Genomic DNA, 115,572 nt, shown 5'->3' with positions numbered 1-115,572 from the left:
CAGAAGACGGTCTATAGTCCCATTGAGTCAAGCGTTAATGCAATGCTCGTGTTTGCGGTTCACCATAAAGTAAAGAGCATTGAGAGGTATGATGTTACAGTCATCAGACCCATAACTTCCCAACCTCACGAGAACGAGCTGAAATAGCTGCGTTAGGTGATATCGATCTGTTTGTGCTTTACAGGAGGAGGAGGAGGAGGCGGAGGATAAGTAAACCTTTTTGGAGAGTAGGTGGAATTGTATGTATATGATGCATGGAGTCGTCCTCAATCTGTGCCACGTCTGGATCTCCTTCCCTTTCTTTTTCTGATTCCTTTCATTTTGTCACTATCCTGTTTGATTTGCTCTTTGGCCCTCCCTCAAGTCCTTGGCTCTTTTCTGATTGTCAGCATCTTCCTCCTCCAACAGACTTTCTCCATCCATGTCCATCTCCACCCAACTCCCTTCACTGCCATGCTTCAGGATGGCTGTGTGAGAGTGGAGAGAGAGAGAGAGGGCGGGAGGGGGAGGTGGTAGAGCACTGCAGTGCAGATAAATTAATGCAGCAGTGGAGGCTGAGTCAGCAGCATACTCCCAGTTTAGCCCACTGCTTCCATCAGTTTGTGCCCATTCAATGGCTACGGGTGGAAGGGAAGTTCCCACGCTAAAAAAAAAAAGACATGTCCCTTTAGTAGGCTTGTTAACATCACCTGAGAGGTGAAGGTGTGACGATGGACTGGATCCTTGGGCGGGGTTGGATGGAGAGAGACGGCGCTGACTGGAGGAGCGCTGAAGCCAGCCAGAGAATGTGTTGCGGAGGAACTCGACCTAATTCTTGCACAGCCACACCTACCCCCCCTCCTCACCCTCATTGCACATCCCTTTTTCTGATGTTGCAACACACCATGTGTTTTCTCACGGGGCGGTTGCAACGTTGCTAATTTTAACGATGACACGTTTAAGCTTTTTATGGGCTGACCTTCTATGCATTTGATCGTCACGCTGGATTGCCCCTGATCACAAATGAGAGCATCATACACATTTCATTTTATTGTACAGTCCTACTCTCAACCCCCTCATCTTTCCCATTTTACTGCAGTCCTGCTGATAAATGGGCAGCAGTAAAAAAAAAAGGGGGTTCCTATTATCTGATCCCATTTCAACGCTTGACTGAGATTATATGATTGTGTTTGTGATCTGCTGGTGTTTCCTCCCTTTCTCTTTCTCCCCTTTCTCCCCAGGGAGTCACACTGAGGAGGGGAGTCCAAAGAGGGAGCTCTCTCTCCTTTATGGTGGTGCCCCCCCCGCCCAGACACAGCTGCTCCTTTATGCAACTCTTATTTCTCAATGAAACATTAGGCAGAGATGTAATGATGCCCACCCCAGAGGAATAATCCACACCCTATTAATTTACACCTAGAATTGCACCTACACATAATAATCTAGATCAAAACCTCCACTCTAAAAATCTCTCCTCTTTCATAAAATCCACTAGTCCCTCCTCTCTGTTAGTAATCCAACTCCTCACTTCTGTTATTGTGTAACTTTATCAATGTAAATGTGATACAGTCTGCACTGGCAAAGGACTAAAAAACAAACAAATTATCTTTACACCTTGGGTTACATCCTAAATAGTAGATTTGTAAAAATGTATGCAGGATGAGCTCGTTTGCTTTTTCATTTGCTGAACAACACCACCCTCATCTGGTCGGCACCATGCATGATTAAAATGTCTCTCTTTAAAATCCACATCACTAAAAATTGCCTAATTGTTTCCTATGTTCTTTTAGAATCACCATCCCGTATGTAACACAGTGTTTCTGGTGGAGATGCTTTTGAGCTACTCCTCACTCTTGTTTAGGGCTGGCCAGCCACTCCACAAATTTCTTTGCCTTAATCCTGTCAAGGTAATGTGTGAAATCGCTGGTGAAAGTCCCCTCTGAATGTCTTTTCAGATTTTGGATGATGTTGTGTCCTTTTTCCACTTGGAATGGCAGCGACGACAGATGAAGGTTATTTAACTTGGTTAGTTTCAGCACTAAACATAATGCTTTCTGTATTTTAAACAGACACTTTACAACAAATATCAAACATTCTTTGTTAATTCTCCAAAAAAATTGCCAGACAAAATGTATAAAGAGACAAACATTGAATCATTTATTTATGTCACTAACTGATTGCACATAGCGTTTCTGCTTTCTGGCAGTATTACTAATACGTACCTCGCTGCTCAAGCTGCAATGCTATATCATAAAACAGGTTTCTAAAATAGGTTCAGGTGAATTAACTCACCTGGAACTTCAACACAGTTCAATGAAGTGTGTCTCTTCCTGGTCTGGAGCACACGCACCGCGATATTGATCCAGCCATAGAAAACACAATCTGAACTTGAAGGAGATACCGCAGATGATTTTTTGTTTTTTTTTAAAGACAACAGGTGTTCCAGTGTGACGTAGCTCGCCTCCCACAGGTTATGTTCCCTCTTGCCTTATTATGGTGGCCTGGATCATAACTGACCGGTGCTAGACTGGCGTTTGCTCGGCAGACAGGACGAAGGTCAGAACTCCTTCTAACTAACACGGACAGTAGCAGGTGTGAAAGAATGTTGTTCTCTGACATCAAGAAATAGACTCCTAAATTGTTCACTGTTCCTCCACACTGCAAAGGATGCCGATATCTGAAAAGTAATTGTACCAAAAATATACAGTAGTATGATTTTGAATTGGGTTGTATGAAGGACTTGGAATAAAAACATAAATATTCTCCCAAGGAGAACCTCAGCATCTTCATCTCCACCACGTCAAGCTCCGCCTGAGGCTGCATTAATTCTTTTTGTTTCACTGCTTCTAATTTTATTACCATCATATCATTAGCATTCCTCTTACTTGCAATGCTAATTATCACCTCAATTGGTGTCAGTTGCTGGGTTTTGATCATATGCTTCTTGGAGATTTCTCTTTCTCCTGAAGAATAGAATAGAATAGAATTAATTTCCAATTGCACAGGTACATGAAAATTCTTGAGTCTCTCAGAGTCAGCTTTAAAAAGGCAAACATATGCAAGTAAGGCAAAGTAAAAAGAGTAGCTACTCAACTAGTGCAAAAAGAAGAGAAGCTACATGCAAATACAAATACAAAGATAAATACCCTGCAAATATAAAAATGAATGCTAAAATGTACAATTTCTAAAATAGAGTAATAAATGTAATATATGTAGAAATCCTGATGAAATACTTATTGCACATTATGGGAAAGCATTTGTATTATCATGCATATGTCGGATCAAGTTGTGGTTAGTGAGGAGGGAGCTGTGTTTGTCCATCCTTCATGTCCTTCATTGTGGCTTTAAATGTCTATCCTTCATGCCATGAGTCTCACAGCAGCTTGAACGAAGCCTTGTGAGTGCTGATCCTCGTGGGGCTGCGATGTCTCAGTTTCCACCCACAGAGCAAGAGATATGGGTGATATTTGAAATCTCCCTGAGGTCCAGAATAGTTTTTTTTTTGTGTGTGTCTATTTTGTCTTTTGAACAAATCCCTGATGACTCGTCTCCTTTGACCAGGTCGAGGATTCCCTCTGGGTACCACTGCCATGTGGTACATGTGGACCTATCTGCAACAGGTGGGAATCTGAGTGTCTTTTCTATGTTAGCCATGTTTTTGCATGTGAGTTTTATAGTTTGACCCAGGAACACCTGAACCTCCATTTCAAAGCAGGTCCCAGAACGGTGCCCGGCAGTGGATTTTGATGAATAGTACACTAACATTCTGGAACAGACTACGGCTTTTGACTTAGATGGGTGCATCTTTATTTATCTAACAGCCACTGAGACTTTAAGTCTCTTTTTTTAATGATTGTCACTTCCTGTATGTTGTGTAGCTCTAGGTTTTTCCCACTAGGTGTCAGACTTGACCACAACACTGAACGATGGTATCTGCGTTAGAAGACCCATGGTCACCTCTAATGTAGAGTTTCTCAATATTTTTTAATAGCTTGTCACGCAAGGCTTTATCAATTATTTCCTATTTTCAACAGCATTTTTCTAATATCAGATGGATCCTATAAAAATGATGAGACAATTTTATTTGATTCTCATAAAAACCAAACAACTTATTTCAAGCTCCTTAATATGGAGACCAAACCGATATGCGACAAAGAATGCTCTTGTGCATGAAGAAAGGATGGGTAGGAGTGTTTATAGTTTATGCATATTGTCATCAGAGAAAATGAAGAGTTCTGTGCAAGCACATTTGGATAGTCTTCTGTTCTCTTTGTAGTTGGTTGATCACTTGGTTGATTGATACATACCTTTCCCAATGCATGCATTGTTATATTTTGCATGATTACTGGCTTTCTGTGATGGACATTAAAGAATTATAATAAATTAAAATCTTTGATATTATCTACATCTGGATGAAAATGATGATAATGTTTGACATCAACATCAGAGTTGATGTTACATGAGATAAAAATAAGTCCACATTTAAAATAAACTCGAGAACAGGGCTTCACTTGGTATGATGCAACGTCATTTAATTACAATGAAAGTGAAACATTTATAATTGATCTGCAGCAACAAACATCTCCTCTGCTGAGGAATGAGATATTTCAGAAACACTCCAGGAAATGGAACAATAGGATGTAAACATAAACATGATTGAGAGCAGTTATCTTGATCAATTTATATTGCTGATAATGATAGACTATCAGATTCCTGTCTCCCCTTTCTGCTTTCTACTCGCTGCTGTCGCCTGAAGGACTGTTTGGCTGAGCATCTGGAAGTAGGCTGTTGAATAGGCTCCATTCTTACTGGGCCCTGTGTTCCGGCGAGCGCTCCCAGGGCATGGACGCGCGGCCACGGTCCAGAGAGGTGGCTGGGCTGGCAGTGGGGGGCAGGGAGGAAGGGAGGAAGCTAAAGGAGACCGCAAGAACGCAGCACTATATGTGCTTATGCTAGTCTCTTAATGCATTATTTGTTTCAATACAATGCATCCCTACTTCAAACTCTCCTTTTGCTCTCTGCTTTCTCTGGTCCTCTGCATATAATTTCCCTGCAACTGGGCAGAGATCCTGGAGAAGAGCTCCTGCAACAATAGAAGTTTCATTTTTGTCTTTCTCTCAGAATAATATATTTAATGTCGAACAATAATGCAACATAGATGGTTCCCTTCCTTGACAGAGCGGATTAGATGGATGGGGTGGTCTAACAGTCAGCTTGGCTGAATGTGGTCGAGGAGCAGCTGAGGATGTCTATTTAAGGCAGTTTTGAAGGATACTTGTGGACAACTGTCATGTCAAACCTCAGCTAGCAAGTAATTGCCTGGTTTCATTTTTTGCAGCAAAGTGAGAGAAAGGCAGCGTATTTGATTCCCGTCTGAACATTCAGCTTCTTAACTTTGGCACTGAAAACGATTCATTTATTGATTCAGAAGATTTGAAGAAAAAAAACAAATCTCTCTGTCATGTCTCTGTGCAGAAAGATTTATTTGGAAATAGTTTATCATGTGTCATTTATCATCATCATCATCATCATCATCAACACCCCAAAAATATCACGGTGAACTTTTCTCTGTATTAGGTGGTCAATTGGAACTAAAAATCATCCTCTTAACCATTGTGGCTGTAAATGTGATGCATCTTGTGTCCTCCCTCGCTGTTTACTGGTTCAAATGATGAATCAATGTTTTTGTGTCTGTCTGGAGAGACTCTGGCTTAAGTCAGAGCAAATCTGTAGAGGATAATGAGATTGTAAGTGTTTTGCAGAAAGGAGCAGTAATGAAATGACCAGTTTAGAATATTTCTTTTTAACTGTATTGACCGACACACACCTCCTAGCCTGCTGTTTTTATATGTAGTACATGCTTGGAATGGGAATAGCGCTTTCACAAAATGACTGCTCCTGCTCCAAGCTGTCATTCTGTGTTTGCTCCACCGCAATAATAGGCCTGAACCTCACAATGATGATAACTGCAGCGTGTTCCAACAGGCAAGGCGTGGCCAGCTCCTGCATTTCCCTCTCTGCTGATAGTTCTTATCTCACAAAGCAGAGAAATGGTGAGATGTTGTCCGTGCAGCTGTAACTGCTAGCTTATTGCATGTTCCTGGGAGACAGAGTTTAGATAAACTGCGAGAAGGGGGGTACAGATCATCATAGTAGAAGTTGTAGTAAACTCTTGCAGGATGCAGTCCACCAACTGGGTTCTCTACCCTCAACCAAAATAAAGCATTTGATCATGTTGTGATATCATATTCCTGTTAAATCCTAGTAAATACCGCCATGGCTACGAATCATGCTCCTTCTATCCATTATATGAAACAACAGTAGCAGTGTATAATCCCTATATGCATCCCGTTGTGATTTGATTTGGAGAGCAAAAATTGCAGATTCGATTGAAATCTGCCCAAATAGATTATCTACTCATCTCTAAAGCTCATGCATTGAGGGTTCCTCATAATCGCTGCTTGCATTTGTGTGCTCGGGTACTCATGGTCAGGAGACCAGGACCAATCTGCCTCACCAATACCATCGGCTTCTGCTTATTAAATGTGTGGTGGACCCTGGTTTCCCCCCCCAATGCTCCTCTTCCTATTGTGTTCTATCTGATTGATGTTGATTGGGGTCACCTAAGCCCATGCAAGGGAACATAGCACAGTGCGCAGGGGGCTAAATGTCCACATGCATTCATTTTCAGTGTTACTCAGGGGCCTGCCGGCCCAATCCAGCGTTGGCTTGCATGTGGGCAGACCCGACCATATGTCATGCTTTTTTCCACCGGTGGGCTGAAGGGCAGATTCATCAGGTTACGGAGGCTAGTTTGGAAGAATAAGCACGCTGTGTGGGAGGGGTCCACAGATTGTGTGTTTTTCCTGTGTGATTTCAGACATAGCTAATAACATGAGTGAGCTGAAGAACAGTGGCGTCACTAATGTCTCCTCTGTCAGTGCTAAACGTATATTAGTGATGGTGTTTTGTGCACTTTTGTGTCGTCAAATGTGACAGTGAAAGGAAAAGATGAGCAACTGTTAAATTGTTGCACTTGAAAAAGATCAAACAAAGAGCTACATGGACAAAAAAAAAAATTGGTGAGTGAATTAAATGCATATTTTACAAGATATTATATATATATTTTTAAAGCCTCCATTATAAGCAAATGGGGAAAATTTGGATTGCGACAGTATCCGCAATCCGGATCCGATGCAGTTGAAATTCAGCGGTATGATAGAGATCCCCACCCTACATGACTGCGTCACATTCCATCAACTTTGGTTAATAATCAACCGAGATATTAAGGCACATATTTTGAATCTCCATTGACGGCATGGTTATAGCAGTAGGTGTGTTTCGGTGCTGCGTGAATCACCATCATTCATTAATCAGGCTGGTACCATCCATTGTTCTCAAACAACATTTCAACTCTTTTGAAAGCTCTCTCTTTCTCTGTGGCCCGCTGTTGCTTATCCATTGGAATGCAAGTGTCTGTGAGTCTGTGTGTGTGTGTGTGTGTGTGTGTGTGTGGTACGTGTTTCTTAAATGAACGTTAACATGAGGGTGGGGGTGGGGTAACCGATTGGTGTCTGAGTTAGCAAATGTTAGCAGAATGTTTTGAGACTAAAGGGACTGAGTGTGGCGGTGAGGCTAGAAATGAAGGGCCGTGGACTGTGTGAGTTCTCTCACCCATTAACCAGATCATTGTTGCCACCGCGTCCCACTGGCACACTGTTGCTGTGATTGACAGCCTGACAACCTGCCCCTGTCGGCCTGCCACATGGTGGGCTGATGAATGGGGGGGGTTCAAAACGCCGCTGCTTTGTAAAAACAGCTTACCTCAGCTCTTTATGTTCCCAAAGCTTTCACCTGTGCTTCACTTGGTAGTTTCATGACGCCGTTCCCTCACAGCCCTGAGGCTCAAATAGATTTTATTTTAAAGTTGGTGAAGGTCGGATCATCATTTATCATTTATCATTTATCATTTGTGCATATATGGCTGCTGTGTTGCTGGTAAACATTTCATTGGCAACACATAAATGACAATATCTAAAGGAGAAAACTCCTTCAACCCGCCTTAGGAAATATAGTCCACACTTGGGTAGTCTCCATGTGTCCGGCCATCATGGTGGCAGGCAGCATGGGGGCGAGGGGCGAGATGTGTTGGACGACTCACGCAGGCGGAAGCTATCTCATGGAATTCCAGAGTCGGAGCAGAAGGCTGAGAGGAGGCTGCTGGGAAACAATGGCATGAGACATCTGTCATGCGTGGCTGCACTCCCCTTCGTCTACAATTGGTCCGGGGGACCAGTCAGTGGTGGCTTTCTTTTCTCTCCCCTCCTTTCCGGGGACACTTCTGTCCCTTACAATGGGCCTTTTGTCCCCTCCTCGCTTTTTTTTGCTTAGAGTCTGCTTCTTTTTCTGCTTCTTCTTTCTGCCTCCAACTAGAACACAAAACATGGTTGAAGCCACGGCTATTCACTCGCCTCCCTCTGCTGCTGTTTCTCATTATGACTTTTGGCTCTGCAAGGCTCTCTTTGCATTAATCTTGACACACCATTCGATGCTTGTGTGTTTAATAAAGACAGACCGAGGCTGGAAATGATTCCGGCACTCCTCATCCTCATCTACATCCAGGAATAAGTTGAAAGCCTCAAAGTTCAGCACTCTCTCTTGGTGCGTTCCCAGATCTGATCTGAGTCCATTGGCTTCAATTCAACGTGGCAGTAGCCTCGGGCACCTGACACGTCATCGCGGCTCAGTGTGCTCACAGTGCTGTCCTCTTCCTACCAGCACCATTGTGCTGCAGCCACGTAGCCGTGCTTCCACTGCCTGTTGATGCAGCACAAATCTCGTCCGCTGTTTGATACCTGTCAATGTGCTGAGCCGTGCACAAGACGGCGGGGGGTGGCTTCCATTCCACGTGCATTTTATTTTTTTATTTTTTTACCTATGATCGGTATGCACTTAAATAGAAGTTGCCCTCTCTGTATTGGATGACTGACTTCTTTCTCCGTGGTTGATCCTGTGATGTTTGTGTCATCGGTTCAACCAGCTGGCTTTGGATCAAATGTCTTTTACCGTTGCCATCTTGAACAAGTGGCTGTGAATTAGGCATGAGAGATGAAAGTATGCGAGGTGGGAGTGGCACTATTTTCATTATTTTTCAGCATGTTGACACGTGAAAATCCCCTCTTGTGTGCAGCACTGATTGAAGGCAGTGTTCGGGGAACAGAATGACTTCGGGAATGTTGGAGTAACTGTCTGGGAGGACTGTCTTCCCTGCATTGTCCCAGTTACACATAAAGAAGTCTTCCAAACATTTCTCTATTTAAATTGTAAATGCGCCCGTTCTCTTAGGGCAGTGCTTCTCAATTATTTTCTGTTACGACGAGGATGTGAGTGCTTCTAAATCTTGAATCCTTGAAGACGTGTTTTCAACACACATCCAACTGATGCAAATTACAAATGGATTTTTTTCCTCAGCTTCTCATTCTTAAGGACTTAAGGGGTTCAAGCTGGTCAGAAATTGATTGGGCCTGAATGCAATTTATTATTGCTGTCAGCAACAAGATTTTTCAAGGGGACACTTTGTAGTCTACTGGGCATTCTGAACTCATGCTCTCTGCCATGCCAATTTAACGAAGCAACACCAGCCAAGTATGACGACCTATATCTCACTCTCACCTTGTATCGCATTAATGGCCAAACTTGTGTTCGGATGTTTTGGGCATTAGAAGCTTGAAAACGTTCCCAAGTGATGGGGACATGACTTGGGTGAGGAGATTCCACAGCATCTCATTTCCAACCCCAAGCAATTGCGGTTCCTCTCCCATAGCTCACAGGGCCCACACCATAATTGACCGACTGGCTTGTTGTTGCACGGCTGTGTCCTGTCCCGGCAACTAATTGCAGCCAGCTGCTGGGGGGGGGGGGTTCAGGGAACAAAGAGCTGTTTGAAAAAAGTGCTCTGTTGATTGGTGAAGCTGTCCGCCCGACCGCCCCCCTTTAATGGGATGTGCGATGTGGTATCTGTGTACAGTGCTGCCTCCTTCTCTTGGACATGTCCCGATGGGGCCCAGTGCACCGTAACACCAGCCCATCTGTGTTCTGTAAGTCGAGATCTCAAAGGATGACCATCAGGACTGAGCTGTAAAGGTGCTGTTCACATAGTCGTACACTTGTAGGTGGATACTATTACATCCATATATCTTACCTGTGCTTCGGCCTTGTCACACAGGTTCTAACTACCCCTATGATAAGTTGCTGGTTGGGTGGGGTGGGGGGAACGAATGATTCATATGAATGGCAGACTCGGAGCAGACCTTGCTCTGAGACCAGATCAAGCACATCTTGTTGGAGATAACATTCTTGGCGTTTCTTTGTCAGCGTAAATATTTAAGTGAACTTGTCAGTGCTGTTCCCTCCTTCCTTCATAGAGGATAGAGACACAGAGAGAAAAAGAAGCAGAGACAGATACAAGCCTTTGACTGATGTCTGTCTTTCAGCAGGGCTGCACTTAAACCACGGATCACTTAAATGCGGACAGGTCTTGTGTGTGTTTGTGTGTGTGTGTGTGTAGGTGTGTGTGTGTGCGTGTGTGTGTGTGTGTCTAACACTTCTCAGAGCTGTCTGTGTGATCGAGCGGCCCTGTAGGCGTCCTTTTGTGACAGCTCTCTCCACGCCTTGAGGGACCTCATCTGGGGCGTGTTCTGACAGGGCGTCCGCTCAGAATAGCTCTGTTGAGAGGCAAACCCAGACCTCTATCATCCTCCTGCCGCTCCCTGTCACTCTCTCTTTCTGTCTCTCTTTCCTTCTGTGTGTTTTCCTGCTATTGTCTTTGTGTGATTGTGGTCAATAAAACCACCGAAAAATAAAAACGATTATACCGTAATGTGTGCGCACATGTGCATGTTTACATACTACTGAACGAGGGCAGCACAGTGGAGGCGTAGTGGGTAGCGCTGTAGCCTCACAGCAAGAATGTACTGGGTTCGAGTCCCATCTGTGCCCTCCCTGTGTCTGCGTGGGTTTTCTCCAGGTTCTCCGGTTTCCTCCAAAACATGCAAATTACCTGAATTAATTTCTCCAATACTACAATTGCCCATATTGTGTGTGTGAGGGTGTGTGTGAGTGTATGTGTGAGTGTGCGCGTGAGTGGTTGTCTGTCTCTGTGTGATGTAAACATGGTCTGTATGTTTATACCTTCTGTATTGCCTTAATTACTTTCAGCCTTCAGGCTCTTAAATCGTAGCTTTAAAAAGTATGAAACTAAAATGACAGTCCTGATTAGAAATATGTGTGTCAACCATCAGATTAGTTTGAGCACGGATCCATTTTATTGAATTCTTATTGAATTTCTCCTATTAGATTTCTAAATGCACGTGACACCACAATGACACTACTCCTACCACAAGCAATTACAAGTCGGCGAAGAAACTAAACTAGAAAATACTGAATGGCGTATACTCATGCATCTGCAGGACGAGTTCTGATTGACAATTTGAAGATGAGATAAAGCGATGAGGGCAGTAAAAATGTCCTTGACAGAGGCTGAGCGCTGCCCTGGCCGTAGTTAACAGATAAACCAGCACCATCTGTGACAACCCCAGAAGCAATTATCCCCTATCGCATCCTGACTGACCATCTATATTAAAACCTGCTCACGACACCTGATGTTAGCCCTTACTCACACTTCTGCCATCATCTTGGCCGTCCACCAGTCCTCGTTCTTTTTCGTGTGCGGCTGAGCCAAGAGTGCGGGGTCTGGTTCAGGGTCAGCTTGCACCCTTGTTGTACGCATCCATCCAGGCTTCTGCTGCCACAGGCCTGGTCTGCAATCATGGCTGCGGCTGTCATAAAATGTTCTATAACTGAAAAGGACTATAAGCCGTGCTATTACAGGAAGAGGTATTGAGAGAAAGGGGGGGTTTGGCTGTAAAGGAGCATCATGGACTTGTCCCTCAAATGGCATCTGAAGGTCAACCGTTGGACATAATGATCCAAACCCGCACAGCCACTTTGTGTTTTTTCTTTGCTTATCAAGGTTGCATTAGTTATATTATTCACGTGCACCAGGCCATAACAACCCTGTTACATGTGCAATGCCAAACAATTAAATACAACTCAGATACAACGAATTCTCTACTTTGTTAGTCCAGCTTAAATTTTACTTTTGTTACAGCAGATGGAATTAAATTTCCATTCATTTTAAAGAAAATGAGCAGCAGTGCTATTTTTATTTTTATAGACCAAAGGTCTGTAAAATAACTGGATGAGAATCTGTGTTGCTCTATTGAATCTTGTGGCAGCACAAAATGACATTAACATCACATCAAACTTCTTCCGTTTGTCTCACGACTTGCCAAATACACATTTTCACGCTTTAGAAGTAAAGACATTATCATTCCTTTGAAAGCCCTTTCAGCATCGAGAATTAGCAGAGCTTCAAAGTACAGAGGGCCACAAAGGCACCACCCACACATATGATGTCAAAGCAAAAGGTAGTGAAACGGCACTGACGAAGGGCAGAGCCGCTGCAGCTCATTGAAAATGAAAGATGAACGGACAGAGGGAACTGAGTCCAGGCTCTTTATGCTGGGATATTTTTTGTTCACCATTGGACATTGTTGTCTTCTTGTGCTCTGTCCTCGCGCTCCTATAGTTGCAACCTGTCAAGGGTACATCCACACGATCTGAAGAGGATAGCTATCTGTGGAATAGGATTGTGCACATGGCTTACACAAACAGAACGTACTATTCCACAACGTATAATTGTGAATTACTTGAATATGCGGGACACTCCCAATCTCTCTGTGCATGTTGTTTGCTGGGGTCGTTAAACTATCAAAGATGTGGCCTGTGAAGAAATGAAACTCTCCAGAGCTGGAGAATTCCTCTGAGCTGGGGGAGGATAGGGAGAAAGAGCGGTGTGTGTGTGTGTGTGTGTGTATGGGGGGGGGGATTAGACGAGGTTTGGAGGTGGAGGAGAGGGGAGATGATGATGATGATGGACAGACATGTGGGAGCCCCCCCAGTATCAAAGCAGCAGGAATGCCGAGCGGGCTGGTGGAACCTGGAACGCTCCTCTAACCCTCTGATCTGATGTGATGTGTGAACTGGAGGGGTGAGTCAGAGCTTAGTACCCGACACACCACCCTAGATACAGACCAGGACCACAGACCTGCAGCTGGTCAGCAGACCCAAATATGCATTACACAAGAGGAAAGAGAAGAAGGGACAAATCAGGGTCCAGAAAATGTGGCTAAATGATCTACCGTTTATCTACTGTTTTCTTTGCTTTAATAATCATTAATTTCCTTAATCCAATGAAATATAACATGGGGGGAAGACGTCGGCCTCCGAAGCGCTGATGAGACTCCTTGATTTGATCATGCTGGATTAATTCCATCAAAATTATTTCTTTAAATTATACCTTGAAGCGGTGGTCTTTTTTTTTAATAAAATGTTTTTGTGTTTATTCTTTTTTTTTTCCCTTAGTTCGTTGTCGGTGCCTGCACTGCGCTCATGGATGGAAACGGGGGGGGGGGGGGGGGAAGATATAGTCAAAGGTGTGTCCATGTATCTCTTCTTCTATCCATCTATCTATCTCTTTCACCATCTTGCAATTATACATTTCAGGCCTCATCAAACTTTACAAGAGCAGAGCAGGCGTAGTAGCGCTGCTGAATTTACTGGCCCCTGCAGGCTGTCAAGCCGTCCTCATTGTCCCTGGAAACAGCAGTGACTTTTATGGACAGCAGATATTTTTTTTTTCTCTCTCTGTGTTTTGTTATATGAACATTTGCTATGCTTTGTTGAATACATGCCTTACAACACAAATACATCTTTAAGCTCGTGATACCTGCTGCAACATCTAAATCCCATGCCTCTTTAGTCGGTAGAAAACCCTGTTGGTCCGTGATGTTTTTTGTTTAACCTGGTGTGATGGTCGATGATCACTTTCTCTGAATGTACGGTGGAATCACACCTCTTCTGCTTAGCTGACATGGGCGGCTCGCCATTGCTGCACAGGGTCATGAGCTGGCCGAACCTGACCCTGCAGGCTCTAAACGATCTTATAATATCTCTCCTGCCTGACTCATTAGTCCCGTGCTCTCTGTGGGTAGCCATTACAGAGATGCTCAGAGCTTTTACATCACCACTTCAACTATAGCTATAAACCCACCTCAGCTTAAGTCCATTTGCTTTTACTTAATGCCCCAACTATTCCCCCCGATGCTTTGTTCTTCACTCTAAATACAAATCTTCCTACCAATCTCCTTTTCGCCTCTCCCCTCTCGTCTCCAGGCTGAGTGGCTTTTGGCCTCTCTCCCTCCTCCACACTCACGTTAGTTACTTCCCACTAGTGGCTGTAGGGTCAAACGCCCACTGGACATTTTGGCTTTGTTGCTTATTTTGTTTGCCTTGACTGGAAAAGGGAGAAACAAAGGGAGAAACATTCAATAGTTATTGATTTGGAGACATGCAACTTTTACTGGAGATCCCATTTCATCACAAAAGCTGATTTATTGTAGACCTTCTGACAATCCCATTAAACTGCTGTCTAGCTAATCAAGTCCATTCTTTCTCCTGGAGGACTTATCTTTTATGGGACCAGCGGAACAAAACACTGGCCACAACAGGATCCGGTGGGGAAAAGGAAGGACCGACTCGCTCTACTGCTAATGAAAAAAATCACACAAAATTATAATGTTACTGTATTTACTGGGAAAAAAGACAAAATATATGTTTTGGATTAACAAACTCTTAAACTAATTTAGTAGGAGAGGACTTTGGGTGGGTACTAAAAAGATTATTATCTGCAAGATATAGGAGAAGCATGTATATTCTCATCTCTATTTATTTGGCTGAATGTTTTTTTATTTATTGTGAATTATTATTTTAGCATATGTGTAATATAACACATGTTTATTATCTGTGTCTTTCGCATGTGCAGCTTCTCTTTAGGTTTGAATGAAGTCAGCCCAGATACAACACATACTCTCAGAATTAAGTTGTTCCAGTAAACCTCTGTGCGTTCCCCTCTCCATGCTGGGTGCATATATAGATCCCATCTTTATGGATCACTCAGTTATTGGGCTCCAGCTCATCCACTTAATGAATCGGAAACTCAAAATAAGTGATCACTGAAGCCAGGAGAGGAATGACGATAGATTGGATAGATAATGACATGATTATTTTTTACTGGCTCATTGGATCACCCCAACAAAGAAAAGGTTAGAAATGAAATTTGCAATATCTATATCCTTCTCTGTGTTTCTCATCAGTTTTTGAATATTTATTCAACATGGCTCTAAGTGCGGTGCTCCTCTCTCTTCTATTTCAAATCATTGCACTGTTGTTGTTGTTGTTGTTGTTGTTGTCAGAAATAACATTTTCATTGCAGAAAATCGATGTTTAAAATTGTCTGTGATAGAGAGCTGTAATTGCTTGCTGTCGCATTACCTTTAAGAATTCAATACTGTCAATAGAGTACAATTTTATGTCACTTACTATTCGTCCACCGAGCATGTTCTTTTGATTGCCAGCTGAAATGAAACACTAATCGGACTGCAGGGCATCCAGCTTTGCGTGTTCCGTTATGGTGCTTCAATGAGTCCTTCCTTTTCAATAAGAATAAGTCCATTCTGTTTATCGCAGCCACTCATCGATCCCGAGGCGAGAAGGATAATATGACACAATTACATTGTGGTTTGAATATAATTTCTGTGACGATGGTTTTCATAGAAGGGAGCAGATAGTTGCAGAATATCTTTGGCCCTAATAACAAGAGTCTTCATCCTGACTAGATCTGACCCCGACACATCCAAGACACACAGGACAGGATGCTGCCTCTGCTCTGCAGGCCACTTCAAAAGTCCAGCTCAGCACCTCTGGTCCTCAGTGGAGCGCGCATTGATTGGATCTCTTCACTTATTTCTCCATTGACATGGATACACTGTGTCAGAGCTCCTTGACAGAATGAATCTCAGTCAGTCTCTGCAAGCTTATTGTCAGCAGACATTTTAAAGTTTTTCCCTTTGGTGTTTATGGAGATTTTCAGCTCCCAGTTCAATAGGATCGCTGCCTAGCTTTAGATTGCGATGGCATTTCTCCACGTTCATTTGCATATTAAGGGTGGGTTCCAACGGGAAAGATCAAGGCAATCTATGAGTGGCCAATGCTGGGACGCTGCCAGGAAGACTCTGTCGATTCCATTAAAGGTGGGGCCAGATGTTTGTCATTACCTTTATTGATAACCACAGGGTCAATACTGTGATTTATTCTGCTGGGATAGGACTAAGCTTTAGTCACAAGTTTCACCAAGGCTTAATCAATAGTACACAATGGACAAGTACAACATGACCACACATTAACTGAGAGCATCAGGAAGGTTGTAAATCTATTACAAGGTTTTGTGGCCAGGTGTTTACTACCATGAACTATTACAATTTTTGGGTTTTTCTTTTCACTTATGCTGCAATTACAATGATTTTTTATTTGATTTTTAGCTGTCTGCCTGTGGGACATATTTCATATCCCTACTGGGTACTTCTTCAGTGCAGACCCCATCCCAAAAAAGTGTTGTGCTCTCAGATTGGATTCTGCTTTCTAACCACTTAATTTATTTATGAATTTATTTATTTGAGCAACAAAACATCAGGCATAAACCCAAAATGAACAAAAAATAAAATAAAAATCATCTTCTATCCCTGGACAGACTTACTGCTGCAGAGAACATGCCATAACGGCATGTTTATCTGTTCCTGCCTGCTAGTCAGAATCTGAAAATGCACCAAAACAACTTTCATCGGCAAAGTACCAACACAGTCGTTGAGGATTTTCAATTTGAGCAGCCATGGATTTAAGTCTCAATAAGTGTAAAGGCGTGTTAGATAAATCTGAGTGCTTTTTTTTATTTTCCACCTGCTAATTATCTCAGGGCCCTGCGATGAACTGGCGGCTTGTCCAGGGTGTACCCCGCCTCTCGCCCGTTGACTGCTGGCATAGGCTCCAGCACGACCCGCGACCCGGTAACAGACAAAGCGGTTCGGAAGATGAATGAATGAATGAAATGTATTTGTGCGGTGGAGTCGTTGTGCCCACAGCAGTGTGTCCACTTTCTTCTGGTGGCTGTGGCCACTGACAGCGGCTTTTGAGTAGACGCTGAGTCGCCACACTGGGGCAAAATGTAATTACCTCGCCCTCACAATGTCAGACTGCAGACCTGAGCCTGACAGCGGACTCAAAATGGAATGTGCAAGAATGGATTAACCTCCACCTGAGAGCGGTGTTGTGTGTGTGTGTGTGTGTGTGTGTGGTGTGAACCACACACATAACTTTTGCATGTCTGAAATTCACAGTACCATACTCCTATGCGGCGCAGTATCCCTTTTCTAAAATTACTTGAGCAAGCGCTGCCGGTTTGTGGCATTTTGTGACTTTTGGCTGAACCAGCCAACAACAGTAATCAGCTCAGATCACCGAGTTGTGTGACGCATGTCAGCCTGACTGGCAGCAGTAACACCAAGGATATTCTACCTCTCTAAGCATCACACACTCAGTACAATGAGAAACCAATACGTCCATAAATACTAGAGATAGTGACGGTAATTTTCTGCTCAGAGTACAAACCTTTTCATAGTCTTTAGCATCAGATTTGGTGCAGTCATTTATTGAGATTGATATTTCCATGATGTGATTTATTTGCCTGGTAGTGTACTGGCTGAATGGACTAATGTAATATAATGTAATGGGAACTTAAATGAGCCATTAAACCGGCAGACCCAGTACCACTGGGATCCTGGGAGCATGACGTAACTAAGACGTGGGGAAATTCTGACAAGCATGAAAGAATTATGTTTTCATTTATTTATTTTTACAAAAAGTGCTTTGTTTTGTAAAATAGTTCTCATAAATTATATTTATTCATTCATTCATCTTCCGAACCGCTTTGTCCGTTACCGGGTCGCGGGTAGTGCTGGAGCCTATCCCGGCGGGGTACACCCTGGACAAGCCACCAGTTCATTGCAGGGCCACACACAGACAAGAATTCACACACACACTCACACCTATGGGCAATGTAGTGTAATCGAGTCAGCTGAACTGCGTGTTTTTGGAGATGGGAGGAAACCGCATGGACATGGGGAGAACATACAAACGCTGCACAGATAGGAGTCAAACCCAGTACCTTCTTGCTGTGAGGCAACAGCGCTGACCATTGCACCACCATGCCACCCTGCATTACATTTGTGTTAACTAATTTTCTTATAAAATGTATTAGACTATAGTTACAATCAAAGCATTAACAAGTCTATAACACATATGATCTTCTCAAAACATTTCATTTAAAGCTTCATTCATAACTCAGGCAGAAGCAAACCAACACCTCAGAATTGAAGACATCAGAAATTGGAAATGGAGATAACACTGTGGCGGCACGACACACATTTATCAATGGGATCTGCTCCGTATTATAAATGACCCTGTCAGACCAGAGAGGCAGGTGGGAGACAGCGAGTTGTCGAGGGCTTCCTGCCTGTAGAATTGAAAATCATTTAGGCAGCTGTACAGTTTAACCCTGGAGAGCTATGTTCTTCGTCACTAATTGATAGGTTGGAATGCACGACAATCGAAAAGTGACAAGTAAGCAGCTAGACTTAGGACCTGTGTCAGTCTATATTGCTTATGCATTGGAAAGCAAGTGTGTGTGTGTGCGCACGTGTGTGTGTTGCAAGAAAGCTTTCCATTTATTTTGACTACATTTATGAGGGGCTTCATTACAGTTCTTCATTATCATATTAATTAATGTGTCTTTTCTTGGCTTCATTTTCTATTATCCACTTTATGAAACCTTGCATTTGAATGCTTGTTGACTCATGGGATGATTTTTATCTTACATTTTTGTGCAAATCTGCCCTCATCATGATGTCATTTGATAAAATGCCCCCCCCCCCCCCCCCCCCAATGTTGAGGTATCTTGTGCCTGCAACTGATACAAGCCAGAGAGTTGAGTAAATGCTATCCAGGCAGTAATAGATCTCTCTGTTCACCTGTAGCAGAATCCTGTCTCCTTACTCCATGCACAGGGCTGGAGCGCTGGGGTTGTCTCTTTCCTCATGGTACCAGTTATTGTATTATTGATAGATCGCTGATTGGGAACTCGGTTACAAAGATTACGTGGCTGGTATAGACACTGGGACACCACAACCATGTCAGAGCGATTGAATTATAACATAGGGGAGAGGAAAAGTGCTCCACAGAGACGCCTCTTCTCTTACTGTAGACCTCCTGGGGATACCAAACGGCACAGCCTAGTTTGTTCACTGACGGATGACCTTCGTAAACTCAGTAGCAGCAGCTGGGCAGCAGCTGGCTGAATAGAATTGCGCGGTGCAGTGGAGAGAAGCTTATTACGGTGCAGTGTTGCTGGTGGCTGTGGTGTGTGGTTGATTTTAGTGTCTGTGCAGGCATATGTTTTTGTGTATGCCTCGATATAATTAATTTTATGTATGAAATGACAGCTGTGCTTTCTTAATACTGAAGTGGATGCAATGATGAGACCGGCTCACCATTCCAATGTATGTGCATAAATATTGGTATTTCACAAAATCTCATTCATATAAACATGGCCTTCCTGTATGAGAGTCGTGCCTTGCAGGGTCGTAGGCTATTACAAGTTTAATGTGAAACCTGGACCGAAGGAGATGAGAGACGGGGGGGCGGGGGGGGGCCTCGGCATCTGAAATGGAAGCATTCATCTTCCTTTCCTGTTGGTCAGCAAATGTGAAGAAGAGGAAACGGTAAGGCGAGAAAAGCTGATCTCGAAGAAGATGAATCATTTTCTGCCAGATCACATGGTGAAGCCTATTTCACCCTTTGGTCTGGTACAAGTGGATATCCTAAGCCTCTGTTTATTACATTCATCAGTGAAGATGGCGAAAAGCAATCTTCTGTGTGCACGATGCTTCGCATTTCGGCTCCCAGAGCTCTTTCTTAGGAGGGAAAGCTATTACATTTTGACATGACTTTTTTTTTATCATTGACAGAAATACTTTTCTTCCTGCATCATTTGTGAGAAAGCACGTGTGTGATCACGGGCAGTTTTCTGCTCCCTAAGTGTCTTTCTCCATTGTTAGTACATCAGTGTTTTACTGAAGAGAACGACTCTTGAAAGACACTATTGTTTGGATTTGGGTTGTCAGTGGAGACGGGAGCCATAGCTAGGATTAGGTGGACAACAGGCAGCTTTCACCAGGGTCCTTGCTTTGTCCAGGTCTCCTCCAACAGCCTGGACACTTTAGAAAAGACACCCTGGTGAGCAGTGCCCTGCTCCGTTGCCCCTGTTTTTCTGAACACTGGGCATAAGCTAGACCTGGGAGAAAAGGTTCAATAAGGAGTGGAGAATAGCCATTAGCTCCCTACCAACCTCTGGTGATGGAGGAGAAAATAGAGCAACCAATAGACCAACAAGAGCTATTGGAGTCTGTGACATTCGAGTATAAGGGGGGGACTAATTCCTTTTCCTGAGTCATACTGTTGCACCAATTCTAAGCATTTTTAAATATTATAAAATTCAAGAATTCACAATAACTCCTGGTGAATTTATATTTCCTCTTATGTGACCAGATGCACTCTCTCACACTCTTGCATTTTGAATGTAGACACACACACATTGATTTCCCTCATGCCTACCTGCATTTATGAATCATTCATTGAATTCTTTTCCGCCTAAAACACACTGCAGCTGCTGGTTTGAGAGGATGGTGACTGCACTTTAATGAAGTGAGATTTTATTGGTATACACCTGTGCCACGCTAGTCAGAGAGCCAGGACAAGGCGTATTGATTAATATCTTATATTTGTAATAGAAAACAAGTCTCAGTTAACTGTGTGCATACATGTGATAATTGACACATAACTGAACCAGCCTGTTGCAGCTTTATTAGCAGCACTAGCGTGACTGTTATAGATGCAAATCCCTTCACCAAGAGCAGGAAAACAAGATGAAAAAAGGTTAAAAAGAGGACATTTCTGTCCAAAGAGCATAAGAAATCTAGATCAAGCTACCAATTCAGCTTTGCAGCATTAATAATCAGGTGTCGGCAATGATGATGTTTTATGTATGCTTTAAGTATTGTTTAAAGTGTTAACAATATTATAATGTTTTATGAATTCTTTGAATGATAACAGTCATAAATGTGTCAAGACGGAAAAGCTACCCAGATATGCCTCAGGGAGGGGGCAGAAGAAAGGGCACGTTCTGAGGAAAGAGACGGCGTACTTGTTCTGCAGAAACAGGACGTTACGTCCTCTGAGGCTGCAGCAGGTGTCTCTGTCCAAGATGCAACCTCTTGGAGGAGAGCTGGCCCGGCTTTCTCTTTCCTATCATTTCAACAGGAATGGGAGACAAATCAGTTTCCCACTGACTGGAAGTCACATTGTGGCAGGGCGGTGTTGGTAAGCTATAGGATAGAGGAGGGGGGAGAGAGTGTGTTCTGGTTAAGGAAATGGTATTCGGAAGATTGAGTGTATTATTACTTCTTGGGGGGGGGGGGGGTTACCATCAGAAAAATGCAGAGTATATATTATTTTTTTTATTCTGCTGGGGTGACTCATCATTTTTGCAAAGATTGCAAAGACTGAAAAAAGGTTGAGAAATGCTGTAGACACATACTAAACAATATCAAATACAAATCTTTCACATTATGAAATGATCTTATTTAAAAAGGAAACTCATGAACATTTTGACAAAAGAAACTCTGAAAAAAGCTTTTAAGAGCAAGCTAACACTGCCTTGCATTCATGCGTCCATCCGAAGCGTGAAGCTCGTCATCGGCCTGTGAATTCTGTGAGTGTCTTATCACTTCATGGCGGTAAATCTGATGTGTCTGTTCAGTTTTGAGAATGACCTCTGCGGTGCGTGTGTGTGTGTGTGCGTGTGTGTGTGTGTGTGTGTGCTGCGTCAGTATCTGTGAGCACTTTCAGTGTGTGGAGCCATGCCACAGGGTTTAACCCCTCTGCATTGATCCCCAGGTTGCTCGGGGCGGCTGCCTAATTCTCCAATTTTCAGCTGTTAGAGACAGAATTGGAATAATAAACAGCTGAACCTCCCACTAATAATCCTGCTGACCCCCTCCCCAGTCAGCTCTTTCCTACGCACACATGCACGCACACACTCTCTCTCTCCCTCTCTCGCTCCCTCCCTCCCCAGGGCAACTGCGCCTTGGTTAGAGTTTCTTGTACTCCCCTAATCTTAGCCAAAGCCCCAGCACTTGCACTTCTGCTCTAATGAATTGATATCACCCAAAACGAGCATGGAAATGATAATCACACACACACACACACACACACACACACACACACACACACTTTGTGCCTTATTTATGGACATATCAATGCTGCATTGTGCTTCTTAGAAATTTGAGATGCTGCCACAGGAGCAGCAAAACAGAAAATGACTTGTGTGTTTTGTAAACAAGTGGTTTCCTGAGGTCGAACCTGGAGACTCCTACGTGTCATTGCCTCTATATGTCAAAGCCTCCGGACTGAGAGATTACGGTATCTAAGTAACCGTTCAGTAATGGAGTATAATGGCCATTCAAAATGTGCCTGTTCTGGCAAATGTTCTGTTTTTTGTTTTGTTTATTAGCTTCACAGTTGTAATAATAAACAAAATTATAATGACAAAATAAGTTGAGATGAAGCATGGTGTGATGTTGTAATTAAAATCACAGCAGCAGTGCAGCAATCACTCCTGTAAATAAACGTAAATATACGCTTCTATTTGCAACACATGTTCACAGGGGTTCAGAGAGGAGGAGAAAAGTTTTATTACATCAAATATTATGAAGACGAGAGCTGTTAATAATGGAAATTAATTTCTTTTTAAATTGAAATATGTGTGGCGAGCATTTTGTTCTCAGAGAAAATGACCTTTCCTGTTGTCAGGTGTGATTAAGTTTTGGAGGTCTGCTCTACTTCTTTCATGGATGAACTTCAACATAGTTATGAGGTTTATTTTGCTTAGCCAATCACCCTGTGGAGCTGTACTGCATTGCAGGCTTTCATTTGCCCTCATTAACTACCCGCCTGCTTATTCAGTTTGGCTCAATCAAACAAGCTGGCCTGCTGACACAGTTCATCGCTGAGCGAACGACCTGCCGAACAGAGGCGTTGAGTCAAACACCAGCGTGATGACCTGCCTGCCATGGCTCTTTTGTTCGCCTCTCATATCTCTCCATTACCCTCAAACAACCAGGCACCTTCAAGCCCTGGCTGTGTAACCCATGTCTTCCGGTGTCCACATGACTGAATGTCTTGTAAGCCTTAGCGGTGACAAGTGTGCAGAATTATCTCTATACAAGTCAGAGAAGAAGGAGGTATCTTTTTTTTTAACACCTGTCAAACCCACTCATGCAGCACAGGGACTAGTCTGTGCAGACATACCTGCTCTGCCTCTGTCCTCTGTCTCATTCAGATCCTTTTTCAGTCTTATTTTCTCATTTTTCATGCTCCTCTTGTGTCCTGAAGCCCTGAAGCAGGCTTCCTGTGTCCGCACACTGCTGCCTCAGCACAAATAAAGGCAATGGAGTGGTAGAGAGAGTGCCAGAGTTGTCTGCTTTCAACATTCCAACTCAACCATACCCTCACCTAACCCCCCCCCCCCCCCCCCCCCCCCCCCCCACAGAGATCCCATTAGCAAATCTATTGAGGATCCAATATTAGAGAAAACATTAAAGCTCTAATTGTGTTTCTGAACTGGGACTCAGTGGGTATGTTCGGCCTTGTAAACACTCTAATGAGTTGCAACTTCCTGCGATTGGTTTACTATTCTCCATTCCAATTTGAGTTATGTCACTGACCACTCGTCTGTTTGGGTCATCACATAACAGCAATCAGTGAAATCGATCAGACTGGCATCAAGTCTGACAGCACAGCAAACACATTTGGCTGATCACATATGTTGAAATATATAAATGAATTAACATTTTAAAAGAACTACATGTCGCGATAGATCAAAGTAAAACCAGGATGCTGATCAGTAAATTAATGGATTTTTAAAAAAGGGCATTTTCAGTCTAATTTCCTTTAAAAAACATTTCCACATTCAAACTAAAATCAAAATGATCCTTTAGTTATACCAGTGAGGATGTTTTATCACAAGCAAACACCCGTAACTTGCGTAGCCACAGCACAGGATGGTTAATATTTTTAATCAGAAGCATTCCATAACACTCCAAACATGTGATCAAAATGTCCCTCGCTATTTCTGGCTGGCTTGCTCATTCTGTGTGCTCGCTTGCATTTGAATGTTGGCGGTGGGTGGGCGGGCGGTGCCCTGCAACTTGTGCATCGCTAAGTATCGGCTCCATGTAAGAGGAGACGATGACTGGGCCCTCAGTGTGGCGCTGAAAACAGCCTAACAGCTGTGGGCGAAGAGCAAGTAAATGAAGCTGGAGCATCACCTGACCATGGGATGTCTGGAGCTGAGGAGCATTTCTGAGTGACATAAATATTGTATATATTTATCTCTCCTGTGTGTGTGTGTGTGTGTGTGTGGGCGTGCGCATGTGTATGTGTAGTGCTGAAATCAATCCCTTCTTGTCAGAATGTTTAGAGTTCTAGCCATTAGCTACAGTAATGGTGTTACTTGTTTAAAACTACTTATCGTCTCTCACCCCACCTCAGTTTTGTTACACTCCATTGAAAATACCCCCAAAGATTTTTTTGTGAAATGAGGCCTCCTGACAGCCGTTCTTAATGCACTTCACAAAAACAGTTACAACCCACTTAATCTGTCTAAGAATTCACTGCTTAACTCGCCAACAGCTCAAAAAATCCACTGCCGCCCCGGATATATTTATTTTGTGAAATCTCTACTTTGTTCCTTAAATTTCAAACATACAATTAATCAACACCATTAAGACAGCAGTTCGGTACCATGTCAATCATTTGTATTTATATGCAGCGTCTCCTTTGTTTCAGAGTTATAGATTTTGGATAATTGTAATATGTATGGTAAAAGTCCACAATGACAGCCTGTTGTGGTAGGAGGCCTAGGACTTGCGTGTGTCTTTTCTGTTTCTAATGCGTTGCAGATTATGTGACTCGAGGGCGTTTTGGAAAAGGATTTTAGGAATCTTTGACATAGCTGAGCTGATTTCTTTTCAGCTGTTGACTAATTGATTTGGTTAAGTAATTTATTTAAAAGACTTATAAGTAATGAGTAAATATTAAATATTCATGGTAATTTGATTATAACTTGCTCTAATTGGTCAGCTCATCAGAAGTTATGCGTCAGTGTAGTCTTCACTATAACCTGATCACCGCTTCTTCAGCTCTAATAATCCTCCAAATAAATATCAAACTATAATATGACATTTTCCACCAACCCAAAAACAAATAAACAAACAAAACACAACTCTCCTCTGTCCTCAGAAGGAACGCCCTCGCTGTCCTTCAGAACAGGATTGGTCAGTCCCCCAGTCTCTCTACTGCCCTCCCCTTATTAGTCTCTCTCTCTTCCTACTTAAATACTTTAAGCATAAAGACAGGAGTGGAGGGAGAGGGGGATGGGAGACTCATGGGGGAGGGGAGCCCGGCTTACTCTGTTGTCACTGGAGAGAGAGAGAGAGAGAGACAGAGGGAGAGAGGGAGAGAGGGAGAGATAGAGAGCAGAGCAGAGCTGTGTCCCATATGTGGGGAAAAAGCATAGCAGTGCACACACACACACACACACACACACACTCACGAGTCTGGTCTGCTCCAGGGATTATCCCAGTGCTCTCAGACCTGATGGAGGACATGCAGGTATGAGCAGGTAAGGCCGCCGCTCTCCTCTGCATCCCTGCTGCTCTGCTGCTCTGCTGTCAGAGCCCTCTGCTCTGCCGGCTGGAGTCCGTCTTAAGTTGGAGGAGGACCAGAGATGAGTGTTGGGACAGCTCTCGTCTCCAGCCAGTGACCAGGAGACATTTCCTTTACCTGACTGCCTTGTCCTCTCAGCTTCTCTGGGAGGACAGAGCCGAGTGAGTCTGAGGTGGACGCTGCTGTAGAATAGAGCCTTTCAGGACTGAGTGCTGGAAAGTTGATTGTCAGAGGGGCCGGAGTCTGACACCGTTCTGCATGAGAAGCCTGTTGGTGTCCAGAGATAGTCGTGTGGTCCTTATGTTGCAGCATTCTTATTCAGTTGTGCTTTTTATTATATGTTTTGTTTTGTTTTTTATTTAGTTTACATTTATGTTTTCATTACAAATAGCAGGTTTACATTTTCCCATAGATTACTATATATTTAAAGAAAAGAATCATTTGTTTACGAAAATTATTTTATCGCAATTTTAGCGATATTTTTTTGAAGCAACTCTAATTTAGATAGAAACTGCACAGTTGTTTTAATGTGACGGGTTTTCTCAGAGAGCTGCAACGCTACAGAATAAATAGAAACTGGAGGATTAAAAGAAAAACTCTTCAATCTGTTCATGAAAAATATGACCTATTTACAGTGAGACTATGCAGACTATATTTTCACCTTTCTTTCTACCCTTCTTTTGAAAGAGACACATGCAGATAATGTAACACAATTGTGTTTTTTTGAATGTGTGATTCAGATTTTGAGTAGCCTATGTGTAATTATTGTAGAACTTGAAAAGTGAGCCTGTGCAGGAAACAGTTCTCCTTCTGCCTTTTGCTTATGCAGCTCTGAAGAATGCCGTCTTTATTGCTGCACGAAGCAATGGTATGCATCTTGAGTTTTTTTTGTGAGGCAGATTTAGAAAGCCCTCTTTAGAGGCTGAACACTGCTCCACAATCAGCTTAGTGACTCCCTCTAATGAATACCCTTGTGTGGTGTCAGTTTTGAAGACTGTGTGTGTGTGTGTGTGTGTGTGTGTCTGTGTTACACTGATAGCCTTCTCAGGTTGGTCAGTAATTCTATCATACTGTGGGCTAATTCTGGTTTAAGTGTTTGTGCGCGTGTTTTGCGTCGTGTTGCTGTGTGAGCTTGCGTGAACGGGTTGTTGACGTGTGAGTGTTCATGCAGACAGACAGCCTGTAACTGTCTCACCTCTCTGTCACTCTCTCCATTAGGGCTGTTCTCTGGGAGCTCATTCTGGTGATGGACTACGGCCGGATGGATGCTGACCGTAGCCGGCGTTCACAGAACAGCATTCCCCCGTACTGAGACCAGCTCCACAGAATGCTGAGTCCCATTGTCCCCTATAGTGAGTACAAGACTTTCCACACCTCTCTTCTTTTCTCTGTCTCACAGTGGACCACTAGACTCAGGTGGAGTTTTTCTTCAATCAAAGCGCCCTCACTCCAAAAACAAGAAGGGGTGGACGCTGTGTCCCGTAGATTGTAAACAGACAGAAAAATGCACGGACAAATGTGCAAGCCTCAATGGAGAAACCCGACCTTTTCCTTGACGTGTGCTGTGGAAATGTTAAACCCTGGTCACTGGCCCTGTCTGAATGTTTCATCACTTGGTAGGGAGACACAGTTGGGGGAAGGAAGAGGGACAGGGGGGAGGTTAGAGGATGGATGGCAGGAGAAACACCCCTTTGGTTCATTTTACCGATACAGCTCAAGGACTTTGCACCACACACACTGCCTCCCGACCCCCTCTCTCCCTCCCTTTTTACCCCCTCCTCTTTCTTTTCTCCCTTAACTGCTGACCTAATAACTGACATGTCCAGTTTTGGCTTACCCCCTTGCACCCCTCCCACCAGCTTTCATTTGGGTCCAGTGCTGCGACTCTCCCAAACAGCATTGTTTGCCGGCCAGCATGGGGGCTGCCTCCGTAGCCTCGGCCTCAAGGGCCCCTTTCTCCTGGCTCTTTCACTTTCCTCAAAGGAGCATTATCAACATGACAGTTACAAGAAAAGAGGAAGAATTAAAATAGGACTGTCAATTTAAAAGGTATCACATCATAATTAATGGTTACAAACTTTGTTTTCTTAAGATCGCAATAAAATTGCTGCATTGTCTGTATGAGGCGTGAGGGTGTCGTTGGTAAGTGTCACTCTTGAACTAGATTCATTGCATTTAAATATCATTGCCAGCTAATAAGTACCCGTGTTGTTATGAAATTTCATTGCAAAGTGATTTTGGCTGATTTAACAGCAGTTATCCCAGAAAATGTTCCATTCAGAAATGTTTACCGGTAATTGGTATAAATAGAATTAGACTGAATTGCTCAAACATCAATGTTGGGCAATTCATTTGCAAGAGCTGACACGCGTGCTTATGCTCCGCCCGATCGAGTGTTCCTCCTACAATGAACAGCACGTCCGAGAATGTCGCAAACTGCTGGTTGAATAGTTAGCATGCCTTCAGAGCCAGCACACTGCTGGTTGCTCATGGGAACCATCCAGCACGCTGCATACTAGCCTTTGTGTGTGATGTGATCAGGATGCACAATGCTGGTTTTCATCAGCTCTTCCCAGTAACTTGATGGTCTTCGTGTACAGAGCATCTCTGTTCTACGGAGCTCTTCCAGGGTCCGTATCACTTCAGAACAGCCTGCTAATGTGCCTGTATGCAGAGACAGAGGCGAGTTATGAGCGCACACCGCAGTGTTAGGCAGTCACGTTGTTTACTCTCAGATCGGTGATACCAACACACCCCTGGGCTCCAAGGCGACACCGACGCTGACCATCTTTGAGTTAAAGGCTGTAGCCATGATTTCGCTGAGTAAAAGTACAACAGCGTGGGACTGCATATGTGCAGGACATGCGAAGACTCTCACCTTCATGTTGGAATCTCCTTTGTCGTGTATTTGGGGCATTCCCACTCTCCACTGCTAGTTCTGACTCCTGCTGTAGGTATTTCTGCCCCTGCTTTTAGATATTGAACGCACTCACAGATACGACCGACACGCCTCGATCCCAACACTCTTCAAGTCTTTCGTTTTTAGGACTGTTCTCACCAACCGTAATTTAGACCCTGCTTTCATACAGTGTTTGTCCGTGTTGGGTCCAGCCTTGGTCCTCGTCTCTGACCTGTCCATAGGACCACAAGCTGAGGCTAGAAGCCACGGCTGGACCTGAGAAGAAACCTGAGAGAGATTCCAGGGGCCATGGATACTCCTGGAGGGATTTGGTGCAAAGAATCCGTAATCTGCACTTCAAACACACTCTTAAATCAGTCCCAGGCCGCCAACCCAGGAGTGCCTTAACTCTTGTTGCTGGGGCCCCCCGCTGGCGTAGCGATACCTTTTCTTTTAAAACGGCACACAAAAACATACACACAACACACACGCACACAAAACAACTACACACAGGACTCCAGATCTTGCTGTTTTTATAGCTCTCCGCTGACTGACCTCGCTGCTTTCTCTCTCCTGCTCTGTTTTAAATGTTTTGTGCAAGTGTCTTTGTGAATGGCTCAACTAAGTCGCGGAGAAGTTTGCAAAGAGAAATAAGTAGCAAGCTCTCATCCTGACCACTGAAGGAGCGGGTTCGAGGGCTGCATTGATGTCCGTCCCCATTGTAGACAGAGTGGTGTGAGTGTTGCAGTGGAGAGGCCTGCGAGTCCCTTTGGTAAACACACAGTCTAATAAAGTGTGTGTGTGAGCAAGAGCTGGGATCATTAGTGCTGGGTGTGAATGAGCTCTAATTAGCCCCTAGTGTGTGTGTGTGCATGTGCACTTGCACACAAGAAAAGAAGTTTAGGGACCCAGGGGTCCTGTGAGTCCAGTGGCCCGGTGCTCCCTCCCTGAGGATTCATCAGCTCATTACGGGGACCTGTGTTATTGTTAAGGGCCAAATTAAGAAGCAATGTGGTGAGGCTCATTTGGAGGACAACACTTCACTGGATTCCTGAGGCAGCAGAATTCAGAGCTCCACAATGAGACGCATCGTTCAAAATAGCACAGCTAATTTTTGAGGGACTACACTTGAGATATAATGTGCTATTTATCATTATGCTATTACGTGTTTGTAGTGCAGTTAGCATAAACAGCACTGCTAGAGAAGAAAGTGTGTCTGATGAACATATTGGGCTTCCTCTAATTTGCACAGATGATCACGGATCAGCACTGGGAGTTGGATCACGGATGAGATTCCAACTCCCAGTGCTGTTCATGTTTTGAATGTGAGCCTGCAAACACAGAGGGGCTATGCTCACTGGGACTAGGGGCATATGGGAGGTGGGGAAACAGGAAAAAAAAAACAGGGAAAGAAGTAGATTGCAGGGACAAGCTGGAGCTGAAGAGGGGCAGATAGAGAAAAGATTGGGCGAATGAGACAGATGGAGGGGCCGATTGGTCATCGCAGAGCCTTTGGACAGCTGCTCTTTGATATATTAGTGGACACAATGACCTAAAGCCAGCCTGCAGTCACAGAAAATAGGGACCCTGGTTTTCTTGAAGGGGAGGGGTCGGGTAGATAGGACTCTACTATTTGTGTATACGTGTTAGCATCCATGGGGGGTGGGTGGGTGGGTGGGGGTTGTTTTTAAAATTACGAGCATGGAGTGATGCATCCAGCAATTATTCCGGGGGCTTTTTAGTTTTGGACAGTGCTGAGGGAAGGGCTATAAAATGAACACGCTCTCAGAAGGGAATTAGGTTTTTTTTTAGGCTGCACTGTTATTAGCAATCCTAAACATATTTGTCAGCTAATCAATATTAAAGTGATCTCATCAAGACGTTTTGGCAGCAGCCTATTGGATAATCCACGCTGTAAAACAGCAACTTTAAATGAGACAGAATATTCCTTCGATCCTAATAACTATGGAATTCACTGCATTCTGTTTTCAACACTAGTTGTGTGTATCCTAACCAAATTCTATCAAAGATAAAGGCTTTGTGTGATATTATTACCGTACTGCTTTCTGAATATCTCCAAGACACTCACTGCTGACTTACTTTCCTTCTCTAACAATATTACTGATGAGAACCATCCTGACAGCTGTCCTGAAGCCCCCCATGCGGGACGAAACAAAAAATAGTGTGACTCAAGCTGTCACTTTGACATGTGTTTTGGGCTGTAGGTGTGAAAGATCTAGCAGATGAGCCAGAAGAAGCGAGCGGCAGAGTGGGAGTGGGAGATTGCGTTTCTTGTGATTGATGGCAGATCTATAACTAAGGCACACATAGATTTGTATTAATAATAATTAATAATTATGCACATCTGGTCAATATGATCCTTGTTGTCTGGTGTGCGTATTATGCCTGTCTTAAGGCAGCTTAGGAACAGACTCAAGGATCGACCACGACAATAATAAGGTATTCAGCTCCTGTGGGCTGAAGCAAATGTCTTTAACACAAAAGTGACTGAAACTATTAATCAATTATCAAAATATCTGACGACTAATTTTCTCTCAGCCAACTCCTGCGTCATTTCACTCATTTTTGATGCTGTAGGGGGAAATATTGCATGATGGTAATTTGATACAGAGTAGTCTAGTAGTAGACTAACATTGATTAGTACAAAATGTGCAAGAGGTGATCAGATGTGTATTTCATATCGGAGTGCAGGAACATCCAGAGACAATATTCCGCTGTCTCTACCTGCGCCTCTGAAATGTGGGTAGCCTCTGAAATTGGTGTTTTTATGGTGCAGCGGGTAGCACGCACCATGAGCGTGTCCTGTCGGATATTACTGATATAAATCACAGTGGACTTCAGAGGTTTCAGTAGTAAACAACAAATCAAGATAACGCAGTCTGATGGAGAAGTGTGCTAAGATGCCTCGCTGCTGGCACACTTTGCAATTCTGCACCATTGGACGAAGGTTATTATAATTAAAATCCAAATGCGTTTTGAAAGATTTCCACAGAGAGACTTCATTTTTTTCCGCCACACATGCTTGTGCCCAGCATGCAAGAGTTTCATTCAACAACACTGGTCGAACTGTCTCAGCCATCAGAACATTGGGTTTCAATTCATGCCGTCGAGAATGGCCGTCTGCTTTTCATTGCGACTGCTATACATTTCAAGGTTTGCCTTTTTGAAGCCTCTGAGATATTGTGTTTGTGAATTCCCGACAGACTCCCACAAAAGCTTGAAGCGACATTCTTCATATAATGTGACTCTGCCCTTTTGCAATGTGAAAAGAAACACTAGAGGAAGAAAACCAAATCTGTTTTGCTGCAGAATTCCTCCACAGCATCTCATTTGAGGGCTGGTCAACATCTTTATTCAGGGATTTCTTTTGTCTCGTTGGGGTAGCGTAGCGGACTAGCGATCATTGTAGTTGTGGTGTGGATCCGCTAAGCCGCCAGCGCTTGTCATTAATGTTTTAGTACGTTTGGAGCAGAGAAGCACAGGCTATATAGATCTATTCACAAGGACATTTGATCTATAGTAGGGGTTCTATGTGGAGATGCATGATTGAGGGAAGCTGTAGTTTTTTCTGGTCTGGGGTGGGGGTGGAAGCTCAGGCCTGAACAGAACCCTGATTGGATTGATCCATGGCGCTCTTGTTTACAAGCAGCCTCTTCACAATCGGCACAGTTTACTAGCATGCTGACCCAGAAGGGTTGTTGCATCCACGTCTGTTTTGTTCCACAGGGCAGGGAAGACAGAAGTGCTGGGAAGGGACAAGTGGAATGGCAACCTCGCGGGGGGGAGCTTTGCTTTGGTTCAGCCTGGTCAACATGAGATGCTGTGACTTTGTAGAGGCAGATTTGAGTAATTCAGAGGAGAAATTACAAATGAACCTAACACACTCCCTCTGAGCCACACATGGTCTAATTTTAATTTTAGGGCCTCCTCAAAATAAAGCTGCTGAAGAGAACTGTGCCACTGTCTTCATCACGCACTCCGACAATAGGATGCAGCTCACACAGGTCCCTCCATAAATCCCAGGCCGACACAAAAGCTGTCAGTGGACTCCTGCAGAATAGATTAATAAGATTTCCATAATTAGACAGGCCCCTGACAATAGGGTCCTTCAAGCTTTGTCTCAGGGCCAACTGGATTGTCCAAGCTGCGCACGTCTGCTGGATGGCCGACCGCCACAATGGCCACACGAATAGTAAAGCGTTCAGCAGAGAACATCTGTCTCTCCTGGGGCCTAGAGCACACACGCACAGCAGGAAGTTTCATGTGCATACACACCATGTTCTTATCATCTATAGAGCACAGCAAAGCCACCACCATTAGTCAACCAAAAAAAGCAGCCGTCGCGTATTTGTGAATAGTACTTAAATTAGCCCTCCAAGCCAATTTATGTTGAATAAACTGATGAATAATAAGAATTAAATTTACATATATTTTTACGATTTATTTTGATGTTTCATAGGATAACTGCAATCTAGGATTGCACGACAGCAAATGCTGCCGCCCACGGTAGGTCCACATTGTCCCAATTTCCTACTTCTAATCTTAGTTTTCTTCTCCCCTGCAGTAAATGAATCTGTGTGATGGTCTGATTTAAGCAGAAGTGTAGATTAAAGCTTGCTCAGTTTTATGTAGAGAACTAGTGCTCTGAAAAACCACAGTCCAACAGAAGGCAACTCTAATTACATGAAAACAGCTAAACTGCATTGCAGACCTGAGTGGCAGTCTGTAATTGATTTAACTCATTGTGAACATACAAACAGGCCAACGTGGTTTAATACACTTTTCAAAAATGGCATACAGAAAATAATTAATCTCAGATGTAACTGTGAATTGGTTCTTTAGGCACAAGTATCTGGTCACTATGTTGGTCAAGGGGATAGTGTGAGAGAAGTTAATTCTGCATTGGTGCTACTCTATCAATGGTTAGCTCACCTCACTGAGACTCCTAATGTCCACTCCAGTCCGGTTAGTGAGGACGAAGCGCCTGCTGTCCACTTTTTCACTCCCTCCATCCCTCCCTCTTCCATCCCTGCCTTCCTGCTGCAGGTTTTATGAGCTCCCCTGGGCTCTCATCCATCTCTGTCACACACAGGCCCCGTTATTGGGGCTGCTCACAAACTGGCTGGGCTGCAGATGGGAAGGGCCTGCAGGACATAAATGTGTTTTCTGCAGCCCGGAAAAAGAATTGCAAGTCGGGACCATAAAAATATGCGGTCATCTGGGTGTGGACAAGACAATGTCTTCAGGATGTTTGCAAAAAATACATCTGACTATAGAGAGAGTTTTCCTTCAAATTGTTCTGTACTGTGTGTGTGTATGTGTTGTCTGAAGTTTAAGGAAGAAGTTCAACTGGTTTTGGCCATTGGGAATTTAAGGCAGTGGATTTGAATATGAAGGACATGATAATCCAATGACATCTGGTCTGCTGGTCTCATCTGAATGAATAAATAACAGGCGTAATCTGAAAACACACATAGGGAGATTTGCAAAGAGAGTAAAGAAAGAGGCCAGAGTTTAGAAATGAGCTGCACATATTGAGATGGCAGTAAGATGATGCGTGGCTCCACACACCCACACACACACAGACCCCATGAATAATAAATGGTCAGATATCCACCGAGGAAAAGGTGGTGATGGCTGTTACCATATTCCTTTTTACCACCCTGCTTCTGGAGGAGTCCTTACTTAAGGGTTCAATAATACCAAGCTATGTGTGGAATGTAAAGCTAACGCCTCAGCAAGAGCTAACTCTTCATTAAATGATGATTATATAACTATACCGTGTGTGTGTGTGTGTGTGTGTGTGTGTGTGTGTGTGACTATCTCTCTCTCTCTCTCCCTCCAGCCAGCCACTGGGCCTTTGGAGCCCTGGTGTTCTGTGGGTGGTAGTTGGGGTGTGTGTGGGGGGGGGGGGGGGGGGTGAAGGGTGGAGAAAGGAGGCATTCAGAGCAACATGCACTAGGAGATAACAATAGATGTTAGCAACCCAAGGAGGTTTAGTGGGATCTTAGCACAACTCCAAAATATACTGTGACACTGCAAAACAGCTGATAAAACCTACCAATCTGCTTTTCCCCTTTCTTTTTGCACCTTTCTCTTTCTCCCTTCATCTCCCCTCTCCTCTCACTTTCTCATGTCTGCTCACGTGCATGATGATATAACTTGGGAGAAGAGTTAAAACTATCCTTCGCTGGGCACAGGACAGTCAGGAAATCATTAATGGAGGATTGTATAAACTTTGCACTGTCTAGTTATATTGTTATTATCTTTCTTGCAACTCGCACAGTCATTTGTACTCTTTGAAAAATACATGGGTGTTAGTGCATTAACAAGCATAAAGAACAGAACATTCTTAAATAGAGTGCTGCTTTAATGTTGTTGAACTGTAAGCAGGTCAGTGTCTTTGTACCAAGTGGCTCAGCTCTTTGATGAAGTATGAAATTTAAAATGTTATTAATAGTATTATTAAAATATTATTACATGTACAAGCACAAGTTAAAGTATTTTCTTATCAAGTGCTAAAGATGCTGAATGGAATAAATGCATTAATACTGTATGTTGACTATGAAGATACACAGTTGTATATTATTATAACTCCCATGCCACCAATATCTTAAATAGTTTTAATAACTGGGAATAGAGGAAAATAATAACATGATGTTTTTGCATTGTTGTTGTTTTTTAGGTTTGTTAAAGATGCACTGGAACCCAGAGCATGCCCAGCCTCTCAGCCAGTGGCCCGAGCAGCACCTGGACGTCTCCTCCACCACCTCCTCTCCAGCCCACAAGTCAGATCTCTATTCGGGCCGCGGTCGCGGCTCCTATAACTATGCTTGGGCCAATGATGACATTGGCGCTCTCACAGCCTCCAACCTGTTGAAGCGCTACGCTGAGAAGTATGCCGGTGTGCTGGACTCACCATATGATCGGCCACCTCCTGTGGGAGCCTTTCCAGAACCAGGAGCCTTTGGGGCACTTAATGGACCGAAGACGGAGCTGGAACCCTGGCCACTGACACATAGCACTGACACTTCCTATTCCCTTGTGCCGCCTGGAGTCCATGAGAGCCTCTCTGATTCCAAAACTGAGGCCACATCTGCTGGGCCACCGGGGATTAGCAGTGTGTCGGTCGTGAACAGCAACCTCTCGGACTCTGGCTACAGTGGCAGCAGCTCGTGCAGTGGCTCCAGTGAGTACCCCTCGAGCTACAGCGGCACCTACCTTTCTTCAGGGTACTGTCCTCAGCCCACTGCAGCACTTCCCCCTGCCGCCCTCCACACCCTTCAATCCACCCCTACATTGGTGGCCAGCTATAGCCCGAACACACCTGTCTATAACTACCCCCATAGCACATACCCTCCCCAGACCAGCCTTGCCAACACTTATAGCCACCCCTCTGCAACTTACTTGACCTCAGGTCTGCCAGCGCCTAATCCTATTCCCTCAAGGCCCACGGTGGTAGGAGGCAGCTATAGTTACCAGAGCACCAACCTCGGGACATCTGAGTCTGGAGGTTCATTAAAAAGAAAAGCATTTGAGATGAGTGTAGAGGAGGATGAGAATGGCGATGGGTCTCGTTACAGGAAATATAGTTATGACACCTTGAAGGCTGGGGGGAACTCACCCTACAGTGTGAATGACAAAGCAAAATGCAGAGGGAGTGGCTTCAGCAATTCAGGCAGCACAGAGTCTCAAACCTTCAAGTCCAGTAAGCCCACCTCGCAAGCCCTGGTGTCTCCTCAGTATGGGGCAGCAGGGGAGTACAGCCCTCCAGCTGGCTTGACTGGGGAGAACGTGGTAGTGGAGCAGAGCTTCATCCAACAGCAGCAGCACCACGTCCAGACCCATAAGCACACTCAATTGTGCGCTCCGACTGTCGAGACTATGAAGAGTCCTGATCCTCGGATGTTGGACTTTGTCAATGGAGAGTTATTGGACTGCATTCCGGCACTGGGCTGGGGCGAACTTTCTGGGCTTACCCATGTCAAGACTGCCCTGGAGGAAGACCTTCTGTGGCCCGTGTTGAGGCCTAGTCCAGTTATCCGGCCACCAAGAACCGTTCTGCTATTTGGCCCCAGGGGTGGGGGTAAGATGACGTTAACTCGGTCCTTGGCTTCACAACTCGGGGCGTCTTTCTACCGGCTAAGTGGAGCGATGCTTGCCTCTAAAGGGAAAACCGAGGCAGAACACATTCTGGGGTCTCTTTTGCAAGTGGCAAGAGCACGGCAACCTTCAGTGGTGCTGCTCAGCCAGGTGGAGACCATGGAAGAAGAGGGGTTGAGGCAGACACTGCTTACCACCCTTGAGAAAGTCCAGGTGGGGACCTCAGGCTTGGTGATTCTTGTGTGCGCCACTGGCAGACCAGATCTGCTGCAAGACGCAGTTCATCGGAGCTTTGCCAAGCGTTATCATGTTGGCCTGCCAGATGCGAGTATGCGCCGGCAGGTAATGCTGCAGGGGCTGTCACCTCAGGGGTACAACCTGAGCGAGCGAGAGCTTAGCGCTGTGCTGCAGCGCTCAGAGGGCTTCACAGTGTGTGAGCTACTTCAGCTCAGCCAGCAGGCACTATCCTCAGCATCCGCCCCCACTGGGGCCATGCATGGCCTCCCAACATCCTCTAAACCCCCAACCTTCACAGACTTTGAGAATGCCTTCTTGAAGGTGCGTCCACACACCACCACAAAAGAACTGGACACTTCTATAGAGTGGAGCAAGATGTTTAACCACTGAGGAAGCAGCCAGTCGCTGCACTCGGACTGTGTTATCACCCTGTCTTTGTCTTGGCGTGGCAAGCCTTGGGAATGTTTTGTTGTTGTTGTTTTGTAATTACAGATTATGCAGGCAAAGGAGTCAGAGGAACTCAACAACACCACAAAGTTGATTGACTGGCACCATGCTATAATGGGCTGTTTTTTGTTTTTGTTATATTAATATTTGCAATATTTTGTTTTTCCCAAAGAGAAGAAAAATGAATAGGCCTTGTTGACTGGGGTAGTGTATTAGTCTTTTGGCCAGTGGGGAAAAAAACATGCTATGTTCAATTTGGGTACTCCCAGAGATCCTGATGAGCCTTGGTCCAGGACAAAATCAATAATTTGTTGCTAGGTGACATGGCCCAAGATTATGGATAATCAGGGTTTGGAAAATCCCCCCCTTTGACGGCTACTCTCAGGATCTTATTTATTGCCAGTCCATTTCCATGTTACCTTAATGTTGATTTAATTATCGGATTATCACTAATTATTCACGATTAAGGGCTTGGTGAGAGCAACATTTCTGCAAAACCATGGATTTTAACCAAAACCACATCAAACCAAATTCACCATCAACGGTCTTGTGCTATTTCTCAGATGAAGACTCAATGCATGAATCTTTCTTGATAGCTTCTCACCAAAACAATCTTTATTATTTCCCCACCTCCTAAAAAAAAGAAAATCAACTAGGATAGGCGCTCGGGCCTAATTAAGCAGGTAGTTACACTCTATATGTTTGGTAGTAGGAACATTTACAGTACAGTATTATACCCGCAGCTAAGATGGTATTATTCTTGGACAACATGTTTTATTATCTCTTGGTTGTTGTCCTTAACTTCCACATACTTCTGTTCTTCACCTCACATTCCTGCAGTTTTCCTGAGAATTGTGCTTACATCACAAACTGTACCCGACCTGCACGCCCAGGTTCTCTGTTCTCTAATTCACTCGCTGTTTTCCTTTTCTTAGTATGTACCGTAGTCATATTTGAACTGCTCAGGAAGAATTTATTTACCTCAGAAATATGAAATGAAAGAATGTATGTAATCTTAGGGTCTTAGTAGAGAGTGGTGCGGAGCGAGATAAAGGAGGATGCTCTTGTAACACCCACTTCAGCTGGGCTTTTACCTCGAGATAGAAACTTGAATATGCTACAAAGAGTAACATTGAATGTACTTCAGGTATTTCAAAGGATATTTGATGCCATAAATCCATGTATTATTATATATGAATATATAAATATGTTTCCTTTGCTGTTCTTTTACCTTTTGTTTTTTTGTAGTTTATGGTGAAGTGACGATTGTCTTCAAAAAATGCTTTGTAGAATATAGAAAATATTCCTATTTTGTTAGACAAACTGCTTGTGAGCATCCTTATTACTAAGTGCTTGCATATTCTGCGCACACATTTCTGCAAATTGTTATATTTAAAGGCACGCCATCATGTGCGTCCTCAAAGCAAACCTGTGAGCACAACACACATCAAACATGGAATCGCACATAGCTTTCAGCAAATCCCATGGTCTAAAGATTCATATACTGTAGTTCATGCCCTGCAATCTGTGAACGAACCCAGCATGGAGACAATCCAGGACAAATATTTCCTTTTCCACCACCACCTTGTGCAGTTTGGCTTTAACAAGCTGGAAGAACCTGGTCGCTGGACTGCAAGTACAGAGGTCTTAAGTATGCAACGGTCGCCACGGTCCTGAGGAGGCATAAACAGAAGGATGTAATATTTACTTCTTTCCCTCCTGTCTCTCCATCCGTCCCTTCATCATTATTTTTCTCTCTGTCCAGTGCAATCTCATTAGATTGGATTGCCCCCTGGCCACAAGCCCAAGCGGCCATGTGGTGTGCCCCCCCCCCCCTTCTCTTGTACCGATTCCTCTGGAGTCGAAGTGTCTGATTGATGTCCAGCAACCCTATATCACAGTGCAGCCATCCCTCTCCAGCTGGTGACTTCAGTCATGCCATACAGCCAGATCAATCAGTTACCCCCCCCCCCACTGTGCATACTGATTATTGTATCCAAAACTGAAAACAGATTTATAAAAATAAAAGAATGCTAGCCTTTATTCACAGGTAAACACAGAAATGAAATAATACTCATGGCTCATCTGATGTGATGTCCCCGCTGCTCCCAACAGTTTGTCCAACAAAGATTTTATTTTTTACATTTTGATCTATTTTCATGGTAACTCTGTTCTTCGTTATTGTACATTTTCTGTAACCATTTCTACCTCATTTTTGCGGCATATTGTACATGAAAGTATTTATTTCATGTCTTCTTTTGATGTCTGTTTTAAAAATGATCAAATGTTCTTGAACTGTAATGGTCTACCTCAGAAAAGACTGACTGTATTTTAAGAGAATAATATCACACAATATTAAACAGAATTTGTCGATATTTGCTCCGTGGTTATTCCTTTGTGTGTCTCTCCAAGAACAGCAGTAACGGCAATGCAGTAAACGTTATGCCTTTATGTGCAGTCTTGCCAATAATTACTTAAACTAATGCCCCTTCATTTAATATAGAAATACAGACTATATTACAAGGATTAAGATTTGTTAATCACATCATCTTAAATCGACTTGAGTCACTTGCAAGAATAGTTAGCAGCTAAAGTCAATAGGAGAAAATAAAAATAAAGATTTCCCAGATGAGGCTTACAGAGAATACACAAAATACTACACGTGTACTGCATGTGTACTTGCACATAAGTTCATCGATCGCATTGAGTGTGTGTTTTTGGTGTGTGTTGCAACGTCCAGAGCAGCAACAGAAGGCCGTGCCGGCGGACCCCTGAGGCTTCAGGCCGAGCACCGGAGCACGGAGGTCCTTCATATCTGTCACTGTCTATCAACAGCAGCCCATCCCAGAGGCCTTCCCTCGGAAAGATGTCAGGAAAGACCCTAAATAGCAAAGACTCAAAAGCAAAGAAAATCTGTACTCTGTGCAAACAAGTTAAACTTTAGTTTAAGCCCAAATGTGGATATAATACCTTGTGTTTATGAATAGAGGTGTCAACGCTATGTTCTGAGCATCTGCGGCTGAATCCCAGTAGAACAGCGGCGCTGGTGCCGTTGATGACAGCGTCATTAATTGTCTAATAGTGATGCATAGCTTTGTTATAAGTGCAACCTTGCACAGTGTGGCTGCCCTTCATCATCTGATGAAGGATACTTGTATCCGCAGCTGTTCAAAAAGTATTTCCTATTTCCTCTTGTTACAAACTCAAGTCACATAATGCACACAACGACCTTGCAAAGCCAGAATTGACCATCTGGAAATTTGACATTGGTGTGTAAGGAGAGGTGTATTCATCTTACACAGTAATTTGTGTATTATTGTGTGTGATATTTCACATCACAGTTATGACATACTTTTAGGATTTATTCAATAAACCAGCAATGGTTGCTGTAAGATGATTTGTGTATTTTATAGTGTGAACAAAGACATTGAAACAGTAGCTGCTGACTTTAGAGAGTTCCACGGTTGGATTCTCCGTGTTTCACTTTCCGTCCAGTGACTAAACCCGAGTTTGTCCTTTCTGTCCTGAATGATTCCTGTCCTCTGGGAAGTCAATCATTTTCTTCTTGCTGTTGATTGGAGGTAATTAGGCGAACAGCTTTTGTAATTGGATAATAAAAGATTCTAATGAGCCGCTGTCCTATTTACTCATACATAAACTGAGACTGTGCTGCGGCTCTAAGTGATGACGGAGAATAGATTTCACAATAATTAGAGGTCACTCGTGTTGATTACCAACATGATTACTTTGATATAGTAGCGCTTATGGACATTTACGGTCGTGGAATAATTAGTCTGTGATTATAATAGCAATTAAAGCATTCACATGGTAGTAGTACTATTCCATTTAATCATTGTTCATCTCTTGTGTGTTTAGTTTGCACTCCACCTGTACAAATAATCTCAATTTCAGCAGTTTATTTTAATATTTTTTTCTAGCATATTCTCTTGAATATCACATTTTTATGGTGTACCTTCACACCTTATTTCAGTGTGGCCTTGATTCAGTGTTCCTCCAGAAAAACTTGAAAGTTATTTATGGTAACAACCTTCATAAAGAAGGACACTCTTTGAATCTCATTTTATATGGACTCGGTCCTCCTCTACCTCTGCTGCTGCTGCTGCTGCTGGACTTCCATTGTCCAGGCCTTGATGCTGACAAGGTTGACATCAGAGGAGAGCACTGGGTGAGTTAGGACTGCCAGCTGTTAGCAATCAAGTCTATTTTGAAGTCAGGGACACATGGACCCCCAGGGCCAAAGCAGAAACCAGCCCAAGCCCTTCACATCCCCCACCCAACCCAGCCTACAACCTCTGAGAGCCCTGGTGCCAGAGATACGGGGCACAGCTGGATTGGTTCCAGATGTTGCAAAGTTGCATTAAAGGTCCTTTACCTAAGAGGACCTAGGAAATAGTGGCAGACCTACAGAGAAAATGGTAAAACATAAAACAGCACATATATGAACGCTGAGCTAAAGGAACTTTTTGTGGACTAAAGCTGAGACCCAAGGAGAGTTAAAAAAAATAAATAAAAAGACCCATCTATTGCCAAGTTCTAAATTGTAATATTTTTTTATTAACAGAAAGGTACATACTACTGCATTCTTAAAACTGTGCCCTTGATGGAGAAGGAGCTGTGCATACCTCGTTGCTATTGGCTGTATTCTGAAGGAGTCTGCTCAGATATTGGTCTGAATGCTAAAGAGCCTTTATCATAAAGACTTTTATCTTTGTGGTAAATGAGGCTTTGAGGTTGGCAGTATTTGGCAGTTTCAAACAGAGTAACAAGATTTCAGGACTGAACACAGATTTTATTTTTTTGCAATCGTCAGATGACGTGCTCATCTTAAAGTGAGGTTGGTATGATGATCTGACATCTAGATCAACTGAGGAAAATGGGCAAAGCGAAAACTGTTCATGCTCTTTATAAGGAGGTGAAATCTTTGCAGCAGCATTGTGTTGATGTTGGACAGGTCAGTCAAAATGCCCAGGAAATTGGGTTTGACAAGTGGAATGTCCTCTCAAAATGTCTTGACCTGGCTGCTCTCACGTGACTAAAATGTAATCACTGAACAAATAAACATGAAATAGGTTTAAGAGAAAATGCAAAGATTGTTGTTTAAGGACAAGTGAATAAAGTATCACAAGAAGCAGGATTAGATATTAATGCAAATTGTTTTTACATGACATTCTCAAAAAGATGTATACAATCTACAGAAGATCATGTGTGATCTCATTATGATAGTACTGTATCTAAATGTGTAACACATCGTCGAACATACTGTTGACGGACATGTTTTTACAGGTCTATACCGCCCTCGTGTGGTCAAGACAACAAACCGCAAATGTGGACAAACAACCTGATTGCGCTAGAAATTATTTCACATTAGACAGATAAGATGAGGCTGCATATCTCAGATATAATATAAGACAATGTAATATAACAGATTTGCTCACACCAGAAAGACGAAGATAGACAGGCGGCTTCAAATCGAATAATTGATGATGATGATGATGATCTCTAATTTTTCATGCGTCTGAGCAAACACACAAACGCCCCGAGCAGTCCCTCGGACAACTTTGAGCAACATCATAATAATACATTTTATTTTAAACTCACTTTACATTTGAAAGCAAATCTCAAAGTGCACAATAGTATAAAAATAAATAACATAAAAACAAGTGATAAAAATCAACAAATAAAACAGATAAAATGAACACGCAAAGGATGTGTGTCCTGGAACTCCGATCATAATGGCGTCTATTCGATGCGTAAAAACATGTGAATCTCATCATTAGCCGGATCAGCCAGTCACCGGTCACTCACTGACTCAGTGGAAAATAGAACAGAATTAATTTTTACGTGTTTATGTTATTTTCAATTTAGGTTGGATTTTTTTTTCTGGTGCGCAACGTAGATTTTAGCTGCGCGAAGACCGTATCAGCCGTGCGTACTTACGCACGATCGCACCTTAGAGGGATACCAATCCAATTTTGATTTTATAATTGAAATACTTTAGGATATGTGTTGTGTTTATAAGCATTCATGAATTAACTGACATTCTTTCTTCCTCGTTGACTTTCATGGCAGTCTGAGTGAGAGAGAGAGAGAGAGAGAGAGAGAGAGAGAGAGAGAGAGAGAGAGAGAGAGAGAGAGAGAGAGAGAGAGAGAGAGAGAGAGAGAAGAGAGAGAGAGAGAGAGAGAGAGAGAGAGAGAGAGAGAGCCACGCTTGTTTCCCACTCAACATTAGGCTCTGTGGGAGGTTTGTTTGCCACAAATGAAAATTAAAGTTATTCTAAGACACTGAAAAAATAAATAGTAATATTTGGAAGACATCCGGCGAGCCGTCAGCAGATCGTGGTTTCATATGTCTCACTGACTGGAACTGACAGTCGCTGGTAAAATGAGTCAACGCGACCCCGCCCGGGCCCACGCACAGTTCCTGGAGAAGGGACTGTAAAACACGCGCACCTTAAACGCAGCGGGACCCTTCCCTTTGGTAATCCGCACAGCCTGGCAGATTGGAACCGTCTGCTTTGATGAAGACGCGCGTCCGGCCCGGATCACGCAGACCGTTTGAACTTGAACATTAGAAGAGCAGGAAGTAAAGGGCGCGCCTCCATGTCGCGCGCAACGAGGAAGTAAGGCGAACCCACTTTGCGCGTGGCGTGGGAAGTTTGTGTTCATCCCGTGAGATGGTCGCCGACGTTAAACGGACGTGTCGGCGCGGTTTTTAGGAAGAGGCGACGTCTGCGTGAAGAACAGTGACGGGCGCGTTGGAGGATATTCAGACCGACGGGGCAATAAATAGATACTAGAGCGCGATCGACCCCGAGGTGAGTCTCGTTTGATTGTTTCGAGATTCAAGATTCAAGATACTTTATTGTCATTATGCGAGCATAATAAAATCGTGAGAAGGCCCACGGCTTAAGGCACACATCATAACAAACTAAATTCTCTCTCTTAAGAAACAATATATATACACACATGTCGTATTTACAGTTTTAATCCCCTTTATAATAATACATGTGGTTCCTGCGTCTCTGTCATCGTTAGGCTGCGGCAGGCGCGCCAATCCTAAAGCGTAATCCGGCCGGGATTAGAAGTGTTCTGTCATTCTTTACAAAGTTAGATGTTTTATTTTTTCATGATGACGTGAGCAGCAACATCGTCATAATGTATCGATTTGTGTTGCCCCTCCCTCGCGCGATGCCCCACTTGGAAAACATGTTTCCTTGTATCTGTATTTGACTCGGGGTATTTAATGTATGGTGCCATACAGCCCGCAGGCCAGGCTTATCCGGCTGCATCTGTCCTTCGCTCTTCATTTGATGATGACATTATTCCTAGACGTTGCATCGGTCCTCAGTGAGACTGTTTATAACGCACTGACATGTTATTACCAGCGTCCTTCTGCTCGAGTGACTAAATACAGATTCCGTGCAGACCGATGTGCTGCTCTGTAGAATTCATCCTGATAGTTCACACGGACAACATTTCTTTAATCCGATCAGAGTTCGGAGTAAAATTGTGATCGGATGCACTGTGTTCATGGACCCTAAAAATATTGATCCGATTAGGACTTGCGTGTTCACGCATCACACTTTCGATCGGGAAAACATATTTTGACATGCGCAATTTATACCAAATATACCGGAAATAGTAGAAGAAGAAGCCGCAGCGACTTCCGTTGTAAACAAAACGTCGCTCCGCGCTTTCCTGCTTGACGCGTCGGCGATATTTCGCGCGTTTCCCCGTTTGCGTTGTTAATTTCCTCCTGTAATATATCCGGCAACATGTTTGTCTCAGATATTGACCAGTTCTGTCTTTCGATCGCTCTGCTTCAAATAGCTTTCGGGAATAGCAGAAGCGCGCATAGTGACGTCACAGACATGCGCAGTACTGAAACATTGGAATAAGTGTTTTCACGCGAACTGATCGGATCATCAATCGGTATAAACCACCCCTCTCGATCAGGATAGAATCTTGATCGAATTGAGCTTGATTGGGCCAGACTAATCCGATTTAGGTGTGTACATGAAGCATTTTTATTCCGATGATGATGATGATGAATATATTTATTAGACTCCAAATTGTCCATAGTGTGTGCACGAGTCTGTCGCTGTGTGGCCCTGCAATGGGATGGCGACGCGGTCGGGGTGTACGCCCACCTCTAACCTCTGGTCATGCTATTTGCTGAGACTGATGAAATAAAGATTCACACGTCTTTTCTCTCACGCAGAGATCCTGTAAACTAAAGATGCAGTAGCGGTGAATAGTAACGTATGTCCGTGCACATTCATGTTCTCTCCCTCTGTATTCTGTAGCCGTGCTCCGCCATGGCCCAGTGGATCCACATGTCCCAGTTGATTCCATGTCTGCCTGACGAGACTATCAACAACCTCTATCCTCCAGCTGCCTTCCCCATCGAAGTCAGGCACTTTCTAGCTGAATGGATTGAGGGTCAGAGATGGTACGACACACACACACACACTCACCAGGACACACATTTAGATACACATTTTGTACATGCATCTGCTCACGTGTTTTCATATCATTGTCCCTACAGGGAAGACTTTGCCATTGAAAAGGTGGAGCAGGAGAGCCAGGCTCAGGGGCTATTGAACCAGATGATTGCCATGCTGCAATCAGTTTCTCAGCAGAATACCAACGTGGTGGACAAGATGAAGCTGATGCAGATCAGCAAGAACATGGTAGGGGACTGTATCGCTCGCTAGCTCCCAGAGCAGCGTTTAAGTTCCTCCTGAGAGGCTTCAGTCTCCGGTTCTCCTCGGCTCCTCTCGTGTGTTCGAATTTCGAAAATTCGACAACCGAGGTTCACTGTAATTCATCACATATTAGTGGCTTGTTGTGGAATTACAGGCTGGTTTTGAGACTTTATGACTCGTGTTTGCTTTTCAGATAGTGTTTCAGCAGGAGCCTCTGAGGTTTGGAGTGATGGTCAGGGACATCCTCAGGAAGGAGCGGGTCCTACTCAACACGGTACAATTGTTGTTGATTACAAATTATGTCTGTGAATAAACGGATCGGTCGAGGCCCGGGTTAACAACGACCGCCAGCAGCGATGTTAACCCACAGGACGCTGCTGGAAATGGGATGAATTTGGATCGAAGACAGATACGAAGAAGAGGAGGAAGACGGGTGCATCAACAGAGAGAGAAGAAGGAATGGAAGAGTTTAGGATTGAGAGTAGGGGCTTTGAATGTTGGGACGATGGCTGGGAAAAGCGAGAGAGCTGGTGGACATATCTCCACAGTCAATTTACTTCTAACAGTGATGACAAGTAATCTATAAAAAGTCTTATATGTGGTATTTTTTCATGTCTAGTCTCAGCCTTCACAGTACCAACAGTACCCAGGGAGCGAATCGTCGTGCTCCAACATGCAGGATACAGATCACCTGGTTCTTAAGGTGCTGGATGTGCAGCACACCAGACAAAAGGTGCACCAGCTGCAAGAAGAGCTCAACTGGGAGAGGCAGAACTACGAAGGTTTCCAAGGTCAGACACTCACACACAGCTTGTCCAAGCGGACCCGGTACACTCTGTACAAGTCACCACTTTAAGGCAGGGTCACATGAAAGACAAACAGCCAATCACACTCACCTGTATATCACCTACACATCACACATACTAGAGCCTCACAGCAAAGATGCAGGCGGATTTTATTCCAGGACCTTCTTTCTGTGAGGCAACAGCGTTACCCACTGCATTCCGTGTGAATAAAGAATGATCTCTAATTAAAAAAAAAAAAAAACGTTGATCTTAGAAAATGTGTCTTTGCAACGTCTGCAGGTCAAATCCAACAGAATGGACTGGATCCCACAAAGCCAGATGTCAACAAACTGCAGAGCCACATCCAGCAGCTGGAGTACAACCTGAAAGTAATGTCGACGGTGAGCTGTTCGGCCCCCTCAAGGGGAATCAGTACTAATAATGACATTATAGAATAATGTTGGTACTAAAACGTTGTAAACAGAATATAATATTGTTCAACGTAGTTAGCTTATGCGAGCCGTTTAGTCCAATAATAGGAAATACAATAGTTCAGTGGAAAACTAAAAGTATCTGTATATTCCTCAGTACAACAATTATTCACTGACATATCTAATATCATTAGAGACCAAATATTTTCATTTTTTATTTTATGTTGTGCACACATAATAATAATGCTAATGGCAAAAATCCAGCCTGTACCGGTGACGTGTTATTATTTATTTATAGCTGTCGCTGTCATTATATTCTTTGTTATGTGGCGTTTCTTGGCTCAAACATCCATCTGGTGTGTTCTCTAAAACTCTGGAACCATTTTAATTGGAAGGTTATTTTTGTGAACCTAACAACCCCCCCCCCCCCCCCTGTCCCCAATGATCTGTGCTTTTTGTCTGGATTTTGGCTGTTACAGAAGCGCTTCCAGCTGCTGAAGGAGAGCGTGCACTGTCTGGACCGGTGTCAGACTCAGCTGATCAGCAGGCTTAAGGCTTGGAGGCGGGAACAGCACAGCGCCACCATCGGACATCCCTTTGACGACAACCTTAACCCTCTGCAGACTTGGTGAGATTCATCTCATCCCACCTGGTCCCTTTTGGTCAGATGCTATTCTGTCCTAATTTATTCTATTATTGGGTTTTACATCGTTGTATGATTATCCAAATGTCCAAATGAGTTAAGTAACTGTTTCACCACTACAGCTCACGAGGAGACTTCCACAAGCTTCTCTAAATCATTTGCAAAGATTCCATCAGCCATGATTTCCTTATTTATTTCTGCCGCCTGGGTCTTTGCAGTGAGGTTGGAGGGAGAGTTTTCCTGATTTCAGGTCGTTTTACTTTAACTTTCATGCTCACATTATCTCTGTTTATATATTTCTGTTAGGTGTGAGCAGCTGCTTGGTGTCAACGGGAGGTTGAGACAGGAATTGATGCTAATCGGTGACCCGATCCCAAAGCTCCAGGAAAGCCTGGAGCAACTTCTGCAGGTTCTAATTAAAAGGTAGAGAGACACTGTTTTCTTTTTATTGATTTTCTATTCTATTTATGTTATAGAGTTCAGAGTAAAGCAAATTCAATTCACTCAAAACGTTCCTTTTGAATTGGCTCATGTAGAGCAGCATAATTACTTAATTTCATGCATCTTTAAGAGTAGAAATCAGGTTTCCTCACTTATTAATTTGTTGTTTCCTTTAGCTCAATTGTAGTTGACAAGCAGCCCCCTCAAGTCATTAAGACCCAGTCAAAGTTCTCCACCACTGTGCGATATCTGCTGGGGGAGAAAGTAGCTCCCGGGAAGCCTGTGGTGCTGAAGGCGCAAATCATTAATGAACTCCAGGCCAGGAACCTCGGCAGTTTACCCAGGTGAGTCATACTGTAGATACAGCACAATATGGATCACATTTAATTTGGTCATTGATAGTATTTGTGCAAATCTGGAGCAACAATATTTGATTTATTTAAATTAAATATACGGGAAGGGATAGCGATATAATCAGGACGAGCTCGTTACATTTTGGAGCGGATAAAAAAAATGCCACAAACAGCATAAACATTTTGATGAATTACCATGAAATTATTTTATTTATTTATTGTAGATATACCTGTATTTACAAAAAAACTGATGCTGAACGTCTGGGCTCATTTCCCTGCAGTGATAATGTCGGGGAAGTGATCAACAACACAGCCATTCTGGAGCACAACACGTCCAGTAAGAGTACGTGCGCCACTTTCAGGAATATGGTCAGTAGCGCTTTTGATTTCTCTGCACCAGATTTGTCTATCATTTATTCTTGTGCACAAATTCTTATTGAACTCCTCTTTTGGCTTAACAGTCAATCAAGAAGATCAAGAGAGCAGACAGGAAGGGTTCAGAGTCTGTAACGGAGGAAAAATTTGCCCTGCTGTTTTCAACCGAAATCACCATCACCGGCTGTGACACTCCCTACCGTGTTCAGGTCGGACGCTACTCTATTGTTCTGTCTGCTCTTTAAACTGGTCATCACATCCTTCCATGTAATGAAGCATTCCGCCTCACCCTGAAGATTAAGATGTTTTTTCCTCTATCGCGCTGTGAGCTACAGTCTTGTTCAAATGTCTGTGACGTTTGTTAGAATGCACCTCGTGTTTTATTTTGAATTTATTTTTAAGTTATAATGAAAATAATCAGGGCTATCAATAATTTATGTCATTGATGTAGATGATCTCGCTGCCATTGGTCGTCATTGTGCACGGTAGTCAAGACAACAATGCTCTGGCAACAATTATATGGGACTGTGCCTTTTCTGAAGCAGTAAGTATCACATTATTCTCTTCTTTTACTCCTCTTTTTTTCTGCTTTTGGTTCACTTGCATTCAGTTTTCCCTGTTATCGGTGATGCAGTTTGGGAATCCGGTCTCAAGTAAGGAAATCCAACCACGATCACTGAAACAAAATAAACAAACACAATATCCTTCAGAACATTTTTTCCCATTTCTCCTCTGATCTATTACATTTTGCTGACGTCACTCTGTCTGACCAGCTTCTGTTGCGTCGTCACCAGGACAGGGTGCCATTCATTGTGCCGGAGCGTGTACCCTGGAGGCTGATGTACAACACTCTCAACAGCAAATTCACCTCTGAGGTTCATACCAAACATAATCTGGATGAATATAATCAACATTTCTTGGCCCAGAAGATCTTTGGCAAGCCCGACTTTGCTGCAAGCAGTAACATGATGGTTTCCTGGGTCCAGTTCAACAAGGTACAAACAAAATGTGTACGTCCTTGCACTGACGAAGACAGGCTGATACACTCGCTGAATCTTTCATTGCTGTTTATTCTTAAAGGAGGTTCTTCCTGGTCGGTCATTCACTTTTTGGCAGTGGTTTGAAGGAGTGATTGAGCTGACCAAGAAACACCTGAAGACCTATTGGAGTGAAGGGTAAGGAGACGCCCTTTCGGCTGTATGAGTAAATATTCTGCAGTGTATTCTTCTGATAAGGGTGTACAATCTGCTACTCCTCTAGGTTGATATTTGGTTTTATTGGGAAGCAGCATTTGCACCTGATTCTCAAAGACAGACCCAATGGGACATTCTTGCTACGCTTTAGCGACTCTGAAATTGGAGGCATCACCATTGCGTACGTGTCTGCAACTGACAGTGAGTGGTTCATAGTCTTAAGGTTGTGTCTCTGGAGCTGCTGAATGGTTATTGTGGAGCAATTCGTTTTTCTTTCCACCCACAAATAATCGATGTTGTGCTGTGCTGGAGGCCAAGAAATCACCATATTTTTAAGGTGTCTTTTTTATATGCTGTTTTTCATTGCACCTGAAATACTTTTAACAGAACAGAATATTTGTATTTTTTAATGAACAGAATAAATTAAAGGCTCTTACTAGGTAATCCTTGAATTATCTTCTGCAGGGGTTATTTCTGTGTTTCAGCAGGAAAAGAATTGAAATAATTACAGTCAGTAAGCAAAATGCAATAAAATGTATATTTTTATGTGTATAAAATAAAAGTAAGCACAGAATAGAATATAAATACTGTAATGGCAAAACAATTATAATCTAATTGAAAAAATAAAATACGGCTGGTCCTCACTTAACGTCGATCCTAAATGATTTCGTGACAAGAATTTTTTTTTTTTTATTGACAATTTGGCCGACTTCTTGTATGGTTAAACAAATGTTTGTATTTGCATACGTGTAGCCATTTCTACTGTGTACACGTACGTACTCAGTCACGACTCTGCAGCCCTTGCATTCTGCTCGGCGTAACAGCGATTCCTCGTCGCTAAAGACGTACTGTTAAATTTGTAAAAGCCCGTCGTAACTCTGAGTACGTTGTTAATTGAGAACCAGCTGTTGTGCAGCGTGTGTAGTACGAAGAATCAGTGTCATACTTTAAAAGCGTAACATTTTACCAGCAGCGGTGTGATCTTGCTTCCTGCGTCTTTCGCTCTCACACACATAAACACTCATGAGCATTTATTCTCCTAGATGGTGGACAGAAAATACAGAACATCCAGCCCTTCACCAAGAAAGATCTTGAGATCCGTAGCCTTGCTGACCGCATCATGGACATCGCTGACATCACACACCTTTATCCTGAATTCCCGAAGCATGAAGTTTTCAAAAAATTCTTCTCAGGTAATGGGTTTATTACAAAAGTCAGCTTTGTGTTCTCAAGTGGAGAACATGACAGTGAAGGTCTTGTTTTTTTTCTGCCCCTGATTGTAACAGAGCCTCAACCATCATCTGCCGAGGGCTATATTCCTGTGTCTCTGCACACAAAAGTCGGCACGTGAGGAGCTGTTTTTGAAATAATCCTCATCACATGATGCATTTCAAGTCATTTTGCGAAGAATGGAACAATGCTAGGAATATTTCATGTTTGTGTGTGTGCAGGGAAGCTGGTTCTGTCGCACACTCGGCTTCTACTGTGGCGCCTCTCACTGGAAGCCCACACAATACTGGTTTCCATATGTAAGTGTCACTTCTACACATTTCTCATTCATGTTATTTCCATAGCATCCAACTCCCTTCCTGTCCACGTGCTACCGCTAGTAATATTTACCCTCTCTGATGTCAACAACTAATCCCTAACCTGAAATCCAAGATACATTTGCCTTTAACAGAGTCTGTTAAAGTGGAAAAAAGCACACCGCTTTATCCAGTTCTTTGCTGAATTCCATTATCCAGAAATTCCATGTTCCGTTATTGTTCCACCTCGTGCACTTAACACCCACTATGCAATTAAAGATAAAGATAAATTAAAGATTTATGTTAAACATAAATCTGGAAAGTAGTTTGTGTGAAATTCTGTTAGTACACAAACACATTTGACATGTGGTGCATGGTTGTTCCAGAAGTTCAAGCATTCTCAGAAGTAAATAATGAGGCCTTGGATTTCTTATTTCTTATAATGAAATACTATTTTTTATTTGAAAGTAAATAATAAATATTAGTTCCATTGGTCAAGGTGATGGTTATATCTCACATTGTTACTGGTCTTTAATGAGTCTCAGGTTCCTGTACCTTTGTTTTCAGGCATCAGTTCCAGCAACCATTCAGCCCACAAGAGTCTATTGCTCAAGACATAATGGACACTGCATCAGCTTCCACTGTGGAGTTCAATCCAATCTCACCTGATGTGTTCAGTGAACAAAGGTAGGTATAGCATCAAGTTTCATTGTTGCGGAAACACTTTTACACCATGTTGATATAACGATGTGTGTGTGTGTCAGTCCTACAGGTACGAACATGGATCTCGACGATTTTGAGACTCTTCTCCAGACACTGAGTCCTGAAGATTAGACTTCCCATCAGTGTTTTACGGCAATGATGAAAAGAACTCATCAGTTTGAGACTGCAGCCAAACTGGCAGGCTTCCTTCTGTCACTGTTACTGTCCACCAGTAGCCTCGTCTACTTTTGACTAAAGCATTTTGGAAAACTATTTGGATTTCTGCGGGACTGAGAGTTTGCAGACCTGCATGAAAGAAGGAAATCACAGAAGACAAGATAAAACCGAGAACAAACCAGATTGTCGAGTGCTGTCATTGCTGCCTCGCCGCCGTCCTTGAATGTTTATGCCATGTTTACACGCATGCAAGAGGATAAGCAGTCGACTATGCAGTTGGCCAATGTTACAAATGTTGTGATTGTGTCCTCTGTTTCTTGCAAGTATTTTATATATATATAAGGTAAAGTAAGCCACAGTTATACTATGTTATAGAGTCAATCTCACAATAACACATTATCCATGGAAAATGCCTCATAAAATACTTCATACAAAGCCCAACCTGTTCCGTGGCACGGTGAGGAGTAGGAATGAGAAAGGAACAAAATGTTTTCCCATCAATTGTGACAGTAGTGGTGATATTCATTCATTCATCTTCTTATATCCTCTTGTGAACAGCCATTTGTATGTATTTTCTATTATATGTAAGCGTTTTCTGTGTACGTTTCTGATTGTCAACCAGTGATTCCTGGAGTTTTTAAGTTAGCATGAACTTCGCATGGTTTAGATCAGTTTTCAAAAGATACCAGGTCTAAAACTAATCATATATGGTGAATGTAAATGATATCAAATAGATTTGTTCCTTGATTCTTAGATGGGAACTCTGAAATTAAATTCCACTAAATTAACGTACGCTGTTTGGAACTTGCATAATGAGCCAGGTAAAAATGCTTTAATTTTAATTTCAGTCTGATTTTAGCTGCTTTTTCTCTCTGAATGTATATTAAAAACACAATTTCCATATAAATTATGCTTTGATTTTGTAAGAAACTTCACAGCACTGTCAACATTGTGCATGTAACAATGCAGCGATGAACATCCTTCCATTTATGTTTGTCAGATGATGATATCTTATATCTCTGTGGATGCATTTTTGGAGAAGTCTTTTTTTAAAGGGAATTTATTTACAAGAAATGAAGTGTGAGGGATATCAAAGGTGGTTGTTTCACTGCATGTAGAATATATCCAAACAGTTGCATGGCTGAATCATAACCTTCAGTAACCCCCTTCCCCTTTTTTTAAATATCAGAAATCCTTTTGTGGAACATGCAAATGCACGGAACCACATGATAAGCCCTAGATTGTCTGCAAATATTACAAAAGAAAAAAGACAAAAAACGGTTTTTCAGATTTTTTTGACATAAAAAAAGCAATAAATCAGTGGCATTGAGATTGGAAATGTATATCTGGAACTAAAAAGGCAGTCCATTGTCCTTCCATTGTCCATCAGCCAAAGAGGACACATTGCATAACTAGCATATTGCATTTCCTATCAATAAAGATGAAATGTTAAAAAAAAAGAAGAAAACTTTACACTGTACATCAAAAAGTTATTTTTTTCCGTTAGAACACATCTGCTATTTTTAACATGTCACTAAAATGTAAATTCTACTCAACCACTGTCAGGGAAATCACACCCAAAAAATAAAAATGTAGAGAAGGCAAAAGCAATCAGTTTGCAGGCCTGGTTCAATAACCTGTTGAAATGTCCCCTTCCCTCCATCCCAGCAGCATTACATGTTACAACAGATGGCTGCCATCCAAACACAGGGAGGAGGTAGGGTGAATGAAGGAGGGATGGATGAGCGAGGGGACTGCAGGTCAACGTTGAGCGCCGACATCACTGAAGTTCACTCTCTCTTTTGTAGGTGTACAATTATCACCCTGTACAACCGCACGGAAGCTTTCCGTTGCCTTCCAGTGACCTTCTCTGAGCCTACAGGAAACAGGCAGATTCTTGTCCAATGAAATGATCTCAGTCCCAAAGATCCAACAAGGTTAGCGCAGAACAGAGAAAGCATCCGGTGATTGCCAAACACCAGCAACAACCCACTACACCTCATGCACTCGTTTCGTGCACTCGTCAGTCGAGTCAAACACAGCTCAATTAGGAAACGACTGTTCCCCGTGTCAGATCGTCGGGGACATTGTTTGGTTTTTCCATGGTAGACACGCAAAAGTAGAAGCGAACCAAAGGTCACATACCTGTACTTTAATCTGCGATAAGCACTGCCGTTCAAGCAAATCTCATGTCAGAAAGTCGTTTCAAATGTAATCTATCTGAAATACTGCGTGAGGTGAATGAATGCGACATTAACCTGCAACTTGACGCAACAGGAGGGGATTTGGAGGAAGTTATTTTGCCTTTAAAAATGTATTATTGTAACTTTGAGGAAGACTGAGCTCAGAAATGACCAGATAGTTTTATGTTCTGTGTTCATTTCAAAATACATAAATGTGTGTAGGGGTGTGTACTTCACTAGATGAGAGGTAGACTCCAAATTAAACTAATTGAGCTTTGACTAAAAGGCATACATTTTTTTAAAATCTGAAATGGGGATCTCTCTGAACATGGGATCTGCTGAGTTTTACGATATCAACGATGGTGTGCAAATTACCGCATCTTTCCTTAAATACACTTCTATGATAGAAAAAGATTCATGTTACAAAGAAATGATTGTGGCAATTAAATGATCTGTTAAAACATGCACATTCATGCAAAGAGGCATGCATGTGCGTTCACTCTCACAGAGCCAAATCAAAACTGCTAATGTGCAATACATACATGTAATTTAGCCAAAAGTTCATTAAACAGAACAAAACAAAGGCAAAGATCACACTGGATCAAAGTGGAAAAGCATGCAGATGTCCACTGCTCTACTGTAGCTTCACTCTTAGCAGACTACAAAATAGTGGCAACAAAGTGACAGAAAGAGAGAGAGAGGCCCCTGTCCTGAGAGATTTTAGCCACCTGGTCAGCCAAGCAGGACTGATTCTCCATACCGCAGGGCGTTTGCTTTAAGTCGTAAGTCCTCTTCTAACCCTCCATTTTTGTCATGCAGTCTAAGGGAGAGGAAGAGGTGTAAGTTTTGGTGGAGGTGAAAGGTCGAGGCTGCGGATGCCCTTTCACTGCAATGCAGTAGGTCCAGTTCTGTATGCTGAACAGTGACGACTAAGAAGTTTGGGATGTCTGTTGGGAAGGGAGGAGGTTTGGTTGTAGCCACGGATGAGGATGGACCATGAACTGAGGGTGCAGACTTAAGGGATGAGGGATGAGGGATGGGGGAGCGGGGAGGGGGGGTCAGAAAGCCAATCTTCCTCTCCAAGCTTATAGCGCCTGCGTCTTGAGCTCGATGGGCTCTCCCCGGGCCTCCTGCTGGCCCTCAGCCTCTGGGGGCCGGATGCCCTTCAGTGTGGCAAGCCTCTCAGAGAGGCCTCGCACGCGAGGGAACAGCATGAAGTCATAGAGCAGAGCACCAATGGCACCTCCAATCATGGGACCCACCCAGTACACCTGAAAACACGAGTAGATTGTGTTTGTTAGCGATTTACATAGTTCACGTTTGTAGGGGGAACTATCAGTGCGTGGGATCATCTCACCCAGTGGTTGACGAAATTCCTGACGAAGACGGCAGGAGCGAATGACCTTGCTGGGTTCATTCCTGCTCCGGTGTAATACATCTGAGTCAAAGACAGAGCGTACTTCAGGGTTAACGCTGACAAAATGTAGATTTGTCAATGATGTAATTGCCAGATCTGAACAAAGAAAGAAACACGATCAAATGTCTAGATCTCCATACCCCGAGAAGATGCCCCATGAGCACAGAAAAGCCAATGGCCAAGGCGGCAGAGCCCAGGCGTCCATTGCGTCTCTCGTCAGTCACAGCAAAGACGCAGATAACAAGCTGCAGGGTGAGGAAGACCTCCATGGTGGTGGCCATGCCCAGACTGATGCCAGGCTGGACCTGAGAGTGCAGTAGGAGGCAACCAAGAGTGATGACGCCTCATAAATAAACAGATGCAGAGTATTTACAATATACTGTATGTGATTTTGTTTCCCATTTTCTTTAAATAATCTTCCATTTTTGGATCTGACTGCCCTTTAATAAATATTTGATTTTCAAAACAGGATTGCCAGTTCTCTTTAATGTACACACTTGCAGTTTATCTAGCAAGAATAGTCGTATCGGAGTCAGGCTTAGTCGTAATAGATGCATATCAGTGTGCGATCTTACCGTGTTGAGGGCGAGGTTTCCTCTCACGTTGGCAGGCGTGACCCCGTAGAGCACGGCAGCACCAGCCAGGGCGCCGAGACACTGGGCCACGATGTAGAAGAAAGCCCGAAACAGGGACATTTGGGAGCCGATCAGGTAGGCGAAGGTAACAGCTGGGTTGATGTGTCCTCCGCTGATGTGGCCGATGGACTGGATGAGGGTGGCAGCCGCCAGCCCAAAGCAAAAGGCCACATGAAGGACATTATGGGGCCCGGTGGTCCAACGGAGGGCTGCCCCCAACCCAAAGAATACAAAGAACATGGTGCCGTAGAACTCTGCGAACACCGCCCGCCAGAAAGACATGGACCTGAACTCCCACATGGTGGCCAAATCTCACAAAGCAACCTCGAAGCGATGGGGGGGGGGGGGGGGGGGGAATGAAATACCAACTGAAAACAGCAACTAATAAACTAAAAGGAGATCAACAACAGAGCAGATGAGAAAAGTTGCCCTCGAGCAGACACTCTAAACCTAAATCCAACAGCACACAAGCCGCTCTACACTTATCTCCAGCCACCGCGAACAGGCTGTCATAGAGGGCTCCTCAGTGGAGCAGCCTGCCAGTCTCCGTGCATCGATGTCAGCCCCTCTGGTTGTTAACAGAAGGACATGGATGGACAAACTTCAAGCATGGCCCTTCAGACATTCAGCCTCTTTACCAGGGCAGGAACTCAGAGGGGCTTTTATAACACCCCAGGGCCGCAGCAGCCGAACGGGGGCCAGGGGAGGGGGGGCGGCGTACGATGCCACCAATCAAAACAGGATTATTTAACCCTTCTCCTGCCAGCTCCCATCGCAGATTTGAAGCTTCATATGAAGTAATGGGTTGAAACTTGATTCTGCACAGAAATTCAATTTATTGTTAATCAGTTCAAAGAGTGCTGAAGAGTGACAAGGAGTGGAGTATGTGAAGATTTGCTGCCGGGGAAATAGCAATCAACAGGTTGGAATAAAATGTAGTGTAAACAAATGTAGGTATTAATTATAGCAAACTGGAAAAGTACCTGCGAGAAACTGCAGCGATGGAAAAAACAAAGTGAATTGGAAGGTTTTCAATATTTGTGTTTCTTCCACTCAGAACTCATAGTTTGTTTCGTTGTCTTCTCTAATGCATAATTAACAGTTTCCAGTCGCTTCAATGAGAGCTGTGATCACCGGTGTAGAAGCAGGTGCCTAATTCCCCCCCCCCCTTGTGCTGTGGGCTTGAAATAGAACTGATCATGCAGTTTTACATTTTGCGTGTTTGTGCGAGCGGGTTTGGCGGCTGAGGTTAGATAAAGCGATGGGAAATCCGTGGGTGGATAGCAGGAGGGGAGAGCAGGCCTGCCATTGAGCTTCTGCACCACAGCATTCTGCTGATCAGGCCAGTCGGAGGGAGATGGCTGCAAGCCCTCTGAAAGGATGCTGCCGACATCAGCGCTTTTCTTTTCTGCTTTCATGCATGGAAACAACATGCTTGCATTAACAGCGTCCGCTGGTTTCTATGATCTCTTTGTCTTGCCGTCACTGTTGAGTCGGGGCTTCCTTCCATCGGGCCAGAGTTGTTGCATACAGTATGTAGTATATATATAGACTGGCAGCAGTTTGGACTCTGCTGTTGTAATCCAGAGGGCAGAATTCTTGAATGATATCAGAAGACTGTAAACCTATTATCAGCAGACATTTTTATGTGTCACTTTGGAACCTGACCTGGTCTCGATGGGTTTTCACCGTACATTTGAAACAAGAGGAACAGGAATACATTCTGCAGATTAGAACTGCTCTTAACCATGATTCTGACAGGATCGTTTTGCCTCTATGGTAATGTATTATGTCCCTCTCATGACATCTGCATCAATGATAAGCCACCTTTTGTGGGTTTAAGCCCACCACTTAGTTTTGGTAGGGAGTGTGCTTGCATGGTGTTTTCCTGTTCCCTTGATCCAGACTGCTGACGTATTAAAAACATCTGCACATCTCACTAAACCTCTGGCCTGCACTCACCACAGTAGTGACATCATGTACCGCAGGGCATGCGATAAAGCTACGACAGGCTTGAACATTCTCAGAGGTCGGCATATAGCAACGTATGATTGATTTTAAATGAACCATGTACGTGACAGATTGTCCTGTTATGTTACTGAACAATCTATAGGCCTTACTTAATACCTCGTTGATTGTAAGAATGCAAAGCAGTAAATCACATGTCACTTACACCAGAAACAACACAACGATCTCCGCTTCCCATTGTGCACCAGGTACAAAAGTGGAAAGCCTGCGAAGTGTTCAGCGAAACATTAGCACAGCACAGCGACTTAAAAGTGTTATGTCATAATTTTATAGGTTTTGTGGATACGTAAAACAGAATATTTGTTCTGCACTCTTGTCAGCTGTGAAGAATTAAAGTTCAACCAGTGTGAAGATTAGCTTCAGCAGATGGAGTCGGGCAATGTGTGTGGGTTTTTTTTTTTTTAGGGAAAATCCCAATCAGCTCTGTAAGAAAACTGACAGGGGGGGGGAGGGTAGAAAGGAATTGTAATGCCACAAGATGTGACTATGTTGGTTGGGAGAAACCTCACATTGTCAAAAACTAAACTTCTGATAACTTTACACGACTGCATGAGTTCCGAAAGTTTTAAAAGTGAAGCTTTAACACTCGATCTTGTGTTGGCCTGAAAGACAAAAACATCAATAAACTGCACACATTTAATAAGTCGTGAAACCTTTGATAGGCTACAATTGATTTTTCTGGGGAAAAAAAGTAATGCTTGTATTTGATAAGTGCAACGTATTGTACACTGTCAAGTCAGGGAATCTGAGTTCCTCCCAAAAATGAACAACAAGCTGGACACTGCACAAGAACATCCTGTTTATTTAAAATGCTGAAATAAAAAAAAATGATTAGCACATGTGGGCGCGACTTGGAAAACCCAATTCAAGCAGCATTTACTTTCATAGTTCTGGATCTCAGAGGAATGAGTGAGCGGTCTTTAGATGGGATCATCATTGTACATATTTTCAGAGGCACATTACACCAAATCTGAGTGGCTGCTTGAACTCTGCGCCAAGATCCTACCCCTTATATACGACCAACACGGTGTCACACATTTAAAACAAATGAACCTCTTCTAATGGGTCAGTAGTGAGGGAGGTGGCCAAGTTCCTTAACCAAGTTCTAATTATTAGCGTTCACTATGGGATATAGACGCTCCTGCATTGCCATGAAAGCTGATCTTGAGGACTAACCACCCACTTCACATGTAGAAATGTGATTTAGCCCAGACCAGCCTCAGGACCACACGGGCAAAGTTCGCAGGTGCAACGTATAGAACCTAAGAGTTAAACATGCACAATTTGCAAGCTCAGATCTTTGCAAGAGACAGACCGCTACTAGTCAGCTGGCGAAATATGTTAGCTTGCCTGGACAAATGAAGTTAGCATGCCGAAATACTCAGCTACTCAGAGACAGAGCAGAATGAGGTGACCTCTGACATCAGCAACCAGTTCCCGGTAACTGAGGGATTCGATCCGAGAACAGTTCATCTAGTCAGTATAAACGTTGGGGAAAGGTAGCGTGCTTTTGAAGCAAGAAACGTTGGAATAAATGATAACGCATATGCAGCCATCTAGTGTACATATGGCGAAGAACTGTGACGCAGACATCATCATTGGCTGCCACTCGACTAGCATAATAAACGCAAGTGCCACTGATAATATGCACAAAGGACACATCCCACGCCGAGACATCAGCACGGCTCCTAGGAAACAGAATTACCGCTTTTCAAACAAAGAATAAGGGCAATACAAAATATAAAGGGAATCATGTCTTCCATGGAAAATAGGCATTTCACATTTTTTTCTACCTTCAAATTCCTTCAATCATGTTTCTTATTTAACCACATGTTGTATTGGAAAAAAAAAAACAAAAGTGAGAAAGTTTGAAACATCAGCACATCCAATTACAGGAACTGAAGTTAGTGAACAACAATATTTTCATTTGAACAGAATTGTCCATGCAGAATAGAACAGCAAAACACACCACAGCATGTCACTATGGATCTCTGTGCATTTCTGTATTCAACAGTCGCCCCCACTTCAATCTCTTCGGGGTCTCACATGGAAACTGCCTAAAGGGATCAGGTTTCTTCTCCAACATGGCTGCCAACTGGTCTCTTCAAAACCAACTTATAGGTTGACTTCTGAGGTGGCACCCATAATCATCTAAATGAGGCCCGGCATGTCTGGAAGAGAGACAAAATTAAGACCAGTGTGTGTGGGCACAGAGATTCATATACTTGCAGAAGGCTATTATATTTCTATTATTATTAAACAGTATATATGTTGGCATTTTGTGTTTGAAGCACACCTCGTCATTCAGTTTATTTTTGAATACTAAGCACATCAAAACTAAATATTATGCATTAAAAACAAAAACTGCGTTTCGTATTTTAGATTGTTCAATGGAAAAATGTTTTGATTGGATGACAGCTTTATAATACCATGAGGTATTCACTTGGAATACTTTTCAATTGACAGATGTACATCGTCAAAGGCCTTCTTAATGTGAACAAGAAACAACAGGACAGATTGGACCCTACAGAAACGCTTTACAGGGTCCAAATAGCAGCTAGATCTCATCATCTATTCAGGAAAAACTGTGAATGAAACACCCATGGTCAAGATGGAAACCATTAATTAGAGAGGAGAGAATTGATTGGGCCAAGACACAAATGGAACAGACACTAGATCAGTTAAAATCTTTGGTCTGACGGGTCCACATTTGAGGAAGGGGAATGGATGGTACCTGCATGTGTGGCTCCCTCTGTGAAGCATGGAGGTGTGATGGTGCTTTGCTGATGATACTGCTTGTGATTCATTCCACATTGAAGGCACATACCCAAAATTACTGCCATCCCATCTAGTTAGTGCGGCCATCATTAGTTCTTTTTTAAACATTATTAAAGAACGACCCCTTCACGAAAATCTCAATTGGAATTGCCTGCATTTAATTCAGTTAAATCTCCATCAAGAACACAAAACCACAACATGGTGTTCCTAAAATATCTTTACCATCTATGATTCAGTCAGATTTTCCAATAATGAAGGTTTGGTCGCACAGCTTTTCACTTTTGTTTTACGGCTAGTACTTACCACAATTGTCACTGTCTACAGACTCCTGCTCCTGCTGCAAAAATACATAAATAATAATTTCATGTGCTGCTTTGCATGATTAAATTTACTTCATTTAAAAAAAATATATATTAAAAATAAAACTTACCTCATCTCCATCGTCGGAGTCAGGCATATCGACTCCTCCCATGTTGTTCATCATCTGGGGAAATGCACAGCAGTAAACACACAAAGCTGAGAATATCTGTAGACGTACACTCAGACACTAAACGTTTGACACGCTTACCTCTGAGAACTTGTCGAAACCTCCCACATCGTCATTCACCTCCTCTTCCCAGTCTTTCCAGTTGTTGAAATTCACAGTCAGCCAGTTGAACTAAGAAGACAGATTTAGGTTGTACGCAAGCCGTTAGGGTCGCTGCAGAGCATTTCTAGTAAGTTACCCAGAGCCGATGTCTCTCTCTTCCGGTTAGAGCGGCGCAATTCAGGTGAAACACCTGTTCAAAATGAAAGGTCTGAAGGTTCGGACTTTTCACATCTGCTGAGATCCAGCATACAGTCTGGATTCTTACATTTGGCATTAGGAGCACTAGATGGTGCTATTTTAGATTCCGCTCAAGCTCCAACTGAAATTAAATCCTTTTTTTTTTTTTTTAAACCGGTGATCGGCCAAAAAATCGCAATCGGTGCACCCCTATATAAAAGTATTTACGCATTTTGCGATTAAATAAACGCGGTAGCAGGCATCGTCGGCCTTTCAAGTCTAAACGTGAAATTACACGCGATCCTCTGATGAATTCAAGTTACCTTTGTCTTGTCTTTGGAAAGTCTCGGCCACGCTTTCCCAGCCTCCGCTTTCCGTAAACAACACAACACAGACCTGTCGGTGCGCTTGTATGTGGATCCCTGTATGGAACGGTGTGTATAAAATGATGAAGCATTCAAAAGACATCAAGTGTGTCAGAACTCCCGTGGTGCGTTTATGCGAGGCACATACTTTGCAATCGATCTCTCCAAACAGGTCGACTGTATTCCTGTGTTCACTATTATCTTTCCCACTGACGCAGCTGTAAATTGAAAAGAAAAAAAACTCATGTTTTAATTTAAAACCTAGGAGTTCTTTATGGCCATAATTTATACAACATACCATACATCTTACCTTTTCAAGAAAAAATATCTTAAGGATAAACATGTCTTAAAAAATATTCTAGAAAATGGGATTTGGCCCAGTTTTTCCAAGTAAGACAATACTTATTGATATTTAGTGTGCGATTAATGCAACTTACCTGAACTCAAATTTGTTTTTGTCAAAAATGACGTCCTCGTGTTTGCTGTCCTCCACGCAGAACTCTATAACAACAGAATCCCAGTTGTCGTACCACTTCGCTGCGGCAGGCTGCCTATTGGAGTGAAGTGGGAATAAATGACAATCCAAAATCATTTTTTCCATTCATTCAAACTTATGTAGTAGTTATTGAAACTTGATTTACATTTTGAACGGTATTATTACGATTTGAAACACAGCGAGATCGTAAAAAAACTAGACTGGAACGGGCTCGAGTTCTGGTATTAGCTCACGTTAGCTATCACGTCAGAGTTGCTAATGCTAACGTTACCCTTGCCACGCTAGGTGAGCCGATAGGTACAAAACGAGCTCGGTGTTTTTCAGCTGTGGAAAAAGGAGCGTTCACTGTATTTGCGATGTTCTGCGGGTTTTAACGATAGTATCGACAGCTGTATCGGTTTAATCCTAAAATGCGTGGCTAACTCGTGTGCTTAGCTCATTGAGCTAATGTTAGCTGAATGATCAGCAATACATCAAATTACCGAGACGGCGAACGCAGCGACTACCCGGCACACCCAGCACTTACTTCGTCATTTTTTAAAAGCAATCAAACTCCCTCGTTGGAACAAGATTTAGTGTTATTTAGCTCAGGTTCCCGTAAAATGCTTACTGAAACCTAAACAGTTAATTCTAATGTTTGCTCAGCAAATGTGCCTGTCCGCTAACATCGCGAGATTTCCCCGATCTCTCGTGACGTACCACAAATCCAACTTTAAAAAAAATTAGTTTAACCTGGAATGTAATTACAGAACATTCCAGTGTTATATTGTATACAAGATTTTACCATATTTAATAAAGCAAGCAGAATTGCCCTAAGCATAAATTAGTATGTTACATGTTAGGGCAATTCCTCTTACCCAAAATTAAAGAATTGCACTTCAAAACCCTTCATGACAAAAACTCATCTAAAGAATTTTAAAAAAATTAGATACCAACTTCAAGATAATGTATAAATGTTGAATCTCAATAACATTTATTTTATGAATGCAGTAATGTGAAGACATTTTGGGATGAGTTATATAATTGTCTGACGGTAAACAATTCCTTAATGTAGATTCCTTAATGTAAAAACCAATTTTGTCCCATTTAAAAATGAATTGATATCCCTGTACAAGTATCTTAGATTATTACTGTGTGAAAATTATCTATGTATATGAGCTAATGTCCTGTTATTATATTGATTTGTTGCACTTGGCCTATTGTAATGTATTGATGCATTTGTTATTTTAATTTTTGTGCAACATGGACTTACAGAGATGTGGTCTGCCTTTCTCATTTTGTAGTATTGAGAGATTTAAATAAAGAGAAGAAGATGATTTATGTACGAAGGACTTTCAACGGAAACAAGGCCGCAGGGGCTTTTTTGAAATGCTCCTCTTAGACAGGGTGTTTGACTGTACTGTACTTGTACTGTAATACATGCTACTGTTTGACTGTACTTGTACTCTAACATTCTATCTAATGAATATATTAATCATCATCAAAAAGAGAAAAACCTTTGTCGGCGCCATGACATGCCCTACTCTGCTTCTGAGTGGTGTATTTTGATACGCTTACATTTACCATAACCAATAATCAACCGCCTGCTTAAAATTAATTATAGCAATTAATTATTGCTCTCAGCCGTAATATCAGTAGCTTCAGAAGTTCAGCTCATCATAGGAATGTAGCTGTCAGATGCGCATAATGGTGTTTGACAATCATCTTTTTTCCAAGAGTGCAAGATGTAGAAAATAACAGATTAATTATTAAGCAAATTTGGGAAACTCTTTCTGCTGTCACATTAGGCGGAGCCTCAAGAGGTAGACTGGGACAAAAGAACAGAGGGGAGAACTATAGCATGGGTTCTGCCAGCCATTAATAGAGCAAGTGGAAGAATAGCACTATAAGGAAGCGTCATCCTTATAACTTATTTATAAACCAATGAAAGCAGCAGCAGCAGCAGCAGCTTTCATTAAACTGGTATTTACCTTCAGGAGCGCTCTGCCTTCAGTGCGATTAAAATAGGGAATTAAAAATAATGTGATGTTAATCTATTTTTTATCAGGCTCTCTGTCATAACTTGGATGCATGTTTAGTGATTAAAACCAACAACAGCATGATGATTTTCAACTATACTCTATATGGAGTGACTCATGGAACAGCAATATAATGACACTTTTGCAGCAGCTGTGGGTGTCTGACTTCATTCTCTGACTCACAGCTGGATGACTTAACACTTGTTTGATGTAAATATAGTAATGTCAAAGCTTACAGGGTCCGTCTGATATTTGGCTCCAAATGGTGATGACAATTCACATCCTGTGTTCTGATCTTCATCTTAGGGGGGGGGGGGGGGGTTCTTTTTGTGTGAATATACTGATTTGAATGTCCAGCAAAGAGAATTATGTAAAATAGGTTTGTGCATATTAGATATCTCCAGAGCTTCGTTGAAAATGTTTTGCACAATGCCAGGTTTCAATTAAATTAAATGAATATAATATATATATATATATATATAAAATCACAGCATGAAATGTGTTTAGGGGAATTATTCAAATCATATTGTGCAATGTTGCTCACCAAAGCACCCTAAAACAGGGTGATCTAAAATCGATGGGCCCTAACAGCTAGTTTCCAGCTGGTACATCAGCAAATTCTAAATGTAACCAAAAAGGTTCAGAAAACAGATTCAGTGAACGATTCACTGATACTGATTATGGACGGACAGACAGACAGACAGACATACAGACTAGTATCAGTATTACTGTATTTCAACCACTGACTAATCTCTAATGACAGGTGTGCTGAATTAACAACATACCCAAAGGTTAGGCCCAGACTTTTACCGACATTAACATTCCCATCGCTGCTCTTATTAACCATTTAAAACATACAATATTGATAAATACTTAACCAGATTTTGAAACTTCCATTTCTCCTGGAAAAAGGGGCAAATAATCGGAAACAATGGACATTTTCTGACGATTTTATTTAGAAAAAAAGAGACAAAAAGGATTAGGCGAAAACTATGAATGCAGGACAGATTGTTGTTAAAGCAGAATATCGTGACAGCCTTTCCCAGGACATAATGTGTGTGTGTGTGTGTGTGTGTGTGTGTGTGTGTGCGTGTGTGTGTGTGTGTGCGTGCGCTTTGCGCGCACTGAACGCTGAGCTGTTCGTCACGACAGAAACTATGATTCACTTTCAGGATTAAAAAAGAAAAGAAAAACCCCACACACAACAAAGCACAACACGAACACACCATTTGTCCGCCAATCGCGTCAGTTCAGTGACGAACTTCCTGGTCACATTTTCGGGCAGGTCCCCCCCCCCCCCCCCGGTATTCATCTATGTTCGCTCCTGCTCAGGCAACGAAGAAGGACCGACGCGACAAAGAAGACTCGAAACGAGGGGAAAGAGCAGATAATCTGCCTGGAGGAGAAAGATAGCAGACATGTGGACGTGGTCCGATAAAGGGAGCAGCTGCTGCTTACTCCGCGTTACGCCTTAAGTGCAAGGGCGTGCGCGTGAGACGAGCACGCGGACGGGTTCCCCCGTGCCAGGGAGGCGCTGCTGAACGAGATCGGGTCGTGAACAGGCTCCGGATGTCATGTCTTGATTCCTACAGACATTATCCGCGGATCACCGGCAGCGACTCACCGGATTTAAAGGCCTCCTCCGATGGAGCGCTGGGTTCTGTAAAGCCGGCGAGCAACCTCCCAGGCGGGCGGCGACGAGCGACGGCGAAGGGCGAGGGATCCATCCGGCCGACCGGGACTCGAACCCCTGAGCTAGCATGCTAACGTCACGGTTCGAAGTCACAGGATTGTTTTTTTTTTGTCTGAATTGTGTCAGTGAAAATATCGCCGCGCAGCTGTGACAACGTTTCTTCCTCAGCTTTTGTTCTTCCTCTTCCTCTTCCTCTTCCTCTCCGTTCAACAGGGCGCTTCATTTGCAATTGAAGGAATTTATGGGATCACAAGGTAACCTTCCAAAAACAAACACACGGTTTCGCGTGTTTCTGCGTGGCTGTGGGTGTCCCGGTGTTCCGCTTCCTTTGTTTACACCGGGACGAGCTGATTCGGTGACGCGCCGCGCTTTGGTGCTACTCCGTGTAGAAACGGTAGATTTAATGTGTTAAAAACACATAGCAGTTGGTGTGTGCGTGTGCGTGCGTGCGTGCGCTTCCTTTCACGTGCATTGCCAAACCTGCTCCGTTTGAAGATAACTAAAGTAAAATCAAAGCAGAGACAAAAACGCTCTCTGAGCTGAAGACATTTCCTCACAGAGCTTTTGACAGTTGTGATATACATTGATTATGCTTCATCCTCTGGTGTCTATCTACGTGCACATTTATGAGATTAAAGGGGAATATTCTGGGCCATCTGGTTTATTTTCCAGCCGTTCTGCTCGTCGTCTACTATGGTGAGAGGAGAGGCTGTTTCAGGGCAGGCTGACTGTCAGGCTCAGCCCGAAACGGAGACCTGATGAAGATGAGTTTTTATGGATAAAAACCTGCGTGCGGTTTTTGTTTAGATGCATGGTATCTGATATGATGATGATGAATATATTTATTAGATAGAATGTTAGAGCGGTACAAGTACACTCAAACAATAGCATGTATTACAGTACAAGTACAGTCACACAGTAGCATGTATTACAGTACAAGTACACTCACACAGTAGCATGTATTACAGTACAAGTACAGTCAAACATCCTGTCTAAGAGGAGCATTTCAAAAAAGCCCTTGTGGTCTTGTTTCCGTTGAAAGTCCTTCGTACATAAATCATCGACATTTAACAATAACAATAAAATACAAATAAATTACTCCATAGATGCAAAATAACAGTAAATTAAAAAGACACATATGTACAACATAGGTGGACAAAAGGGGGTGTGTGTGTGTGGGGGGGGGGGTAGATCTCCGGAGAGAAACTATCTCCGTTTCTGCCCCCCTGAAAGGTATATTTTTAGGGCTGTTTTGAATCAAGCTCTTATGTTTATACAATGTCTGATAATTCTCATCCAGATAATGATAACAGTTACAATAAGAGTTAATGGTACAACTGCAAAAAAAATATTGACTGTTATATATTATTATCTAGAGCCGTATTCCATTGCCTTTATCCTGTAGTTTTAGGTAGATGATGAGTTTTGTTTGACCTTTTTTGGCTGCCTAAGAATATTGCACACACATTTATCTTGATTACTGTCGAGCAAGATGATCTTGATGGGTTCAGTCAAATCACGCGTCGGACTTTAATCCTTATCATGCTTAACCCCCCCCCCCCCCCCCCGGATTTATATGTTCACAGGACTGCAAATTGTGTTAGTTTTAGTATCTCTGATCGTACTCTAATGAGCTGCTGACTTTTTGTGCCTCACTGTGCAGTTTCTTCTGATGAGATGAGTGTGCGTGCTGGCCAGGGCAGCGATGAGGTACTGGTTTCACAGGCAGTGTGGGATTACCTGGCTGCAGCTGGGCGGCCCTGGCTCATTGACTTCCAGCAGAGGCAGGGGATGAGTGTCGGCATCATTAGGCGAGGAGAACGGGGGGGCTGCTGTGCCGTGCGGCTGCAGCCGGCGGGGGGCTCCAGGAGCTCTGGAGCTGGTGTGATGGATGGACCCATCTCCAGCGAGACACGGAAAGCCTTCATCGACTTATGCCGCTGTGCCCGGAAAGAAATGAGCAAACCGGAGGTTGGACCCAGAAGAAAGCGAGCCCTGCTGCCCTGCGCGGGAGTCCTGGAAGCAAGCACTGAGGGGGGCCTGCTCCAGCCCCCCCCTCTTCAGCCCCGTCGCTCCCAGAGACAGCAGCAGAGGTTCAGGAAGCCTGCTGACGAGGAGGCCTGCGTCATGCTCCACGAGGCAACCCACAGGAGGGACGTTGAGCCCAGCTTGGCTTCACACAGCGAGGACAACAAAACCTGCTCAATTTGTATGGGAGACGTTGTGGACAAGACGACCTTGGAGAGGTGTGGCCATTCTTTCTGTCGCTTCTGCCTGGATCAAGCCTTTAAAGTGAAGAGAGCGTGTCCCGTATGTCGACTCGTGTACGGCAAGCTGATGGGGAACCAGCCCGCCAACGGCACCATGATTGTAGAGCGAGATCCCGACTTGGCGCTTTCTGGTCATGAAGGCTGTGGGTGCGTCTGCATCATCTACAGCTTCCCTCCAGGCCTGCAGGCGGTGAGTTCACGCACATGCAAAGTGCTGCACCTCATAAATGCCGCTCAGCTACTGGACTCGGCTGGTCATCGTACATGGCGATGACCGGGAGTCGTTTTGGGGGGGAAATAGTGCAGGTCATTTGGTTTAATCAAATATTAGAATTGAATAGGAAATAAATACATTTAAGAATGAGTGTCTAAGTGTGGCATAAAATCAAATTGATTTAGACTTGTTTTTCTAGTCTTATGTATAAATATAGTATTGTATTAAATTGCAAGGTCTTATTAAATGATCAGGCGCCTCTTTCTTTTTGCTCTGTGGGAACAGTCGATATCACGGTACGCCTGCGCTCCTGTGCTGGCGTGATCCCATACTGGTGCATTATCACCACACATTGAAATCAATGTCACTTTGCAACTCAGGCTTTCTGTTATAAACATTGTTTATATTGCTCATCGAGCAGAAGACTTTAAAATTAGACCCACATTTACAGGCTTGAGCGGGTTCTGCTAAGAAGTACTGTGAAATTAAAAGATTTATGAGAATATAACCAGGCAAATGGAACGCTTGCATAGATATTAAAAAGCACATTTCAATATTCAAGCTTGCTTTTATTGTCTGCGGGGAAGAGAAATTGTAACACAGTTGGTTAAAGGTCATTTGACGCGCCTGCCGGCTAATCCTGCTTAAACTGCTTTGTTGCTAACAGCCGGAACATCCCAACCCAGGTGTTCGGTACCCGGGAACAGACCGCGTGGCTTACCTCCCCGACAGCCCCGAGGGGAACCGTGTGCTGGGCCTGCTGCGCCGGGCCTTCGAGCAGCGCCTTATCTTCACCATCGGTACCTCCATGACTACGGGCATGCAAAATGTCATCACCTGGAATGACATTCACCATAAGACCTCAATATGGGGGGGGCCGCGCTGGTACGTCTGGTCCTTTTTATCTGAACTTGAATGACCTTGATTTGTTATTATCCTCAACAACTCTTTTTTTTTTGGGGGGGGGGGGACCTGAGTAAAACATCTCCGTAAAGACTGACAGATGTAATTGAAGTCCATGGCAAGGAAACGCTACCCGTTGATGTCCTTGACTACGTGGGCCTTCTGCAGCCGGAGCTCGTACAGACGGTGATCGATTATTTCCCATTTCTCTTGACAGCTTCGGCTACCCAGACCCCACTTACCTGGTTCGAGTGACAGAGGAGCTCAGAGAGAAAGGCATCACAGCAGACTGACGGCAATGCAACTGGAAGACTCGTCCGAGTATTGATGGAACTTTGTGAGTCTCTTTGCAGTGAAGTTGGCCCGACTGCAGGCGGTGCTCGGAGACTGCCACTCCCTTAAGGACGGTGAGAAGACTAAGCCCTCGGCACCAGGCAATCTAATGCTGCGGAAGATCCCATGACGCTCCACCAGTTGTTCCTCTGTTGGTTAATTCTTCCTCTAGAGTTCAGATTAATCCATTGCTACGTGTGTGGAGAAAATGCTGAGTGCAGCACATTCCTGTAACACACATTATTTTTAAACTTTTGTTATTGGCAATATAATTGTTTTCTGATGCATTTGTTTCACAGCATTGTGGAGTGTTGAAAATCATGGTACTTTATATATGGTTTAGGAAATCCGAGTTTATTGTTATAAAGACATTTGTGTGATTATTATTGTTTATTTGGGGGCTCTGGGGCTTCTTTTGTTTCTCACAAGCACACATTCATTGATTTACCCCCCCCCCCCCCCCCCCCCCCCCCGAAATGTTTTTTTTTGAGTTAGTCTCGACTCTTATTGCTACCAATTGTTCGCATATTGCTTGGGCTATGTGGCAGAATCGCACTTCTTCAGTAGAATTTCTCTTTCCTAAAGTTTTTGCAATCTAAAGCACTCACGGGCACTTTGGTAGGGCAGTTTCTTTTTTTTTTTGGTCATGTTTGTTGCTTCCTCTGTGGAAGAGTGCTCAGAGCAAGCAGGTTTGTGCAGCCATCAGCTCTTAGCTCTGTGGCTACAAGTTGATGTCAATTGCTTGGAACTCTTCATTTACCTGCAGCGTTTGTTTACCCCCATTTGTTGTTTTTACTGAAATACAAGGAATAGAATGTTAAATGATGTCACATGTCAAATAATGTTAAACATTAATAAGTTCAGAAACCTGTTATAAGGCCCACTGCCTTAGTTAGTGATATTTTTCTCATCTCCTTGCTAGATTTATGATGTCAATTTAAAAGGGCATATTGACCACTTAAACCAAATGAAAGGCACAAATGGTTTTTAGATAACTATGCCTCTGTCCCAGTCAGACTGAGAGCCTAACATATTCATTTAAAATGTGGTTATTAATCTGTTCATCCAACTATATATATATAATGTAATCAACAGTACACAGTGGAAAAAGTAAAATATTGCGGGGCTGGTTGATTTGATTTAGGAGGGGCATTGATCTCATTTTGTTGTGCCTTTCTTATATTCATTTTTTACGCAAAAAAAAAATCAAGCATGTAACCAATGAATGAGCAGTTAAGGTGTATTATTTCATAAATAAATGGCATATTTGTAGCTATGCTATTTGGCTTTAAGAGCAAATGCTGCACAGCTCAAGACGACTTGTACGCTAACGTATATCAAATGAGCTTCTCCTTCACAAACCTTTTTCTCCATCTGAAATGCAGGCAAACCCCTCGGCTATCATTGGTGCTTTGCTGAGTGCAGTAACCTGCTTGGCTCTGGTATTACTATCATGACTGGTCACATCCGTGCATCAACAGACATGCCATTTACGTTATTGTTGTTTCCATCCTCTTTGTATTTTAGTTGAGGGACCAACTGAATTTTTTTGGGGGGGGACACAGGATTGTAGTTTGCTTGAACTACTGCGCAAACATTTCTATGCATTACGTGATGAAGTGGAAGCCAGGATAATGTATAGTCCGAGAGGTGACTCAAATTACAAGTTGATTGTTATGGAAAAGTTGCAGTTTTGATTTTCTAATTGTGTTAATTCGTACTTTATTGATATCCAGAACAATGTGCTTTACATTTTAATACTTGAATAAAAACTTATGTTTGGGATTGTGTTGGATATTATTCAATGTAGCTCCCAAATAAGCCATGAGCATCATAAACGACTGACTATCACACCAAAAGGAAACTAGTATAGGGGCATTTACTTTTAGATGCACTGACTTTAGGGGAAATGAGCCACCTAAATAGAGGTTTTTAATGACGGAAGGCCTTTTCTCCACCGAGGCTGGTTTGTACCCAATGCCAAGTTCAAAACCACTTCATGTATTTCTTTATTGTAAGATAAAAAAAACAAAAAAAACTGGTGCCAGAAGGGAACAAAAACATTGCTGGTCTACAAACAAGAACTGGTCGTGCTAGGGGTGGGATTATTATTACCAACCAAAGTTTTGTGACTACTATTTTAAAGAACCACAGTTTAAGTAATGTGTATTCTGCCTAATCTGAAGGGGGGGGGGACAAGCTTCATTAAAGACATGAAACTGAAGAAGACATGATCCACTTTCATCGTGGTCCTCTGCAAATATTAAAAATAAGCAGGTTTAAGCAGCAACGACGTCTGCAGTTACTGTTATTGATTGTACTCTATGCATGTCATTATTATTTCTGTCTTTTTAACAAGATTCATTTTTTTGTGACGTACAGATCTCCAGCTGTGAAGATCAACCTGTGAGAGTTTGATGTAAAACAATGTTTGTCATGCAACACAATCACCATTTCCACTTAAAGCCTCAAGGTCTTAAAATTCTTCTGATTAAATTTGAGGTCAAAATGTCGATAAAGCTTTGAAGAGCAGAGTATCAATTTTGGTCTTTGGTACTGTGACCTAATCATGCATTGTAGTATAGTAATAATAAATAACGACAATAAAAAGTTTTTAGGATTGGATATCATTGACAGAGTTTGTACCACGTGGAGCATCTCGAACCGGATGTGACTTGCTACGTTTCTCCCTTTTGACGTCACTTATCCAAACACGGAAAAAAGTAAATATGATCGACAAGCCGGAAAAATAATGGAGGATAGAACAAGTAATCCCGCAGGTGAAGCCCGAGGACGTGCGGAGGACTGCGCCATTTGCCTCGAGGAAATCCAGAGGAAGAAGACGTTGCAGTGCTCCCATTCTTTCTGCTCGAACTGTATAGACGCTCTTTTCACATTTAAGCCGGCGTGTCCGATATGCAACGTCTACCACGGAGAGTACACCGGGGACCAACCGGAAGGCGTGATGACGCACACGCGCAGCTGGCAGCGCCTGCCTGGCTACGAGCGCTGCGGATCGATTGTGATCCAGTACAGTTTCCCAGCCGGGATACAAGGGGTGAGGCGGATCGTTTCAACGGAGGCATGACGTCAGAACCTGCGTTGCGCTTACGTGTCACATTTGTCCACCAGAGGGCGCTGTTTACATTTTCTTTTATTCAAACATCTGGATGACGTAATGATAAATATTCAAACACGGAGAGGGGAGATCTCCAGTTACCCTCATTTCACATCATTTCATTCTCATCAATTCAGCATGATGATGATGAATATATTTATTAGATAGAATGTTAGAGCAGTACAAGTACAGTCACACAGTAGCATGTATTACAGTACAAGTACACTCAAGCATCCTGTCTAAGAGGAGCATTTCAAAAAAGCCCCTTGTTTCCGTTGAAAGTCCTTGGTACATAAATCAACTCTAGTTACTTGATTATTGACTGAATTGTTGTTTTATTGCAGGACTAAATATCTTCCATACATACTGCATGCATTTTGAAGTTCTTTTTGAGTTTTAGGAATATTTCACTCCCAGCGTTGACTACATTTACAAGTGTTGCCTGACTGTAGCAGCAGAAATATGGCAATTACAAACCCTCAAATGTTCCTTTGTTTGTTTGACCTCTAGTGCCTTATCAATAATTCAGATAGATTTATTACAAAAGTATCAGTCACATGAGATGACGTTCCTTTTCCTAGAGCTACAGCTCTTGATCAGCGTTTCTTAGATACAGTATGCTTGTTTATTTATCACATTGCAGCCTGATCACCCAAACCCCGGGAAGAGGTATAGCGGCACATCTCGTACTGCCTTCCTGCCAGCCTGTGAGGAAGGCGAGAAAGTCTTGAGGCTGTTGAGGAAAGCCTTCGACAGGAGGCTCGTCTTCACCATCGGACAGTCTGTTACTACAGGTCTCAACAACGTCATTACCTGGAACGACATTCACCACAAGACCAACGTAGACGGCGGCCCACAACGGTACAGAATGTGCAGGTTGACATCCTTCTTGTTCAGGAGGCTTCTTCTTCAGATTCACTTCTCAAGGATTACCAAGACCTGGATGAGAATCTACTCTGACATTATATCTCTGCAAACCTTTCAGTGGATAAATTGAAAATACGTGTCTATTAAGCTAAACTGGGAATTTCATCTCTACTTTTTTTGTTTTCTTTTCTTCCTTTTTCTAGTTTTGGTTATCCGGATCCAGATTACTTGGTCAGAGTTCAAGAGGAGCTTCGTCTTAAAGGAGTGACGAACGATAACTGATGGCTGAAGACAATGAGAGGACAAACCTCAGATAGACTTAATGCCTGCGTTGTTGCCATGTTTCTGATTTCAGGTCTGCATATTTGAGCACCGTTCTCTTTGTTTAAATTAAGTAGAAAAATATTTATGTAACTGAAGAAATAAAAAAAATTACACTCTAGTCGGTAAGTAAAATGGATTGTTTGGCCCATCATCATTTTAATTATAGTAATATAAACTACAGAACAGAATTGTTGGGGCTGCTTTGATAAGTTTTACAGAATAAATGTACATTCTCTCAACACATTTATGTTCAGGTGCATTTAGAAAACATCGGCGTAGGAAATGGATTAGAAAGTTTTCCAAAAGAAAACTAGAAATGATAATGCATGCAATATTATAAATAATGTATTACCGGTAATTCTGGTAATATTTAACCGACCCCATGTAAAGGCAAAACCAACTATTAATGGATATTACTAACCCATGTAGCCAAAGCTTGTTGTGTTGGATGTTCAACTTAACATAAAACAGAGGCAACTTGTGTTAATACAAAATGACTCTATAGATAATCAACTACAGCTAAACAGTCTATTAGTCTCTCCTAAAGAGAAAGTCTCCCCCAGCTTCTTAATACAAATTCAATCCAGACAGGCAATTCACTTATGCACTTCAGCTTCTTTCATCCTTTTCCATTACTTCTTTCCATACTCCTTCAGCTGAGCTTAAAATAAATCAAAGCCATGAATTCAGTTTGGAATTGGCTTCTCAATAAATATTCAAACATTCTACATTTCTCATACAGCAGAGTATTATTCAGTCTTAAATATCATCACCATTGCAGTTTAGTCTTGGCTCGTCCACATCCAGCATTCACACTTATTGACTAATGATCTTTTCCAGTTAATTATGTCTATTTTCAAAAAAATAACATATTTAAATAAATGTGAGGCGGCCACCATCTGTGGATATTGTTTCCTTATTGCCTTTTGACAGTCTGATGCACTAGAGGGCGATGCTCTCCTATAGCTGTGTGATGCTTGGTATGAAGACGCATCAGCACCTCCCAAACCTCATTCCACCGAGTCAGAGGGGAGCAGAGCTGCTGCTGGGGGGGTGAGTCATGCGGCTCGGTGCCGCTCCAGCAGTTGTCGAGCTATTGTTGCCTTCTTTGGGGAATCCTATTGTCCAACACGAGTTTTAACGCACAGAAAAAGGTTTAAACTAGAAATGCATTCGGAGAGCGCAAACCTCCGCCAAGCAGCTCACCCCCCATAATTACATTGTCCTTGGTATCTTTATGCATCAACCATGGAAAATAAAAGTGAAGCGGAGCTGATGTGTCTTTTCTTTGACAGATTTTTGAATCCATAAATGGAGTTTTTAGGTCCAGAAGACATTTTGTATGATAGTGCATATCGGACCCCTTTATGACTGTGATTTTTAGTGAGTGAATTAATGCATATTTTAAAAGATATTATTTTTGGGAAAAAGCGTCAATTAGAAGTAAATGGGGGAAATCCAGATTTATTTATTTATTTTTAATCCAGACGGGTATCCGGATCGCTCTCAACATTTTATGGGATCTAATTTAGACCAAGGCTCATCTTTTGATTTTGTCAATAAATTAAATCGAGATATTGAGGAACACATTTTAAAGCTCCATTGACTGCAATGGAAAAGAACATTTCAAAGTGATCCAGAATCCAGTATCTCTTCTGGATCATCACCAAAATGTAATCATCTTTGCCTGGTAACATTCCCTAAAAATGTAATCAAGATCGGTCCGTAACTTTTTGAGTTACCGGTACTTTGCTAACAGACAGACAGACAGATAAACGGCGGCAAAAACATAAACTCCTTGGCGATAATAATTAATGACTGGTAGAATTAAAATGTCATTTCCAGTTTTTCAAATGTTGCTGTGTAAGTTTCTGACTGAATTTCACTGCTGCTTTGCAAAAGTTTTTATTTTTATTTTTTATTTTTCAATAGAGCAGGGAGAACTCAGCTCTGATGAATTTAGTTTACTCCTTTGTGGCATGTATTTGAAAAAGAAGGACTGTTTATGAAAACTGTTCATCAACGGCTGTGCTCCTGGTGGAATGGAAGTAAAGTCCAGCTGCACGGGATGAGGACATAAATACCCACGACGCCTTTCTGAATCACAGAGTAACATGCAAAATAAGGAGACACCGGGGCGTGGCCTCTTTCGCGCCTAGGCGTTTTAACGGCTGGGGGCATTTCTGTGGCCTAGGATCTCAGGGCATCTGCTGCTCTCCCATCTGGATAAACATGGCACCCCCCCCCCCCCCCCTCTCCCTTTTCTCTTTTAATCCCATAATTCATCAACCCAGTCCATCTATGTTTCACCATCATACCTATCTCTACATTTTCCATTGACTGTCTGCAAATGCTGGTCTTTTCTGTGACAATTCTTTCCCTCGCTGCTTTATTGTGAAAATAGAGGTCATCTGCAGCGTGACCTGTTACATTGCTGCAATAATTTCATTTTCATGTTTGCGTATTTTGATTTGAATTATTTCTGTTCTGTATACCTTTCATTAACAGAATGACTTAAAGGAAAAGTGTTGACCATACTTCACATACCAGGAAGTGCTCTGGATGCAAAACAATTATATTTTCTACTTCAGACGTTCCTTTCAGTTCAGTGAGTCTAAACTGCATGTATGTGCAAAATCTTTCAATTGAAGTGGTGCAGTGTGTTTCCACACATCTGACTGTATATATGTGCTTCTTCAGGTATTGTTTTTAATTGCAGCTGCTGAGAAAAGACACAGCCTTTCGGTGTTTTGTTTGCACTGTTGCTCATAACGCGAGGCTTTGCTCCAGACTTTATATTAGCGTTGAATGACTCATTGTCCTTCTCTGTGGGTATTCCCCTTCCCTGTCATCTTCCATCTGGTCATCTGGGAATATAACTAAAGAATTACAGTGAGGTAACCCAATATATAAATATGTATTAGAGATTATGCAGAGCAGTATTGTGGGCGGATTAAAACATGCAGCAATGTACATAAATGGAAAGTGACAAGCCTCCTCTATAAAATGGATTGATGACAGGATGAAAATAATCTCTTGCTGTGCGTAGTGAGATTGATCCATCCACGGCTGCTGTTGCTCTACACTCAGAAGGCAGGATGCCTGACTAGATAGCAACTAAGAAGAAACACATGCATCCCCGTCAGATGAGAAATGTGCTGGCGATGATAAGAAAATCATTGTGTGACAATGCAGAGCTGTTGTTCTTGCCTTGTCTCCCCACTGTGCTCCTTAATTATGGTGTCTCTGGCAGTGAGGAGAGCCCTGGCATATCGCCTGCCTGCCTCCTCATCCTCTCCTCCTCCGGTGCTAAAGCCACCCGAGTCGCAGACATACAGGCTGTCTATCTGAGGAAGGACACGTGCAGCCTCCTCTTCTTTTCCTTTCACTGTGATGAGGATTGATTCCACCAGCTGTAGTCTGATTGTGCACACCTTTAACATAAAAAAATGAAAATATATATATTGAAATAATATTTATCATATAATAATAACGAGGGACAAACAAGGATATATTTAAAATGTGTTTAAATGTAAGGCGGAGGGTAAGCAGCCATCCGTTTTCACAGTCTTTGTATGACAGACATGCTCATTGGCTGTGCCTCAGGCCGTTTGTTCAAGAACTGTAACCTACATGTAGGTGTGTGTGTGTGTGTGTGTGTGTGGCTGCTGTCTCTCCACCCTTCACTGCATCTGCGGGGTATCTGTAAGGATATGCACTGGAGAATACAGAGGATGTGTTTGTGTGTGTTTGATTTATAGCCACGGCCACGTGGATTTGAGTGTGGCTGATTTAGCAGGACAGACTTTCTGCTTTTCTTAGTAATGCTGACAGATTTACCGACTTGCTTCACCGACGGCAGCGTTTGGGGGCTCTTGGGCTGGGCTGTAAGCTGCACAGACTGAAGACTCCGTTCAGGTTGACCTTTGTTAGCGGCCGCTGAGCTTGTTTTGGATTGGATAATAGTAATGTCCAGTAATTACCTCTAGAAACTTGAACCAGGATGTTCTTATCAGTTTTTTTTATCAATGTTATTCACTTTTTTGTTCCTGCACAATATATCTGCAAAAAAACGGAATGTGGAGCAACATGAACATTTTTAAAAGCTTAGCACAAACCTCTACAAATACAATCTATTTAATATTGTCTCAGGGCTCAAACTCCACTGTTGTCCTTCCAGTCTGTGCTTTCGGCCTTGGCCATCTACTCTCAGCATAACACATGTATGAGCAATTAGCTGTTGCTGTCATGGTAACAAGCATGGTTTTTCTGACATTTTACAAATGAGAATCTCTTCCAAGGTCTGTCTTTTTTTCTGAACGACTGCAGCAGCTTTTTTATTATTATTATTATTGGTAATGTAGAGACATCACACTTCTAGAAGGGTTCTTACAATCAGCAAGTGGAACAGCTGCACCGCATGTCAACAAACAGCTCACACAGCAGTTTGCAGGTTGAGTCGTATAGGAGCAAACAGAAAGTTTAATCATGTCAGGTAATTATAGCAGAAGACATTGGGTAAAAGAACACTATTGAAACATCCTGTCCTTGTGTGATACATGAATCACTGTCAGACACAAGCCGTGCTTTGTATGTCCCTTTTTCAGAATAAAAACTGGTCAGGTTACACAAACAAAAATAATATATAAAAGAAACATTGAGAGAAGCTTAGAATTTATCTTTGGAAATATACTCCTTTAGTTCTTGGCATGCATTTGTAATGTCTAATCCAACATCTCCCAGAGTGCTTCAGGATTTTGATTTACAGGATTGTATATGTTGTTTTAAACCAAAACACATGTGAAATGGGAGCATAATGTACAGCAATATGATAAAACACATAAGCTAAACAGGGTGTGGATCCCTGAATATGTTGCTTCATCAAAAGAGTTCATGTGAGAACCAAAATTCATCCTAATTATTAGAGAGTGAGATCGAGAAGAGGGAGCTATAGCTAGCATCAATGCATGAAGGATGGCAACCGGGGGGGGGAATGTACATTTCCTAATCAAAGAAGGCCCCCCCAAACCTAGTGATATGTGAGTCAAAAAGAAGACAGAGGAATATACATCACAGCTTTGGGAAGACAACACGGACATAAGGGAAACAGATGGATCCATGGAGCTGATGTGCTGCACAGTAACAGACGATGTCAGTATTCAGTATTCAGCCTATGTATCAACAGACAATCTCTCTTTTATCACTAAATCCTGCTTTCTGTATTTAAAATGAATAATGCAGGACCACACGGAGAACAAGAGGAGAGCGGGTAAAGGGAAAGGATGCATTCTCCGGAATCGCTGATGTGCACCGTTCTTAACTTCAAAGAATTGTCTCCTCTTTTAAAAACACATTCTGACAAACACCCCACGTAATTCATCTTTAGCACCAGTGATTTAGGACTGATCTAAAAACAAAAACAAACAAGAGGTGTTTACAGCAGGATATAAAATATGAAACGCAGCTTCGCTGTACTGAAACATGCTGCTGGCTATTTCATGCTATTGATGCTACACTATGGAGTCTGCTTCCATGCAAAAATTAAAAAGCCATGCATTTTACAACTGCGTTTAAAAACAAACAACCAGGGAGCATGCTTTTGCCACAGATGTTGCATGTTGTCATGACAACCTATCCCTGCAATGAAAATGTTACAGATGTAAATGTTGAGTTCAATAATTACACTGGTAACAAAGCCTTGTAAACTTATAGTCTTGTGAGAGAGCATCCTCTTATATTTCCTCAGGTTGTCTGATCCTTGCATTCTTTGCTCCAACTCATTTTTAGCTGTCTGTGGATGCTGCCTGCCAGCAAAGATCTATTCCCAACCCAGTGTTTATGTAATCTGCATTGGCTCAGGCTCCAGTTCCCCCTTTGAGCATGTACATGCAAGAAAGAACAACCTTCTATTGTGTGTGCTGTCAGGGCTTTTTACATCTCCCCTGTCACTAAGGATCAATGTCATTTCCTTGGTTCAGTTTTTATTTCCGATCCATCCTCCTTTAACCCTCTTGTATCTGTGTCTGCTGCAGCATGGCAATCAGAAAGCATTTTTCTTATTTTAAAATAAATATAGATGACACAGACCTACTAAAAATATCCTCCATCTTTGCATATACCATTCGTCATCCTTTACTCACTCCTCATCCCTTTATTTCTTCACACACAAACCACCCCCACCCAGGTCGGACACACACCTTACATTTCCTCTCATGAAAGCCACATGCTCCCGCCTGTAGCCATGGTTCCCTAAAGAGAAAAAAAAATGAGCAGAGTGCTGTCTGCAGTAGCCTCAGCCTCCCTTTGTCTGTCTCCTATCCTCCCACCCCCCAATCCTAATACTGCTCTCATAGCTGCAGAGACCTTAGGGATGACAGTTGCACACATGCCCACTGATCACTTATGGAGATGTGCTCTGGAAGAATGCACTGATCCTTTTATGGTTGGTGATGCTTTCCCTCTGACATATATAAAGCAGGTCCATCCATTAACTTAACCGGCGGAATCTGGGTCCAGGACATGGAAGTGTGCAAGAACAGCAATGCTTGCTATACAAGTGTAACGATAGGGGTGAAACAACAGAGGAACACACATTTAGGTGTTATTAAGCAGTAATTATTAACAATGTCTAGTCTGCTGCTGCAAAGGCCCGAAACTAACCTTTTAATCAATTCTCCACTGGTTCATCACGGTGCTGAACTGGATGTACCCATGTTATTTGGCTTGTGCAGACGCATGCAGGATTGGCCTGTCGCCAAATCTACTATTTGTGTTTGTCAATGTGTGTTAGTGTGTGTTAAGTGTGCAGCCTTGTGCTCAGACACATCACATTTTGCACAGCAGAACACTCCTTGGCCTTTGTAGGTGGGAAACTTCTATCTTACCACCGAATTTCATCTGATTGGACCCGGATTACCGATATTATCGTGATTTGTAAAAAAAAAAAAAAAAATGGGGTTCTCATTTTAAAGTGAATTATTTTTGTAAATTCCCGGCATATAAAAAATTACACAAAAACTGTTTAGAATTAAATTGCATTTAGTTTATTTACAATTAACATTTTCTAACAACAGGTATTGACCATTACATGTAAACGTGTTTTATTTAAAGATAAATAAAATTTGCTGTGCTGGCAAAAAAGGAGCAAATAAATATACAAGGGATTCAAAATATTGCATTAGGATTAGAATACACTAATGATTCTACGTGTAGTCTTCATCTGGTCAACTTTCAGGATCTCTGCCACAGACATGTTTCTAGCCCATCGTAGTTCTTAAGTGTTCTAAAGACAAACTAAACTCTTTAAAAGAAAGAAAGAAACTGAGCTCAATGGTGCTGCTGTCAGGGAATAACAAGGTCAAGAGAGAGTTTAAGGGGAACCATAGGTTTATCCACAGGCAGTAGTTTGGGGGTCAGGGGCCATGCAGAGAGGTGGGGTTGGTGAAGGAGTTTCAACTCTATTGTCACGGTCAGTGACAATAGATGTGTTCAAAGGGTGCAGATTTTATAACAACCGCAAATGAAATAATCATATATAGTAAAAAGAATATTTTTGAATTCCCATGAATCCATAAACACTATTATCTAAAATGTAAGTCCAATATTTCCTTTGCAATAAGAAAAAAAAGAAAAGAATATCTTAAACAATGGGTAGTAACGTTGTGATCAAGTCTTGAATCTTCACTTCTTAAAGACTGGATGGGATTAATGGGTTTGGATAGAGTGGCCGTACCCTGCACTGCGGCAGAGTATCTCTAGAGTGAATCCCTGTGTGTGTGTGTGTGGGGGGGGGGGGGGGGGGGGGGGGGAGAGAACTGCAGGAATCAACAATCATAACACTTCACTGGTGCAGTTACCCGTTACTTGTGTGGACAGCTTTCATTGTACTGTTTGTGTACGTTGTGTTTGTTTTTAACACACTATATCATGGCATCGCTTACTGAATACATAAAGTAACAGTTGTTGTTGTTGTTGTTTTTTGCTGGAATGTATTTTTCTGTCTTTGCAGAGCTGTCTGAAAGCAGGACGACTGCCCAGGACTTCCCTGAGAAACCTGCTTAGAATTTATTTGTTATATTTATTTTGCTATATAACAGAGTTTAAATAAAAAGGCGTATGCCCCATTTGAGCTTCTTTCATCATCGATCTAGATTTTTGAATAAATAAATAAATTGTTTTCAGGGAAATATTGATGTGCATGTGAATGAATTTCATTTGGAGAAGCGGGTTGATATTCTGATTAGTTGAACGTGTGTGTTGGTTAGTAAAACAATTGTCCTCTCTCGAGCTTGAGCCTCTGTTCTTGGATAATGACGCGCTCTCAGGTGTCGGTGTTTGACTAAGTCTACACTGAAAGGTCGTTGGACCTGAAAACTCTCTGGATTATGTCATGGTGCCATTTATATTTAACCCAGCTTCAGAGATAGAAAACACAGCTGGGTGACTGTCCAGATGTTGGCCTAATTTACTGCGACTAGCGCCGTATGTGTCCCATTTACATTTCCTAACACCCAGTATGTGTGCCTGACATGCTGCTTCAGCTTCTCCAGCCTCTACTACTCTGACATCCCATGATTTCTTTTTAACAGCAAGTTGTTTTTAGCAAACATATTTGACATATGAGAACTGAAGTGAGACTCAGAATCAGTGTCCTCATCTAGTTCATGGTTTTTATTTATTTATACAGGCCCAGCATACATTTTAACATTGACCATGTAGGAAAGGTGCTAGCTTCCGCCTGCAGTCCCTGGATAGGTCCATGCCACAGTTCCAATCCCAAATGGATGTTGCAGTTAGGCTTGAAAATAAACAATAATATAAAACTACCATAAACATTAAACAGAATGAAGAAGTGTGACCGGATGATTGGAGTTAATTGGGCAGGCAGGTGTGGGAGGGAGCACCTGTGGCCCATTTACCACTGATTGGGGGGGGGGGCGTATATAGGTGCTTCCCCTCCCTCGTTCCAGGGTCCTCATTTGTGTTTTCCCCGTTTCGAAGGCAGGTTGGTCGTAGACTGTCACTGCGTTGTCTCTCCTTTTCTTTTGTTAGTTTTGTTCGTGGAGTGTTTTTAAGGAAGTTTTTAGAGTGTTAATAAATGTTTTTGAACTGTTGAATGCCGTGCTGGTCATCACTGTGAGCGGACCTGTGGGTGGGGAAACCCGCTAAAGCGAGCTGGGGACCAAACGGAAAAAAACTATATCTTTAGGTGCAAGTCCTAAAGTGGTGTTGTTGGCGACCGTCGTCTAGCCCTATATCCACAACGCTACAGAAGTAACAATTTTGATTATGAAATTGTAATAAAATAAAAGGGGAATTCAGGAAATTTAGCACTTTATATCTCATAATATCACTTAGGTATCAGTCAAAACCGTGTTCTGGATGATCTGCTTGGTAATAGCTTTACCAGCTCATCTGAAAAAAGTGATTATGTGTTAACACATTTTTCTAATGTAACTCCATGAATAAAGTTGATTCTGCCTCACCCATATAGACCATCGTGAACACAACAAGTTAAGTTGAAACCATTTACCCTTATAAATACCTATAGGAACACTGGTTCATTCATGAGTCAATATGGGATAGGATCAATATTGTTTGAACGACTATAGGTGAACGGCATCACTCTCTGTGCATATAACTATTTGGTACTAAATTCTGCAGCATTGGGCGAAGAGGCAAAACGAGGCACATGGCGCTAAGCATTGATGCTCGCGCCAACAGCCGGTTGAGCTGATGTCACGTTTTTACCACTTTCTGTGGCAATGAGCCAGTTGTAGATACGTCTGCACCTGGCAGTCACCAGATGTGATGTGTTTGAAGATAGATCTTCAGAAGAGGAAGAGAAGCTATAAAGATTTCCAATAACATGAATAACGATTGTGTGCTGAGTGATCTATCCGTTTTCATTCATTTAAATGTGCATTTGATTGCCTATGAAGTGTGTGGTAGTTTTAATGCCTTAATGTTACTTTTGCGGTTTCATCGAGCAGAGTAGGTATTTTTCAGATATCAAAACTTTCCTATCATTTTTATTATGCTTATTATACTGCCAATAATAGTTTCAGGTACATTTACTGACTGACATCTTGTTCTGTTCTCGGTCTGTGACTCAACGCCCTGATCATCAGTGTGTGATCTTAGTTAAGAGTAGACATGATGGGAAATGACAGTAATCCCCCGATCCATCCTGATTTCAATTTGCTTTTTCCTTAATGAGACATGCTCTGTATGCACATGGTGAAACAGAGCCTGTTTAAAGTACGTATTAGAAGCACGATTAGAGGAAGAGCACCGAAAAGAGATGAGTGAAGCGATGCCTTCAGGGACAACTGTTTGCTTTCAGATGTATGCTATTAAAAAAAAAAATACTCCAGGGTTCTCACATTTTAACTTTTGATCAAAACATGTCAGTATACATCAGTACATTTTATTATGCGTAAAAAGCCTGGAGGTAAGAGAACTGGAAGACAGTCAATATCATGGCTCAATAGCCAAATGCAATATTCTGTATTTTCCAAGAATCTTTTAGAGTAACAGGGGATAATATGAAATATTAGACACACGTTGAATTTTAAAGGTGGTGCAAGGGGATTTATATTTTGGATAAATGTATGCAAAATATTCAATATACAGTTAAAGGAGACATATTTTGAATTTTTATTTTTTCCCATGTTTCTACAGTACTATTATGGTGGTCTCGGGTCATTACCAACCCAAAAACTGCAAAATGAAACCATCCAAACAATCCTGCATAGTTTGCGTAGTTCTGTAATCAAGTATTGAAATATGTCTGGCAGGACTCTCCCCTGTTGTGACGTCACAACGGCGGGACGTTCACAAGATGTGCGTGTCACCGTGTCTGCGCTCCGCACGTCCGCGCTCTACCCGTGGATCATGGATGAGTCGATGAAGAACAGAGTGGATCAAGTTTTTTTGGGTGGTAATGTTACGGCGAAAATTGGCAAGAGTGTTTTAGTGTGTGCTAAAAAAAAAAGTCACCTCTCCGGTTACCATGGTAGCATGCAGCTGCGCGCTTGCCCCCTATGAATTTCGTTTCGGTGCCATTTTCAGAGGCGTTTCTGGCAGAGCTGTTTGAGACAGAAAAAAGGGACGCTGTCCTGCAGCATCTGTTTGCTATTTTGACCAAAGAATGTCACATATATTTCATACAAGTGTTTGGGAACTGCATTAACTTGTGGAAAAAGGGTATAATATGTCCCCTTCAATGAATTAAATTGTTTTCAGTTATTTTATATGAGAAAATTTTATTTGACATTAAGAGTGATTTGAGTCACGAGCTTGGTCCTGGAAGGAATTATACTCATATGCCAAGGTATTACTGTATTTAGTATCATTAATACTACTAGTATTAGCACTTATATATATATCTAGGGAATGGTGCTTTGCCTTTAACAAACTTGATGTGTCTTAAATAATGAGAACAACAATTCAAGGGCGCCAGACAGGGCAAGCTTTATTAAACAGCAAAAAACAAAAACAAAAAAGGAAATATAATTTGATTTCCAAAATAGATTTCAAAATGTTAAAAAAACCAACAACAACAAAAAACTACAAAAGCAAATAAATATCACATCAACAACAATATTTTTATGCGACATCCCAGAAGATGTCTTACAATGATTCGAGAACAAGAGACGATATGTACAATAATACACTTTGATAGGACATGCTTTGGAGTCTGACTGCACCATTGTACTACACATCGACTACTACACAAAGGCTCGTCTAGCCTGTCTTTAGAAGGCCCGGCATCGGCTTCCTAATCCAAAGAAAGACAAATATCAAGAAGGTTTTGTTTTTTTGTTTTTTTTAAAGCCCGGCCCCGAATGCATAACTGATGTTGTAATAATGGATGTGGGGATGTCTGCTTTTGAGCCAACCATCTCTGCCTGCACAGCCAACCCAAGAGCCTCTGTATCCTACACTGAAGTGTTGCTAGGCAATGCGGAGGAATTTAGTGTGTGACCATGAATTGGAAGCCTTTGTGCAAATCAAGTTTCTTTGACTTCTGGGGGGGAGGGGCACAGCTCCACGAAGACGCTACAACCATCTCACGGAGAGATTTTGACAAAACGGTAAGACTCACGTCAAGCTTGTAAGTAAAGCAATTCAAATAAAAAAACACAACCACTAAAACAAGTAATGGAAAAATAGTTCTCTTTTGACAGGGCCAGCCTGTGTATTTGATCGCTGTACTCGCTTTCCTACGTTACTTTTTTCTCTCTCCACTCGGTAGCCCTTTATACAAGATGATTGCAAGACTTTTGATGGTTCTATTAAGTAGATTTCCAGTTTAACAAGCATTCACTGCAGTGTCAACTCACTCAAGCCGTTTCTTAAGGTCCTACTGCCTTACACACTAATATGATTATGTAACATTCCATCATTGGCTCTTTCACATACTGGTGGTCTCTTACAAGGAGGAAGAGGAGGGGAAAACACAAAGCAGCAGCTTCTTTGTACAGCAGAATGGGTGAGAGTTTATATTGTGGATGTTCATGGAACACTGTAGCATGACAGCAATCAAAAAGCTTCGTCTTTATTGCCACACAGGTTACCTTGAATCACGAGAGACTAAATCCTTATTGCGTTATGGTTAAAAGCACAGAGATCGATGTCACAAACACACACACACACACACACACACAACCATGAAGCCAAAGATTTAAGTAAAGGAAACGGTAAAATGTTTTGCTCTGCACTCATTGTAACCTGCAGCAGTCACTGCTGTGTGTGACATAAAAACTCAGAGTGGTTTTGGAAGCGTAGAATCAGGTTGCCATGTGCTACATTGGCTTGTTGCAAATCAGAGAAACACAGGTATATTACAGTAGTCGTCGATTTTTGGGAACATGATTGAAAGGCATTTTTATAAACTGCATACCATTTTGAGAGAATTGTAAAAAGAAAAAAGGAAAAAAAACTCCCAACATCACAATGCTACAACTCGATTGAAGAACGTTTGAAACTATTAGCCATCAGAGCTAGGCATTTATCCTTTCAAATTACCTCCCAACATCTTTGCTGGCATTAATAAGCACCCCCAGATCTACAAATAACCATCAACACCTCAGCAATGAACGCTTTGTGTTCTTGCTCCTGGTCACTCAGCTCCTAAAATGTGCCCATCACCAAAATAGTGTTTCAAAATAGACTCCAGCTGTGACACCAGAAGTTTGACCAAACCTCCCCTCTAATTTTGATGTGCCCTTGCTTTTTGTACACATACAGCATCTTCAGCTTCCTCCACTGGTCCGCCCAAAGCTTGTGGAGCTGGACTGTCTAAAGTGACACAGCCATGAACCAACAACCCATGCAGGGTGAAATAGTCTAGACTTATGTCTGCACTCAAAGCCAATGCGCTTGCTCTCATCAGAACAGTCTGCGATAGCTCTCACTGTGGTCTGTCCCACTACTCGCCCTAATTCCATGTGCTTTTATGGGTCTAAATAGCTACTTCACACTTTACATAGAGGGATAAATGAGGTGTTGCCAATTCCTGACAGCATCATGCTAGATATCATTTTGTACTTAGAAAAATAGCCATTGAATCATCTGAAAGGCATTTACAGCGCAAGATCAAATGTCACATGTTGCACATATCCAATTTGGACAAAACCAACATGTGCCTAGAGAGAGTAAGATCAGGCAGTAATGTAACACCATTTTTTTTGTTGCATCGTGTTTATAGGTGCAGAAATGAGAGCTCAATGGTCAAACCTCGACCTGGTTTGAAGGTAAGATGTGGAAAAAGACTGACGTGCGCTAAAAGATTCAGGAGCAAGTGGACAGCAATGTGTCCATCTCTTCTGAGGTGTGTGTGTGTGTGGTTTCTGAGGGAGGGGGGTGAGGGAAGGATTCGGCAGGAGGCCCTGACAAAACCATTGTGGCCCACCCCCCGCTTCCCCGAGACCAAAGAGGCGAGGGGGGGCTTGGGGTTGCATCTTGTGACTGCAACCCCAAACATCTTCACTCACATGACTGAGCAGCTCTTGGCCTTCTCCTTCTTGAAGGTGGAGGAGAGCAAGTCTGACTTGCTGGGCAGGTGGAGAAGTCTTTTGGACAGACGGCGGGAGGGGCTCGTCTTTGGGAGGGGCTGCAGCTTGTTGATGCAGGCCATCGCCGCGGTGCGGAATACGCTGTGGATGCTTTTCTCTGAGGTGAACGCGGAGCACTCCAGGTAAGCCTCCGCACCCAGCTGCTTGGCCAAAGCAGAGCCCTGCAATGAATGGATGAATGAAGACGCTGCTCATGACATCCACCAGGCAGAGACGCACCTGCAGACTCTTAGAACGGTTGCAAAATGAAAATGAGGAGCGTGTAGTCATTGGCTCCTCAAGGGAACAGTAGGGGACTCAATATATTCTTGATCCCTTTGCCATAATAAAAATATATTAATTTATTTGTAGCTGTAATTGTAATCCAACCTCTCTATTAGCAAGGATTTCTAGCAAATAATGAGTACAAAAAATTCCCACAATTATTTCTGAAAAAGCACGACTGTGCTCCTGAGAGTCTACCTGTCCGGCTCCTTTTGTCTCACCTGCTCATAGGTGATGGGGGTCTGTTTCTGATGGGACAGCTCCATCAGTGTGCAGACATCTGTACGCAGGTCAGTCTTACAGCCAATGAGCAGGACACGTGTGCTCGGACAGAAGTCCAGGATTTCACTTTTCCACTGTGGACACAGAAGGACATCGAGTACAGTGAATTGGAACATCTAAATATATTTGGGCCCAGTTTGAGTGTAAAATGTCAAGAGAAAATCTGTGTTTGCAGGAATTGCTGATTTTAAGTATGTGATAATGGGGGGGGCAAGAAACAGAATGATGGCTGCTATTACCTTCTTCAGACTGCTGTCCACAGTGTCTGGGCGGCTGATGTCAAAACACAATAGAACGGCATCGGAGTCACTGTAGCACAGGGGCCTCACATTGTCATAGTATGGAGAACCTTGGATAGCAGAAGGGAAAGACGTATTAATATGGATAAAAGACAACATTTCCGTAAAAAAAAATGTAGGCATCTCATTTCAAGCAGTTCCCTGAGCCACCAATGAGCCCCTTTTGACCACAGGAATTCAAAGCAGGATGATTGCAGTGGTGAAATGAGCTCAGCGGCGACTTGAGAGACAAACGTTTGCGAGGAATCTTGCGGAGCCACCATTATGAAATATTGGCAGTAAGTCTTATTTTCTGTTTTCCTCATTTTTATGGTGAAATGGTAAAAAAAAAAACGTTAACATTTTCATTTTTTGGGGCCAGTACAAAATGTCATCCCAACAAGATTAAAGTCTGAGCTGGATCCAAGTAATTTTCCAGATGGAGTGATGGAATTCACTAATGCGAGACAACTATTGATTAACACACGGACTTGCAGCAAAGATTAAACTGTTGCTGAAACCGTGTTGATTGTTTGTTGTCAAGATTGATTTTTAAAAGCTATTCAGTTTTTTCTTCAATAAATATCAAACTAATATTGACACCAATGTGATTCCAAACTCTAGGGGAGGTTCTTCTAGTCAACATGTTACATGGGACTGATGCATTTGGATGCAATTTCATTTTAATTTCTGAGTATCAAAGAAAAAAGGCCACTGCTAAATTTGCAATCTAATATGTTTCAGGGTTGGGTTGCTTCATTCATTTTAAGCGGCGGCTGTCGAGGAAACCGATAACTTTGACAGTCAACAATTAATCAGAGCAAAAGGGGTGACTGAGCAGCAGCGTGGTGGAGGCATAAAGAAAGCATATGCACAATCAGCATCCCCCCCCCTGCTGATCCTCACTCTGCTGTCCATGAGACTGCTCCTCTCCCTGATGCCATATGCTCTGCTACCATTTCAGAGGGACAGAAGATGACAGCCGAGCACTGAATCCTCATTGATCTTCTCTTGCAGCAGATTATGCAAGTAGAATGTCGGGTCTCGGGGCAGGCAGACGCTCCCACTCATGCTTAGAATCCTTAAGTCACGCCCCCCCCCCCCCCCTCAAAAAAAAAGAAGAAAATCCTCTGCTCACCGCATGATACTTCCAGTCCCTCTGTTACCACAGCAACAGCCTTGGAATCCACCATCAGGCATTCCTCCCACCTAGCCATAAAGGCTTGCCTTAACTGCCAATCAATCATTTTACACTGCAAATTGCCCACCCACCTTTTGTTGGGGACATTCCTCCGCTTTGCAGAAAAGATGGGTGCCACAGACATCCATCCATCACAAGCACCTAATGACACACTATTTAATTCTGGCAGCAGCCAGAGGTGAACCCAATTAGATGCTCAGTGGGATCAGCATGTTTACTGTAGGCTCCACGAGAATCCCAAAAGGCATTCACTACTCCGCTTATAGCTACAGATAACAGACACAGTCTGTGTAATCAATCATTTAGACATTAGACAAGCGTCCTAATTGATATACAGACGAAACAGTGCATCAGAGAGAACATATGAAACAGCACATGGCTCTGTTTCATGAATGCCTTAATGATTTTCCACATAATCAAAAGGCGAAAACTGAATTCGCCAACTGTGAGTGGAATAATGACAAGCTGAGGGTTCAATGTCCTGAAAAACAAGCTTGTTGTGTTTTAACCCCGGTTCAATGCTTTAGGATATATATTTAAAAAAAAAGGTTTGTTGTATTCTCAGCAACACAATGGTACATGAACTTCATGATTTAAATTAAGGCTTAACAAGGAGAGTAGATGCCACTGCTAACCTTCAGAATGCAGATCATATTATTACCTTAATGCCATTTATACTTGGTGCAGTAGGAGAAAAGCCACGAGGCAACTTTACGTTAGCTGACTGCGAATACTGAAAGGCTTTAAATTAGCACAACCGGTGGGATAAGTCTCTCTGTCTCTGTGTGTGTGTGTGTCGGTCGGGGTTATCTCACAGGAGAACAATGACAGGGCTCTAAAATCTTTCACAGGGGGTTAATGGTTTATCACACATCTGGGAAGCTGGGTGTGATTCTGCATTAAATGGCCACAGATCTAAATGCAGCGATCAATGCAAAGCCTCACGGTGTGTGTGTGTGTGTGGGGGGGGGGGGGGGGGTTAATGAGTCTGCCATTAAAGCTAACCCTGAGAGTGCAGAAGACATGGAGGGGTTGAGTTAATATGTATGTATTTGTATTTTTAAAGAGAACAATATAAGAAATCATATTGAAGCAAAGCGCACCAAGATCCCGTTTCTAAACCTGGAAGTAATGGATGCCTCTCCCGTGGCGACAAAAAGTCAGGAGGAAGACAAATAAGAAAGCGAGAGTGTCACCGACTGAGGGAGATCACAAAGAGCCCCGCTTTACCATCAATCTGCCCCCCCCCACCCCCTGCAGCCTGATAATACATGTCCCTTTCCCTGTCCCTGTCCACTGGCCCCTGTCTCCGTCCCGATTTTTTCCCTCTCTTCTTTGCAGCACACTAAAAAAATGGCTCCCATAGAAGAAATCCGAACACATGCAGACCTGAAGCATGCTCTCCAAATGCTCCCCTCCTTTCCTGGAGGAGCATGATTCGACAACAGAAGGAGCGTTTCTGAGGCGTGAAGCCCATAAAGGGAGGCCGATTACATGGGCGGAAAAGGAAAGAATATATCCCGATCCCTTTGACTGAATCTGGCTCCGTCCGTCTCGATGGTGCCGTGCCCAGAGCTAAGCGGCAAAGTGGAAATTGGGCCAGAGAGCGGAAGTAGGCTTTGCAAGCCGAGACGATGGACCTTGTGTTCTGCCACTAGTGTGTGTGTGTGTGTGTGGTGGGGGGGGTCTGATTTTCTGTGTGTGCATGAGCGAAATTGTAATTGTATTTTCATGCATGTGAGCTAAATCAACTCTTCCTTCATCATTAGCATTAGCACACTCCTCTGCGAGAGTGAGAAAGCAGACAGATTAATGATCCAGTGATGGGATGACTCACAGGTTTGGGGATGAGAGCAGCTCTGCCCCTCCACCCACACCCAGCTGGCTGGGAGCTGTTGCTGCAGCTTGATGACTACAGTCTTTGCAACCGGGCCAGAAAGCACAATGCATAGTGTCAGACAGTTGTTCCCAGTTTTCACATGCCAGAGCTTCAGAATCACCGCTGAGAAGAAAGGAGAGGATGCCTCTTTGTTCCAGTGCAGCACCACATCTGTGCTGCTATAACAAGCTCAAGCACAAGAGCGTTCATTCATTTTTAGCTTTCATAAAGTTGTTAAAATCCTACAGTTAAAAGTTGCTGATAGTCACAATAGTTTATTTTAAACTCTTGCCTCATCGAAAGCAGCCGCAATCAATCAACACAAATGTTATTAGCAAATCACTTTAAACGGAACTTGTCCGCTTCCACCGCTGAACCACAACCGCTATCTAAGAATGACATAAAAAAAATTAGCACAATTTGAAACAACTCATTAGCTGCCTAAAAATAAGTAACTGGTTGATTTATAGTTATAATAATTATTAGTTGCAGCCTTGAAACAAACATTTAAAAAGGCTCGACAGTGACTTTAAAAATGACTGATAGACAGCGATATTTACATTTTTGTTCATTTATACAAATATATATCGGGCTAGCCCCAATCTTATTCATTAATGAGAAAATAAATTGATATGTCCAATATCCTATGAATCTCAAGGGCTTTATCAACAAGACCATTAAACCTGAAATAAATGACTCACTCACGCCATAGAAATACTCATTATTCACTATGTACATGAGTTGGACAGTGTTCACCCCCCCCCCGCCCCCCTTGTTAGATTGGACCAGGCCGATTAAAACCAGCAAATTGATTTTGGTCTGTAAATCCATGACAGGACTGGGAGAAGAGGAGATGAAGGAGCTGGCTGCAATGTGGAGCCACTGATGGAGTCAGTCCAATCAGTGAAAGGGAGTCGGTATACTGAGGAGATGCTCTCGGTACGATGAGGCTGCAGGAGCACCGCTTTGCATAATTATATCGAATTACAGTATGAAGAGGAAGCGGTAAGGTGCGGCCAACCGGACAGACCCCATCAAACGCTCTCAGAAAATAGTACGTGGATCGTTATGAACAAAACTAGGAAGGGTGAGAATCTAGGATTTGTACAATTTTATCCAAATACAGATGTGGATCAGTTTGATTGTTACTAATCCAGTTTTAGTTTGGATTAAATTATTGAATTAAAGGGTACCACTGAGCATAGGTGGAGGTGCGTGTTCTTCTAAAACACCGTTCGAGTTGCATTTTTATATTGAATCTTACTTGTTTGTGTTCTTTGCTCTTCATGCAAATTACCCAGAAGCTATTTCATGCAATTTTGGATTGTGAGTGGGGAAAGCAGCAAAGAAAGTGTTTAACAGAGAAAACATTTAAGACAATAAAGGAAGGACGGAAAGAAGGAAAGTGATTCTGTTGGTCAGTCTCTGTGGGTCGGTGGGATGGGGCGACCCAGCGGTCCTATTCAGGCTTAATCTGCTGAATCGTGCTGTTTGGATGAGCGACCCAGAGCAACATATGGAGGCGAATGCAGGTCACTCGAGTTTCTGAGCTGCTTCCTGTCTGTGTGCTCCAGAAAGCCTTCCTGCTCAACAGGCTGTCTTATGAGCCAGACCCGGGCTCGCTGCCACTGGCCAGACTGCATTCCACATTCTGAGATTAAAAAGAAGGATTTGGTCTGGAAGGAGAATTATGCTCACTTTTTTTTTTCTTCCTGTTGCTACTTTAATGAGTTGGGGGGGGCACGGTAAAGACTGCATCATCTAGAACAAGTGGGTCTGTTCCATAAAGACTCTTTTTTTATTCTTTGGACACGCATTAACAGAAAAACAAACCCACCCACACACGAGCCAATTTGATAATCCACAGTGACCCAGTCAGATACAGAGAGCACTTGTGTGGATCAGAAGGGATTGGGGGGGGGGGGGGGGGGTCATTGTGCAATGAGCATGAAGGGAAGCAAACAGGTGCTGCAGACATGTTCACAGTATCCAGGTCAGCAGTCAACAGCAGAGCTGTGAGGAGATCCACAGTGGCACATTGACCTCCTTTTGATGCGTAGTCCAAATTAACATATGATGCTGGCAACAGTGGCAGAATAATCTGATTATTTCCGACTAATTTGCAGTGAAACGTAGGCAGAGAAATGTACTTCAACTTCTTATTTTACCATATGTGCAAAAATTTGATATCAATTCAGGTTTTGTTTACGTAGTAAAGTTAAGCTTTACAAAAGTTCTGAGATCAAACGATCCTCAGACACACAAATCTGTAAAGAAAAGTCTGGAAAAGCTATGTACCGTTTAAAAACCCACACAGAATGAAATCACAGCTTTGATGCTTTGGTGGTGGGAGGAAGCCGGAGAACCCGGGGAGAACCCACGCAGACACGGGGAGAACATGCTACCGCCTCTCAGAAAGGCCGCAAGATTTGATTTGAACCTGCGACCTCCTTGCTGTGAGGCAACAGCGCTTACCACTGCGCCACCGCCAATCAAAAATAAAATAATAAAGGATGAAAGATGACTGAGAATGTTGATCATTTTGTGATCCACAGCTGCTTAAGAAGAAACATCAAGGAGGAAAATCAAAGTCTACTCCCAGAAAAGCATGGAAGGATAGTGTGGAGTGGACAGACAGAGAAAAGGTGAGCCGTACCTGAAGTGTCCCACAGACTCAGCTCCACTCGCTGCTCCTCCAGCTCCAGACAGGCCGTGTAGTTTTCAAATACCGTGGGCACGTAGGTCTGGAGAGCAATTAAACAACATGGTGCCATTAGTGGGGAGGTGTCTGTCTGTCTGTCAGTCAGTGCGCTACAGGGAAAGGGGTTTCTCCCACGGATCAGGACGCCGCGCAAACACGCACGCAGGGAGGTCCGTCAAATGAAGTCCTTAGAAAGTAATTCCAGTCAAATGAACTGCATCAATCACTGCAGTATAGCAGGAAATATTCACTGCGTGGAAATATTCACTCATTGTGAAGAAACATAAACGCGTATACACATCCATGAATCGTGCCCATAAGTTACTGCATTAAAACGCGTTCAGGTAAACGTGTGATTTACATAATAATAATAATAATAATAATACACAATTCTACGAAAATGCGCACCGATTTTTCCACTCCCATATTTAATGATTCTAAGAAAATGCGATATTGATTGTCAAAAAAATAATGCGCAATTGTGAATGTATAATTATGTGTGTGTATTTATATATATATATATATTTATTTATTTCCTCCACAGGCATGAGATGCCATCGCGTACCTCGGGGTAACAGTCCTTCGCCAGCACTTGCAGCATCGCCGTTTTCCCGCATTGAACGTCTCCCACGAGCACGAGCTTGCATCGGACCACGAGCGCCTGCGCGTTCCTCCTTTCCTTCATGATGCTGATGATGGGCAAGAGTTCAAAGAAAAACGAGGCGACAGAACAGGCCGAATCTTCTTCCCCCCCTCCCGTCCCGGAGCCTGGTGCTTATGGAGGGATGCTGGCGGTTCATCTAATTGAATCCGCCACTGCGGCTCTTTTATAGAGGCGAGCGGCAGCCAATAGGAGCGCGCCATTCCACCGCGCATCGTCGCGGCGTCGTCTTGGAGCAAAATCAAGTTATTTTGATCAAAAGAAAATGTACAACAGCTGCATTTAAGACAAGGCCTTCAGGATAATGTGAGGGGTTTACATTCTCAGAGTTTCATTGTTTCATGTTCATTTGTGTTTTTCTGTAGTCCTGGAACTCCGATCACAATGGCGTCTATTAGCTGAGTAAAAACATGTGAATCTCATCATTAGCCGGAGCAGCCAGTCACCGGACACTCACTGACTCAGTGGAAAATAGCACGGAATGAATTTTTACGTGTTTATGTTATTTTCAATTTAGGTAGGATTTTTTTTTTTTGTGCGCAACGTAGATTTTCCGCTGCGCGAAGACCGTATCAGCTGTGCGTAATTACGCACGAGCGCACCTTAGAGGGAACGTTGCCCCAGAGGCAGAGCCTTTCACACCCCAAAGACTGCTACTGTATGGAGACACAATCTAGTTAAGAACAGAAGATAAAGGCCAATAAGCCGCCCTCCACTGTCTGCGCAGCAATCAATTACTGCTGGTATCAGAACATTTGCACTTTTTGCAACAGAGAGTTAAAGAAGTTTGCTTTTATTCATAAACCTCTGCACCAGTCTCCCCCCACACGGAGCCTAGCTGTGTTTTACAACCCGTCCTTTTGTTATCATAAACATTTGATTAGAGAAAAAAAAAGAGGAACTTTGTTGGAATACAATAGTGGAACAAACTGATGACCTGCAAGTCATCAAATGTTAGTTCCAGCTCCGAATGGTTCTTGTTTGAAATCCCCAATCCGATCAAACTGACTATTTTTAAAAAGAGACAAAACTATATGTCTCTATATTTTTGTTGGACAGAATACTCGTAGTCCTCTGAAGCGACAGATGCACCACTTCCTCCCTCTGGTGGTTGTGGAACGTTATACGTATCACTGATGAGAAATCAAAACGGCGCACAGAAATGTTACTTCAATGTTGTGTTTTATTCACCCCCTGTACACGTCATCACCAGAGACTGACATCATTCAGTCATTATGTCTTCTCTCTTACTGACTTGTCACAAACCACGTGACATATGCAGCCATCATTAGAGCAGATAACTTGTTTAGTGTTGGAGATTAGTACAGCAAAACTTTCAGTGCATTTATTGCATCATAAAGCAACATGTAAATAATAATAGTGCGGTTACATCCCATCATAACTGAGAGAGATGTCTTGATAGTCTCTGCTGTCTCCGACTTATTGCATACAGATTTTAAAATGCAAGAGGAACTGATAATTGTAAAATAAAATAAAAAAGAATTTGTGCTTTGGACATCCAAAGAATAACTCACTTTTTGTAAAAATAAATGAATAAAAATAAATACATTCCTGCGCCAGAAATGAAATAAACAGAAGTATAAATGTGTGTCTATAGTGGCTGTGCTCTCTGTGTTTCATCCTAAACAACTGCAGTGCATTGTTAAAAACAAACAGGGAAACATATAGAAACATGCTTTTCTGAGGCTTTATACCTTTTGTAAAAATGTACTTGTGCAGTTTGCTACTAATAATATTAATATCTGCATATTGGATGTACAGTATGTACAGTGACGCTTTGATCATGTGACTGGTTATGGTTGATTTACTCTGAAGAGCGAATGGCTCATGTGATGATGGTCCCCAAAAAAGCCCTTCTGATGAAACAGGAATATAATATGTCATGCACATACGTTAGAGTATTTACATATGTGGTGTTAGCAGAATTTCATTACAGTGTTTTAAATAAGAGCTGATGCATTAAAGTGAGGGTTTCAAGTGCATGATGCATTCATGCTTGTTAGTAAGAGGTAAATAGATGAATGAATAAACACAAATTACAAATTGAAATTAATCTTTTAGTATTTGTGGTGTTTAACTATAAGTGATGGTATACATATTCGTTGTATATTTAATGTACATGACAGTATAACATAAATGACACCAGCGGTCACCCTTCCTACACATGTAAACATGCCCATTATATTTGCTACTGAATTGCAATTGTGAATTTAAATTATTCCACTGATATGTTCAAAAAGATGCAGATAAACCTATTTAAAGGTTTAAAGCTAAATAAAGCTATTTATCGATGCATCGGTTCATCTCCAGTCTTTTCAACAGGACGTTATCGTTGATCGTCTGGGAGCATTAAAACGTCCATGTCGCTTTTTTTATTTCTCAATTTTCAAAGTTTGATCAAAATAAAAACAAAATAAAATAGTATTACTATTTAATAGTAAATAGTAGAACAGAGCCAATTATCCCAGTCTCAAGCCTTCAATTTTACTTTAGGTAGAGACTTTCTAGATTTTTGATCACACTGTATTTAAATTTCTCAGATCAGAAAAAAAATAATGCTAATGTACAACTGCTGACAATCAGAAAGATTAAAGAAATGATTATTTATGATTAATTAATGCTACATTTTGCATATCTGGGCTGGTGATTTTTCGTTTTATTTATATGATGCCAACATTTTTAAATGACATCATCTTTATTTCTAAATAGTTGTTATAAGGTAGCTATACTGAGGGCTATGGTATGAATAATAGATAGTTCAGCTAGGCATGTTAGAAAATAAATTAACTGAAAGTGATGCTTTTTTAAACAAAAAAAACATCTACTGGATGAATCAAGTTATGAACGAATAATTGTGCCTTCATTGTGTCATTTAGTGAAACTGGAATGAAGGCTCACAGAGAGCTGCAGTGATGGAAGACAGATATAATTAGTTTCCTCTCATTCTTTGCACTCTTTGGCCGAATAGTGAAGCAGGTCAGTCGTGGAAGAAACCCTTTGTGGCAAGAAGATATTCAAGTTTGGATTTTGTGCTATACTGATCAATATGTTACAGTGCTGTACAATTTGCCTCTGGGACAGTCAATTCTGGGTTTCTGATCACACAAATGGATTGGCAATGTCGTGCCATGTGACCTCCAGTGTGAAAGCAGGGAGTTGGGAACGAGGTCAGGGTGGAAGGGATGCTGAAAGGAGAGCAATGTGCAGTGACTGCAACGCTGTACTGGTTCCAGCTACCAGTAGGCATGCAGCTGTAGAAAGTGGCCCTGAGTTATCGCGTGCCAGTGGGAATAGGGAGCTCTGCCGAGGGGGCAGCAGTGAGGTGGAGCCCTACGTATCCTCCTCCATCTCCTGATCCCTGTTTTCGTTTCTCTTCTTCCTCCCAGCTTCCTTTCTCTTTTAATGGACTGTGCTTCTGTTCTTGTCTTCACCTCAGACGTCGCCAGAGAAAGTAGTGGCCAGCTTTGTAGAGACGAGGTTTGCTGCTGCTCCCTGGAGGCACCCTGGTCCTCCGTGCACTATGACCTCCGCGTCCGACCCCTGTCGACGGCACAAGCTGCTGCTCCTTCCCTGCGTGCAAATAGAACTGGAAACAGTAACCATAGCAACAGTTAGTAAAGGTGATCAAAATAAGCAAGATAAAGACATTTCTTCTCACCTAGGTCTGTGGTAGCTTCATTCTATCAACTCTTGAGTTTCAGAAAACTAGTGAATGGACAGACAGAAGGCATAAATCTCAAAGTAAACATTGTATCCCACTTGTTAATTATTTAAAGCACTAATTATACGTTTGTCTCACTTGTTGGCTGGAGTTAGCTGAGGGTGGGGTGATCACGCTTTGGTCCATTAAAGGGTTAACAGGGACAGAACAAGGGAGATGTGTTGCACGCCAGTAAATTTCCAGGTACTCTGCGAGATGCTCACACGCGTCCTCCAGCTGATTCTCATCCAAGATGATGTCAAACATTTCCTAATGGTTAAAAGGTACAGACAGAAGAACAATCTGATTTTTCATGTGTTGAACTCATTTTAATTGTGAGTTTATTTCTGAGTGGCATACAGGTGGACACTGAGCCAGCTTGTCTCCCGCCATCATCTGGACATTGAGGTGTTTGCTTTGTGACTTCCCTCGAGATTTGATCAGCCTCTGGAGAACCTGTCAAATGAGCCAGATGGAAAAAAAATGTCAAGCAGTTTAAAAAATACATCTAATCTAATCTAATCTAATCTCCTATTGTTTCATCCTAGCATATTATTCAAAAACTGGCCATCGTCTTGTGTGCTCTAAATCCAGTCTGAGAAGCTGTCAAGCCTGTCTCTGTGTTAAACTGCATGTAAGCAATGCCTTCTGTGAATCATTAGCTACATAAATATATTTGTCAAGTAATGATCAATTATAGTTTTTTATCCCGATTTTGGAGATTAATTAAGCATTTATAGTTGATTCATTTGATTTGAATTGATCTCTATTGTCTAACCTGTAATTCCAATAATAATATGCAACTCTATGAGACGAAACATTAGAATAAATTCAGAAGTTTTTATGGGTTATGCTCTGCCTTAGGCGAGGAGACTTTGACGTAGACGACGATGGGAGCCAGGGACGTTTTGAGGAGCTGTGTCGGGTGGTTGATGGTGTCGGCATCCAGGACGACCAGCTGGAGAGACTTGGCCAGCTCAAAGATCCTCTCAATTTCACTCTGAACCTCAGCTGTCACCAAATTGAAAGACAGACAGGCATTCCGTGCATCTTAACCAAGCAAGTCTTGACTTGAGGTATCTATTCATAGCAGGTATGCATCTTTATTGATCTCAAAAAGGTCAAAGACAACTCTCACCCAGACTGGAGCGCGTGTTGGATCGCTCCATTATGGCCTTCTTGTTCAGCACCGAGCGCTTCGCCAGTGACAGATCAGCAGTCACCCGTGTAATAGAGATCCTACAGAAGAAGCGTCTCATCACATCACATCACATTCCATTGCAAAGGATGGGACGAACTTGTACTCTGTTGCTGCTAAAAATAAGTCGTCATCATCAAGTGTCGTATTGACCGTGAAACATGATCGGCTGAGTCCCGCAGACGGCTCTGCAGCTCAGTGGCAGCATTGCTGCAGGCTGGGCTGCAGCAGACAGACAGTTCTGCCTACCTGCCATCAAATCTGTGCTTTAGGAAGTCGAACAAGGCTTTCTGCATCATATCTGTTACCTGCAAAGAAAGGATAGAGGATGATGACTGGAGGGGAGTTAGGAGAGACAAGTATTCATCAATTTATTCACGGATGCCTGCAATGTTTCCCCCTCACACCTTTGATAAGATATAACTTTATTAATTCTGAAGGAAATCCTGGAAACTAGCGGCTCTAGAAGGCTACCGCCCGTGGCAGCGCCTGAAGTAGAAGAATCTATATAAATACTGCAAATGGTTGTTTAACCCTTTATATACTGTTGCTTTGAGGAACATTTTTAAGCGTTTATTAATATACATTATTTGTCAAAATGTCTGTTGTTGGGCTTTCCGCCCTTTGGTTACGGCAGGGCTAAAAAGGACTCGGATTCCTGTGTGGTCCACGGAAAGGTGTCACGGTGGTGTAGTGGTTAGCGCTGTTGCCTAACAGTAAGAAGGTATCAGGTTCGAATCGTAGCTTGGAGTTTGTGTGTTTCCTCTGGTTTCCTTCCACCACCAAAGCCATGCAGTTACCACAGCCGTTAGAGTGTTGTTGTGTTGTGCTTTTTCCTGATGTGCTGTGTGGAGTGGATGTGAGGAGACAGTCAGCTGGTCCTCTGGCCTAAAGTCAACAATGCTACTGTCTCTTCATCATAATGTTTGCTCTGGTAACATATAGGTCTCGGTGGTGCAGTGGGTAGCACTCTTGCCTCCCACCTTCTGGACAAGTGTATAATGACAGGCAGCTGTATCTGAACCACATCATGAATGTATGACATAAACATTTCTGTTCATAAATTATCACATATGTGTATAATACATTTATAACAGGGGGAGAGAAAAACAAAGAGCGGGGAAGATAGGTTCTCATTCACCACTGGAGCATTCCCAAAGCACATCGCAGGAGCAGTGCATAAATATTTCACAGACAGACTGAACAACATGCGCACATCATCACAGAAGAGAGACAGAGGAAGAGAGGCCATTAACTGTGCTGAAATTGTTTAAAGATCAAAGAATCTTCAGCAAAAACTGAATATTCGTTATGACAATTCTTGAGGAAAAGTCAGGGGACTGTTAAAATAGTAAAATGTTAATCTGACGGAGAAGTTATGTGATATTCTTGTCATGTAAAAGTTATAGGTTCATCAAATCCAAATGGAGAAAAAATGTGTCTCCCTCCATCATCTTGCACTTAAACCTGAGAAGCAGTGCTGATTGATTTCTTACCTCGTAGCCTTTGAGCGAAGGACCCACCAGCACTACTGGCCGCATAGAAGGGACCACGTCATATGGAGGAACATGCTCAGTCTGCACAGGCCAAAACACAGACAGGCATGTAAAGAACAACACATGTATCATAATGATAAACGTGTCCCTAACAATGAAGAGAATCGTGAGAACTGCATTGAAATGCAGCACATAGCAGGATATTCACATGCGTTCTTAAATGAACTGAACAGAAGTGAAATAAAGGCAATGCAAACGTACCTGTTTCTGCTTCTGTTTGGCTTTCATTCAAAACAGAGTAAACATTAAGCAAGATAATAATTAAGCTCTGGCAATACGTTATGAGTTACTTTAAGGCTATGTAGTGATAAAGAAAATACAGATAGATAAGGCACTTTTACTTTGAGGTCCATCCTGTTCCCCCATCACATGATCTGTACCCTTTGTTTCATCATGGAAGGATATTTCTAATCATGTATCACTTACTGACTAAAGATTTAGTCCAATAATAGTCTTATACGCCTGTCTGCACGTCCACGTGAGACCATGTTGTCTCAGTGAAGACCGAGCCGAGACAATAGCATGGCTCACCTGCAGATGGCGGCGTGGCCCTCCAGCCTCCGGATGAAGCGTTTCCTTTCCTGTGGAGTCAAACATAATGCGAGCTTCTTTATGCGTGAATCCCCTCAGGAGGCAATTTAGAACGAAGGCCACACAAAAAAGATCAAAACTTGAGCAAAGACTAGCTAAAAAAAAAAAAGGTTTTCAAAGGCAGGCAGGAAGCTGGTGAATTAGAGCAAAGGAAAGAGACAAGCAGCAGGGTGGAAACAGAAGCATCCCTCAGAGATGAGTGGCCGCTGACCTTGCTGCTGCCTTCTGCTCCTGTTTGATCCTCATGGCCTCCAGTTTGACTGGGCTCGGGATGAAAGTGATGTCTGCTCCTTCCTTCACCAGCCGACCAATCCACCAATCATTGCTGTATTTCTGCAGGACAGTGACAACACCTTCTGTGACTCAGGAGTTGTGCTGTAAGATGTGTCCACATGGATAAAGTTCTCCATCACATGGCAGGCAGTTGACAATATTCGTGACGCAATATGAAGAGATAACAGTGGGAAGCGGTTGTGGTGGCTGTATATGTCAAAAATAAAAAAGGGCGCACTCATAAGGAATAGAATTTTATTCTAAGTGAAAAAAAAAATCTATGCTGACATGTTTTTTTTTGGGATGATTGATTACTTTCACTACTACACAGTTCAGTTTAGAAGGAACGCAGTGCAAATAGTTTTATTGGTTCGAGACACCCCGGGGGCTGATAGCATCTACTCGATATTAATGCTCAAGGCCTCTCACCTCTTTGATGTGCAGAAAGTCTTTGGTTTCAAAGTTAATGGCGGCACCTTGAACTGGACAGTCTTCATCAAGTGCTCCACAGTAGCTCACATTGGTTTTCACTGCAAAAGCTACTGGTTTGGACTGTTGCAAGATTAAAAAACAGACAACAACAACAAAACATAAATGCAAAGAAAATTATATAGAGTAAATCACTTTTGTCCATCAGCCTGAATCAGTTTTAGCTGATCTATTAGCTGTGTATTAGCTGTGAGTCTTAGAATGACTCAGCTGTTTGCATGCTCTTCACCAGGAACTGAGAGGGACTATAAAGCCCAACTTTGACCACTGGGCGCTCACCTTGGCTCGCTCTAGCTGGAGCTGAGCCTGGCGCTCGGCTTCACGCCGAGACGCCTCCTGGTCCTCCTCCAGGGACAGGTCGGAATCCGAGGGGCGACTCGTGTAGGAATCGGCTGAACCCTGAGAGGAAAGAGGAGAGGAGTGACTAGCACAGGAGAGAAGACATGATCTGATCCGATGCAGAGCCAAACAGGTTTCCTCCACGTCTCTGTGTCTTTGCCCCGCTACGACAGCGCTGACACACAGAGAGACAAACACAGCCTATTTTTAGTTTCACTCATATTGCATGATTTTGGACCGCAGGAGGTAGCTTAGTGCCCAGAAGGTCCCCACACAGACTCCGGTGGGGGGGCCGCAGCTCAGGATTCAAACCTAGAACATTCTGTGAAGCGACGGTGCAGACAACAGCACCACCATGCCCTATCCACATGGTAAGTATGTACATTTTCCAAATTCGGATGCAAATCGCAATATTCAGTCACACAAACAAAAAATTACATGGAAAATAATTAAACATCAATCACAAAAACAAGAGCACTAGACCTCTTTCTTTTCAGTGAACATTATGAGGGAAAATGAAGAGTGTTTTTGAGCCCGTGTGCCGAAGCTCACATCACCAGAGCCCTAATTTCACTCACTTCATCAGCATCCCGTTGGAAGACTCCTCACACACACACACACACACACACACACACACACACACCAGACAGGAGCATCAACATTAGGCAGCTAAATATAGCCCAATAAGGATGACATCCTTCTTTTGTCTTTTTTCATTGCACCTGTCACCTCTGCCCCCCCCCCCCCCCCCCCCCCCCTTGAAAGAAAACTGCTTTAACTGAATCTGTCTCCGACTTTGTGGATAACGTTTGAATATCAAAGCCTGCCAGAGTCTGACGAATCCACCACCGGAGGAAACGAGACATAATTAAAGCCCTGCTGATGAGCAAGGAGGACATATTGACGTTCAGACTGTCTTTCTCACACCAAATACCTACACACTGTCTTCACCTACACACTTTCACACCAGTCAGTACCATAAAGACAGGCTTTCTGTTTTTGTTACTGTCTTTGCTAAAGCATCAGACTGCTTTCCTTCATTCTGTACTGATTCTAAATGAGCTTCAATGATATTAAACAGATATCATAACTGACATTATTTATAATACAGATGTTCTGAGACATTTTTGTCAGATAACGAGAGGCTACGGGTTCGGCTATCTTTCATCATAAATGCTGAAAGAAAAGATTCCGATTATATTTTGCTTGTAAGATATTTCTTTATTTGTTTTAAATGGTGTGATTTTAATTTATCCTACTAAAAGGCAGATTCGTTAATACGTTCAGCAGGGAAACTCTCAAAGTTACCATCCTTTAACTGAAAGGTTCCTCTTTTTGTGAAGGACTATAGTATTAAAGGAAGTGATGCCGATGCTTTTTGTTTTTATTTCCATTTTAACTGCTTTATATAGGAATCTCTCCCTTATTCATCATTTCATAATGGATTGATGTAACTATTACGCATCCAATGCAAACACTTGAAACTGACTAAGCAAAAAAAAAAAAAAAGCTAATATGATATCACACATTGTTTCTATGTTGGAATTATTGAATAAAACAACAGGAGACGAGGAAAAGTCAAAATCCATTCAACAGATGGGTCCATGAGTTCAAAGCAGAGCTGCACAGCAGCATGCTGAGACAGATGGACAATCTGCACGGCGCAGCAAGTCCAAAATAGATAAGGAGAAGGACGGAGGATTAAAGGCGAAGTGGGGAGATGCTGGCAAAGTGAGTGAGGCAGGGTAGAGTTCTTCCGATGCAAAATGAGGAGGAGGGAGAGGAGGAAAACAGACAGATGAGACTGAAGGTACATGCAAGAGTGATCCGCCCAAACAGAGAGCATCAACAGCGTACCTTGTTACAGATGAGTCCTGTAGCACTCGAGTCGGAGGCAGACATGGCTATGCTGCCGGCGCTCTCGCCTCCCCATCGCACAGAAGGAGGCAGAGCCTTCCTCCCCTCAGCAGGGAGAGAGAGGGGTGGCACGCTCAGGCTAAGTGCTTCACAACTGGCACTGCTGCGTTGCCTCAGCAGCTATTTCCTGTACAGATTTGATGCCTTGACTGCAGCAATGATGTGTTCACTCCCGCATACTGTTGCTGTACTGTAGGTCTGTACAGTGTGGAGCCAGCCCATGCAAGAGAAGGAGTCCTCTCCTCTCCTCTCCTCTCCTCTCCACCCGACCAAGATCTCATATATCTCTCTTTAACCCCTTTAAGTTTGTTTTCTTCCATTTCTTCTTCAAACATCACAGAGAATTCCATAAAGCAGAGTTTTCACTGGGCATAAATATGATTTCTATAAATAAGATAAAACAAAGACAGAATATATATAAGCTCAGTGATAAAAATAAAAAAATTAAAAAAAGATGAAGTTGGCTGACAGGGAAAGTAGAGCAAGAGGGGGACCTGAATTAAGAAATAATTGGTCTGTCTGAGCCACGCCATCCTCCTGACAGGAAGGCGATGCTTGAACCGACTGAACAGAAATGCCGCGATGAGTCAGCGTGAAGCCATCTAGAGTCCATCAGATGTTTTAATAAGCGAACAGAGAGATCTTTACTGAAGGAGAAAGCCTTGTTCTTAGCCTGCATGCTTACTGTCCATGCCGTGGTCACTGAGGCAGCATGCCTCCCTCTGACTCAACTTTGACTGCTGAAGAATTAAGTGCACTTAACCAAGGCTTTCAGTAAAAAAAAAAATGTCTGTGGGCTAAGTTTCGTGGTGGCCTTATGACTTATGAGAGAGAGAGAGAGAGAGAGAGAGAGAGAGAGCCTTTCTAACAACAGGAGAGGACTGCAGCGATGGAGGACTAAAAAAAATACAAGCAATAAAAACTACTAAAAACAGAAAGAGGTCACAGAAGAGGAAATCGTACCTAAATAGCAAATTGCATTGATAAAGCAAGGCAGGAAGTGCAGTATAAATGTTGACTCTTAACAATTCTTCACTCAAATTGAGCAGCGGGAGACGAAATGATAAATGCAAACCTGAAAGGGTGGAAGAGTGAAGAACAGAGGAACAAAAACAAAAAGGGATGGAGACACTCAATATAACAACAATAGGACGAAACAGCAGAATCTGTTCTTTGTTCGTATTTCTTTTATTTTTCAGCAGTCTAAATATAGCTCTCCTCTCCTCTCCTCTTCTCTCCTCTCCTCTCATCACAGACTGGGGTTTGCAGTGGGTCAGCATGTGGAGGACTGTCAAAGTTCTAAGGTAGGCCATGTTACAATAAGACCAGCGCAGCAGTTCTCATCTTCTTCTTTACAACAGAATGAGTTGACATCAAGTGACGTTCAAGCTTCCAAATAAAAGGTGCCGCTGCACTTCATAACTCTCCTACTTTAAGAACGTCTCTTTTGTTTGAACGGGAAGCCACAGGATTAGTGAGAACTCGGAGCATTTACAGTAATGCTGCTGGTGCCGCCATGCAGATTTCAATTGGTTCTAGAAAAGTACAGGTGCTCCTCACTTACACGTAACGACAGAGTTATGTTACGTTGCTGAAGGATTTCGTCCTTAAACGAAACCCCTGTTGATTGACACTCCCAGGTTATACCCCGCCTCTCGCCCATAGAAAAGCTTCGCAGCCAGAATCTGCAGCTGCCTGTATCTCCATCCTTTTTAATTGAGGAGAGGCACCTTAGAGTCTGAGGCAGTATTACACCCAGAGGTGGATAATCCAGAGCCAGAGAGAAGGTCTCCTGACAGTGCAACCATAAGGTAGAGTGGATCAATAAGAGAGCTGTCCAGATTGGTACTCCATCCTGTTCCGAGCTGCTCCACCCTCTAGTATTACCTAAGGCTGCCCCCCCCCCCCCCCCCCCGTAACAAGCTCTTGGTATAGCCTATAAATAAACCCTTGCAAGTCATTTCGACAGACACTACACGCTTTCTAACCAGAGACAAAAGTTGACGTGATGTATGAGGCAGCAGAAAGAGGGACGTTATAGGGATGCGACAAGGACAATGTAGTGATGTGAATCATCACCGATGGGTCGCCAGCAAAACTGTGACGCTGGCACACAGAGGAGGAAGAAGAGCAGGACATAGAAAGCCTGGCCAGAAACGTGGCTTTCATCCATGCTGTTGGTTTCACCCCCCCCCCCCGCCCCCTAGGAATACCCTCAGCCCGACTTCACCAAACTGCTTCAGAGTGCAGAGAAGCTGGAGCTAACCCACATAGAGCTGTGAACCTACAGCGTTCATGAATCAGATGTGTGTTAGAAACTGACCTGATTGAAACTTTAGGTTTTTGTTGGGCCTAATTGGTGCATCTTGACCAATGGGCTGAGTTATCTGAGGAAATGTCAGCATTATCAATATGTAATGGCACCCTACATGCTCACATAGCTCGGCCGTGCATTTAAAACAAAGTGGGGTTTTAGATTATAACTTTTAAGTTGCTGCCTTTTCAAAATAAGTAATACGAGTGTGCAAATGCAGATGAAGCTGGAGAGGTTTAAAACGGGTAGAATAGCCTGATGTCCTTGAAAAAAACAGCCAAATATGAAGACGCTCACAGAAATGAGAACCAGCTTCTTCGCATTGCGTTTCCTTCCTTCCCATCTTCAATTAGAAAAATAAAAGTCATTTAAGGCGGTATTTTCAAGAGAAACTCAAAGTGATGCTGAACTAGAATCTTTGGCCTTCTCAACATTGCTGGTTCATCAAATTTAATCAAGGCATTGCACACACACAGACACACACACAGACACACACACAGACACACACATGCACATATACTGAAATACACAAAGCACTTCTCTCCTCACGGGACAGGCTTTTAGTGCTCTGTCTCATGCAGTATTTAATTGACCCTACACAGGAAGCCTCACGGTCCCAAATGCACTGCCCCCCCCCCCCCCCCCCCAACAGAGAAAAGCAGGAACGCCTGCAGCTTCCCACCACTGCTCCTCTGCCACACAACGGCACTAAATGCCATTTTCTGCTTTAATGCAAGTCCACAGAAATGTCATAGCTGAGGGTTTGTTCTGACATAAGTCAAATGTGGTCAGAGAACGAGAGACCTCCAGTGCACACCGACATTCTGCTACATCTCACTGCCATGCACATTAACCCCAGTTGTCAAACTTTCACTCGACATTCAAAGAAACAAAGTGCTTCGCATCTCCATCTGCTACGGTTTAATCCAAAAGGCATTTTCAGAGTTTTTTGTTGTTGTTTTTTTTGTTTGTTTATTGTGGATATCCATTCAATTTGCAGCAGTGATTAGATACAGAAGAGAAAAGAGCGTACTTACTCAGTCGGAGGTAGGCGAGCACACTCTCTTTCTCCGTCTCTCTGCTAGTCAGGCATGGTGTGCTCTCTCTCTCTCTTGGGTAAAACTGAAGTGTACTGTAGCGTGCTGGTAAGCAGACTAACGCTCTCTCTTTCTCTACACCCCCCCCTCCCCCCCTCCCTCTCTCTTATTCTCCACCATTCTCAGCACACAACACTTTGCTACGTCAGTGAGGCTCACTCTGGTCTGCATAACATCCTTTCCCCACCCTGTCTTCAGCTCTCCTCTCCTCCCTCCATCTCTATCTTGCTCATCCAATTAGAAGCTCCATCATGAGCACTTACTTCATTCAGGGCTCTATCAGTATAGAACATCACTGTAGATGCCAGAGTGAGATTTACAGCAATTTCAGCAACAATCAAGGTCGTACAAATTTATCAGACTTTCACAAGCAGTCCCCACTCAAATGTCCAAGGTTTTGGGAACTGGCTGCATCAAATGATCCACAGCCCAAGGTGCACACGAGTAAGTGGACAGAGCTATCCACAACTATGTGTTGATTATTTCAGCCGCCGTGAGTTTCAACATCTCAAAGTACCAAGGTTTGGAGTCAGGAGTCAGCCATGGCTGCTGTGTAAGTTTTGGTTCAAAATATTGAGGCGTCCCCAGCGCATAGCTTTCTGTTCGGTCAGTGTGTTCAGCCAATGTCATGGTTGGCCGGACTCTGACACCTGCTCAGCAGCTGGGTGGATGTGCTGTGGATGTGGGAGGTTTTTGTTCTAAACTAAATATTTCAGGGGAAGAAGTGACTGCTTTACACGCTAATTTGTGCACACATCATTCTGGGGAAAAAAGGGGAGAACGAGATCAAAAACATGTATTTAAACACATATAAGTCCGACAACATGAAAACGCATCTACAGGAGATGTGGATGTGAATAATTCTGCAAGTTAAGATTCAGAATCCATAAGTTAGCTTGCAGGAAACACTGAGGCGAGGGAGGGAAAAAAAAGGCGAGTGAATAGGCGGCGGCATCCATTCGAATTCTGCCTGAGCAGTCGGTGTGAATAAAACATGCACGAATGAAGGTTTGAAAGTTAAACTCCACGGTACTTTTGCCATGAGCAGGAGACAGACAGAGCAGGAGCTGCAGTCGAGCTTTGAGTGCAGACGTCTGCTAGTCTGTCCCGTATAAAGCTCCTCGATGGGCAGCGCTGCTGCTTATGCATTATGGATGAGGGGCTATTTTAAGGTGCCGCGTATCCTGCTGTTTGATTTTTGAGTGCAGGGAGGTGACGTCTGCTGTCGCCAAATCATTTTGTGAGATTTGGACCCTACATGAGGGTGTTGAGACACACAGCCACACCTTGTGTTCCAGCTTAAACCCGATCCCGGTTTGAACGGTGCACATCCATCCCGGTTCAGGAGGCTCAGAAGGAGGGCCGATGCCGCAAATGAGCAGCCTTGCTTCTGTCAGTCTGCCCCCGGGCAGCTGTGGCTTACGACCACCAAGTATGGAGTGAATGAATAATGCAATATAAAGTGTCTTTGAGTGTCCAGAAAAATGCTATATAAAACCAATGCATTATTAGTTTTAAAGTTATTCACAAAAAGCACACTTCCAGTAATGGTGGATTCTTCTGGATCTAGATCCGTAGCTTTTGAAGACACAACAAATCTGTTTGTCCAATGATTCCACAGTGTCTCGGTAAAGGACACCAAAAACAGGCTTTGTGGAGTAATAAGAGAGACATTATTGAAAGATATGGCATTGTTGACTTGTTCAAACAAAACAGGCACTGGTATCAAATCCCACTCCGGGAGTGAGATGGAGCAGGAGGAGCAGGGCAGACCTGGGGCAGACCCGGGCGGAGAGGCTGGATCGTGGCAGAGCTCTCCAGCAGAACAACGCGCTTGATCCAAATTTTGACAATGTCACAAAATTGAATGTTCTACACTGGAAAACTCTGGTGTGACCTCTGAACTGCAATCTGCAGCATTAAAGTCATAGCGTGTCTTGCTGTAACTGGCAGAACACAATATATAAAAATAGTTAGAATACTTAAAAAAAAAATGCAAAGTACATTTATCTGTAAACAGCTGAGCATCATCGGATGGTCAAAGAAAGCTGTAGGACCAACAATATGAAAATAAACATTATATAACTCTCATTAAATACAGAATACACAGATCCTAATGCAATTTGCTATATCAAAATATACAGCAGCCTACTGTCAACGCTGGGAGGAGGATTGTGTTTCAAAGTTATGGTCTTACAGTAATGAACTACTGTATATATATACAGTACATATATGGTAATCTCCTGTTATTTGGTAAACACCACACAGTCATGACCCAATACATAATTACATGTAGGGACGTGTAAACTTCTGTTGCCGCAAATGAGCATGTGTTTAGGTCAAAAGTCTCTTTGTGAATATTTAAACTGGAGCCCAGTCCTGCTCATCTGTCCCTAAAATCTGATCTGAGGTTTCGATGATTCCCAGTACAGGGTCAGCCTGTCTAACTTTAATAATCCGACCTGCCTCCACGGCACCTTTGCTGTTTGTTCACGCACAGTTAGAAAGTGCTGCAGCTTAATACCGTGCAATATAGGATGACACTGAATCGCTCATTAACAATCAAGGGAAAACTGTCTAGAACCCACCTCGTGAAGCAGAAAGACGCTGGAATTGGTCCGGGACATCCGGAGAGAACGGGGATGTCGCTCGCTTCAGTCCACCGGCGTCCACGCAGGAACAGCTCCAGATTGTGGCTTCACAGCATGATCGATGACTGTACATAAAGCCAAGACGCACGGACACGCGGGTGGATGGATTACAGCTTTCTTAATAAATTATGCAAGACTCTCACTTTTCTCACAGACCAGTCCAGCAGATTTTGTGGTTTTTTTTGTTTTTTTGTTGGAAATATTTTTTTTGTCCAAGCTGGTTCCTTGTCTTTTTTTATAATCTCACTGTATAATATAAAACACACATCTACTGCACATGAAGAAGAAAGTTATTTCATATAACGGACAGTCCTTTTACTTTACTACATGCGCTGAAGAAGTCCAGGCAGGAAGGGACGAATGGGACGTGGTCCCTTCTCGGTTTTCACTGATCGAGCACTTTGCCCCCTTCTCATCCCGTAAGCGCCTTCCATTCTTCATCGACCGCTCCAGTCAGGTAAACTTACACTGTCAATGTCAAGAAGACAGGAGAAAGTCACCGCACATGCAGAAAGACACTGTCGTGGACCAGAAAGGCTTCCTTCAACCCTATCCTGGATTGGAAACAGCGTTTTGTTGTGAAAATGAGGGACGGGCAGAAATGAGATAATAAAAAAGTAGACAGAGCTCTCAGAATTAACTTAATAGTTATTTACAAAATATAGTGCTATGTCAGATTGCTTTGGACCTACTAACTTTTGCAGATAAGTTAAATCTGACACCAAACTGCAATTGTCCTTGAGCCCTATATAAACTTTCTGGATCATTATTGATGGATTATTACGTGGATCCTGAGCATTAATAAACGCAAGCCAAAGTGTTCCCATGCGGGCTTCAGAGGAGCAGCAGAATGACTCCAGCGGATTGTAGGCCCAGCATCCGAGGAGCAGAGCTTGAGGAACAACGTTCCCATTTGGATGGCGAGGTCGTGAACAATGGCGCCGACTGCTGGACAAATTTGCCTTGACACTTACTACTGTACTTTCCTCTTGTCCTGTCAGGGGTTGCCACAGCAAATCAACCTTCTCCACTTCACCCTGTCCTTTTCATCGTCCTCCCAAACACCAGCCACTCTCATGTCCTCCCTCACTACGTCCATGTATCTTCTCCTGGGTCGTCCTCTAGCCCTGTTCCCTGGCAGGTCCATCCTCAGCGTCCTTCTACCGATGTAGTCCCTGTCTCTCCTCTGGACATGTCCAAACCATCAAAATCTGTCCTCTCTGACCTTATCTCCAAAATGTTTAATTTCTAATCCTAACCAACCTGGTCACTCCCAAGGAAAACCTCAGCATCTTCGTCTCCTCCACTTCTAGCTCCGCCTCCTGTCTTTTCCTCAGACCCGCTGTCTCTAAGTCTAAGCCGTCCACCATGGCTGTCCTCACCACTGTCTCTAAGCCGTCCATCATGGCTGTCCTCACCACCGTCTTGTAGACCTTTCCCTTCCTCCTCGCTGACACTCTCCTATCACAGAGCACACCTGATACTTTCCTTGACACTTAAATATGTACTTTATTGTGTTGAAGTGAGCTCTGCTATCTGCAGAACCAACAAATGTATTAAATTGTTTAAATTGTATTTGTGCAGCTGTACTTATCTGTGTGTCAATACATTCCGCAAAATAATGCTGCCGTGTTGTGCAGTGTAAAGAAACTTAAATCAATAACATTCCCCGCATTGACTAACACCTTAACACCTTAACCAAATGTTTAATGTTCTCAGGTTTGTGTGTACCAGTTTTAAAAGTAAACATGTTCTTCTTCGTCAACAGCAGTGTTGCCTTACTAGTTTGGGGATTTAATTTAATCATGTGATCTTTTTTTTACACAGCTTAATTTAGTTAGTGTAAAGACGGCCACGTCTAAAAACATTACAGTTGGAACTAGAATGCACTTAGTAGAGTGAGCGCCTCCACCAGGACCGGGCAGAACCCTTTAAATCTATTCCTTCTCATGTTAAAATGATTTAAGGTCAACCTGGTGGATACAGACTTTAAGTTGGATTTTTGGATCAATGTGTTAATATATTGAATGAAATCTTGTGAAAAGTTCTTCTTCTTTTTTTTTTTTTTGCTTAATCCTCCTCAAAATCGAGCCAAAAACCAAAAAACTAAGAGACATCACCTCCTCCTGGATGCCCCAGTAACTACCACTTTCTTCCACTTGGAGGCGCTATGTCACTGTCTCAATGCAATATGATAACAGCGGTTGTCTCTCTCTCTTTTTTTTTTTTACTTTTCTGTCTTGAGGTGGAAAAGCTGCTGCTTCTCATTCGTATGTTTCAGAATCACTTTGGCGATGATGTGAGAGGAGGAGAAGAAGAAGAAGAAGAAAGGAAACGGACAACTTGTCAGTGAACGCGTGAGAGACCGTGCGTGGCAGAGGCATTCTCACGCAGCCTCTAGGGGGACTCCTGCATTCACGAAGGCAGCTTGTGTGTGTGTGTGCGTGTGTGTGTGCGTGCGCGTGTGAGAGAGAGAGAGAGAGAGAGAGAGAGACGGCGAGCGTGGACTGGACCTTCGACAGGGAGGCTGTCCGGTCAATATCGCGGATTCTGACGGACAGAGCCGCGTCAGAATCGCGTGACAGGCGCGTAAAGACGCAACGCGGAGCTCAGCTGGCGCTCCGGGCTCCACTGCGGTGTTACTCCTGTAACGAGGATGTCCAGCGGTGAGTACGTTACCTCTGTTGCGCTGCGTGCGGGGGGGCGCGCAATGATAAGCTGACATGCAATCAGAGGATCCGCAGCTGGAACAGCCTCCAGCTGACTCCGGGGTTCT

At 42.9% G+C, this 115,572-nt stretch overlaps 8 protein-coding genes across 8 annotated transcripts; 4 read left to right on the top strand and 4 right to left on the bottom strand.

The window, feature by feature from the left end:
* The first annotated feature begins 27,128 nt into the window (after positions 1 to 27,128).
* fignl2 (fidgetin like 2) lies at positions 27,129 to 39,907 on the top strand. Its single transcript, XM_068749178.1, has 2 exons — positions 27,129 to 27,185; positions 35,439 to 39,907. The coding sequence occupies exons 1-2, from the start codon at positions 27,161 to 27,163 to the stop codon at positions 37,481 to 37,483; spliced, it is 2,070 nt and encodes a 689-aa protein (XP_068605279.1). The 5' UTR covers positions 27,129 to 27,160; the 3' UTR covers positions 37,484 to 39,907.
* Positions 39,908 to 45,879: 5,972 nt separating this feature from the next.
* On the top strand, positions 45,880 to 54,324 carry stat6 (signal transducer and activator of transcription 6, interleukin-4 induced). Its single transcript, XM_068744190.1, has 19 exons — positions 45,880 to 46,013; positions 46,110 to 46,254; positions 46,463 to 46,543; positions 46,889 to 47,060; positions 47,355 to 47,455; positions 47,965 to 48,113; positions 48,435 to 48,551; positions 48,746 to 48,913; positions 49,204 to 49,291; positions 49,384 to 49,506; positions 49,749 to 49,841; positions 50,092 to 50,292; positions 50,378 to 50,472; positions 50,558 to 50,691; positions 51,534 to 51,683; positions 51,777 to 51,837; positions 51,942 to 52,019; positions 52,584 to 52,703; positions 52,781 to 54,324. The coding sequence occupies exons 1-19, from the start codon at positions 45,880 to 45,882 to the stop codon at positions 52,848 to 52,850; spliced, it is 2,280 nt and encodes a 759-aa protein (XP_068600291.1). The 3' UTR covers positions 52,851 to 54,324.
* A 1,839-nt stretch (positions 54,325 to 56,163) lies between these two features.
* Positions 56,164 to 57,430, bottom strand: mipa (major intrinsic protein of lens fiber a). The gene is made up of 4 exons (XM_068753962.1): positions 57,071 to 57,430; positions 56,636 to 56,800; positions 56,436 to 56,516; positions 56,164 to 56,349 (listed from the first exon to the last, which is right to left on the bottom strand). The coding sequence occupies exons 1-4, from the start codon at positions 57,428 to 57,430 to the stop codon at positions 56,164 to 56,166; spliced, it is 792 nt and encodes a 263-aa protein (XP_068610063.1).
* Positions 57,431 to 59,937: 2,507 nt separating this feature from the next.
* ptges3a (prostaglandin E synthase 3a (cytosolic)) lies at positions 59,938 to 64,238 on the bottom strand. The gene is made up of 8 exons (XM_068744128.1): positions 64,090 to 64,238; positions 63,505 to 63,618; positions 63,216 to 63,285; positions 63,026 to 63,124; positions 62,505 to 62,594; positions 62,367 to 62,420; positions 62,240 to 62,273; positions 59,938 to 61,329 (listed from the first exon to the last, which is right to left on the bottom strand). Exons 1-8 carry the CDS (start codon positions 64,095 to 64,097, stop codon positions 61,310 to 61,312), a joined length of 489 nt encoding a protein of 162 aa, XP_068600229.1. The 5' UTR covers positions 64,098 to 64,238; the 3' UTR covers positions 59,938 to 61,309.
* Positions 64,239 to 67,468: 3,230 nt separating this feature from the next.
* Positions 67,469 to 71,407, top strand: LOC137903801 (probable E3 ubiquitin-protein ligase DTX3). The gene is made up of 4 exons (XM_068747957.1): positions 67,469 to 67,528; positions 68,938 to 69,734; positions 70,426 to 70,643; positions 70,879 to 71,407. The coding sequence occupies exons 1-4, from the start codon at positions 67,516 to 67,518 to the stop codon at positions 70,952 to 70,954; spliced, it is 1,104 nt and encodes a 367-aa protein (XP_068604058.1). The 5' UTR covers positions 67,469 to 67,515; the 3' UTR covers positions 70,955 to 71,407.
* Positions 71,408 to 73,746: 2,339 nt separating this feature from the next.
* LOC137908279 (probable E3 ubiquitin-protein ligase DTX3) lies at positions 73,747 to 75,261 on the top strand. The gene is made up of 3 exons (XM_068752665.1): positions 73,747 to 74,052; positions 74,756 to 74,973; positions 75,183 to 75,261. The coding sequence occupies exons 1-3, from the start codon at positions 73,747 to 73,749 to the stop codon at positions 75,259 to 75,261; spliced, it is 603 nt and encodes a 200-aa protein (XP_068608766.1).
* A 14,038-nt stretch (positions 75,262 to 89,299) lies between these two features.
* rnd1b (Rho family GTPase 1b) lies at positions 89,300 to 96,685 on the bottom strand. Its single transcript, XM_068747219.1, has 5 exons — positions 96,555 to 96,685; positions 95,945 to 96,032; positions 90,170 to 90,279; positions 89,870 to 90,004; positions 89,300 to 89,545 (listed from the first exon to the last, which is right to left on the bottom strand). Exons 1-5 carry the CDS (start codon positions 96,672 to 96,674, stop codon positions 89,300 to 89,302), a joined length of 699 nt encoding a protein of 232 aa, XP_068603320.1. The 5' UTR covers positions 96,675 to 96,685.
* Positions 96,686 to 100,127: 3,442 nt separating this feature from the next.
* On the bottom strand, positions 100,128 to 106,719 carry cacnb3b (calcium channel, voltage-dependent, beta 3b). Its single transcript, XM_068751243.1, has 14 exons — positions 106,675 to 106,719; positions 104,758 to 104,877; positions 104,419 to 104,541; positions 103,928 to 104,049; positions 103,657 to 103,706; positions 103,327 to 103,346; positions 103,066 to 103,146; positions 101,819 to 101,877; positions 101,510 to 101,610; positions 101,231 to 101,382; positions 100,732 to 100,827; positions 100,471 to 100,641; positions 100,330 to 100,376; positions 100,128 to 100,257 (listed from the first exon to the last, which is right to left on the bottom strand). Exons 1-13 carry the CDS (start codon positions 106,717 to 106,719, stop codon positions 100,347 to 100,349), a joined length of 1,170 nt encoding a protein of 389 aa, XP_068607344.1. The 3' UTR covers positions 100,128 to 100,257; positions 100,330 to 100,346.
* Between the last annotated feature and the right edge of the window lie 8,853 nt (positions 106,720 to 115,572).

Source organism: Brachionichthys hirsutus, chromosome 2 (genome assembly GCF_040956055.1).
Source record: "Brachionichthys hirsutus isolate HB-005 chromosome 2, CSIRO-AGI_Bhir_v1, whole genome shotgun sequence".
Taxonomy (NCBI): domain Eukaryota; kingdom Metazoa; phylum Chordata; class Actinopteri; order Lophiiformes; family Brachionichthyidae; genus Brachionichthys; species Brachionichthys hirsutus.
This window is presented reverse-complemented; position numbering and strand designations above follow the sequence as displayed.

Coding starts and splice junctions, on each gene's coding strand:
- fignl2 (XM_068749178.1), top strand. CDS start 27,161: ATGCTGAGTCCCATTGTCCCCTATA. Junction 27,186..35,438: donor GAGTCCCATTGTCCCCTATA/GTGAGTACAAGA, acceptor GTTGTTTTTTAG/GTTTGTTAAAGATGCACTGG.
- stat6 (XM_068744190.1), top strand. CDS start 45,880: ATGGCCCAGTGGATCCACATGTCCCAGTTGATTCCATGTCTGCCTGAC. Junction 46,255..46,462: donor TGCAGATCAGCAAGAACATG/GTAGGGGACTGT, acceptor TTTGCTTTTCAG/ATAGTGTTTCAGCAGGAGCC. Junction 49,507..49,748: donor ACACTCCCTACCGTGTTCAG/GTCGGACGCTAC, acceptor TCATTGATGTAG/ATGATCTCGCTGCCATTGGT.
- mipa (XM_068753962.1), bottom strand. CDS start 57,430: ATGTGGGAGTTCAGGTCCATGTCTTTCTGGCGGGCGGTGTTCGCAGAG. Junction 56,801..57,070: donor GAAACCTCGCCCTCAACACG/GTAAGATCGCAC, acceptor CTGCACTCTCAG/GTCCAGCCTGGCATCAGTCT. Junction 56,350..56,435: donor GGAATTTCGTCAACCACTGG/GTGAGATGATCC, acceptor TCGTGTTTTCAG/GTGTACTGGGTGGGTCCCAT.
- ptges3a (XM_068744128.1), bottom strand. Junction 63,286..63,504: donor AAAAACAAATTTGAGTTCAG/GTAAGTTGCATT, acceptor TTCAATTTACAG/CTGCGTCAGTGGGAAAGATA. Junction 62,274..62,366: donor ACTCCGACGATGGAGATGAG/GTAAGTTTTATT, acceptor GTATTTTTGCAG/CAGGAGCAGGAGTCTGTAGA.
- LOC137903801 (XM_068747957.1), top strand. Junction 69,735..70,425: donor TCCCTCCAGGCCTGCAGGCG/GTGAGTTCACGC, acceptor TGTTGCTAACAG/CCGGAACATCCCAACCCAGG. Junction 70,644..70,878: donor ATATGGGGGGGGCCGCGCTG/GTACGTCTGGTC, acceptor TTCTCTTGACAG/CTTCGGCTACCCAGACCCCA.
- LOC137908279 (XM_068752665.1), top strand. CDS start 73,747: ATGGAGGATAGAACAAGTAATCCCGCAGGTGAAGCCCGAGGACGTGCG. Junction 74,053..74,755: donor TCCCAGCCGGGATACAAGGG/GTGAGGCGGATC, acceptor ATCACATTGCAG/CCTGATCACCCAAACCCCGG. Junction 74,974..75,182: donor GTAGACGGCGGCCCACAACG/GTACAGAATGTG, acceptor TCCTTTTTCTAG/TTTTGGTTATCCGGATCCAG.
- rnd1b (XM_068747219.1), bottom strand. CDS start 96,674: ATGAAGGAAAGGAGGAACGCGCAGGCGCTCGTGGTCCGATGCAAGCTC. Junction 96,033..96,554: donor CGAAGGACTGTTACCCCGAG/GTACGCGATGGC, acceptor ATTGCTCTCCAG/ACCTACGTGCCCACGGTATT. Junction 89,546..89,869: donor CCCCCATCACCTATGAGCAG/GTGAGACAAAAG, acceptor CATTCATTGCAG/GGCTCTGCTTTGGCCAAGCA.
- cacnb3b (XM_068751243.1), bottom strand. CDS start 106,719: ATGTCTGCCTCCGACTCGAGTGCTACAGGACTCATCTGTAACAAG. Junction 101,383..101,509: donor CAACACGCGCTCCAGTCTGG/GTGAGAGTTGTC, acceptor ATTTGGTGACAG/CTGAGGTTCAGAGTGAAATT. Junction 100,642..100,731: donor AGCTGGCTCAGTGTCCACCT/GTATGCCACTCA, acceptor TTTAACCATTAG/GAAATGTTTGACATCATCTT.